Below are 108,055 nucleotides of genomic sequence, written 5' to 3'. Positions count from 1 at the left end.
TGTAATCCTCACCTCCGGACCTCCCACCAGTAGCTCTGATGTACTCTGGCTTGTGGCTATTTCTCTTTCCCATAAAAACTTAGGACCAGAGAGCCAATTTGAGTTGATGAGGTCAGCGACCTTAAGTCCTCTCGAGGCGTGGTCAGCAGGATTCTCTCCTGTGTCAACGTAGTGCCATTGTTTTGTGTCAGTGGTTTCTCGAATTCTCTCGACACGGTTCGCAACGAAGACATGAAACCTTCGCGCTTCGTTGTTAATGTAGCCGAGGACCACTTTAGAATCAGTCCAATAATATTCTTTGTCGATCTTTAGCTCTAGTTCCTCCCTTAACATGTTGCTCACTGCTGCGGAGGTTACTGCAGCAGTTAGCTCCAACCTGGGTATGGTGACTATTTTGGTTGGCGCGACTCTAGCTTTGCCCATGACCAAGGAGCAGTGCACTTTTTCTTTGCTCAACAACCTGATGTAAGAGCACTGGCCATACCCTTGACTGCTCGTGTCGGAAAAGTGATGCAGTTCCGCTCTCTGGACCTCACCAAAGCCGTCAGGTATGAAGCATCTTGGTATCTCAATTGTCTCAAGGTTTTCCAAATCCTTCACCCAAGTCTCCCACCTTACCTTCAGATCCCTGGGTAATGGTTCGTCCCACCCTGTACCTCTCTGACACATCTCCTGCAGCACTCTTTTTCCCTCAAGGATGAATGGCGCTAAGAACCCTAAAGGGTCGTATAGAGAGGCCACGATGGAGAGAATCCCTCGCCGAGTCACTGGCTTCTCATCGAGTATCACCTTAAAGGAGAAGCTATCACTTTCAATGTTCCATATGATACCAAGCACTCTTTGCAGTGGCAAGACATCATGGTTGAGATCGACATTTTTTACCTCTACAGCGCGTTCTGCCATGTTGATGGAATCCAGTACCTCTCTGTTATTGGAAAGGAATTTGTGAAGGTGCAACTTTCCTTTGGCACACACAGCCTGAGCTTCCTTTACTAACTCAGTTGCCTCACCAACTGATTTCACACTTATGAGGCCATCATCAACATAGAAATGCTTCTTGATGAAACTAGCTGCAGAGGGGCACTCTGTCTCATTTTGAGTGGCGAGGTGTTTCATGCCATAATTGGCGCAGCCAGGGGAAGATGATGCTCCAAACAGGTGCACCTTCATGCGGTGCTCTGTGGGTTCTGCGCTTGTGTCCCCATTTTCCCACCAGAGAAATCGCAAATAGTCTCTATCTTCTTTACTGACATGAAACCTGTGAAACATCTTTTCCACATCGCACATAACTGCAATGGGATGTTTACGGAAACGACACAGTACAGCTGTGAGACCATTTGTAAGGTCGGGTCCTGTTAGTAGATGATCGTTTAATGAGGTGCCTTCGTACTTTGCAGAGCAGTCGAAAACCACCCGAATCTTGTCTGGTTTCCTGGGATGGTAAACCCCTTGATGTGGGATATACCAAACTTTCCCGGGCTCTGGTTGGGTGTCCACTTTCTCTGCATCACCATCCTTGAAAACGCCTTCCATAAACCGCACATAGTCACTTTTGAACTTGGAATCTCTGTCCAGCTTCCTTTTGAGGTGCTTCAGTCGAGCCAAGGCCAGCTTCTTATTGTCTGGGAGGTGAGGACGTACTTTAAAGGGAAGAGGCATCTCAAGGTGGCCAAGTTCATTTTGTTGGATTCCACTCTCCAAGATTTGCAGGAAGCAAATATCTTCTTGAGATATGCTTTTATCGCCTGATTTGGTGTCTGCAAAGTCGGTCTCAAGAGCCTTAATGACAGAAGATGGTGTTACAGGTGGTAGCTCTCTGACAGATACCCGATGACAAAGACCAGTCACATCTTTAGCATTCACACCCTGTGGTGCGCTTCCTACAATGCTCCAACCGAGGTCAGTTTTAATGGCGTAGGGCTCGTAGTCACCCCCAGTGATGACCTTTCTTGGAATTAGCGCTCTGGAGCAGTCATAGCCAATCAGTAATCCGACACCACAGTCCATCAATGGGGGTAGCTCATGGGCCGTGCTGACCAGGTGTTTCCATTTTTTGGCTGTTTGACAAGTGGGGATATGTGTACGGTCAAGAGGAATGAAGTCTCTTGTGTAGGCTGGAGGTAAGTTAATGGAAATGTCTGAGGAGAGACCTCTGACTTTGAGATCACATACTCTTTGACTCTTTACAACTGAATCCTTCCCCATCATGGTGGAGAGCTTCAGCTTTACTGGTTCCATTGCTGCCTGAAGCTTTTCACAAACCTCTTTATCGACAAATGTGTGACTGCTTTGTGTGTCCAATAAGGCATATGCTAGGGTTTCATTATCAGGAGCATTAGGTGCTGAAATCCACACTGGTACAATCATAGACGTACTCCCACCTTCTCCATTCACGCAGCATGATAGTGAAGATGTACTTTCTTCAACTGAGCTTTGCTTTGTTTCGGCTGAGAAACGATCTTCATGCAGTGGAGTTGGGTGGTTCTTTCTGCATATGCCACACATGGCTCTATTTCTACAGTCTTTAGAATTGTGACCTTTTCTTAGACATGCAAAACACAGTTTATTCTCATGTATGCATTTTTTCTTTTCTTCTACAGACATTTCTATCAGCTTTTTACATCTATGTATGGAGTGGTTTTCTCCACAACAAATACACTTGCTTATGTTTGAGTTTTGCAGTGGTGCGCTCCATTTCTTTGTTTTTTCCGTATCTCTCAACTGGATCTCCCCAAGGTCTGATTTGGATGTGGAGCTCGATGGAACTGGAGCCTTCACATTTGTAACAAAGGTGTTTGCTTTTGAGCGCTTTACCTCTCTTACTTGTGTCTCTGCGGAGTGCCTTAAAGCATGTAAGGATGACACTGGATTACATGCAATACGTGCCTCTTTGGCGATGAAAGCAGCAAACTCATGAAAGCTTGGATAGTCCTGACCTCGATCTAGCTGCTCTGTGACGCAGCGGTTCCACCTGGATGTCACCCATTCAGGAAGCTTGACCAGTATTTTCTGGTTCTCCTCGCAGTCATTCAGGACCTGTAAACCCTTTATGTGAGACATGGCATTACTACATGTTTGCAGGAAATCACTAAATTCTCTGAGCTTGACAAACTCTTTTCCACCGATTTTTGGCCACATATTTAGTTTCTCTCTGAAAGCTCGTTGCACTACAAAGGAATGGCCATATCTTGCATTCAACCTATCCCATGCTTGTTGATAAGCTTCCTCATCTGTTCTGTAGAAGCTGCCTTCAAGAAAGGATTTAGCCTCTCCTGCTATGTACCTTTGCAGGTAGAACATCCTATCCGCAGGATTGGAGCATCGTCTCTCTATAAGAGCCGTAAAGCTTGTGCTCCATTCTGTGAACTTCAGAGGGTCACCTGAGAATATGGTAGGTTCTGGGGTTGGAAGGCGAGTGAGAGCTATTGTTTCTTGTAATATCTGGACTAAGGATGCTTCATTTTTTACAGCTTGCCGTTCTTGACCTGAGATAGAGTGTGCGAATGGGTTTGTATCATCAACTTTGCTGCACACAGAACTGCATGATCCATCCTTTCCTTTAGTTGCTTCTTCAGTGTAAACATTTAGCTTTGCTTGGATAACATCAATGTCTCTTTGATTTTCAAGTTTTTTCAACTGCTGACGCTGAGCTTCAATAGCAGCTTCCATTTCAATTTCAGCTTTCTTTGCAGCCAGCTGAGCCGCTGTTTCTGCCCTCTTAGCCGCAATGCTAGGGGATTCTGAGAGATGCTCTGAGTGGTGGTAGCTGCGTGCAGTAACTCTGGAAGATGCAGATCCATATATGGACCTAGCGTATTCATTATCAAGTAGCATGCATAACCTTGCTCTCTCTGCCTCCGCATCAAACTCACCTCCTCCTTCAGTGAGGCGCACTCTCATCAACTGCAGTAAGTCTGCTGTCACAGCTGAGCATGCATCAACTTTTCTTCGAATTTCTTGACTTGGTGCAACTTGGATTCGGATACTGTCATACAGCTCCTTTAAGTCTGAGTCAAGCTTCTCCGCTTCATCCATCATGTCATACATTTCACTTTCAGAGCAGTCTTGCTTCAACCTTGTGCGAATGTTTCTTACATTGCTTTTCCATTTCTCATATGTTGTTTTAAACTTCATCTCCTTTTGAATTAGCTCTTGCTCCTTCATTTCTTGCATTTTAGGTGTTAATTGTCTTTCTCTAGAGGATTTTCTAATTTTTACCTCATCTAGCTCTCTTGCATCTTGCCCTTGTGACATGACCTCAGACTGATTATCACCATTTTGAGACATTTTGAATATTTAGAACTTACATATGGAAAAGGCAAGTTATGTTATAATGGCTAATTAGCAGTGAGAAACCAAATAACATAGAATTACACCCTTATTACTTAGTTAGCACCTTAGTGAAATTAAGCATAGTCAGGCAACAGTCATTTTAGCAAAACAACAAACAATAGCAGTATTTAGAGCATTCAATAGATTTTCCTTTTTTTTTTTGAGTGTACAAAAACCCTTTAATGTCTTTGTTGCTATGATTAAACGGTAACTTAAGTTCTATCCATCACTTTACTGAGGCATAGTAAAGACACAGTCTAACCTGTGGACCCCGTTGTAGCCTGACGCTGCTCCACGGAGTGTCCACTGAGATGTGTAGCTTGTTGCAGGATGAAGACACCGCCGCTCGATGTAGCTCGTAGCCCTTAGCTTGTTGCAGTATGAAGACACCGCCGCTCGATGTAGCTCGTAGCCCGTAGCCTGTTGCAGTATGAAGACACCGCCGCTCGATGTAGCTCGTAGCCCGAAGCCTGTTGCAGGATGTAGACACCGCCGCTCGATGTAGCTCGTAGCCCGTAGCCTGTTGCAGGATGAAGACACCGCCGCTCGATGTAGCTCGTAGCCCGTAACCTGTTGCAGGATGTAGACACCGCCGCTCGATGTAGCTCGTAGCCCGTAGCCTGTTGCAGGATGAAGACACCGCCGCTCGATGTAGCTCGTAGCCCGTAGCTTGTTGCAGGATGTAGACACCGCCGCTCGATGTAGCTCGTAGCCCGTAGCTTGTTGCAGGATGTAGACACCGCCGCTCGATGTAGCTCGTAGCCCTTAGCTTGTTGCAGTATGAAGACACCGCCGCACGATGTAGCTCGTAGCCCGTAGCGCGTAGCAACGTTGCACTCTGAAGCCTCGTGATGGATTAGGACACGTTTTCACTGTATCTACCCTGGTTAAATGATTCACGCTTCTTACTGATGTCCACAACCAATTTATTCTCTCCATAAAGTTACGGAACACCGTGAAAACTGTAACAACATAAACACATTTTACATTTGTTATTTTCACAGAGGTTTCTTATACATGGGTACACAAGTTTTTAATATTTAGAATAATTACCGTGTACGCCTGCTTAGCCAGTAGTAGACAGTTTCTCTCATCTCTTTTCTCTCTCTCCCTCTCGTCTCTCTGTTTCTCACTAACAACTTAGGCTCATGTCCAACGTCACTTGGACAGGAAGTGACCTCTGACACCATTTCAATTAAACATTTCAATACATTTTTTACAGCAGAACTATTAATTAAACTGCATTTAGGTTTCATCACAAATTTATGTAAACATTAAATAATAATAATAATAATAAAACCAATTAGAAATCAATGATGACTTCACTAACTTCCGGTGTTGCCACGGTAACTCATTGCTTTATTTCGGCGACAGCTACAAAAGGTGTGCCGCATCGTGCTGGCATGTGGTGTCCTGCACAACTTGGCACAACGCCATGCCATACCACTGCCAGACCACATCCCCCCACCAGAAGAACCGGATGCCGGACCCGTTAACCTCGACCCACCCCGCGAAGCGATACGGGCCCGGCAGCGTCTGATTTCAACGATGTAAAGAGGCAAGGACACAATTTACTTTTTAAGTGCATTTATTGCTTGACAAATATCCCCAAGTGCATTTACAATTTGGTCAAGACTATCACTAACGCCACGGATTGCGCACACTATTTCCTCCTGGGATTCCAGCACAGCTTGCGAAAGGACACGGCCAGTCGGGCGGACGTCAGCAGCTGGCGTGGAGTCGGGGGCGCGTGGTGCTGGAGGTGCCGGTAGAGTCGCCGGGGCGCGTGGTGCTGGAGGTGCCGGTGGAGACGCCAGGGCGCACTGCGCAGAGGGAGGAGCCCTCCCCTGGTTCATCGTCTATTGATTTAGAAATAATAATAAAAAAATGAAGTAATTTAACATGAGTCAATGTGTTTATATCCTGGCAACTTAACGCACGAGAGAGCAGCCTATTGTACGACCAGTATGACATTTCTGAGTTTAACACATTTACCTTGAGGATGATCTGTGTCGCCTTCATGGGCCCCCACAACTCCGCGTAGAGCCGTGTCCCCCACAACAGCCGCCACTCTCTGGTCAAAGGGGGTCAGTTCCTCCCCTCCTGCCCCCCGCCCGTTGCGGTGATACTTCGGCGTTGGGCCGAAAGCCTCCGCTTCACCTCCACCTTCACGTCGGACCATTTTGTTTTTTTTAATTTCAGTGGGTGTGCGCTGCTCCGACCCCACAGCGTTCACTGCCTCACACACACACACTCCCACTCAAATTTCTTTTTCTTCGAGTTAATCCCCGAAGAGAGGCTAACAGATAACACCGCTCTTCGGGTCTCCACTTCATTTAATAAAACTTCGAGCTCAGACTCGTTAAAGTTACGCTTCTTTCCTCTACTCATTGTTTGAATCTGATGGTGCAGAGAGGGAATCCCCAGGTGCAGGCCCTATTTACATTGATTTGCATATTTAAATGGGGGCGTGGACAGGGAGGAGTTCAGCACTTCTACATGTGCGCTCAATTCCACGTTGATTGGGATGTACAAAGGAAAAGTGCTTGGATCCATGCGTACGCACACATTGATACATCTGAATTTTTTTGTGCTTACGCCAGTTTCTGGATTCCAGCGTACGCCATGTTTTAGTAAGAAAGCCACGCAATTCATAGTACATGAGGCCCCTGAAGTTTTTTGTGCTATGCCAGTTTCTGGATTCTAGCATACGCAATGTTTTAGTGATAAAGCCATGCAAGTCTTAGTACATGAGGCCCCAGGAGTTTGTGTCACGTTCATGTCCTGTGTGTCACTGTAGTTACGTTACAAACGTACTTATTTTCGCACTCCCCCCACAATCTTTTCCTAAACTTAACCAAGTGGTTTTGTTGCCTAAACCTAGGAAGTCTTATGTGAATCCACAATGCTGACAGTTGTTCCCTGTGTTTAAAACAGTGACTGTAGTGGTGTGTCATGCGGTTGGCACGTGGAGCTACCCAGTGCATTGACAAGTGACGGCGGAATGGTCCTGACAGCATCGCCAACAAACAAACTTGTCCCGATTGCTGTAAATGACTGTCTTCTTAGGAATCCAGGTCACATGGGTTCTTGTAATTTGTAAATCTTGACGTCAGAAGGGAGAGGCCATTTACTGAGTACTGCTTTTGTGTTAATAAAGGTTACTCATGGCATGTATTCTCTTGACTGACCAGGGGTGATGAATCATTACCGGAAGTTTCACAGAAGGAAACAGCAGTTTACCTTTATACATATTTAATCATCACAATGAACTGCTATTATTGGGGCTTTAATCTTCTTTCCTCTTGTACTCTCTTTTTGCGCTTTGTTTTTCTGGCAAGATCATCCTACAAGGACACATTGGCAGGTTGGCGTTAGCAGTGATTTAAATTGGTCTAATGAAGGCAGCATGGTAGCTCACTAATGAGTATCCCCACAGGGTCCCAGTTTTGGTTCTGAGGCATTTCTGTGTGGGGTTTTCATGTTTTTTTGTCTGCTTGGGTGTCCTCCATGTATTCTGGTTGTCGTGAGCATGTAGAACAGGTTAAAGCCATTAGTTCAACCTTGTTGGAAAGTTTTTCACCCTTGTGCTTGCACAAAGACACATACCAAACCTGTGCTCAACAACAATATCTGTGCTGCAAAAGACGCTACACAGGTGCTTGGGCAAAGTTTGCCAGAACCCCCTGGCATCACTTGTCAACATATTGAGTAGCCGTGTGCGTCCAACTATGATGCTCCACTACGAGTACTAGACAACACATGAAAAATGTGGTTAACATTGTGAATTTAAACAAAACAATGTGGTTAGATTGAGGCAATAAAACCACTTGGTGATGACTGTGGGTGTGGTTAAAATAAGTCTGTTTCTACAGGAACAGGACACAAACTGCTGTCTCCTTCCTGGACAGACTCAGTGTTTTTCTTGTTGAAAGCCCAGTGCGTTTTATACAGACGCTCAAAGGTGCCTTGTGCTATCAGCTATCAAACGCCAAGGGCCATGACAAAAATACAGTACTTGACTGCTTTAGGATTGAGAACAGACTGGCTTGTGAAACCGCCAATCAAGAAATAGCTACAATGTTAAGTCCCCTTCAAATCAGAAAATGGATCTATTAAATTCCTGTTTGGTAAAGCAAACAAACAAGATACAAGACAGAGATACCCATCCATCAACCAAGAATGAAATACACGATCACACCCATGTTCTCACTGAGGGATGCAAAAACAAGCAGGGTGGTGTGTGGGAGTTCATCTGTGGAATTCTTTTCATCAGTTCAAGTCTCTCAAAACAGACGAAACTATAAGAGGGAGGAATTAGGGCACACACTCACTTTCTCTCAGCACACACACACACACGCACACTCAAAGATTTCAGAGAAAGCATGAAACATATCGGTCGATGCACAATATTATCCAGCTGAGTGTAAACATGAAGACAGTGCCAAAATCTGAATAAAGCTGGACTGCTAAAGAGCACAGAGCACAGGTAAGAGTGTGTATAATGGATCAGCATCTTCTGTATGTTGTTTATTGTTTATTTCATAAAAATGTGGTTTAGACCTTCTTTATATGGAAAGTTTGTTATGATTTAACGCTATAAATAAATATAATTGAAAATTGTGTGGAGTAGTAGGACCAGTAGTAATTTTATACATAGTATAAATATTTTAATTCTTTGAAAATGATTATTGCCATGATACCTTTTTGTAATATTGTTTTAGTTTAAGAGGTTACCGATGAACAATTATAAAGCATGTTTAAATAACAAGACACTGTCGATCTTATTTTTCTTGGGGATTATGTTGAAATGAAACTCTCATATGTGACTACACAATTTTTAGCACGTCTATGTCGATCCTGAATATAGAACGTTATAAAAGTCCTACTATAAAAGCATGTTTTTTCAAAAGATTTCAATGTAATCTCAGGAGATTGTGTAGAAATAATGCTATTTATTTTATGTTATTACTGTATTTGTTATAAAAAACGGAGAACTTGTTTAATTTCCCTTGTTCCTGCTCTCTGAGCTGTCCTTCTCTTTCTTCCTCAGGTGTTTTCACTTGCCACTTGTTGCGTCATTACACCTGGTTCACTGCTGGTAACCCCTCTGTGCTTGCCTACATTGTTTTCTTGTTGTGGTAACCCTTTGTGGAATTACTGAACGTTGGGGGATATAGATTACAAAAAAATCCCCTGCCTCTGCTCAGTAGATTGCTGTTGTGGGCAATCTAGCAATACAATACAAACCAAAAACGTGAAACCTGGTGGAAGAGAAGAGTTGAATACAGGCAGAGAGAGAAGTTTGGGCAGCTGAGAAAGTATCAATCCAAATTTCTTCTTCCAACTTCATCCTCCTCCTACCAATCCTCCGTCATGGCTGCCAGACAGACAGTCATGTTCCTGGTGGCAGTGGTCTTCTCCCTGCCAGGAGTCATTCACAGCTTCCAGCCACTCTTCTCATTTGATGGGAATTCCACCACTCACCGTGACATCACACAAAGGGCAGTCCTCAGAAAGACAGCTGAGGTCTGCAGAGACATGGCTGCTTCTGAGGGACGGGACTTCAGCCTGACTGTGAGTTGGAAAGACACACTGAAACTAGTGACATTGTCTCTTTTTTTTAATGGAGATGAAGTCCTCCAATAAATCAATTCATTCATCAGCGTTCATGATCATGACGCTGGGACATAAAAGTACATTGTTCTAAACATAGATTTTCAAACATGCAGTCAGTTATTTGTCTTGTCTTTTCCTCCAGATTGATGACAGCCTGTCAGTTGGCAAGGTGCAAAGGGCCTGTTCCTCTACAGGTACCTCCACCTCTCTTCTCTCAACCGTCATGTTCCAAACAGCCATCGCCGATATGTACTTCAGCAATGCAAAAGTAGACGTGGTTTATGCGCTGAGTGAGGAGCACCATTTTGATGATGAAACCTTCCAGGGAGGACAGGATGTCATCACAACAGGTACACATCAAACATTGCTTTCCAACCCAGCACGTTCATGAAACATGAAAAACAATAAAACATTGGAGAAGCAGGGGGGAGAACAGGCATAAAAGCTAAGCAACTGTGGATGGGGGCAGCGCCTAAACATATTTTATCCATCAAAAAAAGCCTCAATAACAGTAACAGTTTAAGTGTATGTTATATTGAGAATATTTTCACCGCTTGACCTAGTCAAGTTCACAAATAGGGAACTGTAGCTGTTGGGAAAAAAAATGATTTGACCTCACAGAACACAGGAGTTGCTGTTCTGCCACTGCCTTGATTGGTGTCGTTTTGTGTTATTGTTTGACTGGTGTTTTAAAGGGTTAGGAATTAACAAAACCGAATAACTTTAACTCATCAGGACAGCAAGGTAAAGTCTAGAAAATATTCAAAATATTGCAATATTGCAATGGATAGGTAGCTCATACAGTACAACTCTACTTCAAAAAACCTGAAATATCACTTTAAAATGGGCTCTTAACAGCCAACTAAAGGCAAGATTATCTAAAAAGGTATTTTTCTTTTTTACATTTGGTTATAAAGTAGCAGGCATCAATGCCAATAACAGTACGATGACTTTGGAAGTCATATCTTTTAGGAATGGAAAGTTGAGTGCATATAAATTGGAAAATTTACACTAAACTAGACGATTGTGCTGTAATGGTTTGAACTTTTACGCTTCAACACACTGGAATCACCTATGGTGATTTACTGTATAACCTCCACTCAGTGCCAGGTGTAGCAGAAGTTGATGGAGACAGCCATGTTTTGCAGATGACTATAATTTCACAACTTGCAAAGTGCCGCTTCAGATTGCACCTAACTCTTTGTGCTCTCTATTCTGCTGTTGAGGTGTGTCTGCTGTGAAGGCCAGTGCAAAGCTGGAGAACTTTGTTGCAGGGAGGTGGACGCTTGGACAAGTCTGTCACACTCTACAGGTGAGACAGATGATCTGTACAGATTTTTGTGGGGGACGGTGGTGTCGTTTGGGAGGTGAGAGGTATGATCGAGCATTAGTGGTGTGGTAAATGATGTTTCATGTTCTGTATCTTAAGGACTTCTACAGCCACAGTAACTGGGTGGAGCTGGGAAACAAAGCTCCTTACAGCAATCTGATCAGACCAGACCAACCTCTTGAAAACCTAGCAGGTAGGATACTGCTGTCTCCAGTTATAGTGTCCTTTCAGCAGTGACTGTTATCCACAAAAACTGCTGATTGATCACATTGATTGTACACTTGAGTGAGAAATCACACTAGGCCCATTGTCAGTTTACCCGTCAGTAAACCAATACCTACCCTGCAGTGGCACGCAAGTACAAACATGAAAATGGATAGGTTACATTGTTACTCAACATTCTATTCAACACACATGACTAAAGCTTAGTAACCACACAATACGCATTTATGTTTTGTTTTTTTAAAACTAATCCACATCAAACTCACAAATTCACTCTCACTCTCAATTCACAAAAAGTCCATGATTCACCGTGCTTGAGGAATTTGTACATGTTTAACATAATCCATCACTGATTACAAACAGCGCCCTTAACAATTTATTCAGTCATAGAAGTTAGGTTCAGCCTTAGGTTCAGCATACTAAAGTTTGAATAGAATTATAAACAACCATGATGTAGAGAACTTTATATCTGGTTTGTAGTAATGTGTAAAATAAATGTGTTTGTAAAACTGATTTATTCTGAATATGTCATCACATGTTTCCAGATGAATTAACCATGCCAGATTTGAATATGCTCCAGGTCTAAGTACTCCAACCTGTAGGAACTGTACGGGAGGGAACTGTGAGAACAACCTTCTGCCTGACCTGCTGCAGCAGGGGCTTCTCACTTCAGGCTACTTCAACATCTTCTCCTCGGCGAAACCTGCAGGTGGTTCTTTTTTTCAGGAATCATCTACATTTTTGCTGTGTTCCACTATTAGTATTTTGTCAACAGATAAAGGTAAAATAACATAACGTATTCACTCTGCCTCAAGGTAAATGCAGCCACGGTGGATCATTTGACAAGACGAGCAGACAGGACCCGGTGGGGGGCATCAGTAAGGATGATGTTGGGTCCAGTCATGGCTTTCTTCACCACAAAGCAGCTGATTTGGCTGTAAATGCCACTGTCGAGCTACTGGAGGACATCAGAGTAGCTGTTGGAGACAAGAATTTCTTGCGGTATGGGCCACACACACCTAAATGGTTTTGTGACCTTTACAAGTAGGAAAAACATCGCCACTGTACAGTGAAAGTAGGGTGGATGGAGCAACACCAAATAGAAAGCAAATATAATGCTTCACATTTAGATAAAGTCACTGATATGGGGTTAAAGCAGCAGTTATTATGTATCCTAGACAAAAAAAAAGTGTAGCTCTGCTTTAACCAGGATGGCTGGATGTCTTTTGTCTTGCAAAGAACAAAAACACATGCTTTCTACGGGCTAGTTTCTGAGCACAAGGTCAAATGGATATCACTGATCACTAACAGAGGGATTATCCATTATCGGCTGGATAAGGTAATCCTGTTTTGTCTCTCTTGTGTTCCGGCAGATTGATGGGCCTCTCTCAGTCCTCTGTGCTGTGTTTTGTCATTGACACCACAGGCAGCATGAGTGATGATATAGCTGAGGCAAAGAGAGTTTCTTTCAACATCATTGACAGCAAGAGGGGAACGCAGCAGGAGCCCTCCGCCTACATATTGGTACCTTTCAATGACCCAGGTACAGACGGGGTAGAATTTACCGGCATATGCTGCCTGGGACTGATTCAACATATTGTGCTGTGAACATTAAATGGGGGGGGGGGGTAAAAGAGACAGACACTAAAACAGAGCAGTTCAGACAGAGGGTGAATACAGGCATATTCAGACCCTAGACTGTATAAAAAAATGGACGAAGCCTCTCCGTCCAGGTCCGTTCTCTCAGCTTGAGCCAATCGTACTCTCCTCTGGGAGTTGCCATCTTGTCAGACTTTGACTCCACCTCATTTCCTCTTACCAAAAAAGGGCATTGATGTGACGTTGGAGGGAGGGAGATACGTCTATCTGGCTGACGTTTTCTGAATTAGCTACATTAGCACAACCGCCCAGGAGCTAGGCTAACAGGACACGTTACTAGATAAACAGGAGTGGGAGTTAGTATTGAGTCATTTTTTTAATTTTGTAATTTTTAATAGGGTAGAGACTGACACGGGAGGTCAGATTCAAGTGCAGGCCCTTCTGTGTCTCTAGTGGAAAACACACCGGCTCCGGGAGTCAAGTGCAGGCAGCCAGCATTTATGATCTATGATTTAAACTGATATTCAACACAGCACCATGCCCATAGACTGTAAAACACTGACCCTCAAGGCCCTAATCCTCCCGGTCCTGCAGATTAGCATCTAGTGTATGTGCCATCAATAGTAAGCTGTATTGCAAGTCATGGTGCAATTGCAGCCATTTCATTAGCATAACAGGGCTTACACGTTGTGTTCCTAAACCATCTGTTGGGTCAGTTGATTGAAGAGCAAACTGTCTTGTCACTTATGGTAATACCACCACACAAATGACCGCATTCAAGGTCGAGATGACGGAGTTAGCATGCTAATCCTGATAACGGAAGCGTACTTATGTTCCTGTCATTGGACCCTTTTTTACCCCCATTGTTCACAGAAAGGGTCCTATGTGCCCCGGTCTGTTATTTTTTTTCACAATCAGTGCCGAATTACCTGGCAAATAGGCCTATGTGGACTGTAACACTATCCCCTAAGCCTGCCCTTCAACCTAACCCTAACCATAACCTCTAGCCCTAACAAAATGCTGAATTAAATCCGTAAAGGCAAAGGCATATGCGACCGGGGAACATAGGACCCTTTTGGGGAAAAAGGTCGGACCCGGGGAACATATGGATAACCCCCTGACAACTAGCCTCCGAGAAGTGAGGACCAGCAGCTAGCTGTCACTCAAGAGACCACGCCCTTAATTATTCATAAACTTTAACCTCCAATTTAATAAAAACTAGCTTGGTTAAAAAAATACACCCCCTCAGTGTTGTCATGGAGATATGACCTACACATACAGCCTAGAATGTTTTTTGTACCAGGCCTTAAATAGGTTTAATTATGCTGTGAAAACAGACTGTTTAACATGGGGGTCAATGAGAAACTACTCTATTATAAAACCTGCCCCTAGTGACCACTCAGAGAACTGCAGTTTTTTGCACTTCCTTATTGGATCAACCAGGAAAACGCTGCTGTTGGGGCTTAAACCAGACAGACAGTATGAGAAAAATACTGTGTTTTTTCTAAGTTAAAGTATGTAAACATGTTTTAGTAGAAACCCAAAATACAAGTATGAACCTTTGTAAACTGTGTGTTCTGAAGCACCAGTAGTCAACGGAAAACATATGATTAAATGAGTGAACGTTAGTGGTTACAGTCATCAATTTTATATCCAGGTTTTGGACCTCTTATTGTGACAACTAATGCTGACGTCTTCAAAGACAACATTAACAAGCTGACGGCAAGTGGAGGAGGAGACATCCCAGAGCTGTGCTTGTCTGGACTGCAGGTGTGGGCGAAAGGGTTTTCACTGTTATTTTCTTGGAATCACTTATTCAAATTCAAATGAGAAAATGTAATTGTTGCCCAACCATACTTGGAATGCTAAGTTAACCTCAAAATGCATTCTCATTCAAATTCAAGTTTGTCATCAAGGCAATTTAAAAAATATATTTTGACAGCTTGCACTGACTGCTGCTCCACCCTCCTCTGAGATCTTTGTCTTCACTGATGCTCCAGCTAAAGATGCTCATCTGAAAAGCACCATCACTGCCCTTATAGAGAGCACCAAGTCTGTGGTACGAGTTTAAATTTGACCATCCTTTCTCTTTAATTGTCAAAAACATGTATGTGTACTGTGTGTTTTATCTAATATAATCTTTAGATATATTTTTATCTTTATACTTTAGGTAACTTTCATGTTGACAGATGTCCTGGCCAGTCGACGGCGTCGCAGAAACCCACGAAGTTCACGCTCAATGAGCCAATCAGATGCTCAGCTGTACCGTGACCTAGCCCAAGCCTCTGGAGGGCAGTCCATTGAGGTCACCAAGTCAGACCTCTCTGTGGCTACAAGTATAATAGAGGATTCCTCAGCCACTGCTGTGGTAAGACATCGAACAAGAAAATTATACCTGACTTAAGGTGGCATTGTACTGCATGTGTATAAATGTGTAGTTTATGTTCCTTCTTCTTTCAGGTGACAGTTTTCCAGGTAGTGAGGAATCCTGGAAGGCCTGATAATTTTACCTTTACTGTTGATGGATCACTACAGAACATGACTGTCTACATCACAGGGGCCTCGTCCCTCACCTACAATCTCACCAGCTCCACAGGTGTTGTTATTGCTTATTTAAGCAATTCTTACCTTTTTTGCATGTCTCACAGCGCTTGCCTCCAAAGTCCCACCCTCTTCCCCCTGCCTGACCTCTGACGCTCCCTCCTCCCCCAACATGTGCGGTGAGAGAGAAATACTGCGTTCTGGTACCATGGGAAGTCCAAAGTTTCAGACCTCCGACTAGGCAAAGTGCACTGGAATGCCTGTCAAAGTGGACCCTCCTACTAGGGAATTCGGGGTAGGCTGATCTCCCCAGAATCCACATGAGCAGCGCAAGTGAAACGGAGCGACGGATGACAGGCGGGAAGCTCGGAAAATATTTTTATTTGGACCGAATAAAATGATTGGTCAGACTTTTATTAGAGATATTGAATTGAATATTTTCGAGTGTCAACACCTAGTGGATTTCTTTTACATTTTAATGTGCCATATGCTTATAAGAAGTATTTTAAGATTAGAAAAGTGTAAAAATACAAGAAAAGTAAGAATTCCTTTAAATCTGGTTTTGATTCTTCCCTCTGCCTATTTACTCCCTCCATCTACAGCCATTAGAAAAATATTTAGCGCTGGTAAACAGCAGTGTTGTTTGACATGTTTCTTTCTCCTCCAGGTGCATCTCAGAGTTCCAGTCAGTCCAGTGGTCCTCTGGCATCCCTCACCACAGCAGGAAACCTACGCCGTTTAAGCATCAACACTATCAATCAAACAGGATCATGGGAAATCAGCGTTAACTCTAATGACGCGTACTCCGTTAAGGTCACAGGTCAGTAGTATGATAGAGATCACTTATAGCCAGTGAGAAATAAACGAAAGGAGTAAACATTAATTTACCATGTCTTTGTTTACAATTGTGTTTGTGTATATGGTTGTGAATCAGGTCAGAGTTCAGTGAACTTCATTTATAACCTTGTGGAAGCTCACGAGGGAGCCCACGGGGACTTCAGTCTAAAGGAGGGACGTCCTCTTTCAGGTCAGACCACTTTTATAATTATTGTCATCTTTATTTTGACAGCTTGTAGCTACAATTCTCTTGTGGTACATAATGTTTTTTTTCTCATTGTCCTAAAATTATCCTTCAAAGTCATCATCCGCCTCGAAAATCTTTTTTTACAGTCCCTAAAAAGTCCAACCCATCAACCCATAACTATTCGATCCTCTTAATCTTCTTCAACTATTTGTTATGTCTAAGGAACCGTCACAATGATACTCATCTAGTATTCCTTTCTCTCCTGTCACAACTCTCAGGTGGTAACGCCAGCCTCTTGGTCTCTGTGACAGGAAGTGACAAAGTGAAGGTCACAGAAGTCACTCTGTTTGACAGCTCAGGGCCAACAGAGGTCAACGGATCACTGCAGGCATGTCACATGTTACATTCACAGACTGTATAAAAAATGCACGTAGCATACACGTTCTTTCAACTTGATCCAATCGTACTCCCCTATGAGAGTTGTCATCTTGTCAGACTTTAAGTCCGCCTCATTTCGTCTTACCAAAAAAGGGCATTGATGTGACGTGGGGGGAGGGAGATACATCCACCAGGCTGACGTATACCTCTGAGGCCTCAAGAGGCTGCACCTCTAGTTATTCAGAAAATTTCAATTCCAATCAAATAAACATTGTCTGGCCATCCCAGTTGGGGCCTTAGATAGATTTAATTATACTGTGAAAAACAGCCTATTTAACATGGGGGTCAATAAGAAATTGCTCTATTATGAAACCTCTGCCTAGTGGCCACTCAAGAACTGACATTTTTGGCACTTCTGTATCAGATCAAACAGGAAGTCGCTGCGGTGGGGGCTAGGTTACAATTGATTACTTAAAGTGCAAGAGAGAAACGTTCCCCTATCTGACATGCTGTAGACTTTTACAATATTGTTTGCAATATTGCAATATTGAGTGCAGGCAAACAGTACTAAAATTGCAGCTAGTAGTAAACAGTAGAAAAACTCTTGTCATTCTGACCATCTCATACTTTCTTCTTCTGTCCTCCACAGTTGGTGGGAAGTGGTAACTACCTGGTGACATTCAGTGACGTCCCAGCAGGTGACTTTGTGGTTCGCCTGAGAGGAGAGGGCACGAGCTCCACCTCCAGGGCAATCTCAGGCACTTTCCAGAGACAAGCCTCCACAGTGATCAAGACCTCCAGCATCTCTGTTACAGTGAGCTCAGTCACCTTCAGTTTTCTGTCTTGCAGTTCTTCACTTTGCTCCAGCATTAATCAATGAAATGATATGAGATACTTTATTATCATCCATCTCTATATTATGCAGTACACTGCATAGAGCGTTACAATAAGTGTAAATAGAAATACAGGTAGTGTTATCTACTTTGGCTTTGCTTTCCCAGCCAATAAAACGACCTGCTGTATCTTCTTCGTCTTCTTCAATGAATAGTAGTATAATGAATAATATATATATGAACACCCATTAACATGTAATTACATACAATAAAAAATAACATTTCTCTTTACTGCCCTCCTACTTTCCTCTCCTTTTTTTCAGGTCCAAGCCAACAACACCAATGTAGAACCAGGTTTTACCATCTCCATCCCTTTCACAGTCACCACAACCACCAACGGAGTTGTTAATGACTCTGCGACAGGGACGTTCACAGTGCGAGCCAACAATGATCGTAGCTATTCTTCGACTTCACCCAGCACTGTTGTCATAGCAGCGGGTAGTGGTGGCAAAGCCAACGGCACCGTGACAGTAACAGTACCAGCCAGCGCTGCATCAGGAACCGACGTGACCCTTACCATTGAGGCAGAAAATGCAGCTGCCACTGACACCAACTACGCTGTGCTCAGGTTGTCTGTGGCTGCCAAGGTAAGAAGAAAAACTAATGTACTGCAGCTGGATATGAAATAGAAGAAGGATGAGGTTCCTGACAACTCACAAAAGCTCCAGCAATACCTATAATCGTCTTGCAAGAGTTTCACACATCTTGACTTACCATAGACACAACCAAAGCAGAGATTCCTGCTGTCTGTTACCATGTATGTGACAGGCATAACGACCTTCTGTCTTTGACTTTATTTTCTTTGATTTGATGGTAGTATACAGTGCCTTGCGAAAGTATTCGGCCCCCTTGAACCTTTCAACATTTCGCCACATTTCAGGCTTCAAACATAAAGATATAAAAGTGTAATTTTTTGTCAAGAATCAACAACAAGTAGGACACAATCGTGAAGTGGAACGAAATTTATTGGATACTTTAAACTTTTTTAACAAATAAAAAACTGAAAAGTGGGGCGTGCAATATTATTCGGCCCCCTTGCGCTAATACTTTGTAGCGCCACCTTTTGCTGCAATTACAGCTGCAAGTCGCTTGGGGTATGTCTCTATCAGTTTTGCACATCGAGAGACTGGAATTCTTGCCCATTCTTCCTTGCAAAACAGCTCGAGCTCAGTGAGGTTGGATGGAGAGCGTTTGTGAACAGCAGTCTTCAGCTCTTTCCACAGATTCTCGATTGGATTCAGGTCTGGACTTTGACTTGGCCATTCTAACACCTGGATATGTCTATTTGTGAACCATTCCATTGTAGATTTGGCTTTATGTTTTGGATCATTGTCCTGTTGGAAGATTAATCTCCGTCCCAGTCTCAGGTCTTTTGCAGACTCCAACAGGTTTTCTTCCAGAATGGTCCTGTATTTGGCTCCATCCATCTTCCCATCAATTGTAGCCATCTTCCCTGTCTGTGCTGAAGAAAAGCAGGCCCAAACCATGATGCTGCCACCACCATGTTTGACAGTGGGGATGGTGTGTTCAGGGTGATGAGCTGTGTTGCTTTTACGCCAAACATATCGTTTTGCATTGTGGCCAAAAAGTTCGACTTTGGTTTCATCTGACCAGAGCACCTTCTTCCACATGTTTGGTGTGTCTCCCAGGTGGCTTGTGGCAAACTTTAAACGAGACTTTTTATGGATATCTTTGAGAAATGGCTTTCTTCTTGCCACTCTTCCATAAAGGCCAGATTTGTGCAGTGCACGACTGATTGTTGTCCTATGGACAGACTCTCCCACCTCAGCTGTAGTTATCTGCAGTTCATCCAGAGTGATCATGGGCCTCTTGGCTGCATCTCTAATCAGTCTTCTCCTTGTTTGAGATGAAAGTTTGGAGGGACGGCCGGGTCTTGGTAGATTTGCAGTGGTCTGATACTCCTTCCATTTCAATATAATTGCTTGCACAGTGCTCCTAGAGATGTTTAAAGCTTGGGAAATCTTTTTGTATCCAAATCCGGCTTTAAACTTCGCCACAACAGTATCTCGGACCTGCCTTGTGTGTTCCTTTCTCTTCATGGTTCTCTCTGCGCTTTAAACAGAACCCTGAGACTATCAAAGAGCAGGTGCATTTATACGGAGACTTGATTACACACAGGTGCATTCTATTTATCATCATCAGTCATTTAGGACAACATTGGATCATTCAAAGATCCTCACTGAACTTCTGGAGTGAGTTTGCTGCACTGAAAGTAAAGGGGCCGAATAATATTGCACGCCCCACTTTTCAGTTTTTTATTTGTTAAAAAAGTTTAAAGTATCCAATAAATTTCGTTCCACTTCACGATTGTGTCCTACTTGTTGTTGATTCTTGACAAAAAATTAAACTTTTATATCTTTATGTTTGAAGCCTGAAATGTGGCGAAATGTTGAAAGGTTCAAGGGGGCCGAATACTTTCGCAAGGCACTGTACTTATTTGTCAAATTATCCCAACAATTACTGATGTTTAAAATAGTTTAGTTCTGCCTTTTCTTGATTGGAATGATTTACCATTCATGTCTTATTTCTTCATGTCTAAGACTGTTTCCGTGTCTCCAGGTGACAGATATTACCCGTCCAGTGTGCCAGGTAGTCAGTTCAAACACCAGCTGTCCATCCTCTTCATCACTTTGTGCTTCCTCCCAGTGGGAATTCATTGCAAATTTCACTGACGGCATCAACGGATCTGGCATCGAAAGCGTCAACATCCGTAAAGGGAACGGTACCCTCAATACCAGCGCAGTGGCTGGAGCAGGGGCTGAGAACATTACAGTGGCTACCTACAGCGCCTCCTGTTGTTCACAGAATGTAGAGCTGACCGCGGTGGACAAAGTAGGAAATGTGGGGACATGTGTGGGACAGGCGAAAGTACCTGTTACCACTACTGCCCCAGTCACAGTTGCAGTTAACACAACATCCACTGGAGGGCACACATTGAGAATATCACACAGTCTCTGGATAAGTGTAGTGGTTTCTCTCCTTTGGAAGTAAAAGGGAACAATGGAAATTACACTTATAACACATCAAACAAGTGTCCCCTCAGATAATATTCTATAGCTTTATTTTTTTTCATCTTTTTCTTTCCATTAAATCAGGTTACTTACCTCTCTTTAACTAATATCAATTTATTTAAGGAAAAAAATAGATGTTTATTTTATCATTTTATTTTATACATATTTTTATATATATATTTTAATGATTTATTTTATATTCCTGGTGGTGTAGTATTTGTTGCAGCCATCATAGCTGAGTGGTGATACTAAACTCAATGGAAAGATCCAAGTCTTCCAACCTATCTCTTGAATATTTTTCCACAGGTCATTTTTAGGGTTTCAATGACTAGTTTAGAATAACATTTCTTCTCATTCGTATCTTGGTGGCAAATTTAGGAAAATGCTGTATTAATGGATTATGTTTTTGATGGTGGTGAGCAATAAACTTAACTCTGAATTCCCTACAGAAATATAAGCCTGACATCAGACTTATTACTGAGACTGAACTTGTCATAGATACGTCACTGTTTTATACCATCAACCAGTTTAGTCCATAGTATTGCAGGAAATATTTTCTGAGGAAGTGGATTTTTTTTTTTTCTGTACCTACAGTACAATAGTTTCGGCTTCTTGATTTAAGTGAACAGTTTTGGTTATTCAATATGAGAGAAAATTGTATTTTGGGTTTCTGTCAATGCACTACTTACAAGTTTGAAGTAGTCGGGGCTCTACTGGAAAGGTGATGTCATGTATATTCATGGATACATTTATATATATATATGTTATACAATATTTGAATATTAAATAAATATTGAATATTCAATTTGAATATTGAATATTTTTGGTATTATTTGCTTACACTGCCAGGCCAGTTGAATCTGATAAAACCACACCAACACAGTCCTGATGAAGCAGATTAGTAGGTTAAGTATGAAACTCTTGACATAATTAGGTCAGTGAAGCAGTTACTGTGTCTGTGACTTTTTTTTAATCCAATCCATGATGTTTTACTAACCTAACCTAACAAGTAGTTCTGTTTCACAACGTTAACTCATGTCTTTTTGAAACGGCAGCCATTTTGCAGCGTTAAATATAAAAGTCGTACTGTATATGTAATTTTGAGAATCATTTGCAAACAACCTAGTCTGCTGTTTAGGTATGAGGACGTGTTGGAAAGATTAACTTGCAAGCTGCACAGTATGGTTTTCATGGACAACACATATATAGGTTATGTGAAACATGCATGCTGAACAGAAAGAATAACACTGTTGCAATAGCTAGTAAAGTTTATTATTTATTTCAGAAAAAGTAAAACAATAATTACAACAAAAAATCAAAAGAACCTCAAAGGGAAGTAAAAATATATCAAACACAATAATAATTATGTGGAAGAACTACGAGGGACTTCCAGCAACCCAACACGAATGGCACTTGTAGGACCTGTTTCACAAAGCAGGATAAATGTAGATAGCTGGATAAGCCATAATCACACTTTATCTCCAACAGAGTGAAGCACACTGAGCTGTTCATGGTTTCACTCAGAGCAGTTCAGCACAGCTAACTCTCCGGTTGGAGAGACAGGTCCCAGGAGACAGCACAACAGCCTGGCTGAATGGAAACCACATCAGGGGGAAGGGAGGAGGAGCGAAAAGCTTGGTCCTTTTATCCAAAGAAATAATGAGAAACTGATATAGATTTTCCTTCAAACAATACAGCAACCACAAATTCAAAGTACAGCAGGTTTTCTACAAATAAGAGAAGAAAAAAACAGAAAAGCCAATCACCTCATCATTACCATAGCAAGCAAACGTCAAAAACAGCCACCCCACTTAAAAGAAAAGGCTTCATTTTGTTTTACAACTTCTACAAATAATTTTGCCCTGCAGGATCACCAAAAGCAACTGGAGAGTCCAAAGTGCACCACTACATTGAGGAATTGTGATTGAGACGGAATTCAGTATCCTAAATAGAGACTTCATAGATAAAGACACATATTAAAACAAACTTTGAATTCATGTCCGTGTGGAGACGTCCTCCTCATCACACAAACACTAAAGTAAATTCTTCTCTTTCTATGTGAAATCTTTGAGCACATTCATGTCACATCAGCGATGCAACTTGGAACAGAATCAATGTAAGAAACCTACAATATCAGTCATTAACAACAGTATTTACAATACCTAATATGTTACTCTTTTAAACAGAGCATAGCGTAATGTTACACAATTGGATATTAGTTTGCATTAATTTTACTAGCCCATGGTAGATCAAACGTATCCCTGGATCTCTGTGTTCCTGACAAGAGAGGTGGTCAATACCAGAGTTGTAAGTATGTATATCTATACTTAATACTAGATCCGTACTGAGGGCCAATAACTGGTATATAACATTTGTATCCTCAAAAGGCAAAGACAAAAGCTACAGTTACACTTAAATAGCTACAGTTGTTTTAATTATTTTAACAAAAGCAAGTGAGAAACTGTAAATAATACTAACAATATTAATATTTAATGGCAAGACCACTGAGGACTATCTCCTTGAACAGTTTTCTTCAAAATCACTATGCTGTATTATAGGACTTTGGTCCAACAAACCCAACAAGACTGTAATATAACACATTTCTGTATCATCGAATAAGATGTCAAAGACTGGAAAGTGCAAAATGCATTTGCGCTGTTAAGTTAGAAATAATTGGTATGAATTGGGGGGACAACAAAAATGTAATAATTCATAGTAACAAGTCAGCTCTGCTACTTGAGAGTTTAACAGTTTGATATAATTAACTTCATCTAATTATCTTGGAATTCAAGTACTTTATTACAGGGCTGTTGCCCATTTTTATTCTAGGTTAAATGCAACGTTTGAGTTAGAAAACAGGCAAAGGGGAGCAATAGAACTGAAAAATAAGTGATTTGGTTTACTCACATGTCGGCAATGATACAATAGTTACATGCAGAGGCACTGAGTTGAAAGTTTGTAGGCCTATATTCTCTGCGCATGCTTACATTCCACTCAAAATCTGCTTTTTTCTATTAAAACGAGTTCAGAGCTTCCAAAGTTGGCATTTACTTTTTCGCCATACAGTTGCATCACCAATCCATTCGTTTACAGTATATACGTAAAGTATATACTTCACATTATATGTATATACGTTGTGCACATTCCATGCAGCATATAAACACCCTTTCTTTGAGTAATATCACTGTGTAAAAAACAGGGGGGAGGGTCAAAGAATACCTTGCTGTCCTTATGTACTGTATTTGCTGTTCCTTTAGATTCTTAGATGGTAACCAGTAGTACAAGCCCATCACAAATAAAGGGGCACAGTAAAGGATGTTCCTGTTTAAAAATATTTTTTTTGCACCCACCATAGCACAAGCTTAGTGTTATTACCAACCAGCACTTCTGCACAAGCTACACAGCTACCAAAGCACATACTCAAGTCAGCTTGATGCATGTGTCCTTCTCCTCAAATCAAGCTTTGAGTTCAGTCAGTGCTTACAAACTCCCCAACATGGCCTTGTTCCTACATATGACAATAAAGTAATCTGCTGATTTGATAAATTTAGATCACGTTTATGTCACATGAGATGTCCAGCATTAGTTTCAGGCAACATTTTACTTAGGTTTTCTATTGTACTGACCTCTCAGTCACCTTGAGTAGGATATATGCAATAATAATTTTTAAATAATTCTATTTTAGAATCATTAAGAAACTGTCGTGCTAAAATCGCAAGTGCAGATATAACAACACCTTAAGGGACTGCTAACATGTCAATGCTCTAGGGTTTTCTAATGTGTAAACATTCCAAGGGTTAAGTAGACTGGTATAGTACATACAATAGTTGCTGCATTGTAATATCTATATGTGGAGGTATAAAATGTGGCTGTTTGGCAATAAGCAGGGAGATAAAGATACAGTAATGTCCCTGCCTTTGGAGTGTGAGCCAGGTAGAGTTGGAGAGACCTGAGGCGTAAACTCTCTATGATTGTACTGATCTTGCATCTGTTGTATAACTGGAGTTTGGGATGGAAAGGATGGGTGCAATCTGATGCACAGGCCAGTTTGGATGACTCAGGAAACAGGTTCTAAGTGGTTCTGGTATGGAGGGTACTTGGCCGCCTTTCTGAATGCTGTTACTCTAACATATTAGATCTGTGCTACTCTAGTTTTTATATCATTGATTTGATCTCTAATTTACTACACACAGCAATTTTACAGTCTAAAAAAGGACAATATCTGTCAGGCATTAATTTACGCACATTGTCAAAATTAATAAACACCACTGGCTCTGTGGTACTAAGGCAACTACTTCATAGTTCAACAGCTTGAGAGCAATCAGCCCGTCTGATTGAAGAAAACATAACTAAGGAAACACTAAGATTAATTTATTCATATAACAAAGAACTGCCGCTCGACAAAAATAATAAAGGATGCATTTTGTTTTGATTCAACATCACAGGTGACCGTTATAATAGATGAGACGTGTCTGGCTAGACTCACAGGAAGAGGACGTTAGTCACATCTGGGTGGCTAAGCCTACATCTGCCTGGATGGTGTCAGTGTCACCGATGTAGACTGTGATTGTGACTGTTGTGTCCAAGTTATGGCAAATCATCAGATATGGCTAGAGAACTTGAATGTCTGGCCACTGGTGTTTGGAGGTTAGGCAAGTCTCGTTACTACTAAGACAATGGGCTTTGGGGAACAGATTAAGCATGGGTTGGGGGAAGACATCCCAAGGTCCCTCTACTACTCGTCCATCTCAGCAAGATCAGAGTTGGAGGAGGGTGGTGTGGAGGATTGGAGGTGGTTTGAAACGGGCAGTGGGCTAGGGATAGAGACCTGGGGGACATCACTTAGGGCAGGGTCAGGAAGGGTCAGGGTTTCAGGAGCAGACTTCTTGCGGGGTCGGTCCTTGGGGACAGATAGGGATTCAGGCGCATCGGTGCACATGGGGGTGGTGGGGGCACTGGCAGGTCCAGTTAGGGAACAGGAGGACAGGGGCATCTCGCTGATGGAGATTGATGGCGGAAAAATCCCGATCTTCTGGTTGGTAGCCTCCTGGATGGCACGCTCAAACTCTCTCACCTCATCCATTGTCATGTCTGGATTAGAAAAAGATCGATTTAGACCAGTTAGAGGAAGAAGTTGGACAGTAGTGGGGAACTGCGGCTTTCACTAACTTCAGGTCATTATAAGAGCTGTAGGCACACCCAGAAAAACACACATCAAAAGCAGAACGCTGAGAAAAAATAAGAAAAAAAAAACATTTTCAAATACAAGCTATTTTAATCACCAAAATGTTTACTGTGATGTTTAATTTGTGTTTCCTTTATTTTTTCAAACCTTTGGAGAATCTTGGAAAACTTAAATGATCATAAACTTTACATATGCAACAGTTTGTGTATGCATCATTTGACTGTCGGACAGAATGACGAGATGTATTGGACAGCTATAAGCAACTGTGACAACCTTATTCAGTCCCCAACAGGTCAAGTGTGAGACATAGCTGTGGAAATGGAGTAAAGAAACAATGTAAAAAGACACATACGCTTGCTTTGTCATGGATCTCTATGTCATCCAGTGAAGATGGGTTTGTTGTGGAATGCTCTTGCTGCTCATGGCAAACTTTAATGTTGGTTTTCTCATGCATTTGGCTCTCGTAATCCCGCACGTCATCCAAAGTCATATCTGGAAGAAGGGGGGAGGAACGAGGGTCGAAATGCTGTTTACTCCTCTATAATGGCGCCCCAGTCGACGTACAGGTGGGGAAGGAGAGGGTTAGGTGCCAAAGGTGCATTCCATGGGTGAGTATAGTGTTTTTTGTGATGATTAGAGTTTTTTTTAAGTTAAAGCTTCAGAGGTCATAGCGCTAGCTTCCCATGACCCAGAGAGTCAGACAAGAGACAAATCTGAGCCATACCAGATAGAAGGGAGAAAGGAAGATCAAAGATGTTTCAAGATTAAGGAAAAGCGTGAACAATCCACACCCAAAGAAGAGGTTGGATCACTGGAAAGAAAATACACCTTATTCTCAGAGAAAAATCATTCAACAAGAAAATAATTGGGGACTATTTAGAGCATCCAGGTTGTAGGGAGTTGTGGTATAAAGGTTAGTGGTTAAAGAGAAGAAAGGAGAGTAATATGTTTCATGGCAAAGATAATGGGCTTGTTATCTTTACGCCCTACAGCTATGGAAAAAAGCTTAACAGCTGAGTTGAAATGTGTTGCAGACAGGGCTGCCTCTTCTGCAGGCAAACTCTCAGAGAAACAGACTTTCAGTAAGCACATCATTCTTCACTGATGTTCATTTCCAATCACTTCTTCCTGAAATTGCACAATTTTTGGCAAGGTTTAAACCCATACACAAGCTTTTCGTGCTACTTTGTATTTGGCTTTAATATGGAAAATAATGCTAAATATGTTATTAAAAAGCATTACACTTGTACCAATATCCTGTGTCTACTCTTGACTAAAACTGATTTCTATTAATTTCTCCAACATGAAACATGAAACAGTGTGAAGAGTCATTTTATCATGCAGGTTTAATTTGAAACAATCACTAAGCGTGCCTGGACATGAAATCACATTGTTTGTCATGAGTGGGTTAGTGGTGAAACCAAGAGGATGACCCATGCGGTAGGAGAACGAACAGGGATGGCAGTGACAGGATTTAGATGCAGGTTGGAGTGATTTTTCATGCACACTGGTAAATAAACACTAATCGCACAACAGCCATTTATATAATCAAAGTAGCTAACTTTGACAGTTTGAACATTTCAAAGAACAGTAGCAGCAATATAAGAGTTGGGTATTGAAGTACATGGAAAATGTAAAGGTCTTGTGGACTATTTATGTTTTCCTTGAGGGCTCACATGATAATGAAAAGGGATTGCTTTCATCTACAAATTCAATCATTAAAATGTACTTATTTATATAAGAAAACTAAATGCTACTGTGTATGCAATGCATTCATTATGACTTGTAGTGAGTAAATAGCTGATGACTGAAAAGTTGGACTGTGTCATGTTTGAAAACGAATGTGTAGAGAGAAGGACTGTAGAAAAGGACTGATAGACCTACCAATCCACTCGTCCACCCAGGCGAATGCCTGTCTATGTCCCAGCAGCAGCACATCCCGAACCACCTGTAACAAAACACAATGACAGTCAGAAAAATGTCAGTAGCAGTACTTTTTACTAATCTTTGTTCTTAGTTTAGAAGCTTAAAATATTCAAGTTTCAGGCTGTAGAAGTATGGTCATAGAGATTACATTTGAGGATTTTAAATTAAAAAATTTAGCTCAGTGGCAAAAGTACTTCAACCAGCTGCAACTTGTTTTTTTTTGCCCATGTATTTCTGCAACTTAAAGCCTAGGTTAAACTAAATGTGCGACTAAAATTAAAATATCTAGTATTCACCCTGTGGGCGACCTCTCACCTTGTGTACAAACTGCTCCACACGCGTCTGCAGACCCCACACCTCAAACTTGACAGTGACCAGTTTGTACGAGCACATTATGGGATCCTGGGTGTCCCTCCAGCCCTCCTGAAGAATCCCCCGCGACGTCTTATCTGACTTGAAATATCGCAAGTCCTGGGGGGGAAATGAACACACACACAAGTTTAATACTAAAAATAAGAAAACCTGAACCTTCAGGCGTTGTTGTTTCTCCCCAGCGGAGAGACGTTAGGGAGAGCCTTAAAATGACGTGCATGACTGGGTGCCAGTATTAAATAACCTTCACATTAACCACAATGGTCTTGGGAGGATCTCTATCCAGGTCCATTAGTACTGAGGCAATCTGTTATCAAACAGCTCTGAAGACTATTACTAGCTCTCACACTCGCAATATCTATTAGTATCCACACACTCACAGCTCCACAAGCTCACCTCAGACTCTTTATAGTAGCGCTCTGGGATCTCGTCATAGGCAATGTCGATGAAACACACCTCCCTCTCCTGCTCCTTAAGCTCGGTGTCAAAGATCTGAAAGCAGAACAGAGACCGGTTTGCAGCCATCAGAGTAACCTCCTCACAAATAAAAAAGACACTAAGAAATGTGTCTTTTTCCAGGTTACATCATTACAGATGTGGCTGGCAGACCTGCATTCACCAACACTTGACTGTGCATCTTGTCACTTTGTCCCCAGAAACAAATGTTGTGCTTGCTTATATAACCATCAGGGGGTGCTCTCTGCCTATGTCTCATATTTGTTACTGTGCCAAATGACACAGTGCTGATTGTAATTATCATGTCAAATGTTAATAAGACACGTGTGTAACATTCTTATTTCCTTCTTAGCTTTTATGATTCTTATGGTTCCTCATTAGTTATCATGCTGTCATTATACTGTATGTCTTCTTACTGCAATCAAGTATGAATGTACAATATATACTTTAACATTTGTAATTATCAGTTCATTCATAGTCATGCAGACAATTGACGGATTGTTTTGCATTTCAGATGTGAGTCCTTCACAAATTGCCTCTTATTGATCAGAGGGAAGAAATGTGTGTTATGAAGAAAAAGTAACTATCCAGAAGCGATCTAGAAGCAAACCGTGTCATCATTTTTCATCATCAGGTCGAGGTTATTTTTTTATGAATTTGAAACATCAAAAACAAAAAGTAATTTACCTTTGACTACTCTATAATATTAATTTTCATCTCATCAATTAATTTGAAACCCACGAGCACTTTGATAGCAGCAGGCTATTAATTAGGCTGCTTTGACCCACCACTTACCTCTATTCATGTTTCTTCCAAAGGCTTTCTACATCCATCTTTTTTTTCACAGATCTTCTATCTTATGGTGCTGTCAGGATATAGGATATAAACTATTTTTCATAGACAGTTACCGACTTCCGCTTTAAAAAAGCAGGCTACTGGAGCTTTAAAATGAAAAAAATAGAAAATCAGATAAAAGAGACCGATATGCAACATAACCTTTCACATTATGTCCAAGAATTGGCCTCTGGAACATCTGGGCAAAATGTTGCTTTCTGTGACAAGTGCAAGCATACTGTACTTTCACACATTGTGGACTGAATACAGTGGTGTAAATGTATTATTGTTATTCGCTGAAGTCCGAAGATGTTATACAGTAATTTAAATTTGAATCACACGGATAAAATCCTCCACAACAATAAGAATAATTTTTACATCACAATATCAATTATATCAGAAGTAGGATTGCATTTTCATGGTAAGATAACAGTCTCAGAATTTATCCCAGTTTCATGGTACAGTGTCTATAAGCCTTAAGAGAATGAAAACGGTTACATTGTTTGTTACAGCATTTTTTAAAGGAAGTAAATGTAAAAAGCCTCTGTTTGAAAATAAAATACCGTACATAAGCAAATGTAATTGAAATAGGCATATCGCTGCAGCCCTAATCAATCAATTATAGTAAATTCTGTATTATAAATGTATACATTTTCTCAAGTATTTCATAAACATCTTGGCTAATGTAGCTTCTGATTTTTACTATTTAGTACATTCTCAGTTGATACATGCCTTTCCATTTTTTTTGAAGTTTTATCTCTCAACTGAATGTGAACCTTCGTTCTCCGCAGATACACACACCCCTTTACCCTCCCATCTCCGTTTGTACTTCTCCTCTTTTCTCTCCATTTCTCTCTCCTCCCCCCTTCTTTCCTCTTCCTACCCTTCAATGGTGCATTCCGTCATTTACAGTGTGGCTGAGCACTGCTGGCACAATAAGGGTGATATGTCAGCACGCATGAGTTCAGGCAAGCAACAGGAATGGAGATTGGGATGGAGAGAGGGAGCTGGAGAGGTAGAGAGGGAGAGGGGGATGAGAGGAGAAATGGAGGTGGTAAACAATGAAGGAGATGCAGTGGTGGTGGAGGGGGAGGGCAGGAGCAAGATGTGTGTAATAAGAGAAGGATGGAGTGTGACTCCATGTGAGGGAGAGAAAATCATAGTGGATAGACAGAGGAGGAAAACCGTTAAAAATGAATGCTGAGAGTGGCAAGAAGAAGGAAGGAGGAGGGGGGGGCAGGGAGGAAAGGTTATAAAATGAGAGAGCAAATGTGTGGGTTCGTGTAATCACGGATGAGAAGAAAAGAGGAAAAAGAAAATATCTACGATGAGCGTGTTGTACGCATCACCTTGCAAAATATGATATAGTAATAATAATATAGTGTACAAATTAACTGGAAGAGTCCTTGGTTTATTAAAGCATTATGAAAAACTGAGTTTAATGTTTACCATCAGGTTTAAACAAAAGGTCAAAGATCATAACACAACTGGAAAAAATCTTCTGTAACATTATTCATTACAAAAAAAACTTTAATAGACCTTAATAGTTTGAGGCAAGAAGACAATTTTCCAATAACTTTTCTAACGACACCAATGTGATGCCATATGGTACCAAGACAGAGGGAGCAGTGAGAAACACAGAGAAAGTGTGTTTTGCAGGTTGTAAACATGAGGCGCTTCGCACTGCCTTTTATTGTCGAAGACGCCCTTATAACACAGTGTTGCCAACTGTGTATTTTTGATATTCTTGCTACTAGACAACCATCGAATCATTTATCTCAAATATGTCGGGCACTTTTCCGCTCTTAGTTGAACTTTTTCAACTTGTGCCGTTCAGGGCGCTCCTGTAAAAACATGAGGCGCAAACGTGAGGCCCTCAGCAACACAAAACGCAGCGAGCGAAACGCTTCACTCTCATTGAAAACAATTACAAAACGTTGCCTCAAGGTTGCTAAAACGCGCTCTGTCTGCTCGTGGGGCCTGAGAAGGTAAGGGAGAAGGAAAAAAAAGAAGACAACCCATAAATGATAACAGCGTTCCCCAGAGCCAATCAGTATCACTTAATCTTGTTTTGACCTGTAAATGTAGCAACCCTGAAGGCAATTCAGTGTTATTTTGAGAATGCCAAAAAGGACACTATTACATTTACCTTCACTCTTCGTAGCTTTGTTCCTATTTCTACCGACATTAAAACATCTCATAGGATCACTCAATCTGGGCAACCCCATAGTCTATATGCCCTGAGCTGCAATCCTATCTAATGCTATATGCTAAAGTAACACTGCACTAATCCAGTATGTATGTCAGCAATTATTAAAAAACTGACTTTAGTTGGTTTTCCTCTGTGAATACGCTACAAAGTGGAAACACAGGCAGATGGTCATTTCAGTACACAGCCAAGCATTTGTCCTAAAATGGCTGATAAATGCTGATTCTCATCACGGTCTTATTTTTTTTTTTTATGAACTGGACCACAATTCATTAGCCTCAAAAGGGACAATACACACAGAAGAAACCAATCTCATCTGTGGCATGCATGATAACCATTGACTGAATAAAATGGGTTGATAAGCAGATATATCAGCTAACAAATGTAAAGGGCTCTATGAATTTAGAAGTTATATAAGGAATTGATACAATTTCTGCCCAACAGGAGGTATGCAGTATATTCTGTTGAGCTTGCTCTCTGCATTCAATTAAAATAAATGAAATATCTAATTTTAAGAAAAGGCTCTTTTGGAGGCTGTGATCATGAGCTTCCTTATGGTAAAACCAGTATAACGACGAACATGTTTCCTTTGCGGAAAATTCCACGGTGGATTTTATTGGATCTTGGTGTACTTCACTGGTTTCATTAGAGAGGCACCTGTGCAGGTGAGGGCTTGGACATGACCTCCTTTTTTAATAATAGCACATACTGTAACTCTCTCTAATGTGGGCATGGCTAAGTGGTGCTGAAAGGTTAGAAAAGTACAACATGGCAAAAGAAAAGAGAGTAAAACTTGCGTTTTCTCATTCTGTCTACTGTGTAATTTGCGAGTCCTTGGAGAGATGACAAGAGAAACATGTGCCTGAGGTCACACGTTAAAGCTTAATGTGAGTGTGTGTGGGTATGAGTGTGAGCGCGCCTTGTACGCATGTGTGTGTGTGTCTGACACTGGATAGTGCTGTGGAATTTTGAATGTAATGTACTCTTACATCAGCCTCCGTTCAAACGTTGCATGATGTCCACTCACACACCCACTCGTTTCCTGTCCACTCATCCATGATTTTCCTCCCTCGCTCACCCCATTCCTTCCTTTTCGTTCCTCCATTTTTAATCCAATCCACTCAGTAAGTTTTTTTTTTAGGCGTATGCACAGTGTCAAGCCCCCCGAGTGGACAGATGTATGTTATGCCATCCGAATCCACACATGGGAAAACATGACACTTGTTTAGAGAGAATGTTATGTAAAACACAGCTGCGTTCATATTATTCCACAGCATCCGTTACAACAAATACTACTCGCACAGTCTTAAAACATGCAACACTTCTTGTTTGTTTGCCCTGCAGATGTTGTACAAAGTATGCAGCTATATCAGAGAATAACTCAGTGCATTTACATGCAGTTTAAAAACCGGATTATATTCTGATTAAGGAAATATTCAGTTTCTTGTACACCATTCTTCAGTAATTGGAGTCTTTGTGAATGTAAACAGCAAATCTGGAGTGATATCGGGTTACGCGTCTGGGCATGCTATGTGGGTTATATCTCCCCCTCCCCACTCCGTGGCAGGGGTTTTTGACCCGGAAATTGAATAAACCAGGAAGCAACGCCGCCGAAAACAACACGGAAAGAACAACAATAGAGCGTTACCTTTAAGCCGAGGGGGGACTTCGCCATGGCGATTAACATGACTACCAAGAAGACCCGTTTAGGTCGTAATTCTGTCCAAAAGTCATCCGCTTGTGAATTTGACAAAGGTGAACCAGGAAAAAAAAAAAGCCATATTCAGACCAGCTGTATGTTGGTGGACCATCTTCTACTGTACCAGAGGTCGAGTTACTCTCATCATTTCCCCATACAGTACTCCCCCACTCATATACTGTATACCTGGGGATCTTCAATAATCTGATATATTCCCTTAACCGGGGGCACACAATTTTTGGGTTACCGATGTCCATGTAAACGCACTGACTGACTTGCATGCATATGTGTGCGTGTGTCTTTGTCTGTGTGTGTCAGTTTGTTTGTGTGTGTAGACAATGAAATCAATGTGCCACTCTTATACACTAGTGTTCAAAAGTTTTAGGCTAGTGAGTTGAGGTTATGGCAAGACTGAGCACAACAACAAGACACAAGGTACTGCATCAGCAAAGTCTCTCCAAAAACAGATTTCAAAGCAGACTGGGGTTAAAAGATGTGCTGCTCCAACTTTTTTGAAGAAAAACAAAGAAACGGGCATCGTTGAGGACCGTAGTCGCAGTGATCAGCCAAGGAAACTTAGTGCAGCAAATTAAAGACACATCAAGCTTATTTCCCTTCAAAATTGGAAGATGTCCAGCAGTGCTATCAGCTCAGAACTGGCAGAAACCAGTGGGACCCAGGTACACCCATCTACTGTCTTGAGTAGACTGGCCAGAAGTGGTCTTCATGGAAGAGTTGTAGCCAAAAAGCCAAAACTCAGACATGGAAACAAGGCCAAGCGACTCAACTATGCACAAAAACATAGGGAATGGAGTACAGAAAAATGGCAGCAGGGTCTCTGGACTGATGAGTCAAAATTTGAAATATTTGGCTGTAGTAGAAAGCAGTTTTTTGCCGAAGGGCTGGAGAGTGGTACAATAATGAATGTCTGCAGGCAACAGTGAAACATGGTGAAGGTTCCTTGCAAGTTTGGGGCTGCATTTCTGCAAATGGAGTTGGTGATTTGGTCTGGATTTATGGTGTCCTCAATGCTGAGAAATACAGGCAGAGACGTATCCATCATGCATTACCATCAGTGATTGGCCCCAAATTTATTCTGCAGCAGGATAACGACCCCAAACATATAGCCAATGTCTTTAAAAACTCCCTTCAGCGTAAAGAAGAGTAAAAAGTCCTCGAAGTGATGGTATGGCCCCCACAGAGCCCTGATCTCAACATCATCCAGTCTGTCTGGGATTACATGAACAGACAGAAGGATTTGAGGAAGCCTACATCCACAGAAGATTGGTGGTTAGTTCTCCAAGATGCTTGAAACAACCTACGAGCCGAGTGTGTTAGTGTACCTAGAAGAATTGAGGCTGGTTTGAAGGCATAAGGTGGCCACACCAAATATTGATTTGATTTAGGTTTCTCTTCTGTTCATCCACTGCATGTTGATAATTCATGAAAATAAACTATTAACACTTAACACATTCTTAGTTTACATTATTTTTTCACTACTGCCTAAAACTTTTGAACAGAAGTGTTTGTCTGCTCACATCTAAAATATTACACACAAACTGTGTTTATGCAAGAGATCTGTGAGTTATCTCAGTTTTGATTCAGTCAGCACATTTTGCTGTAGGTCACTTCTGTTAGATTTAATAAAAAAACTCTTTGACATGTTGCCTTGTCGTGTCAAACTAAACAAGCATCAATCTAAAACATCACTACATGCTTATTGCACACTGAGTCTGCCCATTTATGTCCCGTCTGCACTTAATGAGTGCATGTATCAACCACCCTGAGACATCAACAAGACACTTGCCGTTACGCCATTAATCACCAACTCACTGACAATTTGAAGCAAACTATGAAGACAAAAGCAATTTGTCTGTTGCACACAACCCTACCATTCCAATTCCTCAATGTCCAGGCAGTGGCAGCCTTTCATTTGATGACTAATGCTCCTGAAAAGCGGAGAGTAAAATATAGAGAAAAAGAAAGTGGGAAGGCTAACAGCCCAAATGAAATTAGCTGCCCAACAAGAGGAGCCGTTTTTGGCAGACTCTCACAATACAGGATTTCAAAGGAGGGCCTGTGATATGCCAAATATGCATGAATGGTTTTACTCATATAGCCTTTGCAGATGTCTGGTTTTCAACCATATGTCTGCTGGAGACATTGTTTTAAATTGGCATGTTTTGCTGTACATATTTTTTTTATAAGAGGGACAGAAGACCGGCAGTATTGATCCATCCCTCTTTAATGGACAGACACCATAAGTACATAATACTCATACCACACTTGCCAGAATGAGCCATTGAGAAGCAGAACAAAATCCCCCAAACCACCACACAAAGCTCCTGTCGCACACGCAAACACACACACACACACACACACACACACACACACACACACACACACACACACACACACACACACACACACACACACACACACACACACACACACACACACACACACACACACACACACACACACACACACACACACACACACACACACACACACACACACACACACACACACACACACACACACACACACACACACACACACACACACACACACACACACACACACACACACACTACTCACATTGTCATTGCATCCTTTGTTGTCCTCATATTTTGTCTCTATGTGGATGGAGAACTTGGGCAGGAATGAGCACTACGGATACAGAAAGACAAAGATGTGAAACTGCTGGAGGAGGTAATGCTTTCAACTCGGTTTGTCCGTCAACCATCATAAGACGCATACATTAATTATTTTAAACTTTTGTTAACACATATGCCATTTGTACTGCATTCATGTGGTGTCAGAATAATCGCAAAAATCGTATAAAACGAATTCCAGACTGGGAAAATTCATGTGAACGCCCCCTTCAAGTCAGACTATTAACATTGGGAGTTAGAGCATGCCTTGGGGGAGGTCTGCGCTCTTCGAGGGCCCTTTAGGTTGTCATTGTGGTTTTATGCCTTTTAAATCATTCAAAGCTTAAATATAGAGGTGAACAGTTTATTCTTCAGAAAGTTAACACTCCTTACTTCTGGTGATAATGCGGATTAAGGTTTCTTGGTTTGGATTTATGCCTTAACTCTAGTTTTATAGCATGTAGCTGTTACAAATAGGCCTCTTAGTAAAACACTTTGCTATAACTTCTTTCACTGGTAGCATTTAAAAGTAGACTTTTAAAGTGCTTTTCCTGAATAAACACTGTCAAAGCTGCTATAAGAAGTTTCTGGTTCTTTCGATCTGGTCTTCCTCATTGTATTTTACAAAACAAAAAGGCTGTTATTGTATGTCAATTTTTGACAAAAGCCATCACGATTCTTAAGACTTTTGTGTCTTTTGCCGAAAAACTAATCTTTGTGTATCTACACTGACTCATACGTGAACACAAAACACCCACACTCATATACAAAGACAATATTAAGCATTCTGTCACCGCAACATTGATGTCTTTTCCCCTCATTTCCCTACCCTACAGTGGCGTGACTCATGCTGGCGACATTTCTCACTCTGCACAACAGAAGCCCTATAGCTTAGCCTAATCGTCGGCATGTGTCTGGAAAATGTGTCAGCTTTTTCTGCCAACGCTTCATGTGGTTTCATTGGTTAATCACAGATCACACGGGCAGACTCGCTTATCAGCAAAGAGTGTGTGTGTTTGTGTGTGTGTGTGTGAGTGTGTGACATCTGTAAGTCTGTGGATATATTTTTTGGAGCATTACGACCCTTGCTAAAAGACTCGTGTTAATATCAGAATTTGATCCATTTAGTCCGATGCACGATTCAATCATTTAATTCCCATTCAAGTTAGCCTGAGCACTAAAATGGCGGGGAGAGTTCTTTAGTGCGCCTGCTAAACAAAAGTACGAAAGTATGACACAAGTAGTGTCGATCATTGTGTCTTTTTATGTGGCTGTTAAGCCTCGTATTTCTACAACAACGCTTTGTTTCCTGTTGGTTGAACAGATCTGAGTAAAAAAAAAAAAAAACCCGCAGAGCGGTTGGACCCGAAAGTCATATTTGGAAAGGGTGTTACATCAGACTTAACAGCCGTATACACTTAGTAGTGGCATCATGCGCCACAGAGCAGCTTTCATAGAAATGAATGGGGCTCCAACTCGAACATTATGTCCAGTTCTCTTAAGACATCCATGAATGTGAAAGGGCTCACTCCTAGTTAAAAACCCACAATTAGATCCCTCAGCCCAACAGAGCATTGCTTTGCTCATTGTTTTGGACCACAACTGTTTGATGTACTCCAACCGCTCTCATCAACCTGAGCCGAAGCAAAGAGCTTCTTTCAGTGTAACTCTGATACACTGTGCACTACTTACCCACGCCCTAATGGCAAGTTAACAACGAGCTAAACATTGTTCAGAGAACTTAGCAGCTAAAGAAATCTATTTATTCGAATTCCATATGTAACTAGATTTAGTACTAGATTGACCTCCGCACATTTTATTTGAATGTCTCTCTTCTAAGTGTGTAGTACCTTCCAAATGTTTTACAATGGAATAGAAAAAATAGTTTCTTTATCTTCCATTCCAAAGTGCAATCCGGATGAGTTTTGAAAGGGAGTTTTGTGTGCATTCATAATAGTGAGGGGTCAAGATTCTTGTCCTCTGAGCAGTTTCCTTTGGGGTTTTGGACTCACAGTGTAGCTACTGGTGCACTATAATGCAACCATAAAGACATGCAATGTTGCATAATGGATACTTACTGTATATTCTAGAGGCCGTGGTGTGAGGTAACAGACATCGGGGTCCGACCAGAGACAGAACAAAAGAGAAACTGTGTTAGTTAAACAGCTTCTTTAAATTTTCCACAGCATGAAGGAAAATGAGAAGGCCAATGTACAAGAAAACATGTGGGATATAAACACATACCTGATACCTTACATCATCCCCTCCTTAGTCACTTCATCCTCTACTTTCTCTAATTTGCTCTCATGAAAAAGAAACTTTTCCTTTTATCTATACTCCTGAGCTTGTAACATTTCTCCCTTAGATCAGAATCTTTAAAGGATCACAGAAAGAAATCCTGAGCACCACAGCTCTGTTCATTGCACTCCTGAGTACTGGTTGCTTGTAGTGTCTGCTTTAACATGTTTATTTTTATGTCAATAACGTGAATTTGTGCTGACACACACCATGTCATCCTGGCAAACCGATACAGTGACAAACAGAAAGTTGCAATGGTGCGACTGACAGTGTGATCAGTGTGACAGCATTAAGGGCTCTTATAAATGGCTGATGTCTCATGTGAATAGTGAATACTATCACCTTTTAGAGTTGATGGTTACAACTTACTATATACCATGTTGCAAAAAACCTCCTCCTTTTATGTTCAGAGGTCACATTTCAGTTACATTTACAATGTTGCTGCATCCAACTCAGGATCCATTCGATAAAACCCTAACACGTCCGTCAGAAATTACACAGAGTAACTGAAAGGTGAGCAGTGCCGCTTCCAGAATTATATAACAAGTCTGAAGTTGCACAGGGACTTTGATGGAATGGCTCTTTCTTTCCTTTTAAAAATGTGTTAAAAATGCAGTGGAGAATAGCAATCTCGGACCATATGCTAGAAATGGCTCCTCTCACTGCATCTTGAAAACTCATACTTTCTTTTCTCACACTACACCAACTACTTAAAAAACATCCAGTGAACCAGAGACTTTATTTAAGGATAGATGACAGACATGACAGCTCCCCAAAAGAGAAGCCAGAACTTCTTGATCACCTCCCTCGATGTTAGCACGCCAAATTAATTTTTCCCAACAATGGTTTGTGTCATTTTAGCTGGTTCAGATAATGTTCATTTTTCTGCTGGGATTGGTTTAAATAAGAAGATTGGCAGATGTTATTGGATCGGATGTATGGGCGGGACTTTGATACCGTGGCTCCACCGCTCAATCTGTGCAGACTCTAGCTCCAAATGAGCAAGATCAAATACCTGTGATATTTTGGCTTCATTTTGTACAGTGGTAGAAAGTGGAAACGCATCGTCCATCTGTATCTACGGTAGCTTATGGTTTGTACCAAGGGGTAGGTGCTGATTAAAATAAAAAAGGTACTGTGCTTCATGTGACCACAGTTTTAAACTATTCCAGCCTGAGCTACTGTAGTCGTTATATCTACACAAGACAAGTATTAGAGAGGGAAAGGCTCTCTTACCGTTACAGCAGCCAACCCATTATTTGCTGCTGCATTGATGTGCGCTGAACCCAGTAGCGAACCCAGCGCACACCACGTTTGGACTGAAAAGCTTGTAAGGCCTCTGTGTGATATTGGCCATTAAAAAAAAAGAATGCTACTAAAGATTGATTAGCTGACAGTCCACCTCTGTATGCTCACCTGTTATGGTATAAGGGTAGTAGTTCCATGCTTTCTCTGTCACGTAGAAGATTTTAGGAACCACTGCTCGAGCCCAGCTGGGTAATTTACTGCAGAGAGATATTGAGACAGACAGAGACAGAGAGGAGAGAGACTGTGAGCATGTAGCAGCGGTGCAGGGATAGGGGGGTGAAATTGCTTCCGTTATCGCAGCAATCATGAAAAACTTGTTCCACTTGTGAAAGGAAAATCTGCTCACAGAATATGAACATTGAAACTGAGGGATGCTGTGAAACGAACACTTCCAAAAGCTTTAATTCAGGGGAGACAGGTCAGATCAGGGTTAGCTTCATGACACCTAAAGACCTTTAAGTTCCCTTTGAACCTTCTTATAGTACACAAACCAATGTAAGGGTGCTGTTATGTGCTTGACTATTTCTTGACTGGGCGCAGGTGAGCTGCCAAATTTGGGGCACTGGCTAAAAAAAAAAACGGCTCTCCAGTGGAAATCTGGAAGCCAATCCAAGTAGTGAGATACCTTTCTGAGATGAGATACCACCATCTATACTATCCAGTTCTGGATATGCTGAATAGCCAGCTGGAGGCCTCAGTGTTATTTTTTTTTTTTTTATGTTATCTGCCTGTTTGTTTCCATTTTCTTTGTTTATGTGGGTTTTTTTCTTGCATATATTCTGTTGCACTGTAACACTGAAAAGTAATAGATTGTGTTAATTAATGAGCTTTGGATGGGCTTTGAAAATTCTGTTACATTTGGACGGAGCCAGACTAGCTATTCCCTCCTTGTTTTTATTTTGTTGCTAAACTAGCTACAGGCTGTAGCTTCATACTTGCATATCAATCTTATCAAACTCCCAGCAAGAAAGCAAACACACATATTTCCCAAATTGTGAAACTATGCCTTTAGTTGCGGCCCTAGACTTGACTGTTCTCTGAGCTCCTTTTGCACCCCACCCTGATCCTCTCTGTAGCATCTACCATGTGTTCATAGAGGTACATAAAGCTGCTGATATGAGCACTGAGGGGACTTTGTGTGTTTGTGTTGCTTGACGTTCTCTGATCTTGAACTCTGGTAAGATTATAACTGAGGATGCGTGGAGGACTTATTTAAAAGAAACGTCAAACATAGAAGTGCACAGGCTTTAATGCATTCATCTCTGCTTCCTTTGATCGACATGGAAAATAGTTTCTTAAGGCGAACAAAAATGGCGCCCACTGAATCGTGACAGCTATGATTAAAAACAGTCATCGATGATCACATTGTTCTCTCTCTCTCTCTCTCTCTAAAAGACACTGACACTCCTCCCACATCTCCATCTGTTGATTTCTCCCATTCCCTTCTTGTTCTTTTAAAGATCTTTGCCAATGGATGCTGCGATACGGGCCCCGAGGTGCCAAGCCTGCATGCGTAGTGGGTGGCTGTGCTCAGAGTTTTTCATGCCAAAGCTGGCATTTGTAATTCGAAAAATAAAAACAAAAAAACACCCTTGTTTAGTTGAACACATCCAAGGAAAGGCAACACTTCAATCATAAAATCTACAATCCCCTCGCCGCTCTTAATGAAGGTTACTGACAGAACAAGCGTGTTCAGATCGGATGTGATTCCACTATATAGTGAAGTACAGCACAAGGCTTTTTTTTTTAACATTTGGGGGGACTGATTGGGGTGATTGAAGCGTGACAGAACCATTCCAGATTGACTTCCCTGCTGGTGAATCAGAGCTCATTGTTTGTTCTTTTAGCAGAGCCAGATGGATGGGGCAGAACAGGGGTTAGTTACGCTACAATCATATTAATTCAATATAACATCTAACTTGATTTGACATAACTTGATTTCACATCACAGATGTTAAGTTCCATTCACAGAAATTCAACTCCCGTTTATTTGTTGATCTTACACTGCAGAAGTTTTCTCTGTTCTTCTGTGCACATATTTTTCTTCCTTTCTTCAATCAACAAAAAATCAAACAAAAAAAAAATAAATGGCGACTTTACAGTACCTTAACAAAATGTCAGCTACCCTGAGAAAGGTCCGTGTTTTTACATCCGGACCGGCAGATGTAATTGGATTCTTTCTTTATAGTATCTCTATTGAAATCCCCTCTATGGGTAAAGAGAGTTGTAAGTAAGCTTTTGAAAGAAAAGAAGAAAGAAATTGCCTGAAACACTTACAAACACAATAGAAGCTTGAACATATAACAAGCAATTGCCTTAGCATGTCTAGGAGGTTGTCATCCAACAGTCCATGATTTCTTTACTCTCCAAACAAAGCCCTGAGCAACTGTAAAAACATTTTTTTGGAAATAACTAATTAGGTGCTCCTTTTCTATTCATTAATCCTTTTATTAAATAAATAGAGAATTGCATGCAAATACCTGAATGTGAGGCCAACTTATCTCTGTTTGCTCACTCTGCCATCTCCTTCTCCCTCTCCTATGCAGAGCAGAGCTGTGCTGACTCAGCATAATTAGTTCCCTGGCATAGCGAGCGCTGACGCAGGTATTTGTGCTTAAACAAATGGCCTAAGGCATCTCTCCTCCCTCTCTCTTGTCCTTTTCTTTCTCTCCCGCTGCCATTTTCTTCTTTCTTTTCTTCACACATTTTCCATACTTTTCTCCATCACATCTCTTTGATTCATGCTGGTCATGCAAACCTTTCCAGCCTTATTAAATGGTTCAAGGTAATCTTAGCCAGTTCATATGCAGATAGACACAATACTTTGTTCTCCAGGCTTTTCCAGCTTTGGAGAAACTCATGTGTTGAGTGAGAATGTTCAGAACCAAGAAAACTAGTCCCTGGTGGAAGCAAGCCTGTAAGACCATGAGCCAAACCGAAATTTAAAAAAATAATCACTTAAAACAATTGCTACTAAACTCATACTGTAATGTTTCTGAGGTACTTTTGGGGTGATTTGGGGTGATTTTGTGATTACTGTTGAAAAGTTTGAGTTTCTGCAGGTTGTGCAAGGGTTCAGTCACGATGGCCTATGTCATTCTATCCTCCTTTGTTTAGAAAACAAAAAACAAAACACAAAGTACGTCCTATGGATGAGAGGATTGTGCCCAAGAAAGACACTGAATACAGAAGGATTCATGAACTGGCTACATGCAGCACTCTTAACCAAAAATATGTCAAATAAACGACCAGTAGAGTGTAAGAATAATCCACATACATCAATTGATCGCATGTTACTAGGAAAGAGTCATTTCACTGACCTGTTGAGGTAGACTCGTTTCTCTGTGAATTGTCCTTGGCCGTGCGCCGGGTCTTCATATGGTTCGTTCTGGACAACCTCCACCCCTTCCCCTCTATCACTCTGCTCGTGGCTGTGTTTACTGATCATGTACAACTGCCCAATCCGGTACTGGAAGATAAAACACAAGGACAGGATAAGTTAACATACTATTGTAACTTAAAGCATAGCCTTGCTTGGAACATAGTACTGCAGTCATTTGTTTTCTCAACTGTTGTTTCTAAAGAGAAGGCTGAAGTTTTAACCTCAACTTTTTTTTAACTGGATACAGTCTTGAATATTGATGTACCGCCTACAGCTTGCAACACATCTTAAGAGGTTAGAGTGTTACAGTGCAAAAGGCAATAGAGTATAATGGGGCCTGAAGTAAATATGTTTACAGTTTCACCTAAAAAATATATCACCCTGTCGATTTATCCTCAAGAACATCCCACCTGGATCTTCTCATTTGTCATCAGACCCATACTCACTCACTTGTTATCAAGCAAAAATAATGACAGGAACAGGAGGCCGCAAAATAAAAAACAATGCAAACACTGCCGATGATTAAGGACTCACATTTAGAACATTTTTAAGTGCAACCACTATTGTGTATTGTATTGTGAACTCACAATGCAATTAAATCCAAAGAGAATGTGATGCACTGACACAAAATGTTCTTAATCATTTAGTTTTCAGTATATTTTTGTTCCCTTTGTAAATGCATTATGTAAGTATATTTCTAACCAATAATAATGAATGCTAAAATATCTGAAGCAATGCCTGGTTCAATAATAATTATTGAGATACTACATTCACTATTTGAGAATAAAATTTCAAGGCAATACTGAACCTTTTTCGACTAAAATGAAACTCATTCTAGACTATTCTTACTTCAACTGTGCTTCTTTCATTATTTCCCCCATGAAGCTGACAGAAAATGGGAAAGTGCACTCGACAAGTTAAAAAGCAGATGTTTAGATGAGTTTGACCATGAATCGCCTGTCTGCTTGGCACAGAGTCAACATTTATTCTTCACTTATTGCTTTATTTTCCAGACACAGGTGAGAAAAAGGTCAGAAAACAAAGCAAAGTCTTGTCAGCTTCTGCAGCAATAATGCTTCTTTAATGACAGACCGGGCTTACAGATGGCTTCTGGCTAAGCTTCTTCTGTCTTAATGGCTGTGGCATTTGTACACATTGAACAGCATTATGTTAATTAGATACTCTGGCCATTCAATAACAGATTTTACATTTTTGGTTTTAGATGCGCTGCAGCATGTTCAAATTATTCAAGCAATAAATTGTGAATTGACTCATTTGAAGGTAGCACTTCTGTCTTCTTTTGATCTTTAATCTTCATATTCTAAATCCAAAGCTTCCCAGAAAAAGATTGGGAAAGATATGGAAATGAGTGAAGGATTTCAAAGAGGAAAAAAGCAAGCTGAGTGAGAGTGAGACACTGAGGAACATTAAATGAGGGGAACATGGTGAGTTTTAATTAAAAGGAGGGGCTGAAATTAATTAAAAGACAAAGAAAATAGATGCAACTGGACATTTTTGACAACAGGTTGTAAGTAAAAGATTAAGAAAATGAGAGAAATTAGGGGTGCAAAGAAAAAGATGGTTTGATAATGGTCATTGATGTTTATAATCCTTTTATCCGTCTGTGAACAAGTGTACTCTGTTTCCTGCCCTGTCACCATATGTGTTCCCCTTCCCTCTGTGTTCCTCTCCTCCACACATGTGCCTCAGTATAGAAATAAATCTAAGAAGTGAGAGTATAGGCCACTAGTAATGAAGGGGAGCTAAATCGACCCTATTCCCCTGGATTCCACATTTCCTCTTTCCCTGACCTTTACCTGTCATGGCTGCTGGCTGAGCTGTGAAATGCTGTCGGGGGGAAAATGCAAGGCGCTCAATCAGAGTAGCTCCCTGGTCCAAATCTTTGATGGATATACACAGATTTTACAGATACTTGCTAAAACAAATGAAACAATTATGTAAAGCCCTGCAGGTCATTAGATAAAGCCTCTTGGATGGATATAAAACTAAGCAGCTATGACATACTATTATGGGGGATTTGCATAGATATATTCTAACACTTGCTGACACTACACATACATGCAAGCAGCGATACATCACCAAACTCATTTTGCACATAATCAACGTATTAGATGCATTTACACACACCGCTGCAGCACCTTAGCTCTCCTTTGTGGTACTGTAGACTAGTTTTACTGCAAAACTTTCAAATGGGCAGCAAAATGACTATGTTCCTCTGCGTCTGCTCGCTCCAAGGTCGTCACTCTCTAAACAATGGTATACTTGTAAGGTTTTATAAACAAACATTAAGAAAAAAACACACACAGACACACACACAATACCGGGCCCTAAAGAAGGCTGCCCTAAGCACAACATTTCCTGACTAGAAGGCCAGACACAGCAGCAGGTTAAGATCAGAGAAGAACAGTCACATTGACATTACTATAGATATTATTATAGTTACTGTTACTTTTGTGATTGCTTGGATCTCTGAAAGTGTCTCTCTGTCTGTCTTTGTGTCTGTCTTTGTCTCTCTCTGTCCATCTGTCTGTCTTTTCTCTCTTTCTCTTTCCTTATCCTTCTCCCCAACCGGTCAAGACAGATGGCCGTCTTCCATAGAGCTGAGTCTGTCTGACGTTCCTGCCTGTTATAGGGAAGGTTTTCGTTGCCACTGTGCTCAAAGGGGGAATTGTTGGGAATATGTAAATCATAAACAAGTCATAGAGTGTGGTCTTTACCTACTCTGTAAAGTGTCCTGAGATCTTTTGTTATGCTTTGGCACTGTAAATACAACTGAATTCAACTAAATTGAATTGAATTGAATTGAACAGCTATTAAGACAAAGTGTTCGGCTGACCTCTGCCACAGCCAGGAATGTGTTAAAAAAAAAATGTCTTTCTGGCATTTTTTCCACTGTTCAGCATGTTTTGCAGGTGTCTACTGCTGTAAAATTGTGAAGTGACACAGTGCCAAAGAGAAAAGTGCTTGTTTTAGCTCCCACCCGGAGCCAAAAACAATCAGTCATTTCATTGATTAATATTGATTTGTCTGTTCGAGCAAATACAGATTTAACTGACCTCAGCTGAATCCAACTAAAGTTTCCTGCTGAGTTAAGACCACTGAAATCCCAAGTTTGTATCATCAATCATTAAAGGCATAGTCCGAAATATGCTTTCTTTCAGAGAATTAGATGAGGACATCGATGCCACTCTCTTTTCTCTGTTAATAAGTGCAGAGCTGGAGCTGGGAGGTGATTAGCTTAGCTTAGCATATAGACGTGAAGCAGGGGGAAACAACTAGCACGGACCGGGTCATTCCAAGTTCAAAGCACTTTTAAAACTCACTAACTTACATCTTCTTCGCAGAAATGCAAAAGATTTAACCGTTGTGACAGAACGATGCTGTTGCTGCTCAATAAATAGTTACAGCACGTGCAGTATCTACCCCCTGAAATCACAGTTTGTTATTTAACATTTTTTACATTTACATCACACAGGTTGGCATGTTTTTGAATTTTGGACACAAACTAGGTTAGCTGGTTTCTCTTGCCTGCTGTCTTCATGCTAAGCGAGGCTAATTTTCCAACAGATTTAGTTCTAACCTAACCTAATCAAACACACTGACATGAGGCCATTATCAATCTTTGAATCCAACTCCTTGGAATGAAAATGAAAGTGCATTTCCCAAAATGTTGAAAATGTTTTTTGGCCACTTCTGGGAAGCAGAAACAAGCAGTGAACACAGCACTGACATATTGACATATTATCCATTACTCTATCAAGTTGATACTGCCAACTTGTTAGCAAACAGTTGCCTATGTAGACATTCAGCAGCTATGTAGCAACATAAGTATTCATTTGGAGCCACATTTCTGGTCGGATGATCATGAAACGGTACAAAAACCAGACACAAAGATGTTATGAAGCTTGAGCAACTCACGGTTTTAGGCCCAGTGATAATGTTTGTTTTCATGCAGTTTTATCAGCGAATTTCATGCTGTTTGTGAGCCCCTAACATTAGACAATTGTCTATCAATATGTGACGGACAATAACAATTTTTGAATCTTGAATCTCGAGGAACTACAGTCAATCAATAATTGCCTATGGCTTCATGCATCACTACAAGCCTTTTCACATGCAGTCATGTCATCCTTTGGTAATACAAAACTATTAATTACAGTTACATAATATACAACTTGCACTAGCCACCAAGCAGCAACTAAAAAAGGCAGTAGAGGTTCAGTAAGTGCAGCGTAGTGAGGGGCTGCATTGTTGCAAGATTATGAAATGCATCAAGCAAAAAACATTCAGCACCCACAGCACACCTAAAGACATTTTAAGTGTTGGCAGGATCAGCCATGAAATGACCCATACATGGTGTAAAGCATTATACAGCACAGCAAGTACTGCAGTTCTGAAATTAATCTGTTAATGTGTTATTTAATACAGATTTGGGATGTCTTGTTTTTGAGTGATCATACGTGACTTAGTAGTTCAATAATGCCAGTAATATGTAAACTCTTGGGACCGTTCGGAGTTGATCAAGATAAACATATTATAGAGAATGTCAAGAAGATCAGCACTGAAAAGATACACACTTTCAAATATGTACAAATCCATACATGGTAGAGCTGTATTAGATTAGTAAGCCTTATGTAATTCAGTGTTTAAAATAGAATAAGACCTCTGCCCATTTGTGTATTCATTTATTAATAAAGTATATATTAGCTAAAGTTATTACGTTACCTCTCTGATCCCTTACAGCCAGAACAAATTGCAAAACGTTTTTTAGCATCACCTTTCATTGATTCAGCCTCTCCTCTACTGAATCAGCAGCCACATCAGTGCCATTAATAGAAGTTCACAGCGAGGCAAAGGAAAAGCTGAGCTGGTAATTAAAAGGAGGACAAGGGGGGCAGAAGGGTGTTTTGGGGAGTCCTTCAATAATGAGTGAGGACAAAACTAGAGAAAATAAGGTACAGACAGACAGACAGATAGACATAAATGCTTCAGATTCAGGGTTATGGAGGCTAAATTCATTGTCCATTTACATAAGAGGTAGCTTCATCCTCAATTCGCTATACCGGTCATCAACTACAAAGGACGTGCATACACTATCAGACGGACAGACTCTTATGAAGGACCGGTGTGATTATTTGAAATGTTTGAGGACATCATGATTTGTGTGCTAGACAGTGAACAGACCAAAACAGACCATGGCAAAGGAAATTTTCTCACAGCAACAAATAAAAGCTTGTACTGACTGGCTGAACAGCCCTGTTATTTCCCCTCGGTTGAAGCAAAACAGGCAGTCACTTCAGAGAAAGCTGCATCAGTGAAGTACTACTCACTCTGTCTTTTGTCTAGAATCTTCATAGTGTGATCGATCATTTAGTTAATAGACGCAGCCGGCACAAAGAGGCCAGCGCTTGCATCGTATCTATTCGATTTGTCTGATAACAATGTATTCTAGTTTGTTGTTGCTCATTAATCAATGCCAATAAACTAGACTGTGTTGTCATCATCATCCCCAAATACTGGGTTCTGTCTGGTTTAGGTCGTTATAACCCAAAAATCCACTGCTTCGTTCTGACGAGCGTGAAATCACATACTACAACTGCTTGGAACATCTCTAAAGCAAACTTGTCATTTATACGTATAACAAATTATATATGAAATAATGTAGGAGCCATGTATTTGACTGCTCTCAGTGTGTGATCACAAACCCTTAACTTTCTTCAAATGGAGCAACCAAGCCAAAGATTGTTTTGCTGCATTTTTGCCCTTGGTATGTTCCCATTTCACAAATACAATTGAAGTCTTATAAACAGAAGGCGCACAGACTTTTCACAGCCTATCATCCTGCCAGGTTAGAGAGTTATAGTTGTTGTTGGAGTCAAAACAAAATAGTCTCAGTTTCGTCAACTAAATGTATGCATCCGACTTGGCTCTTTGTGAAGTTAAAGTACATGTTTAATACAGTAATATGTTATATATATAACATATTAACTTACAGTACTGTTTGACATCAAAAATTCATATAAATATCTCTGGATAATCCTTTTTTTCAATAAAATTAATGAATGCTCTGATGTTTTTTCCATTCAGCATGTCTGGCCCTTAGAAAACGTATGATACTATTAATCAGTAATGTCTGACATAATTTATGTTATTCACAGTTATTTTTTTTACTCAACTCATTACTGCCCAATTAAAGCGTTTCTATGTAAGCCAGGAAAAAGTGGAAAACTCACTGCAATCTCAACATACATCATACGTTTATTCATTACCAAAAAAAGAAAAGAATGGTGTGGTATTGCTCAGATTTCTAAGGGCTTAAAAAAGTCTAGACTAGATGCCCAGTAACACAATATTAATACACAACATTGCAGCAATAAGCTGTATCGATCAATATGTGGTCCATCTGGACTCCCTCAGCATTTCTGTGCAGTCAATAATGCTACAGCACCACCATCACCAAGAAAGTGCAGTAGGGGGTGAAGAAAGAGAAAATTTGGCATAATTTTATGGTCGGTAAAGCTACAGCACTGTTGTTGAGAGAGGACGATAATGCAGGGAAGAGAAAAAGAGGGCAACAAACAATAAGTGGACAAAACAAGACAGACATGATGAATCAGCAGACAGATGAAAGGATAGGAGGACGGGGAAAAAAGTAGAAAGGGAGAGGAGGAGTTATGATTAGTAGGCTGCCTGTTGCTGTATATCACTACACTTCTAGGCCTCAGTTCACAAAAGATGGGTAGAGGGAACTCAGTGACTGAGAGCAATAAACCAAGACAGGTGAGAATGGATAGAGGAAAGAGTAGAATCATTTTACATCCATAGTGAGATGATCTCCCTCATTATTCATCAAAGAAATGGAGGCCTCAAGTGCTCTGGCTTCACTGGTACACTCACCCAAACATATTTGGATTTTTATTGTATACGGAAGTGGGACCTTAGGTGGGAGCTGAACACTACCAACCATTTAAACAGTTGAGCAAGAAAAAAAATCTAGATTCTAGACTGAAAAAGTTCAGTAATACCCGAAGGAACTACATTTTACCAAGTAAATAAGGAAGATGACATTCTTTAACAGAAGATTATGCACCTCTTGTATTTTTGTATTTCAGTAATCCTTTTAAAAAAAATGTTTAACCTTAACCATGTCAGAATAAATGATCTTCTGCACACAGAAGTCCTCCACAACAGCCAAAGACTCGTATTTATATCACAAAATTTTCATAGAGGACATAGCCTAATCAACCTATGGTCAAACAGCACTGCTCCTCAGCACCTAGGTCAGCACAACTCTCTATTTGAATGTCACTGTGAAGTAACAGCTACACTAATAGCTCCTCTAATCACTGTGTTCCACTTGTAAAGGGCCACACTCATGTCCTCTTGAAGCCCCATTTGGTAAGGAAGCAGAAAGGTGGGCTATTCTTTTATTAATAGCACTTGTTTTTTAAATCACCCTTCTTTCTAGAAGACAACACAGTGAGGAAGAGTGTTGGACTAGAGCGATATAGCCATTATTAAAATAGCAATAGTTGCTGTAGCTCCGATACCTTAGATGGCAACTAGCTTTAAAGGAGGTGGGGCAGGAATGATATTGGGGCAGGTCATGGCACCAATGAACAAAAACAAATGAGTAAGCAAAACATCAAATAATAGGAAAAAACCTGGTACTCAATTACTTCTCTCAACTTATCAGAACCCCCCCCACACACACACACACACACATACCCCACCCCCCCACCCCCACCTACAAACACCCAGCCCTTCATACTGATGGATGGCCACATTAGCAGGGCGATAGTGGCTTGAATTGCAGAGGTGCAATATTAGATGAGACTGAGTTCATCGATATCAGGAAATAACGTGAGAAGAATAAAATCTCTTCCACCCAGTAACACACCAACATCTCTTCATGATTCAAATTCATTTTTTGGCATTCATACACAGGTTTCCACATGGCTCAAAATGATTGTTTTGAAAATGCAGTTGCCTGACTGCATGTTCTTCTTGCTTCTTTTCCGAACATGCAAAATAGGAGAAATATCCCTTGTAAATATAGCAAAAATAGCATGCTTAGATTTTTACCTAGTGACTTTCAGTTGCACTAGCAGGTGATCCCAGAGTAAACCCAGAGACTGGGTGACCTTGCTGGTTACAGGAAACGGTGCTTTACCCGAGATGTTGTTGAGTTCTATCTCGCCAGGAATTTGGCTGAAAACTGTGAAGAATCTATTCTGAGCCTACAAACTGCCAGAATATTTTATCTCAAAATCAGCCCCTGGTCCAGCAAACACTTGTAGTGCCAAATTTCACAACACAACCAGTATTTCTCTCACTACTTCTTTCTTAAATAAGAAAAATGTATTGTTTTGTTTTTCTTAATAAAAACAGGTCTGTTTTCAACACCGTTACAATGCACAGATAATCTGATGGGTTTTAAAATTGTTTATTTAGCGTAAGAAGTAGTAGAATCCATAAAATAAACACTTAATCCTTTCATTTATCTGGAAAAATTCAAAATCACTAAACCTGGTGATGCAGATTTTTCATTGGACAGCAACACTCTCTCTCTCTCTCTCACTCTCTCTCTCACTCTCACTCTCACTCTCACTCTTCTTCCTATGTTCTGTGGATATTCAATCAACTGGGCTGCAGTGTGTAGTTACTGCTCTCTCCAGATAAGATTATCCTTCAGCTGTAGGCCTGACAGTCAATAAGTGAACCAGGAGTGTAATTAGTGTGTGTGTATGAAGGCAAGAGAGAGTAGACACAAAGGGCAAATGAACAAGACAACAAAAAGATGGTAAGGATAGTGATAGAGTGAGTGAGAAAGAAAAAGAAAAATACATTCATTATCGCTGTTGCCCAGCCTGTACAATCTGAGCTCCATCAAGACAAGAAAGCAACGTGCAGGTAAGTGGAACAATAACAATCAATCTCTGTCCTATCCTCCACAAGAAGCATCACGTTTTTCCCTCCTTACCTTCTTCCCTTCCTTCCTTTTTTTTTTTTGTCCAAGCCAAACTTATTTTGGGTAGACAGTGAGCGTGCTTTATTACCTTTGCCGCTTTTATTGTGGTGACTATACATAGCACTGTGCATTTTCACATGACAATGCCGTGCTATCTGTTCAATCTGAATAAGATGCATCCTTTTGGTTTGAACTTTTGCACGGCAAGAACTAGGGACTAAATGTTCAGTGCAGGGCAATAAGCAAAGCAGTGCAATGGTGACGTAGCTCGCGAATAGGCATGGGGCGATATGACAATTTCATGTCACTATTATCCTGGCCAAAATAATTGGAATTCCAGATAATGTCACATTAATCCTCAATATATACTTCAAACTCTTTTAAAACACACTGGTATGGAAAGGAATGATCAAACTAATATTTGTTGTTGTTTCTGCTCATGGGGGAATCTTGGGTCTCTGTAACTCATAAATAAGTCATAGAGTTCTTTAAATTTCTTCTCCTTTTAATATACTACATCAAATGAGAAGATGATTTTCTGTAAAACAAAATGAATTCCGCTTGAACTGTAAATTATGGGCTGTGGCCAAATTGATGTTACTGAACTAAACTGCAGTCAAGTCACTAAAAATATTGTGTAATAATGTATAATGGGCTATACAAGTATTCACAGACTCTATCATAATGACTAGAGGTTAGATAAAATAAATATTCTATTGAAAAATAGAAAATGGTGAATAAAGTTTAATTCCCCTGATTATTGATTACTTGTCAATTTCATGATTCAACAAGATATTGAAGCCAACCACTGATATATCACATTTAAATGGGGAAATATGTTTCACTTATTTCATATGTTGTATTCTATTCTATTATTGACTTTATTCTGATGTCTGCTCCCTTGACCTTTAAGTGAAACAAACTGTGCCCAAGTGCCCACCTGTGACTCAACCTGATACCTGTCAGCTTCAAGTTCCTGCTAATGTGGGATAAAGTGCCAACCAGCTGAGGTACACGCTCGGGACAGAACTATTATTATTCATCATATCATCAACCATGCAGACAGGCCTGTGCACACACAGATGATGCACATACATTTATACATACAAATCCAATACCAGAGACAGTTAGATGGATGCTTTCCTGGGACCAAGATGTTGACCATGACAACATGAGGAAAAGAAGGTACTAGAATCGGATTGTGGTATTTTTTTTCAAGGACTTAAAAAAAAGTATATTAAGTGAATAAAAATATAGTGACCAAAATTGCAATGCGTTGTTGAACCATTTAAATAAAAAGACGAGAAACGCCTCCAATTATTGTATCATTATACTGTGGTCATGGAAAATACTTGGTTCTGACTAGCTAGGAGTGGATTATTTTCAGATAACTGCACTGCTCTGACGTAGCATCCAGATCACCACTCCAAATTGGTATGCACGGCATGTGGATGCCAGCTAGCAGATCTACATGGAGTACAAAAGGTAATCTATTACTGGCTACCTACTGTCCCGGGAGCAGAAGATGAAGCATTAAAGACATGCCGGACGACTTGGCTGATATTTCCACATTAAAGTTTTCCTTGACAGCAAATTCAAATGCCTGCTTATCAGGATAGTGTTACACCTGTCTGGACTGAAAAATGCTTGTAACAGCAGAGGAAATTGTGTCCAATCCCCCGGCCTGTATGGAGCTAGGCTGAAACCCAGTTAGCTGTTGGCAATGGCATTGAGGTGAAGGTCATGGTAATATGCTATGAATTGCAGATTGGTGCCCACAGCTGCTGAAGCCTGTGTGTGTCACAAGAGAGTGGTGTGAAGAGCACTCTCTAACATGCCACAGTGTTTTGTGTGTGTGTGTGTGTGTGTGTGTGTGTGTGTGTGTGTGTGTGTGTGTGTGTGTGTGTGTGTGTAGCAGGGTGAAGGGGGGCAGAATATACATTATGCTCAACGCTCGGCGTGACACTGGCTTTGTCTTTTCAAAGTGGACAGTTGTACTGTACATAAATCGACTGTGCGTGGGGGTTTAATAGAATATAATAGACATTTATTGCCATTGTGCCATTGCCATAAAACAATGAAAATCAGTTTGATGGCTCTTCAGCAGTGTGAAACATAAGTACAATAAACACAGGTATGGTATAAAAGTTTTTTTCTCATACATTTCAAATGTATGTTAATGTATGTAAGGTACGTAACAAAGTTTTAATAAATAGTAAAAGGCAAGTAAGTATAATCCACACACACAGACACACACACGCGCGCGCACACACACACATTTTTTTCTTTTTACCTTTATTATAGTACAGCTGAAGATTGACAGGAAATAGGAGGGGGGGGGGTTGACATGCAGCAAAGGGCTGCAGGTCATATATGGGGCACTCTACCACTGAGCCACCCAATGCTCCCAGCTTCCTCTACACTTTCTATATTGTTTTTGCACCAGCCCTTAGTGACACAGACCTTGGCACATTTTCTGTTATTTTCACAGCTTGAGTGATAAGCTAATTGACTGTAGTCATTAACTGATCACTGAGTCTGCATTCAGGACATTTCATTAATGCCAACCCTCAATTGCTAAAAAAAAAAAGATGGATGTAGAAAGCCTTTGGGAGAAACATGAATAGAGGTAAGTGGTGGGTCAAAGCAGCCTAATTAATAGCCTGCTGCTATCAAAGTGCTTGTGGGTTTCAAATTAATTGCTGAGATGAAAATTAATATTATAGAGTAGTCAAAGGTAAATTACTTTTTTGTTTTTGATGTTTCAAATTCAGAAAATATAACCTCGACCCGATGATGGAAAATAATGACACGGTTTGCTTCTACATGACCTCTGGACTGTTATTTTGCTTCATAACACACGTTTTTTTTTTCCTCTGATCAATAAAAGCCAATTTGTGAATGAGGGAGATCAGAAATGCAAAGCAATCCCTCAGCTCTTCAATGAAATGTCATTGATTTGGGAGAAACTACAATTTAAAAAAATGTAAAAGGTTTATAAATGTTTTTTAATCATGACTGCACAATATGGACAAAATCTAAATGAGTGCAATGATTCATAATCACTGAAAACTACTAGTGTGAGAAATGATCCATACAAATAAGTATTGTGATACGTTTTGATGCTGTATCGATTCTCCAAAACACTATATTGATTTTTAATGAATAGTTTACATGCAAAGATTTATGGCAGACAGTGGTTCATTTTGTGTTTTGTGTTTAAACCTGAGACCAGATTTTAGTGTTGTTTTGCATCTCTTGCCATTAGACTCAAACATAACAATATACGCATTACGCATATGGTAGTGTGTTCTTACTATACTATCTATAAGTATATATAAATCTATCTATATCTATACTATGACAGTTTTCCTAAAATTAGATTTCAAGATAATATATAATATATTGCCTTGCTTACAGCAATATATCTATATATATTGAATTGTTGCCCCTGTATTAGGATACCTATCGTATCGCCAGATTCTTTCTACTCCGGTGAAAAATGAACTCATCAACTTGTTTGGGCTGCCTCTCAGTATGGATGTATGCGGCTAAGACTTGTAGCATTGTAAAACAGTCTTTTTTTAATAAACTCCAGGTTCGCTAACTACACTCCGCCACACTCTGCCCAGAGCTACTGAGTGTTAGCCATGTCTGGCTGTTAATGAGTCTCGAGGATTTCTCTGTTTATAGATGATCATCGAAAAAAACTGTCTTGGTGGCTTATTTTAATGTATATTCATGCCAAAAAAGAATGCGGTTTCGTTTTTCACCGGAGTTACACTTTAACACACAGCTTGGGCTTTTACTGTGTACTGTGAACTTCTGCACATCCCCTGCTTTCCTCTAATCTTTGCTGCTTTTATTCTTGCCGATTACTTGATTATCTGATCAGCAACTGGTCAAAACTGGTAGACCTATGCTGCTAGTGATGAGGGGTCGCAAGAAAACACTGCTTCGGTTCCCGAAGTCAAGAGTCCATCAATACTGTAATACATTGTAGGACCATTTTATACTCAATACATTATCAGGCAAAGACAATATTAGACAACAATATTTTCTAATTTTACAATATTCCCTAAAAGAACAAGTGCAGCAATCAATGTAGGCTTGTTAGTGGAAATCAGCTCATGATGAGAGCTCTCAAATAGATTCATCTTCAAATGAAAACATTCTTAATTGTAATTGGGGCCATGATGATAATGTGTGGTGATGATTTAGGCTCAGTGAGACGGGGTAATTACGATTCAATGTGATAATTGGGAATAGAGTACAGAGGACTCTGGTATATAATATATTGTGATGAGGCTTGATTTTTAATATCATAGTGAGACATGAGTCTAAAAAAAAAAAAAAAAGCAGGACCCTGTCAAAACAGAGAGAAGACAAGGAGAGGGCGAGATAATGGACAAGAGAAGTGGGAGAAAAGGCCTAGACTAAGACAATTGACGGGAGCGATTGGAGCAAAAAGGAATTTGAAAGACAGATGGAAAGAAAGTATGCTAAATTAAGTGACTAATAAAGAAAAATACGCCAAATTAAGGTGGCAAACAGAGTTGCGAAGTAAGTTCTTCGTGGGGAGAGAACAAAGCCGTGAAAAGAGGAGATAATATGACGTAGAGACAATACAAGGAGTGGGAAAGAGTAAGACAGAGACTGAATAAGGCATAAAAGGGAGGGACAAGAAAGAACCGAACCAAGGAGACGGAAGAGGACGGTTCCTGACTCACTAGATCCTACACCCTTATCCTCACTGGCCAACACAGGGACTGTAAATCCCCACGAAACATGAGAGGATGTAAACAAACCATTAGCCCTGTTCTACCGGCGGGAGAACCATCGCACACACACACACACACACACACACACACACACACACACAAGAGAATGAACATACTTGGTGTGCGTGTGCTTATATATATATAAACACACACACACCAAGGACAGGACAAGGACATGGCTCATTTCACCAACTGTACGGGGGATGAATTGTTATATTTTTTATATTAAGACTTAAAGTTATGCATAATTAAGGGAATTAAATGGCTAGAATAGACTGTACAACAATGTGCACATTGGATTGATTTGTATGATTGATTCTAACACTAGCATTGCCTGTGTGATGTGATGTTATTATTATTTTATTTAAGTATACAACTGTTTTCTAGAAGACAATCCTGCAGTATACTACATATACGGTTACCTATGATGCATCACAATATCTGTTTGACTGAAGAAAGAAAAACAACTTTGAAAATGGGAACATACATTTTCAATAAACAGAAATCAATTATACATTATACAGTATAATAATAGCAGATGTTTGCTGTGTGCTTAGTGCTTAGCATATTAAGATTAGCAGCCTGTCTTGAAATATACATTTAAAATGTGTGTCTTGTGCATATAGGTGTACAGTATATAGAAAAACTGACTAGCAAACTACAAAAAGCTGTGATTTACAGCGAGGCAGTGACGAGCGGCGGTGAGTGGACGCCAAACCCCATTAAAGAGCCATAAAGCCCGGTGAAGAGGGGAGATGACTGATCACAGTGCCCTCTGTGTCATCAGGCAACCCACTAGCCACGAGACGAAGGCTTTTAAATGCTTTTACACAGCCAAACACCACTCACCTTATTCTGTTCAGTTCTATCTTCTGGTCTATCTTGCTGTCACTTCATTCACTCCTGGGTCCTTTCTATCTTTTCCCTCACCTCTCCATAACATTTTCCTTTCACCTCCATGCCCTTCTGCATAGGCTCTTGGACTTTCAATCTATCTTTTTCCCTTTTGCCAAAACACTAGCTACATTTTTTTCTTCCCACTGTCACCCTGCCACCCGCAGATGGTCAGATTTTCTAGAGTTAGGATTGTCACAGTAATTGTAGTAATTTTACTTTTCAGAATTTAGTTTGGACTGCAAGTGATGTTTAAGTTTCCATTGTTACAGCTCTGGAGGTAACAATTTAGAAGACAGTGGTGTGAACGCGTACATGTGGTGACTTAATGCATTTCCTCTCCTCTATCTCACTGCTCGGGGGAGGCAACACACATGTACACAGCCAACACACACAGGCCGCGTTAGTGCAGAGTGACCACAACAGGCAGGAAACAGAGACAACGCAACATAGTAATAGCTCGGGGACAATAGCAACGGAAACTATGCGCATTGGCTTGCAAGTACATCTGCATTGTCCTTCAGCCTCTTTCTCTCTACTCTGTCTGGTCTTCTTTTATTTACATCCTCTACACACTTTGCCCAAAGGACTGTACACCAAACTCTTCAACCTTCTATAATGTCTCTTTAAAAATGCCATGGTTTAAATTAAAATAGAGGTATGTTTTTGTACACTGATAGAGTGCCACACCTTCTGTTTTTAGTAGGCTACTCGCTCTAAAGTGATGAAAATGTGACGTTTTCTAATTAGTTTAAACTGCAAAAACGTTTTCTTACCATGTTATTCCCCCACATCTGATATGGACCACCAGGGCATGTGTTATAAAAGAGGAGCCAAAGACATGTGACCTGTACTACTAAATGGTGAACCCACTATATAGACTATATAGTTTTCTTTACTTTGAAATACTTTTTCAGTACCTTCCATCAAACTCCCTGCAAGAAAGCAAATAAACATACTTTACAAAATTTTGAAGCATTCCTTTACAGTAGAGGTAATATTGAGAGTGCCTTCTAGATAAGCAGGAGTGGGTGAAAGGTGCGTGTATGTGTGTGTGTGTGTGTGTGTGTGTGTGTGTGTGTGTGTGTGTGTTTGTGTGAGAAAGAAGTAGTCAAAAACTTCTCCAAAGTCATATTTGATGGTTGAAGGTGACACTGTGATAAACAGCTGTCGGAGGGGTTCAAATGCTTACCCAGTTGGCTTGATTTACAGACAGCAAGTACACACAAATGCACATGCAGGTGGCCACGCACACACACACACACACACACACACACACACACACACACACACACACACACACACACACACACACACACACACACACACACACACACACACACACACACACACACACACACACACACACACACACACACACACACACACACACACACACACACACACACACACACACACACACACACACACACACACACACACACACACACACACACACACACACACACACACACACACACACACACACACACTAACCTCTCTAAATACTTTATAATGAATTAATAGTCATTATTAAAGTGCTGAAGATCTGAATCCCCCCTTCCCGCCATAAAACACTTAACATCTCCTTAATTCCCACTATTTTGTGGGGGTTTTTTTCTTTTGCTTTTCACGTTGACTTTACGATTACCATTAATGCCTGCATTTTTGGCTGTTGTTTCCTTGGCTGCACATCACTCAGTGGGCTTTTGCCCACACAATGCAAATTTATGTGTCCTTTGCTGCGGAGCGTTTCCTTCATGTAATTGCCCAGTTGATAATGCAGTATACAATTGCAGCATAATGCAAAAGCAACTCATAGGCTACAGGAATGAAGACGGTCTTTACTGAATGAGTAAGCGGAAAGGGAGATGAACATAGGAGTAAGATGGGTCAGAGTGTGTGTGTGTTAGTAGCTTAACTGTTTATGAATGTAATGGGTCAGTGTAAGAGGTGTAGCTGAATGGTTTATACTGCAAAGGGAAGTTGAATGGCGGAGCGAGAGAGCGAGTGAATATAACTTAAATGAAAAGGTCAGGATGTGTGATGGCAGCTTTGATGGGAATCCCTACTGGGAATTTTTGCACGTTGTGTGTGTGTGTGTGTGTGTGTGTGTGTGTGTGTGTGTGTGTGTGTGTGTGTGTGTGTGTGTGTGTGTGTGTGGTAGCAGAAGGGCAGCTACTGTACTATTTTTAACTGCGCTGGTTGAAGTTTGACTTCGTCATCAGGGACGAAGGACAGTGAATTCCCCTGCCTTGTCCTCTTTCCTTTCTCTTTGTCTTCCTCTGCTCTCCATGTGTCCTCACGTCCATGTGCTCTTTTAACAATCTCTCCCCATTTCCTCTCTGTTGCCAGTTGCTGTTGCCAGACAGGAAACCACCTTACAAGATGTTCAAGGATTTTACTATTTAACCTCCCAATTTGGAGATGGGTGGGTACTAAGGCCAAAAGCTTCTATGGATAGACTAATATAATTTCTCTATTTCTCTGGTAATTCAATAAACAAATGCTCTAAATGAAATGACCACATGGTAAAGCCTATTTCTGTATACTCTACTAGAAAAATTCAGTTTCAAGAATATTGGGAGAGTATTGTCTTATTTTTGTAGAAGTTTAGTGAGAAATAAACATAACGTGCAAGAATCAGAATGTTTAATGTCAAATGATGTAAATATTGCCGCAATGCAGATCAGACGCTGGTATTTCAACATCACGATGGATAGATGGATAGATAGATGGATAGATGGATAGATGGATGGATCTGAACTAGTGACTACCAACTGAACACTTGCTGTTCCTGCTCTTATACTACTCCCTCTCTATAGTATATGCAGTGCCGTGAAGAAGCTATCCAAACCAACAAATTACTCTTGGAGTAATGTTGGTAGGCTGGCCACTCCTAGGAGGGTTCACCACTGTTCCGTGTTTTCTCCATTTGTAGATAATGGCTCTCACTGTGGTTCGCTGGAGCCTTGGAAATGGCTTTGAAACCCTTTCCATACTGATGTCAATGACTTTGTTTATCACAGTTAATTTATGATTTAATGGGAGGGGATTACTTTTCAGGCCCAGGTTGGTTTGAAAATGAAATTAGGTGGAAGTTTCCGCATTTATTGTCGTAGTAACGTCACATAAGATCCGCTTGTACCAAAACAAGCCAAAGAGAGGAAGCAGTTAACAGCGGACGGTCTGTGATCAGCTACTTAGATCAGCTGTGAACACAGCATTAGCTATGAAAAGTCATGGAAAAACAGATTTCCCTCCACCTCTCCTTAACCTGACTTCACCTCTCTTCCGACCCTTATTCCATAATAAACACACAGGTGTACGTCTCTGTTCCCTTTATGTCTGTCCATTTTTTCCATCCCTCCACATCTCTTACTTTTATCACCCAATGACGTCTATGTCACCCTCTCATGGCCTGTGCATTACTGATGCGATGTACTTGTAAGTGGCACACTGAGCTATTGCGTGACACATCAGATAGTGTTACTGTCCACGGTGGTGTAATTTGACACACACTAATGATTCGAGAATCATTAGTGCCACTGGACCAGTCAGCTGAGGTCGATTTCTCGTCGGCCATGCTCACAATTGCTCTTCCGGAATTACGCTAAAAACCATGTAAAAACCTGAGATTCAAATCCCTTGTCTGGGATGGTTGATGGTTGAATACAGAACAGCACTGACAAAATGGTGTATTGATATCCAATAATACATACACATATACATTTGTTTGAGCTGTGAACTCTATGAACGCTGGTGTAAAACAGGCTTGTTTACAACAACAAGTTTGTCAAATCGACAATCAAGTGTTTCATTAGGCCAACATACTGTATCATGCAATATATTTATTCACATTTTATAAACCCTCACAAAGATCAACAATAGACAGTTAAGCCATTTGGGGAAGGAGGAATTTATGCCTTAAAAAATCTATACAAATACAACTGTGTGGCCGAGGTTAAATATTGATTTACAAAGACTATTATGTTATTTGAATAGATTAATAATTACAGTTTAATTTAATCAATATCTGTCCCGGCAATCAGACTGCAAACATCTTTAAATGTTCACAGTTATGACCACAAAGTATTCTACTTGGACAAAGTCCCTTAAACGTACTTCATGTCGAAGGGCGCGCTTGAGCATGAGTAGCGAGTAGACGCGTCTTCCGCAGCTCCCGCTGACATCTATTAAATTTATACATTTTGGACCTTGTAACCGGTCAAACTCCGTTGGAAACACACGCTAAGGTACTTAACGACCTTGAGAGTGGATGAATGCCTCCCAAACCGCCCAAACAACAAAGTGGGAAAGCGACAACACGAGGCGATTCGGACTCCTCGGCTAGCATTAGCGAAGTAACAGGTGCTAATGTTAGCAACATGGATGCACTGGCTAATGCAATCACCGCTGTGCAAGCCTCCATCAACTCGTTTCAGGAGGAGAACCGGGCGTCTATTGCTTCTCTACATTCGATCCTGAGTGTGTATGGCCAACGAATTACTGATGTGGAGGACGGGCTGAATGAGTTCGACAAGAGACTGAGCGGCGTGGAAACTTCTCAAACTTCATTGGCTAAAGAGAACGATGCTTTGAGGGAGAAGGTGGCTTACTTGGAAAACTACACTAGATGGCAGAATATACGTATTGTGGGGATATCCGAAAATGCGGAGGGCCGACGACCTACAGATTTCATCACCAAACTACTCATCGATGTGCTTGGGGAAGACAGTTTTGAGAAGCCGCCGTCGGTGGATAGAGCCCACAGGAGTTTGGCCCCAAAACCAGCAGGCGACGACAATAGACCACGACCTTTCATTGTCAAGCTCCACCGCTTTCAAACCAAAGAGCTGATTCTACGCCTCGCCAGACAGAAGGGCCCGCTCTCCTTCAACGGATCAAGATTTCACATCTTTCCTGATTACAGCCCTGATGTCAACAAACGACGCGCAGCCTTTTTTTATAGCGCTATTTTATTATTTTATTTGTTCATAGCTGCAATGTGTATGAAGGTGTGTACATATAACACGTTACGTTATATATGTACACCCTCCTAATTGCCTCAGTATTATACATTTAATTTCTTTTCTTTTTTTTATTATTTATTTATTTTTTTTATTATTTATTTTTTTCTATTTTTTTTCTTTATTTATTTTTACTTTATTCATTTTATTTATTCATTTATTTTTATTTTATTTATTTATTTTTTAATTATTATTGACTTATTTATCCCTTTTATGATCACCACTAGTCTCACTATAGTGACTTTCTGTGGTTATCACCGTTTCAATAATGGGAAATGAGGCCACAGGTCATTCAATATACAGTTGTAGAGGTTCATAAATGGTTGAAAAAGGTATTCAACATCGCGGGTAGCATGCAAATGCAGGTTTGCAGTAGTTCAGACTTATTTATGCGTTAAATGTATTTGGTTTTTTTGTGGCATTTTCTTTATATGTGGTTTGTGCACCTACCGTTTTCTTTTTTTTCCATCTAAATGGGCCAGACGCAGATATCTTTGAATGGAGTGGTTCCAATGACACAGAGTAATCAACATCTTGTCCCAGGTAAAGATGACATGAATATTATAAGCTGGAATGTGAAGGGTTTGAATCAGGCAATCAAAAGAAAAAGGGTTCTCTCTCACTTACAATATCTTGGGGTTGGAATTGCCTTTTTACAGGAAACCCACCTTCGAAATCGAGACCAGTCTAAATTTCACAAAGAATGGGTGGGGCAAATGTTTCATTTGCAATTTAATTGTAGAGGTAGAGGAGTAGCTATACTTATTTATAAAACAATTCCTTTCATTGTATCACATACTGTCTCAGACCCAAATGGCAGGTATGTGATGGTTGTGGGAGAGCTGTTTCAACTTCGTCTAGTACTGGTCAATATTTACGGCCCATACTATGACGATGATGCTTTTTTTTTTTTTAAATGCTGAGTTCCATCCCTAATCTGAATAGTTATCACTTGGTTATGTCTGGGGATTACAATCTGGTGATGGATCCTGTCTGGGATCGCTCTTCTTAGTCTGTAATAAGACCATCTAAATCTGTGCAAACAATCCAGTCGTTCATAGACTTACATAAACTTATAGACCCATGGAGATTTAAAATCCCACCAAAAGGGAGTATTCGTTTTTCTCTAATGTACACAAATCATTTTCCAGGATAGATTTTTTCTTGGTTGACCCCTATTTGCTTAATGTTATTACAGATTGTAAATATGATCCAATCATTATTTCTGTTCACGCCCGGGTTAGTATTTAGGTAACTCTTCCGACTCCGAAGACAAAACGGACATGGCAGCTTGACACACTTCTGCTGGCAGACTTAGACTTTGTGAAGTTCATCACAGAGCAAATAGATTTCTTCCTGCGGGTAAATAGGACTGATGACATCTCAGCCTCTACCCTCTGGGAGGCACTTAAAGCGTATCTCAGGGGACGGATTATTTCTCGCTCAGCTTTTATTAGGAAAATGAAGTATAAGAATATTGAGGAGCTATCCTCAGAAATTAAGGCTCTGGACGGACTCATATCTGGTTCTCCAACCCCTGATCTGATTAGGAAGAGAGTAGGCTTACAAACTTGAATTGATCTCTTAACTACCACCCAAGAGGCTCATCTCTAAGTCCCGTAGTAGATTCTATGAAGAAGGGGATAAACCTTCCAAACTACTAGCTAGTCAACTCCGTCAAAAAGCTGCGTCCCATCTCATTTCGCAGAAAACGTTACCTGATGGCTCCTCAACAGAAGATAACCAGGCTATTAACAACTGCTTTAAAGAGTTCTATTCTAACCTATACTCTTCAGATTCAACACCAGATCACAACCAATTTGACGCTTTTTTTTCTAGTCTAAACATTCCTACAATTGACTCTGACTCTAAAGAACGACTGGAACAAAATCTGACGCTGGAGGAAATTAGCAATGCAATAATGTCTCTTCAGAGTGGAAAAGCCCCTGGCCCAGATGTGTTTCCAACCGGTTTTTATAAAAAAAATTAGGGATAAACTTGCCCCTCTTCTTCTCTCAGTCTATGCAGAAGCGCTGGAGAATAACATTCTTCCGCCTACACTCCGCCAGGCATCTATTGCACTATTGTTAAAGAAGAATAAGGACCCTCGAGATTGCTCATCCTACAGACCGATCAGCTTAACAAACTGCGACGGTAAGGTGTTCTCAAAGGCCATTGCACTCCGGCTTGAGAAAATTCTTCCTCATATTATTTCGGGGGACCAGACTGGGTTTATCCAGGGCAGACAATCCTATTTTAACCTGAGACGATTATTTAATATCATCTATACTGAATCTAGCACTCCATCCCCAGAAGCAGTAATATCGCTTGATGCCGAAAAGGCATATGATCGGGTTGAGTGGGATTATCTTTTTCATACACTTGGCAGGTTTGGTTCTGGCCCTAATTTCACTCACCTTATCAAACTAATTTACACTGATCCAACCGCCTCAGTTTATACCAACGGTATCTAATCTGAATATTTTCCTCTTCACAGAGGGACGAAACAAGGGGATCCAGTGAGTCCATTGCTTTTTGTTTTAGCTGTAGCCATAGCTCTTAGAGGCAATACTAGTATACAAGGTATCTCACGTGGTGGCCTAACTCACACCGTCTCGCTTTACGCAGAAGACTTGTTACTTTACATCACCAACCCCATCAAAACTATCTCTGAAATCCTTAGAATCTTGCAGGAATTTGGAAACATATCTGGGTATAAACTAAATCTCAATAAAAGCGAATATTTCCCCGTTAGTAGCAATGCCATAGAATATCCCAATGTGCCATTTAAGTTGTCCACTGAGTCCTTTACATATCTAGGTGTAAAAGTCACCAAATCCTATTACAGTCTATTTAAAAGCAACCTCACTCCTCTGTTGGAACAGTGCAAACGAGATATTAAAAGATGGTCTATTTTGCCACTATCCCTCATCGGGAGAACAAATTCTGTAAAGATGAATATTGTACCAACGTTTCTATATTTATTTCAGGCGTTGCCTGTTTATATACCACAATCTTTTTTCAAGGCATTTAATCGAATGATTTCTTCCTTTATAGGGACTAATAAGTCGGCTCACATTAGAAAAGAATTAATGGAGAGACCAAAGGGTGTAGGTGGGCTTTCACTCCCAAATTTGCGCACATATTACTGGTCTGCAAACCTTAATGCCATCTCTCTGTGGTTAAAAAATTGGAATGATAGGATCCCTGCATGGCTCCAGATTGAAAAGAATACAAGTAGCCCACATTCACTCCCAGCTTTACTCTGTGCACCCCTACCATCACTAATTAATAATATTAAGAACAACATAATTGTAACTCAATCACTACGTGTTGTGAGCCAGTTTAAGAAATGTCTAGGTATTCAGAGTATTTCTTTTCAATCACCGATAATACACAGTCATCATTTTCAACCCTCCTTAATGGACAATGGCTTCAAAATGTGGTATAACAAGGGCATTCACAGTATTGAAGACCTGTATGTTAATAGTACTTTTGCTAGCTTTGAACAACTGTCCAGAAAATTCTGTCTGACCAATAATCATTTTTTGAGATACTTGCGAGATTTTACTCGGAAAAGGTTCGCTAGTTTTCCTGCACTCCCATCTCCTTCCTGTTTGGACTCCCTTTTAAGGGTCAATATGCTGGACAAGAGCAGAATATCATTTATTTACTACCATATTATGAATAGTTGCAACCTCTCTATTTCACAATTTCGGGAACAGTGGAAAAATGACTTGGGGGCTCAACTGTCTGATGAGGAATGGGATATGGCTCTTACTAGAGTCCACTCTTCTTCTATATGCTCCAGACATTCTTTAATACAGTTCAAAGTGTTACACAGATTGCACTTTTCAAAAGCTAAATCAGCAAGGATATTTCCAAACGTAGACCCATTATGCGATAGATGTAAACAGACTCCAGCTACTTCCTATCATATGTTCTGGTCTTGTCCTAAACTTGTTCCTTTCTGGTCATCCTTTTTTGAAGTTATCTCTAAGGCTTATGCTTATAACATCTCACCTTCTCCATTAGTTGCTGTTTTTGGTTGTTTTTCTGATACAGTGGGATCTCTGCCCCCTGCTCATTTACAGAGGGTCATTGCCTTTGCCTCCCTATTAGCTAGACGCCTGATCTTATTTAAATGGAAGAATATTACTCCTCCATCACACCACCACTGGATTAGGGACCTTATGCAGAATGTTAAGTTGGAAAAAATCAGATGTACCCTCAACGGATCCATCAGCAGATTCTACAAAACCTGGGACCCTCTGATATATTTTGTGAACGGTTTACCGGGTCTGGAACTTGACCTCTGACTGTTTATACCTGCCCATGGTCGATCCTGTAAAAAGGGAAAGTTAGGTGCACCTTCCATCTTTTTTTTTCTTTTTTCTAATTTTTTAAATATTATTATTTATTTATTAATTTATTAATTTCTCCTCTCAATTTCACTCTTTTTACTATTATTCTTTATATTATTTATTTATTTATCTTATTTTATGTCCCTCTGTTGTCTGTGATAAGTCTGTCAAGTTATTTTTGGGTTCGATCTGTCTTTGTCCTTTTCTTGCTGGGATTGTTTTTGTATGGTTATTTGTAAAACAGAAAATATGACTGCTTTGTATGATTGTATTATTTGTAAATTACAAATAAAGTGTTAAAAAAAACATACTTCATGTCATTTTCTGTTGCTTGGAGTCTCACTATCAAAACAAATGACAAGAGACAGACTTTTTGATGACGATGTGTAGCATTGGAGAGACAGATGAGAGTATTGTTTCTTTCCCCCCCAACTAATCTCTATGGACATAAGCATCACTTATCCAATAATGCATCCTCATGAAAGCAAGTGGAAGTGGCAGCTATCCTTAAATTAATTCAGCTGTTCCCCCTCACAGCTGGTTTTCCAAGACTTCCATAAACAAGACAACGTTGGGCAGGCGCAGGTGTACTGAAGCTCTGTCACAAACGGTAAGTTGTCTGGACACATCCTTTCCTCCAGCACAAAGCGCACGTCACAAAGATTTTGATATTACTACGAGAATAGATGGCAGAGACAGATATAATATTATGTCATGCATTTTCCTACTCTGAGAGGCTGGTCTGGACCTTTCCAATTTATATTCCATTTAACCGACCTTTGATGCAAATATACAGGATATACACTGCTCAGCCTTACTATCACATACTCCTGCACACTGTGCTGAGTCAGAGGCAGGGACACAGATGTTACTAAATATAGGACAATGTGTGCAAAAAGGTGTTTTTCGAAGTTATGCTCAAATGGCTACTTTTTCCCTTATGTTATAAAAAACATACAATCCTGCATTAACTTTTCAAATGAGCTGTTGTCCTGTCGGGTTAGAAAATTCAGACTCAAAATGGGAGATCAAAACAAATCTGTCAAAATTGATAAGGCCAGAGTGCAGATTATCCTCATTTTTAATGTGCTCATGCTTCATGGTCTTGTGACTCCCATAAAACCCTGCATTTTGGTTCGGATTACTTGGTTTTACTTGATGAATGGTGAATGCGGCTTTTGGATGAGGACTGGCAGTTACATTTTGATGTGTCTCGTTACCATGAAACACCCCCTGAGTTTAAATAGCTATGTTCCCACTGTACTAAAGAATCGTCTGCTCCGGAGTTCACAGTTAGTAAAACAGTTTTCATGTGAAAACTGTTTTACTATTGTTGATTTACTTCTTTGAAACAACCACTGGAAACAATTCTCTTTGGACCTATTCAGTCTAATTTTGTACACACACACACACACACACACACACACACACACACACACACACACACACACACACACACACACACACACACACACACACACACACACACACACACACACACACACACACACACACACACACACACACACACACACACACACACACACACACACACACACACACACACACACACACACACACACACACACACACACACACACACACAGAGCAGCAGGGTAATTTATCTTCAATGATCTGTCAATGACTTCACTTCCTTAGATTTTATTTTTTTTATCAATAGACCTTAACACACCTGCTCAGACTGATGCTATGTAAAGGTGTGTGTAAGTGTTTGCTTGTGTTTTTACCAATCCAATGCTGACTTTTCACTCATCTTGATAAGTTGCCTACCTTGAAACTGCAATGAAGCAGTAGAAAGGGAATGCTGCTTGATTCACATATCCAACATCACTAAAATCTACATGGGATTTAGAATTTAAATGTCAGCCTCAAGAATGATGCTTTAAACTACCGTATTTTTCAGATTAAAAGTCGCTCCAGCTGAATGCATAATAAAGAAGGAAAAAAAATATATAAGTCGCACTCGAGTATAAGTCGCATTTTTTGGGGAAATTTATTTGATAAAATCCAACACCAAGAATAGACATTTCATCTTGAAAGGCAATTTAAAATAAAAATAGAATAGAGAACAACAGGCTGACTAAGTGTACGTTATATGACGCATAAACAACAAACTAAAAACGTGCCTGGTATGTTAACGTAATATATTACGGTAAGAGTCATACAAATAACTATAACATATAGAACATGCTATCCGTTTACCAAACAATCTGTCACTCCTAATCACTAAATCCAATGAACTCTTCTTCCTCGGTGTCCTCGGCTATTATTTGATATTTTACGGTAATGCGTTAATAATTTCACACATAAATCGCTCCAGAGTATAAGTCGCACCCCCGGCCAAACTATGAAAAAAACTGCGACTTATTATCCAAAAAATACGGTATACACTACTTCACACTTACATTTGCTAACATCTACATTCCATTGAGCCTCCAGATGATCGACTGTCATGTGAATTATGTCATTCTTTTTAATTTTTTCTTCCAGGTAATATTTTTTTCTCACTGCAGCCAAAGGTTAATGGTGTGTGTGTGTGTGTGTGTGTGTGTGTGTGTGTGTGTGTGTGTGTGTGTGTGTGTGTGTGTGTGTCGACCAATTGGGCTGTCAACACACTTCAGTACCTTGGACAGCTACAGTTTCCTAAAAGAGGGAAAGTGGGTGCAGTCATTTATAACCTATGTTGACACACTTTCTCCTCACCTGTATGTGAAGCACTTTTCAAATCCAATCAGTTTTTTGTCTTTAATGCTACGCTTTAGACTTACAGTACAAACCTGCACATAAGTTGCTCTAGAGATGACATTGCAGATGTGTAACGGATTACAATTGGGATCTATGGATTGATAATTAGAATTACAGAGCCCACCACTGTGAGTTTAATCCTGTATAAATTGGACTCAAAGTGTAGTGAAAATAGGTGGAGACGTGAATCCTCCGGCTGTAGAATGATTGCACTTACTCTGGGCGAATGGATAACAGATTAAATGAGTACATGGATTGTAAACTAGAATATGACAATGCATAAATGGACATTGTATATTCCCCATTAAATGTATCGATTTCCAGTGTCCCCAAGAGAGCAGAATGCAATGTAGACATAATAAGACCAATAGTGTTCTCACTTGTTAAAAGTCCCTCATATGGTGATATGCTACTGTTATTTCTCCTTCCATGTATATATTAGCAGCTGATAAATGTTAGTTTCCACATGAGAACAGGGTGATGGAAAAACACTCTTGGGGCACACTCACACTGTCCATCCGTACCGTGCTCAAGCACGTTTCACGACTAAATTCTAGTTTGTTTGACCAGTGTGAGTGCAACCGTGCCGCGCCTAGGCGCAGACCCGTTTGGGGGGAAGTGGGCTTTTGCAAAGCACGTTTGCACATGTACGAGCACGAGCGTGCACACCTGTACAAGCACGAGGCCTACGACGTAATTTTATGTGCGCCTGTTCGGAAATAGAAAAAAGAAGGACGGACCATGCGCGGACATTTAAAACAATGGCGGCGAAAGGTTCATGTTGGTGTGATGCGGAGGTGGAGTGTTTACTGCAGATTTGGTCAGATGAAAATATTCAAAAACAGTTTGCCCGCGGGTTGAGAGGGAGGGGGGGACAAGTACCCTAAAGCACAGGGCATGGTAGGGATGGACAGTGTGAGTGCGCCCTTGGAGTTGTACAAACTGTTGAGTGGACAAAACAAGCGATACAGAATTCACTGAACTGCACAGACTGATGGTTCTTATGATTCTTGATTATTGGTTAATTGTTTGGTCTGTAAAACATTTCTTTTTAGAAAAACTTTTGGCTCCTCCTCTTAGATGCTTTTGAAAATGAAATGTTTTTTCTTTTGTTATTAAATTTTGTTTTGCTTTTTAACCTGTAGCCCTTTCAAGATTGTTGATGAATAGGTCACCATAAATAAAATGTATTATTATTATAAAATGTCAGAAAATGTCAGAAACTATCAATAAGTGTTTCCCAAAGCCAAAGATGACATCCTCAAAAGTCTTGTTTGGTCCACAACTAAAATATATTCAGTTTACTGCCAGAGAGTAGTTAAGGAAACAGCAAATATTAACATTAAGCTTGAAAAAAAATTACTCAAACCAATTAATCTTTTATCGAATTATTTAATTAATTCAATAGTTGACAAGTAATCGATTAATCTTTGCAGCTCTAATTGTTTCTAAAATCTGTATCGGTATCACATAATAGTTTCTGTGTGTGATGCCACACATTTAAGATAACAAGCTTCCATCTTTATGAATGTGGGTACAGAGTCTGCTTTGTGTGCTTTGTGTGTAAAGAGCAGGGGGGCTGTTTAAAAATAGGTCTGATAACACAGACCATATTTCTTTAGCTACACGCTCTTACGCTTAGATGTTCACTGTGGAATTTAACAAGGAAATGTCAGCACATCATCGGCGTGGAGAGGAAAAAGTGCCTTTAAAATATATGGGACAGGTGGGCTGTCAGAAAGGCAGTAACTCAAGTGAATGTAAAGTTCACACAGACTGTAAAAAAAAAACGAAGGACACACACACACACACACGCACACACACACACACACACACACACACACACACACACACACACACACACACACACACACACACACACACACACACACACACACACACACACACACACACACACACACACACACACACACACACACACACACACACACACACACACACACACACACACACACACACACACACACACACACACACACACACACACACACACACACACACACACACACACACGTTGTTCAACCACTGTCTTCCCTAATTCTCCCTTCTCTGTGAAGAGTCTCTGATGGATTAATACAGGCACAATAATAACCCAATAACCGAGCAGACAATCTCATCCTAGCATTATTAAATGCTTAAACCAAGGTTATTATATTTACCAAAACAAAACCCAAAATAAAACTAAAGCTGTTTCAGCTTAAATGAAAGTGAAAATCACTGCTGATACCCAATTATATTAAACTAGATACCAGTTATTTACAGGCAATCAGCCAAATATGAATAAAAGAGCTTGACTCAAGCTAGACTCAATTTATAAATCAATTTTCTGTTTCACAGAGAGAGGTAACTTAAACTCTCGTTCAGTTACCATGGTAACATGCTCTCTGAACCTAACCTGGTCGGGACCAAGTTTTTCTCAGCAAACCTTGAGTTTCTCTCTGTCTCCGCCCTCTTTCAGCCACACACAGTGTTTGATTTCCTCATTCATTCAGTCAGCGGGCGAGTTTTGACGTAGCATAGTTCTGTCGTCTGTTTTTACAGAAAATCACTGCAAAATCAGACACTAGAAGTTATATTAGGTGGTGAATATTTCCACTACCATGGCATGTCCTTTTGATAATGATCCCGTGGATGAAGGTGCATAGACATCCTTGCATTTCCAGCGGTACTGTGGTTGTTGTGCCATATTCAGCACCCCTGCCGTGAAATGCACCCCCTCGATCAGAAGGCTGTTGTTTCGACCAATAGGAGTAGTTTATATATATATATATATATATATATATATATGTATATATATATGTATGTATATATATGCATATGTGTATATATATGTATATATATATATACACACATATATATATACACATATATACATATATCTATATATAAAAACTACTCCTATAGGTCGAAACAACAGCCTTCTGATCCAGAATATCACCTATAATGCAAGGGGGTGCATTTTTGTATGTTCTGTGGAAATATACTGCGGCCATAATTACAAAATGAATGAAATGGATCTTTTGAGCAAGTTGAATGTATTTGACTCAGCGTTTCCTAAATATATTCCAGCGTTTCTTGCAATTCATAGGTTCAAAAGTGTGTGCTTTTAATTGGGTTACCGGTATATAAACTACTCCTATATAGCCTTCTGATCCAGAATATCACCTATAATGCGAGGGGGTGCATTTCAACACAACCCCGTTTCATCACAGTCCACCATTTACATACACAACCTCATCTGTCCTTACATTTCCAACATTAACAACCAAAGTCATGCTCTCACATCCCAGCAGATATTGTGTGTTGCGCTGCGTTTTTTGCAAATGGGAGTTTTTTATACAACATATAAAACAGCCACTTACGGTAATATTTACTTTATAATGTAAAACATGCTCAAAATGAGGTATCACCATGAGATTGTGCCGATGTTTTACCTGTTTGAACAATGTTTTTATGTTTCATCTTAAGCTGCTGCCAAGTGCACTTCTCCCCCGTGGGAATGCACCTAAATTAAATGAATTAATAGGCTACCACTCAAGCAGTTTCCCCTGTGATATTATTGTGATTGCAAAGGACTACATTTAAACTTACGCACTGACCCGAGCAGCAATGTTCTCCCACGCGTCTCCCTCTCTTTTGCTGCTGCAGCGGTGTTACACTTTCGGCGAAAAACCTGCTCAAACTCCCGTATAAGCGCATTATTATTTCCAATTCCAGTAGTAGAGTAGCACGCCGCTTCCCCGTTGCCATGGTGACTCGTCGAATCGGGGCTCCATTGATGCTGTCTTTTTTTACTTGTGGTGCACGCGCTTAATTCCAGGTCAAACTACTCTGAGTTGATCAAACTAACACAAATCAGCTGTTCTGAAACCGATTACTCAGAGTTTCCTATCTCAGAGTAGATCAACTCAGAGTTCAGGGATAGACTCTGAGTTTGTTGAACCTGCTTTGTGAAACGGACCCCGGGGCATATAATAATAATAATAATAATAATAATAATAATTACTTTATTTGACTTTTCAGGATAAAGCACAGCCAGTCTAAAATATACACATAATAAAAATAAAAGATTAATGATTAGCAACATGAAACCGCATATATCAAGCAGCACTGAGTCCAAACATAATAAATGGATAATATACAATCATCCACATCTGAAACAGGACTGCTCTGTTCACTGCTAAAATTTCTGTTCATACATACTGACAATCGCTCGTCTTCAGAATTTCTCTCGAGCCTCCTGTTCATTTAAGTTCTTCAACTACTGCCAATTTTCCAATGGAGACAGACACAGAAAGAAGCAGAGGGAGAAAAGGAGCAGAGAATGATCGACCTCAAGTGTACTTTCTGGATGAGTTACTTCTCCAATGCCTTCACCCACCAGAATCATTAGATAGTTTTGAGCTAAAAACCCTCTGACCCACTGCATGGGTACAGAGCCACAAACACACTGGACAGCATAGGCAAACCAACTAAAGAGTAAGGAATAAAAAGTCCCTGAAGTACCAGGGACAGTGGAAGCATAGAAATGAGCTCAACTGGCCCTGTATCTGTGAACCAAAGCTTGTCTAAATCGCCCCTCCTTCTTTCTTTTGGAACACCACAGAGCTTTCCGGGAAGCAAAGAATGGACATAATTTCCCAGGAACTGGCTGATTGGAGGATAAATAGCAATTGCCATAGCAATGGTGATGGACAGGTCAGAGGCGAGGAGAGGTGTTGCAAAGCATGTCTGTACATCAAAATATGGATGCAGAAAAATGTAAAAACAGAATTTAAAATAACAGTGAAAGTATGCACAGTAATGCAAGCGCACACAGAAAAGCCTTTCACCAGCCAAATTAACGATAGTCAGCAGGGCTACAGAATGTTAGGAATGTTGAGCAACGCGATAATTCATGTTAACACTCTCCTTTTCTCCTCTCCTGTTTCCAGAGTTCTCTCTTCCTCCTGCAGCCACATTCTCTTTAATGTATCTTACATTTTAACAATTAACAAGACAAGAAGAAAATATTTTAGTATTTGGCAAGTTTGACAAATATGTATAGATCTATTGTGGCAGCTCATTGTAGCCATTTTAATGTTTCACACCTAGACATTAACACAGACAAGATTTTTTAAAGTAGTCCTTCCAAAACTTTGGTCACTGACATTATGCAGAAGAGTCAAACATATTATGTGGTAGCCAAGACAACTGAGCCATTTGAAACTTTTAAGAAAGGAAATACATAAAAATTTGAGGAAAGAACAAAATGTTAAAAAAAAGTCCCGATACAACTGGCTTGAAGCCTGGAAGGTAGTAACATATAGATCTACAATACCAGCATATGTGTGTAATTCAATGAATTAAGTCAGTTAGTCACTGCATCATGACAACAGTCTCAGTGTTAGTTCAGTACAATACTGTGCAGCCCACATGTCCAGTGAGAGGACAGGCTTGTGAGCCCGTATGGCAGGCCGACACAGAGGAAACTGTGTTAACAATAATGGACTCTTCTTTACCTCACTACCTGCAGGCAGATCAATAGAGCTTTCTTCATTGAGTGTCCATTTCAGTGGCTCCCTGAGGGGAGATGACTGCGAACGTGTGTGTGTGTGTGTGTGTGAGACAATGACACAGTGAGTGTGAGTGTGTGAGTGTGTGTGTGTGTGTGTGTGTGTGTGTGTGTGTTTGTGTGCGCGTGTGTTTTGTTTCAGATGTTTTGTACACTTTTCGCTCAGCTGTCTTTGGAGTGAAACTGATGCAACAAGAATCTCAGACATTTCCATCAAGATACAGCAGAAAATTGCTGAGTATAGAGCCTCTCTGACATACTGCTGAGTTACAACAACAAAAAAATTACCAGTCTGCTTCTATCCTCTGTTGAGCAGTGATACACAGCAGATAGGCCACTGAAACTACATCAAGACCATGTCCAAACATCTCCAAACGCAGGGTAGGCTTTACACTTGAGTTAAGTAAACACGATATTAACATCAAATCAAACAACTCTATGTTATAGATGAAGCGTGTGTCAAATTTCCTAAGTCATGGAGAATTATCACCCAACATTTCAGCTTGACAGAAGTTTTTTGCATTTTTTCTAGCCTTTTAGTAATCAGCAGCAATGCTGGTATTGTTTTCACCTTATTAGTCTGTGTACATCACCAATATGCAAATGAGCATATGGCATCATCTGGTGACTTTTAGGGACTTTTGGAGCTAGTGCTAGCTACTTTCGTTGGAAAAGAGTTGGTAACACTGGCTGCCGACACCCAGAAACACGGACCAAAATAACAGACATACAGAGAAAATACAGGTGGAGGGCCACTGCAGATACAGACACCACCACACACTTCTAGTGGGTCATCAGTGATTATTGAGAGGGAATACTTTTGTATTAGTTTATACACAGTTTTACTACATATGATACCTTTAAGGGGCGGCGCGGTGATGTGGTGGTTAGCATGTTCTTCCTGTGTCTGCGTGGGTTCTCCCCAGGTTCTCCGGCTACCTCCCACAGTCCAAAGACATAAATGTGTTAATTGATGACTCTAAATTGCCCGTAGGTGTGAATGTGAGTGTGAATGGTCGTCTGCCTCTATTTGTCTCCATTTACCCTGCGATAGACTGGCGTCCTGCGGTGTAACCCGCCTCACACCCGATGTCAGCTGGGAGCCGTTATGCACTCATTGAACTAACTTTTTCATTTTCTTTTTAATGATAAAATGCAAATGGGCAGAGCATGACAGCCACCTGTTGTCGCCCACTAGAATATCTGTTGGCTTGTTTTTTCACTATCTAACTACAGTACAATGGTACAGTGGTGAATGAAACATGTATTACTCACACTTATATAGTTAGCTTGCCGTTTCAACCGCAACTGCTGAAGCTACATCACCCGACTTTTTCACCAGGTCGAAAATATGTTGGTGCTACGTAACAAAGATGGCAACTGTTGTGGGTGAGTAGTATCCAGCATTCCACACTCAACTTTTTGACCGTTATGAGTGCACCATTTTGGTATTGCACTGCATTTGTAGATACTCCCTCAGTGTGACGTGCTATCAAAATACTAAACAATAGAGAGTGTAACTATATCTAGCGACTTGAGACATAGCAAAATTCAAAAGCTAGGCTAACATACAAACAAAGATAAACTTAAGCTAATGCCAAACGTTGCCATTGTTGTCATTCATTAGGTAGCCTGAAACCCGAAAATGCAAAGTTTGTTTCACATCTGCTGAATGTAAAATTAGGCAACTGTTGAGCCAAAACAAACTAATAAGACGGTAGGATGTAGTAGTAGCATATTTCACTCTAAGTGCAGACATCTATTGCACTGTGCGACCCACCACAAAGAATGACATGAATGAATGAATGAATTAATTAATTTTATTTTTGGTTTTACATCAGATGTTAAATAAAATGACAAAATATTTTGACAATTTCAACCAAAAAAAGGATTGGGCTGAAGCAACTTGCTTTTATTAGCCCACCCTAACATTTCATCCATTATAGAAAAAACTAACAGCCCTTCCAGACAGAGAGACAGAGAGAGGATGAAAAGGGGCACTGCCACAGAGCTGACAGCTACTGGAATAAATGGATTAAAATAGACTGCAATGGACTTACGCAGCCAAAGACAACTGCATTACAGGTTTGCAGAAGTCTGTTTATTTCTGAAGGGGTGGACCATTTGTGTGCTTCAGAAAGAAGGGGAGGTACGGAGAAAGTCGTGGAGAGAGATGGAGGCATGAGGTGGTTTAGCCAGAAAGGCAGCCAAGACAAGACATTTCAGTCCTTGTAAATTACTTGCGAGACTTGTATTACTGAATGAGTAGCTCTCCGTTCAAAGCCAGCGGCAGCCTGGGATCACTTCAACAAAAGGAAACATTGGCTTAGCTAATACCAGGTGAATAAAAGTGTTGACATTTTTAAGTAGAAGTAATTATATCTTTGGAATTGTGATGCTCTTTGTATGACCAGGTCAAATAAGTACGGAGTATGAACCTGTTCAACTGGTACTTCCTACTTGTAGGTAGGTTTTACAGTACTTGTTTATCCAGATGAAAATACTATTGAATGTAGTATATGTTCAAAGTAAAAAAACCTCATTTAAAATTTGTAAAAAAAAATATAAAAAAAAAAATGATTACAAATCCAGCCTTGGAACTAACCTTGTGCAGCACTGTATCTGCAGAAATGGTTAATTGAAGAAGAAAAAAACAGAAACGTAGTAATGTTAACATTTCTATTTCTAGAAGCCTTTACCAGCTTGACCGACTGAAGGTAATTGAGTGGAAAGCAATGAGAATGGACATGGAGGTAATTCAAAGTCAGGGTACTGTTGAAAGTTCATAGAACGTATCATTCAACAGTGTTTATAGCTCTTCTGAATGACCAGTCATCTTCTAGTATCAGCCCAACTCACTTGGACCTCCGACCGAGCTGGTACCAAAAAAGTACCAGGTATTATCCATGACTTTTACTAATGGAAACCAAGCATCAACCCCAGCAATTTCCTGGTTGATCCAATAAGGAAGTACCAACAATTGCAGTTTGCAGAGTGGTCACTAGGGGCAGGTTTTATAATAGAGCAGTTTCTCATTGACCCCAATGTTAAACAGGCTGTTTTCACGACATAATTAAACCTATTTAAGGCCTGGTACAAAAAAACATTCTAGTCTGTATGTTTAGGTTATATCTCCATGACAACGCTGAGGAGGTGAATTTTTTCTGTATGAGGCTTGTTTTTATATAATAATTAGGGGTGCAGCCTCTTGAGTGACAGCTAGCCCCTGGCCCTCACTTCTCCTCAGAGTTATACATCAGCCAGACGGATGTATCTCCCTCCTACCAACGTCACATCAATGTCCTTTTTTGGTAAGAGGAAATGAGGCGGAGTCAAAGTCTGACAAGATGGCAACTCCTATAAGCGGGTACGATTGGAGAGAAGGGACCTCGACAGAGAGGCTACGTCAATTTTTTATACAGTCGATGATGGAACACCAAAAATAGCCATAATAGATTACCATTGTTTGTTTGTTTTTTTCTCTAGATAGTGAACCACCTCTAGCAGCCACTTGCATATTTAACCAGATAGCTCATACTTATTTCCCAAACAGCAAGCTCATGTGATGAAAAATAAAGCCAACATGGAAGTGCAAAAAACAGCAGTTCTTTGAATTGCCACTTGGGACTGATTCCAAGAGCAAGAAAATCCCCATAGACAACTACATTAAGTTGCCCAATTTTACAGCAGATATAAACAGCCTGGTTTTGGTCTCTAAAGCTAATTTCGTCCTTCATGACAACTTTAATTTACCTGTTCCATTGATATTAAGGCTTAACGTTCTGTTAAGGGCATACTGCTTCGAGTGACGGGTGGGTGCCGTGACAGGTTCAGTTCCACCCACGATTAAATGTTTTTTCCATTTCTGGGTTAGGACTCCTAAGATGGAAACAGTTTCTATGGGAGGCTCCCAGTGACACTGGCTATGTCCATATTATACACAGACTATGTAATTTACAATCCTGGTATGTGTTTAACAACCTGAACAGCGCAAATGAGTGGTAGCTAGAAAGCTGCCAGCTTTTTTAATTATTGAAGCTGCTGCAGCTATACATGTTTAGACCAATGAAAATGACTCAATGAGAAATTGCATTAAGATTGCTAAGATAGCAGCTAGCTCAGATGTTACGCCACACTCTCTATTTGTGTAGCTGCAAACTGGTGACCAAATGTTGACAAAAACGAGGATGTGGCAGACAAAAAAGAAAATATGTCTAGTCTCCATTTGGTAACTCGTAAAACATCCAGGAACATACCCTCATCAGCCAGCTGTCTCTCCTTTGTTTGGTCAACAAACATTAAGAAGCTGACTCTTCAGCAACCAAAATGTCAAACAAACAGCCACTGGTACAATATGCTGATTGACTAAAAAAAAGCTTCTGCCTGAATGTCCTTGACCTTCTGTCTGTCTGTGCTTCTATAGCTAAAGGAAAAATAACGGTTTCCATAACAGTGTTGCTAACAGTAACCACTGATCCAAGGTGAGACACACAGCAGAAGAAAGGCACGTTAGAAACAGACAGATTAGAGTACAAAGATAACATAAAAGAAGATAAGCACATGAAATAAGGACACACCTTGCATTAGTGAGCTTTCTGTCACAAAGCACAGATAAATTTCCGCTTTTAAAGTACCTGGTGATGATTTTCAACACGGCAAGCTCACAGTTTCAAACCAAATATATTCTGTGACCTACGCAGGCTACTAACACACAAACCACTGTATATCCACAAACACCCTGCAAAATATGGGCACTGCATGGCGTGCAAATGTTTGGGCTAAACATCAGGCAGTGATGTGAAGAATTTTTACCGCAAACACTAAGTGAAATTTCCCTCATTTCGCCTCAACAGTAAACAACCTAACAGACACCAGGACTCTGAGTACACATACATGTTTGACTGTGACATTTCCTGTGGTTTGAGAAAAAAGGTTAGTAGGAGGTTGTTGCATAAGACTGGTATAGTCACAATATTTAGTGACGTCATCATAAGGCTAATTTCATCTATATAAAAAAAAAATGCAAATTAAGAATGTTGTCCTAAAATAATTTCTACAGTAATTCATATAATATACAGTAATCTTAGTCTTGATTAAACAAGAGAAGGCCGTTGCTCCAAATTACTAATTGAAAGTCTGTAACTTTCAATTAGTCATATTCTAAGTTGATAATTGATTGTTTGGAGTGGATAAATAAAAACAAAACGGTGCTCACACATCCATGTATGCATATAACTAATTTTCCATGATGCTGAACACATATGTGGCTTTATCTAAACAGGGCATTAAAGCCTCAAGCCACGCAAATGATCATTACTGAAGGCAGGTATTTTATTTCCCCAATTTTCATTTGTTTTTTTTATGTAATGGACAGGAGATACATGTGGGGCATAAAACCTCTTAAGCAGACCCAAAGCCAAACTGTATTATGGCTACTGCTTAATATTATTGTTCTGAACTTCCCAGCATACTGTAACTTCCCCTTTTTTAAAAACCCCTACTGATAAAACAAGATTGTCTTATTTAAGCTGTACATTGCAACATTCTAATTTACTCAACATGTATGGTGTTATATACTGTATTTGAGGCCAAGTTTCTTTTTGGCACGACCTCTGCTTCTACAAATTACTTCCTCCCAGCTGTCAACGTTGTCAGAACAGCTGTAACTCATTTTTTTCATCTCTCTTCCCCGACCAACTTTCTACCTCCTACTGAATTCCTTGCTTCGTCCTCTCCTCCTCCTTTCTTTACTTCTCTACGTCTTGACTGGGAGCAGCGAAGCCAGCTAGTGAAGACAAGGAAGAAGGTAAACAAACAAAGAAGGGAACTTGACGTTCAGCCTCAGAACAAGGTTCAGCCCTCTGGACAGGTTCCCACTTCCCTGACTTGCTGCTTACGTCATCCATTTGCAAACATGCTGCAAATGTGCTTTTCACACACTCCCATGACAAGGGTCAATCCCAGAAAGAGATACAGTAAATTGTATGCACAATGACAGCTTCAAGGATAAAACAAATACATCTAACGGGCTATGTCATGTTATCTAGGTATGCAGGTAGGTCAGAATACTCCAACTGTCCGAAAAAGAAAATCAACTTCAGTTTATTATGGCAGCATCATACTATTTTTCATAATTTAGTTAATGTAAAATAATTAACTCACATGAAAGTAAACAATAAAAGTTTTTCATAAGATTAAAAAAAAAACTTAAATAAATGAATAGCTTTCACTTGCATTTTTTACACTTTAGGTCCACTGCATAATGCACTGTCAAGCACAGACTTATAAGAACCCCAGATGGAATGCCAAGTGTGATCAACTTCACACTAACAGAATGCAAAAGGTCCTCTATTAAGGCCTCTCGAGTGGAGCTTTCGGAAAAATGCACCACGGTCCAGTTTTCCTCCCACTGACGTCAAAGCCCTATTAAGGCCAAATCAGCCCAGCAGCAATGCCTCTCTTCCCTCCGCTATTTCGAGGAAATCACCCAGCGTTTCCAAAATATCTGCACTGTTAATGTGTATGTGTGTGTGATGACATCACTAGGGGTGCAGAGGGGAAGGAAGTTGGAAAGAGAACATGTTTGGAGTTGGACAGAGACAAGGCAGAGCCGAAATTACCCAGCAAAACATTCCTGCCTCGGAGATAGGTTAAATGTTGGCTTGGCTCAGTTTTACTACTGTCTCGTTCTTTGTTTCCATTTCTCTGCCAAACAGAGAGAGACACTCCTTGCATGTATTATTTTAATCTCTATAAATTAATTTCTAAAAATTAATTTTCACTATAAACATGCTGATGATTAGAAGCCTCTAACATTATATGTTACAATTTACATTTGGGTCCAGGTCAGATTCAGCTGGAAATCGATTACATCTTCAAAGCACAAGGTAAATTGCTTATGGCAATAAAACAACAACAACAAACAAACAGATAAAGACAGCTGTTCCTCTGACAAAGTCAGCTAAAACAAGGCTTTTACAATAAGAGATGACAGCATAAGGGAAAAAAACACCTCCGACTTTATTCTCTTACAATCAAGCTCTTTAACAACAAAACAGGCAGTTACACTTGACTTGTAGTCTATTAGGATCCACTATTAGCACCCAGTCCAACAAAGATGTGGGTTTTACTTTCAACTCAAATAAAAAAGCTGTTTTGACTTTATTGAACTATAATTTGCGAGATTGACTGAAGGGGGGAGGACATGATGCGAATTATAGAGCGTCGTCAGAGCCGGTTCATAATTTGGTCATAAACACCAAAATTTGTCTGATGGTTTTGGTTTAGGCTCTTACAGACAGAAGTTACTGAATCTCGTTGTCGCTTCAGTTAGACATTTTCATTCATGTCTTTGTGTAAATAACTCTTATTTTCCCCTGTCTAAGGTTTGTTTCGTTTCACTGTTAGTTGAAGGTGAATCGTATATTTGCATTCACATATACAGCTGCGCTGGTTATGGTCTAGATCAGGGGTGGGGAACACATGCTCCTGGGGGGGCCACTGTCCTGCATGTTTTAGGTTTCTCCCTGCTCTTACACACCTAAGTCTAACAATTATTAAAACCATGACACGCTTCAGCTGCTTGATAAGGAGCAGAGTATTAGAATCAGGTGTGTTAGAGCAGGAAGAAACCTAAAACATGCAGGACAGTGGCCCTTCAGGAGCGGGGTTCCCCACCCCTGGTCTAGATCATTTCAAGTTTGCAGTGCATGTGTGAAAGGGGCATATTTTCAGATGTCTTATGCTGACTAGTCCTTATCATGGTATCAGTTTTTTTGAGTAACTATTCTCAGGTTAATTCCATTAATCACATTTGTGATGATATATTGATGTTTTGAATTGACGTTTTAATGATTGAGCTTTGGCAACCTAAAAAGCATCAACATCTCTGTTTGTCCATCTCACTAAAACAACACTCAAGCAAAGACTAAAAGTTGTTGTCTTTTTGATACTCCCATCTGTATTCAGCCACCGCTGCCACTTTTCTGTCAGTTACCTACATGGAGTTGGCTGTGTTTTGCTTGTTAATGAGCCTTTTTTAATTTCAAATAGAGAGTCAAAACCTTCCATGCGACACTGTTGTATAAAAAAGGCCAAACCATATAAAATCTTGCTGTTTTTTCTATGTGAACAAAACTTGAACAGATTCTTATGATGATCATTAATCCAGGCAGAAAGGGAATATTACATAACCATCATTACCAGTAACATACCACTATATGATCATCTAAGACAAGCAACCATTTTGAGCTTTGTTTGAGGGATTTCGGATCTTTTCTTGTGTGACACCCTTCTTTTCCAATAAGAGAGCATGTGCACATGTATGCCCACACAGTGGAAAGCCTATGCAATTCAGAGTCAAGATGAGAGGAAACACTATTCATTGGGCAGGGAGAGGTTGCACCTTTTTCTTTTATCTACACTTAACTGTGTGTATGCGTTTCTGTAAATCAATATTGTACATGTATGTTCTTCTCTTATGTGGGTGGCCATTTAGTGTGGACTAATTTCTGTGAAACATTTTTCACCCCCAGTAGATTCTGGGATTGTGGCACAGGGTTTTGAAAAGGGTCCTCCTCAGGAGAGAGGGATGTGGGATGAAAGTGATTCATACGCGCAAACACAATCAAGCATGCACACCAAGAAAATAAAATGTGTAGGAAGTGATCAGCTGTGTCTGAACACCAAACAAATCATACATTTTGGATCAGAAAGCAACAAGCAAGAGAGTAAAAAATAAGCACAGGTTGATCATCGTGTCAATGAATCTGCGGCATGGATTCATTGACATGATGAGGAAGCTACAGAAAAAGACTATATCTAAGATTCTATAATAAGAATCTATATCACAGGGACTTCAGTCACCAAGAACGGCTATGGTTTATGCCATGTGATGTGAAGCTTTACCTCAAAATCCAGATATTGCCTCAGTGCTAGTTTTGTCAGATTATTGAGCCTTTCAAGATGCACCTATGTAATTAATGGTCTAAGCGCACAGTTAATAAAGACTTGCATGTACCCGTATGGCGTGTGTGAGTATTAACCAAACATATGTTATCTCCTCTTGTGAAAAAAATGTTGCCTTATTAATGGCAGCAGTAGTTCTGCAGTAGATCAATAACCGATTAAGTCTCATATAAGAAAAAGGTGAAATAGAAGAACACATTTTAGTAATTGTATGTGATTTCTGGAATTTCTGAGGGGCTGTGAGGGTCAGCCGCACATTTACTAGAGCTGAGTAGGCTGCTTGTTAAGACCTCTTTAGGTCTATTTAAAGAGCTGGCACATCTGCCACCCGTTTGCCTTTCCAGGGCAGTAAAACCTGGAAAGTGAAAGGACGGTGAACCATGATGAAAGAGATGGTCTTTATGAGATGCGCACTTAGATTGTTTGCACCACAGACTTTAAATGGACAAAATGGGACTTGTGTATATACAAATCAGCCTTCTCAAGTGCTTTTTTTTATTCTTTCCACTAGCACTAGGTACACTTAAGATGGCTATCCAGAAACATTGCACGTTGTTATGGAAAATCTCTGAAACTGAAGCACACACAGTAAAGCAGCTTAGATCTATATTATGCAATTTTTGCATGTCAGTTGCTCCAAATAGCATCTGTTTGAAATCTGAGGACTTTGATACCTAGAAATATTCCATAACACAACACAATACGAATTGACTGCAAATAAGAACGCTCCGACAAGGCTGGTGCCATCCAAAAGAAAAAGAAACCTCAAATTTTCTTGTTCAATGGACGTGATACCTACATACTGTATTACAGTGGTGGTTCATGATCACATGAGTAAATATGGTCATGCACATAATAATCTTAAGCAACAGCTCACAACAGGTCGTGGTATGTTGTAATTTTATCACAGCTAAGAGGTGTTGTTGGGGAACAACACAAAGCAGCATATCACAGCCTGAAGTGAACCATTTGTTTTATAAAATGGTTATCAAATATGACAATAGGAAATGTTTGGACACACATCCAATTTCAGTTTGTTATTAATAAATAAGTATGTTCACAATAACATAGGCCCTCCTGGGCTGGCTGCCTGCAAAGACCAAGGTGGGTACTAAGGAACGTAGCCTACACTAGCAGCTAGCATTCACCAAAGTCACACAATAACAAATTATTGGATCAAGGCAACGTTAGACCAGCAACTACTGAGTTCTACAAAGTAATAGAACATTGGAAAGGTCTGTCTGACGGCAAGGCACTATTTTTTTCTCAATGTGATACTGAATTGTGCAAAGGGATAAGACGTTATAACCGTTATATGTGGTTATCATACCACAGCTAAGAATCAGAAGATGAGATTGTTTGATTTGAGAAACCTGTTTTTTAAAGACAAATAAATCCTTTAATGAGAATATATGGCCAAAATAAAATTACTAGACAGATGTCTGCCTTCCAGAAATCAATGAGTGTGCAGAAGTCAAGAGTTAAACCCTCCCACCAGTGTGTTGTTGAGCTCAGGCTGGAATAGCAGTGGGAGACGCATCATAAAGGCTCCACCCAAGAGACTTAAGACTGACTCAAAGTATGGATTTCTGCCCATTCACCAGTATTTTTGATTGAGCTAACCAACGTTTTCTAGTAAAAATTAGCATTATGAGATGTGATGTTCAAATGGACCCTGACAACAAAATAAAAATTCTGCTAAAGGGTAGGCGGTGGCCTAGAGCTGGAGCAATTCATCTACATAACCGACATTATCTATCACGGAAATACGTCGACTAGCCTGTCTTAGGGTCTGCTCACACTGTCCTCCCGGACCACGAGCCGGACTTTAGGGTACTTGTCCCCCCTCCATCTCCCCCCCGCGCCCCAGCCCCGTTTGTACTCACACTACCAGGGCCGGCCAATGCTTCTTGCTGTCCATACGCCATCACGCCGTAACACGTCACACGCATTGATCGCGTGTGTGTGGCTTTGTTTACAAATCTTTCCACAGACCTCGGAGTTTTTGTGCGTCTTGTCGACTGTTTTTGAATATTTTCATCCGACCAAATCTGCAGTAAACACTCCACCTCCGCATCACACCAACGTGAACCTTTCACCGCCATTGTTGTTGTTGTTAAATGTCCGCGCATGGTCCCTCCTTCTATTTACATGTCCGAACAGGCGGACATAACGCTACTGCCGTAGGGCTCGTGCTCGTGCTCTTACACGTGCGCACGCTCGTGCTGGTACATGTGCAAACGGCTCCGCTAAAGCCCACCTCTTTCAAGCGGGCCGTGGACGGTCCGCTGGCCGCAGTTGAGCGCGGAGCGGGTGCACTCACATGGCTTAAAGGTACTAGGCTTTAGCTGAAAAACCGGTTTTGGCCGCGGGCAAAAGGACAGTGTGATCATGCCCTTAGACCATGGGAACAACATGAATTTTGAAAATGACCATCTAAACAAATGAAAGCTCTAGCCTTAAACTATTACTATTAAACTAAGATTAAAAAACATGGATTTCTCCTTAATCCATTCAGAAAACTGACTGCCTGGAACCTTCAATGTGATTAACGCCCCTGTTATCTGAAAGAAGGGATAAGGACATCTCTCTACTTGTTCCAAACATTATTACACACACACACGCACACGCACCATTTCTGCTCCCTAATCCTTTAAATCTAAATCACACTGCAAATCAGCCTTGATCAGGGCTGACTCAGTTGGAGAGGACACTAAGAGATGCGAAAATACACACACACACACACACACCAGTGAGGACGAAAATCAATCCTCACTTTTATTTAGGGTTGAGAACGTGACCTACATTTACTTTACAATCATGTGAAGGACAGTGATTCTCTCTCTCTCTCTCTCTCTCTCTCTCTCTTGATGATCTCAGTGTTCCTTCATCACAATTCTCTTGTGTGGAAGGACTGACGCTGCATCTTTCCCCGGGGTTGAAAAGCACCACTTTCTCTTAAAAAACCTTTTTTTTACACAGAACTGAACTTACTGGGAACTGAGACAAACTGGCTCATTTTGCAGCGGACATCAGCGCAGTTCTGATTCTGGCAAATTGCCCTAGAATGCCCATCATGGGAGTTGTATTTGCGTGGTGAAAATATTAAGGGATTGATAGCTCTACCTTCTTCTCAGTAGGAATGATAGGAAAGAAGATAGCTTACGCAACTATAAATGTACACAGCCGGACAAGGCTAAAGTCAACACGTTCACATAGTGAAATGATTTATGACCATTGTGCTTAACGTTCAATGTCACACTTTGGCAATTTTAAACATATGACTGTTCCATTTTACGTTATAGATTATGGGATTCCCCTCTCTCCATCCATACACTGTCGCTCTTCCTCTCTGTGTTTGCTGTCCACATCCTTTATACGCGCCTTTCGACAGATCGGAAAAACACAGTAAATCGATCCTGTTCAGAAAATTTTAATGATGGATAAAGTTTCTGAGCCTGTGTGTAAAGGCGATTGACACAAGATGAGGTCGTATTTATTTTTAAACGTGTGACAATTTCAGATGAAAAATACGGACTTGGTGTGCAAAGACCTTTAGTCTTGTTAAAAACCCAAAACACAATCTGATATTGCTTGTGTCAGAAAAAAACAATCCTCCTCCTTGACATTTCATCTGCATGGGTCATTCTAAAGTCCTGCCTTTGATCACACATGCTGCAATTTCTTCAGTAATACTTTATAAGAATATACAGCCCCCTGAAATTGAATTGCTCTGAGCCAAATTCGACCACCTGAAAGCAACAGATTTGTAATTTTGTTTACCTGGAATATCAACACAGCATATTTACCCTACAGTTATCTTGTCTAAGCTGAAAGACAGAAAACAAAAAGCAAAAAAGTAGGCACTTGCTGTTAAATCCCAGGCTGGAGGGAAGGTAAGACTCCATCATCTGCCTCATTATTTGGCGGTTATCCTAGGGATGGTCTTACACTATAATCACTATAATCCACTCCACTATGGGGGTAATGGTAGGGATGGATGGCACCGGTTACCATAGAAACGAGTGATAATAATGAAGTGTGTCAGGATATAGCTATCTATAGCCTGTCTAATTTGTGTGTGTGTGTGTGTGTGTGTGTGTGTGTGTGTGTGTGTGTGTGTGTGTTGTGTGTGGGCGCTGAGTTGATAGCTCTTCCAAAGATGTATTGCACCTGTGTGTGGGCTGAAGGCATAGCAGAACAGCATGATGACCAGTGTGCGCGAGTGTATTCTTATCCTGAGTGTAAAAGTATCCTCTGTAACACACAGTGGAAGCAAAGCTTTAAAACTTTCTAGCAGCAGTCACAAAGAACATTGTATAATAGATTGTATATTAAATAGCAAACTATATTCTGAGAAACATGTAAGCATTGACACCAAATGACTTAAGCCTGACCTCCTTTACTTTAAGAGCCTCAGGAATTAAAAGAGCTTTGGAAAACAAACCTTCACATATACATTTATTCTCTTTTAAAGCTGCTGTGGTAACCGATAACACAGTCTGCCCGACACTATATTAAAAGCCACAGATGACTTCCATCTCAACTATTCCCACCTTCTGCATTTTTCAAGCAACTACTCAAGCGTCTCTACACCCAGCCTTTTTTGTTTCTCTTTCTATGTGCACGTATCACAGCAAGAAACTCGCATTGAAAGCATCTGCCGAACCTCCGCTCAACATCTCTGTCTGTCTGCCCTCATCCTTTCTTGGTAAATCTCTCGAAAATCTTTTCATTTCTTTTCTTTGTACAAACTATTCTGGAAAAAGGGAGGAAAAACTGCTAATTTCTCTGCTCTGCCTTTTATTCTGTCGCATTTGTACCATCTCTGAGTGTCTAGCAGGGACTAGCAGCTACAGCACAAGTACAGGTTGTATACCACATACACATATAAAAATGCATGTGTCATGCAAGTGAGGGTGAGAAAGGACCACGAGAACATAAAATTAAATTTGATCAGATGACAACTCAAGCTTCATACAGAGCCTCCAGTGGTAAAATCTAGTCAGAAATAAAAGGCAAACAGTTAACAAAAGCGCCAAATCTCTAATCAGTGTCAGACACACAGAACGTGGCTGGCCGCTGATAGTGTAGCCAAATAAACACAAGGGCACTTTAAAGCGGTTTTCATGCTCAAGTGATAGCATTATCATTGTAACATTTGTTGAAGTAATGGAGATACTATGAGCCAAAACCACACTTTGAGCATTTGTTCATGTCGAACTTGGTCTAATGTTTCTCCTGAGCCTCTTTTTAAAAAAACGGGTCACATTCTGGGCTGACCAAAGGATTCCAGTCCAATAGGAAGTGTTTGATGAAAAAGAAAAAAAGGACACTTGCTTGCAATGCTTTGCTACATTAAAACTTTATTTGCTGTGAAATGCCAGTTGTTGGTCACTTTTAGACTCGGAAGCATGTCTGTGTAAATTTCCTGGCTTTTCATTCACAATGTCACAATACAATTATAAAGCCATATACTTGACTTGGTGGAGTATGTTCTATATTCAGACAACCGTTAACAAATTAAAAGCCAACACTGAAGGCCAATAGTCCTCGTTAAGTGTCCGATTTATGGCAGCTTGAGGAAAGACAAACAAAGTATAGAAAGATCGTGCATCAAAATTACGAAGGCATATTTCTATTTTAAGCAATCAACAAAAATTGGAACATTTCAGAAACATCTTAAATGGACACTTGTCCAATTTTATCTGGCTCTGAAAGACTGTATTCACTTTGACAATGTTAAATATGGAGACAGTAAGGCTTTGCTAGATCAGCAATCTGATATTGACACAGGGATATCAACAGTGTTTAGTGCCTTACAGCACTAAAAATACATTTAAGGACTACCTTCAAGGGAATTATTATTCCAAATAATAATGGCATGGCCTGCAAAGCTGTTGTGGAGGGCAGAGCACCGCCGATTTCCAGGCATGTCATTTGTGAGCAATGTGACCCCAACAGTGTAACACTACTTTATTCAATTTTAATCATTTATTTATTCATTTAGCCTCTAACATGCAGTCACACTAGCAGCTGTTTGAGGCTAATGCGTGTTTTACACTATTACACTCGGCGCCATACTCCTTCTGTGGGCTAAGCTCAACATTGTCACAATTAGATCAACTTATTCAGTCTAAGCTTTGCTTTCAGCCTCATCTTAGGTCCAGTTTTGCTAATATCAGCATGTTAAAATGTAAGTCACATAGGGGTGTCAACAATTTTGACTTTTGCTTTTAACGTCGAAATTCAATTGAATTTCCGATTTAAAGATATTTTCTTACACTGTAAGAGCCACTAGATAGCAGAAGGAGGTATACCTTGCAACAACAGTTTGAGTTTCTGAGGTGCACGTGAATGGACCATGAGCTTACGAGGTGCTTTATTTACATTTTGTGGTTTATTTACACAACTCGCTGGGAAGAAAATATGCTACCACACCCATGACTTCATGATAGGAGGATTTTCCACTTCTGTTGTTTCTCTATCTTCTCCAACTGATTGAAATTGAAAGTTTATTTCAATGACACCCCTAAAGTTAGGGATCAACCTATTATTAACATCCACTAGTCAGTTGACTGAAAAATATAATTCAACTATTTGGCAACTATTTTAAATACCAGACATTTGAATTTATTTGGAATTTAATTTAATTTAATTCAAAGAAATGTAATTATTTTTTTCTAGTATAGGACATACATCCTGTATGACACCATTGCATCCTGACAAAGCAGACTCTCCATCTACATTAAACAACAAAGAATATGCAAAAAAACATACAACAAAACAATACCGCAACATACATGTTAAGATAACAATAATTTTACAAATCTGTGCCTTTTTTTCTGTTTCATACAACTGAATATAGTAGGCTATATTTGGGGACAAAACAAGACATTGTATTTTTCTCTATTGTCTGACATTAATCAAGACAATAATCTTTAGTTCAGCCCTAATGAGAAAATGGGATCAACATGTCCGACAGTGACTTGTGCTATAAGCAGTGTTTAAGTGTTCACACGAACCAGCTCTTATGTGTGACTAGTGTCACTGTATTTTACACAGCTGGGTTTTGAACAAACAGACAGTAACCTCTTGCAATGCCCATATTATATCCCATATGACTTGGTATGACTTGGTATGCCCCCCCCCAAGTCTAAACAGTGTATAATTAATATGAAACATAAGTCACATATCAATACGTTATCATCATTATCATCATCATTTACCATCGACATTTATGACACTGTATTACTCCCCTGGGAAGGCAAGTACAACCTTGTTGCCACAGGCATTGACGCATCATTCCATCACTACTTTAAGAAAAAAAAAAACTCATCCAGGCAAATAATAAGGTACTCGATGTAATTTCTGGCATCTTTCCTGTCAGAGTTGCTCAACGAAATTATGTGAAATCACCTCTGATATCCAACAAAGAAATGTGTGTGAGGCCTCTAGTAGGTGCTTGGCTGAATGCAGCAAATGAATGTCTGTAATGTCAAGTGCTGTAAAGAGGCTGTGAAGCTTCATCGCTCACATAATTCCATTAATGCACCCTCATCTTCTGTCCAGCCTATTAGGCTTTTACCATATTTGTACATATTTGTCCGACATTCATTTTGTGCGAAAGGTCACAATTATACTAAATACTACACTAGATATTAAAATGAATTTTAATTTTAATTTTGAAGTAGAAAAAAATGAAAGGAAAAGTTTTATTCTCATCTCAGCAAGCTGTTTCTGCCATTCCTAAGATGCAGTGTAAGCATGTGAACCCACAGAAGAAAGAGTGAGCAGTTTAAATGAAGTTGTCCACACTAAACACAGCAAGAAAAGAAGTGGCTTTGGTCTAAAGAATCAGCTGCTTTGTCTCTATTTTCAGACACACGTTACAGATTTAGCAGCCGCCTTCAGACTGTGACTTCTGATAGAAAACGGCTCTTGTGCCTCCTGTGATTAGCTTGTGTAATGGAGAGATGGTGACACGAGGCAGTTTCATACCAGAACTTGAACAAAAAGAAGTTGCAGCGAATAATATGAATATAATAAACTAAAATAATTAACTAAGAAAGTCACTGCTGTCATCTAAAGTGGATAAACCCTGGTAATGTTTGTCCAGGGTTTTTTTTAAGTAATAGGCTGAATATGATAGACAAACACGTATACCAAATCTGTGTTTTATTAAGGAGAAAACAAACAAAAGACCACAACAATTAAAAACTCCCAACTAGGGCTGTGTATTGGCAAAAGCATGTATCATGATACACGGGTTACGATTCAATATATTGCAATATACTACAATATATTGTGCTACTATAAAGGGCAATATATTGCAATTTTTTAATCTAATTATAAGAAGACTGTCATAGTACATTACACACTGCTATCTAGCAGCCACAGGTTTAAACAACACAAAATGAGCCATTGTCTTCCACAAATATTTGCAAATATTACATCAATACAGTGTTTTTGAGAATCAATACAGTATCACAAAACACAATATTGTGATACTCAAGTGCATTGATATTTCATTAAAACCTCACTCCCAATGAAAGCTCCAAAAAGCCATTCTCATGCTTTAACCCTTAGAAAACAGTGACGTCAATTGACAGACGGAAGCAAAATAAAAACAAATGCATTTTGTATATGAAATTGTCTGTTGATTTTTTAAGTTTGGGTACCAGGAAGACATCCAATTTCTCTTTTAGGTCTTGAGGTGAAAAAGTCTGGGAACCTCTGGGCTTACAGGATAGAGACAATGATGATGTGCCCCTGTGATGTGTGCGTGCATGTTACTGTTAAATAATAAAAACAAGCACACTTCTACTCCAAATGTGGGTGTGCACACGAGAGAGACAAACAATGAAATGAAACACCCCGCTCAGTCTGGAGTGTGACCGTCAGAAAGGCGCTACAATCTCATGTAGCCCTCGTGTTATGAGGCAGCCTTTCTGGTGATATGATATGCACACACAAGAACACAGACACATTCACGCACACACACCCATCTAGGAAATGACAATGGGCCTCATCTGTGGATAATGGTCCATCACAACCCATGATGGTTTCCTCTAGAAGAGTAAATGGCAGCAAATGGGATGTTGATTGAATCACAGCATTGTCATGTACATACCAGATGGTATGGTTGCACCTAACCATGACACCAAGGAAACAAACAGCGTCTAACAGGCTCAGTTTCCTAAATAAAGTTGATAGGAAGGCTCTTAACAAGAAGAGAGAAAGCAATAATCCGGAGGAATTGTGAAAAACAATAAGTAAGCAATGTTACTCACTCAGACACCTTGGAGCTTTTATGTCATATTTAGGCTTGGTTGGTGCGACGGAGGGCAGAAAGAAGGTGTCATAAGCAGGGAGCTAAGAGTTCAACTCAAAAGCTAAGCATGGATCCCCCATGTTGGCAAACATCCACCTAATTAACCATAGCCCCCGACCTGCCTCTGTGAACAGGGACTAGAAAGGAGAATTTCCCTACGGGGTCAGTAAAGTCTGACTTAACGCAGCTTTACATTACATCGCACATTCTAAAATGCAGGAAAAACCCAGCCCTCTATAGACACTTGTCTACTTCAATTACCTTTAAAAAAACTGTTTGATTTGTCTGGGAAGCCTCGCTGTCCTCGAGTTATAGCACGTTCGTTCTCACTGCTTTTCAGCTCTCCCAGCCTGTGGATACATTAAATTAGCTGCTGGCGTCATGGAAACATGCTCCAGGATTGAACAAAGGCAACCAATCTTGTTAAAGAGCCCTTATTAAAAGAGGGTTTTAACAAACCAGCACGCTGAAAAGTTGTTGTTTTTTCCACTATCATGAATGAAGTAACCAGGGGGATGAGAGAATACTGCCAACACTGATGAAACTTCTACCCCCTTATATGAGTATGTGACTCTAATAACAAATGTAATAGTACCTCAAGCCATGGAAGGTAGAGTTGTGTGTAATGGTTCAAACTGTCAATCAGTACGTTTACATGCAGTTTAAAAACCTGATTATATTTGGTTTAAGGGCATACCCAGGTTTCTCAAACACCATGTAAACACAGTACCCCAGGTAAAAAGTTGGAGTTGTCATACCCCAGTTAACAGACCTAGAGAACTCTTTCAGTTTGCTGATTCTTCGCGCATGTATACAGCGTTCTCAGGTTATAATAGGGTTTCTCGAAGGAAGCAACGGCACTGAAAACAACGTAAAAAAAAACCGTTTCAGTCATAATTCTGTCCAAGTCGGCCGTTTGTGATTTTCACAATGGTGAACCGGGAAGGAAGCTGCATTCAGTCCAGCTGTATGTTGGCGGAGAGCAACCTACTGTACAGGAGGTTGAGTTACTCCATCATTTTCCAATTCAACCGCCTTTCATGTATACAAGGGGAACTTCAATCCCTTAACCGGAGTAAGGCCATTTTTGGTTTACTGAAGTGCATGTATACGCACTGAATGTGATGCTTGAGGGCTGAGACACTATAGGGCTGAGTATCGCCACTGATTACCCAAGCCACTAGATTACGATTCGATTTTCAATTCGATTCAATATCGATTTGATGGGGGACATTAAAGTTCTAAAACCAATTTTGCTTGCATATGAAAGAGATTCTCAGAGAACTAATGCTGTAAATTGTACAAGGAATCCTCTAACCTGGTGCATTATTAAAAATATTAATGCTTACATTAAGAATTGACCAAAAGCAGTTGCATTAATGTACTTTTTATTTAATATGAACACACTACAGTAGTCAAGGTGCAACTCTACAGTCAGTGAGTATCGAGGGACATTTTTATTCAGATACCTTGAGATCAAGGGACAAATGGCTATGACAGTTTTTCCCTCGCCAAAATGTAGCCTAAATTTTGAGCATTATTTGGCACCCTTCTTGACAAGATAGCAAGACGTAGATAGTCTCAATTTCCTTAGGTCTTATAGTTTCGCATGATGCCAAAAAGATTGATTCTGGATTTAACAAATGGATATCTGATAATTCTAATGAAAATCTATTTGAATTGGAAAATTGTTTTTTGTTTTTTTTAACCCTGTTAAACCCTGTTTTTTTGGGGGGGGTTCCCCTGTGCAGATGCCGGTGCTAATCTTGCACCGCAAGCTTTAGTAATGTGTATGAACTCCATTATGTGTTGTTAGGCAAATGTGGGGCCCACAAAATAATAGGATTTTTCTTCTCTTTCATTCATTCTGCCGGTGTGAGTAACCTAGGTGTCCTTCCAGCCATCCATCTGGCCATTCAACCAAACAGTCCACATCCTACCATTTATACGGTCCTCCATTCTTGAGTCAAACCATCCATCCTCTCAGTCTGCCAACAGCGGCAAAACAAGCACCCCTTCAAGTCATTACAGGATCTCAAAGGCGATTTAACACACCCACATGCTACCTGTTCATTCAAAATCTGCACGCACACTCAAAAATATACAAAGTGGAAACAGAGAAACCATCTTTGATTCTGGGGTTAAACCAACTGTTAAACTGCTAAAAATGCTCACACTGTGATCAAGTACTTCACTGATTTGAATAGAAACACAGTGGTCAAAAATAGTTACACCTTTTGGGTTTACTTTGCAAATGACAGCAGATGTTCCCCAGCAAAGGTCTCAGAGCAGATTAAGTCTTTCAAATTCCGATGGTGCCATAATCCTCCAGTAATTGCAAGAGCTAACACACAGCCGTCTAGTGACTACATCAAATAGGTTCAAAACACATGAATATTTAGGTAATTCAGCTTTCAATGGGTGTCGTTTCACTAGCCTTTGCTGAATGCCATTATGGTCTCAGTCACCATGGTCAATGGGGGAAAAAAGTAGGCCGCAGTGGTCTGGTTCACCAAATATTTTCCTTCAGTGATTTTTTTGTTTGACGGAAAAAATGAATTCTTCTCACCCAGCTTTGGATTAGAATACTGATGGCAAACTACCTCAACTTTAATAGCAGGAGGAGAGTTTACTGACAAGACGATGGCAGAGGATTTGGTATCATAGCGAAAAGCAAACGCATTTATTTGGCAATATTTCAGATTGAAACACCAATGCTAATAGGGAACCTTACATTAATGAGGCAATCTGTAAACTTCGGCTGCCGCCTCACACAAGGAACACAATGCAGGTACACCCGCACCACAGTGCAAGCTTAGCCGGAGAGGACAACCAGGCTGTATTGTCTGAATCATGGCAGCTGAGTGTCAGAAGTCTCTTTAAAAATTCTAATAATTGTGCTGACACAATGGCTGCAGGGCTGTTACTGTGGGGGAAAAAAATCATTCATTGGTTTTGTGTCTGAAAGATATGTTTATATAGATATATTATAATATAATTTTGTGACCCCGTTCATCGAAATGACAGACGAGAAAGTCTCACACAACCATCTGCAAAAAAGACATGCTATTTCTTCCTGTGAAAATTTTTGTAAAATAATTTTTGCAAGAATGAGCACAATTCTGAGTGCTCTCCGGTGCTCTTTTCACTGTACAGATGAAGCTATTAAGAGTACAAATTCAAAGTTTGGAGGAAAACTTCAGATTTATCTACTTAGGCCACATTAAAAGGTGAATACGAGTTCTGAAAGTAGGCGTGCTACAGGAGACGCACACTGACTCAGGTCAGCCAAAGGTTGGGCGTTGTCAGCATTTTTCTTGTGAGCTTGAAAAAGGGCATGTCAGCCAAAGACAGGAAGGTGCCAGAGCTACTTCAGCAGAGACATAATGGTCGACAGACACTGAAAGTAGGAGAAGGAATGCATTTATCCGTGTCTCCTGTGATGCATCACCTCTCTATCCTCCCCCCCAAAAAAATGGTCATGCTGGCTGATGAATAGCACCATTCACAGAAGAAGAACAGAGTAGAGTTATCCCTAAGGGACTGAGAGGGGAAAATGATTATTTCTTGGCTAAATGGTTCTGATAGAGTTACAACTAAATCTTGTCTGAGAGGGAACTTTAAACCAATACTCAATCATATAAGCTACAATGTGACTGAGCTCTGTCTAAGTTACAGACTTTATCCAGACCTGCATTTCTTGATTTAGTTATACTGAGTCATCCTGGCCCGTCTTATTACACAACAAACATTTCATTTGCATTTACATTTAACCTAATTGCAGCAAATGTTTTCATGTGTGATGTTTCTATATGTTTTTGCAATTTGAAAACCTATCTATAATGGATTGTGCCATTTTTCCATATTTCAGATGAGCCAGGACAATATTACTTTGGTAAAATGTATGTCATGAAAAGTACCACAAAATGAAGGATTAATCTGGCAACCTTTCCAGAAACAAGTAGTGCTTTACAGTCTGTACTTTGGTTTGAAAGTCATGGATAATTTCCCACCCTGCCTGTAAATTCAGTTCGCTTTTCACAGTGATAACTAATTCAAAAGGGAGCCTAGAATTTCCTTCAGAGGAATAGTATCACATTTTTGTAAAATATGCTTATTCGCTTTCTTCTCTCTGGTTGTTTTCTACATTTTGATTTTTGTACGGATTAAATGAGCTATAACGTGTTGAGTGGTAGTTAGATTTTGTCCTCGTTTCCAGTCTTTCGGCTGAGCAAAAAGTTCTTTCACATAACAAAAAGACTGGTCACCTTGACCACCCCCCCTGCTGGCTGTGGCTCCCTTTATGTTAGCGGATGGGACAAAGGCCAAACTCAAAAGTATTCAACAAATGTTTCCTAAAGATGTTTTCAGCCATTGTATGTAGTTATAATCATCATGCCGATGTTAGTTCAAGTGTTTTTGTATTTTTTCCAACAAGTTTGGTTTTAATTTGATGCGATAAAAATGTGGTGTAAAGTCATAATTGACAGCTGTGATTAACTCACGAGTCAGACAGGACCTCGATAACATGGCTCAACTGCCTGATCACGACTGTGCAAGATGGCAGCGTACGTACACGGGACATTTTGGCTTCTCTTTTGTACAGTGGGAGGAAGTTGAGACACGTTGTCTATCTTTATATACAGTCTATGGCAAAGGCTCCACAAAGAGAAGAAAAGTGATTAATTCTTATTCCTTGTTTGTATAAATGAAGAATGAAGAAATGGAGAGAAAAAAGTCAGCAGTAACCGGGCACACACCCAGACAGGCAAGAGATGATTATGAGGACGCAGAGCGGCCTATGCACTCTTGTATTGCCAAATGATTCCTTCAGTGTGCATATGGTAATTGTTAAACTTGTATAAACACTGCATGGATAAAATCCAACATCTGCAGTAGGAAGGCAGTGATGACGCAACACAGCCGAGCAGCAGACAGTAATCTCTTCCCAGAGACAATACACAGAGAGATGTGACCTTGCATGTCCCCATGACTCCAAATCTCAGCGCACACGCACACACGTATAAGTGCATGACCCTGGGGAATTTCAAAACAAAAATATCTCCCAGAACTTCAAGCCTCACCCCGACTCCTACCCTCTTCTCTTTCCGTCATCTCCGTCATCCTTCTCTGTCCCATCCCCTAAACCTCAGAAGTCAGCACCAAGTAGTTTATCCGTACTCGCCATCCATCCATTTATTCTTTCATTCCATTCTTGCTCTCCCTTTGGATGGACAGGAAACTTTGAGGATGACACTGAGCTCAATGTGTGCAGCCATGATAAGAAAAATAGAACCTCCTCTATGTTTCTCCTCCACACCCATTAAAGGAGCTGTACTCAACATTCAGAACATTAATATACCATCAAACAAATGTATGTGTTGTAGTGCTATAGTGGAGTAATAGAGTTCTGCAGGGATGACATATTTTTGTAGGCCGACCCGGAAGGAAGCATCGCCATAGTTCCCTCTTCAAAAATCCAACAGGATGCCGGCCCTATGAGTGCTTTTGGAAGAGGCTAAGTGCAGTAATTGCAGAGTGATTTGTGCATCAGAGTCTCCAAAACACCACAAAGGTCTCCAATAATATCAGAAACAGTCGCTAGATTTCTCTATAGGATGGATGAGGATTTGGAAAGTCACCAGATTTGGCGAGAAACTTGCCGCCGGTCTCCTCGTCTCTTCTTCTCCGTTGTTGGTGTATTTCTGTGGCAGTTACAGCGCCACATCCTGGCCTGGCATGTGTATTTTTAGCCGTTCACTGGTTTCGTGTGGACGCAGATATTGGATGTATGCTGGGTCCAGCGCCTTTTCTCTAGACAGCCACATACGGCAACATACACTCTACCCTCGTTGGGAACAATTGTAAAAAGACCCTGGCACTTAAAATAAATGCAATGTGGACGATGGTCCTTTAGCCTTTGTTAACCAGAGCTTAAGGCATCTCACCAAAAAATCATTAAAAAAACCCACTGACTTCAAGGCGAGGGAACCGGATGTGAAGAATTTCTAACTCATCTCCGGATTTTAGGCAAGACTAGTAGAAAGGGGCAGTCACCCCCCAAAACAAATGACTGAGCTTTGGGGTATGAGCATAGACTGTATAAAATATGGACGTAGCATACCCATTGGGGTCCATTCACTCAACTTAATCCAATCGTGCTCGCCTACAGGAGTCGCCATCTTGTCAGACTTCGACTCCGCCTCATTTCCTCTTACAAAAAGAGGGCATTGATGTGACGTTGGGGGGAGGGAAATACGTCCATCTAGCTGACGATTACCTCCGAGGAGAATGAGGGCGAGCGGCTAGCTGTCACTCAAGACACCATGCTCCTAATTATTCATAAACTTTAACCTCCAATAAAATAAAAACTAGCCTGGTACAAAACAATTCACCCCCTTAGTGTTGTCATGGAGATATGACCTAAACATACAGACTAGAATGGTTTTTGTACTAGGCCTTAAATAGGTTTTATTATGCTGTGTAAACGGCCTGTTTAACATGGGGGCCAATGAGAAACTGCTCTATTGTGCAAACTACTCCTAGTGGACACTCTGAGAACTGCAGTTTTTGGCACTTCCTTATTGGATCAACCAGGAAGTCGCTGTGGTGGGGGCTTGGGTATGAAACATTCGCAGTAAAATCAGGTCTGCAATTGCTGTGAGGCACAATAGGTGGTGCACTATCATAGACAGAGAAGAAAGACACGACGCAAGCGCACCAAAACAGCACCTGAGTGGAAACCATCACTTTATTTAAAGCACCATCTGCTGGAACCCTCCAACAGCGCAGCATCACTTCCATTGTGCATGTGTCATACCCCAAAGATCAGACTTCTTTTGGTGTCCCATCTGTCCTTCCATAGCCTTGGCTCATTCCTTCAGCACTCTATGGTGTCCTGAGCAGGGAATTAAGTTACTCTCCCTCTGTGTGCGTTGAAATCCGAGTTTCTCTGTTTGTTTTTGTTTCCAGTCGCAAACACGTATTAGTGTATGTGGCCGTGAAAAAAAAGGTTACTATTGTATGTACTGAGCAACAGTCTGTGAAAACCGTGTTGAGGCAATCCCAGCCCACTTTATTTTAATGGTATATCAAGCAGAGCTCCTTTAAGGGGACTTCCCTCTAAGTTAGAAATGTCAACAAAAATGACACCCTGCTTCCTGGGATTGATCCAAATAAGGCTTTATCAGTGTAAAATGACAAATGGAAGCAAAGTGCAGTGTCGGGTTGGCTGATGACAACTCTGCTTCTTGTTTGCTAAAATATATGTGAGATTAATGTATCCATCACCTTTTCTAAATGTTACAATATAACAGGGGATGTACAGATGACACCTCACTTGAACTCATAGTCTTTTAAAGAAATATCCTGTTTTACTTTATTATAGGTATCCTGAAGAACTTTCACTGTGGCCTTACAGCGTGACAATAACCAGAAAAACAAAACAAAAGTATTGTTATTTTTTAAAGCTGCAATTGACAAGAGTTAATTGAAAATGTTCAGCCAGCCCATAAGCCTTAACACAAAGCAGGGATACATCTTTGTCCACAGGGATCTTCTCAATTCCTAAAATTGTTAGTGTTGAGTGTTAGCTGAAGGTTACATGTCTGTGGAGACTAAGAGATTGAAGGGAAGGGAATGTGAAAACATATGTAAAAGATTTGAAAGCAAGCAGCGTTTAATCTGTCTTCACCTTGACCCTTTCATTCCTGAAAAAATAACTTTGTTTGAACAAAAACAATTATTTGGCCCAGACACTGCTTTACACTTCTCCAGAGAAGAGTAAATTTCACATGAGCTTTCACCTCAGCATCTAAACTGACAAGATGTCAGTGGAGACAGCGCGCTGCAGCCAGACCATTATTCCACCTGACTACCAGCCCTCAGCTGTAAGAAAAACCCAACACCCACGCATTGCAACAACACAAGCCATAGAGATGAGCGAGAAAACAATGATGTGGGTGATAATTGAAAAAAAGATGCTGTTGTGCTGTATAGCATTCATGCCAGGACAAGAGAGAAATCATCTTCACCTTCTAATTTTAGACCAAGTCGTGAGACCAAATAGACAATTAGGGTGCACACAGACAATAGCCCTTTCTTTCTGATATGCAGTGCAACTGTCTGTAAAACACCACTAAGTGCAGCAGAGACCCCTGCTCTGCAGTGTGTCACTGCCATTATGTGCAATCAATAGGGCAGCACGAATTTAATGCAATGCAATTTACGTGTGTGTGTGTAACAGTGTTGGTACCACAGCATAATATGGTCCTATTATATGACTTCTATAGGGTGCTGACGTGAGGTAATGATACCAGTTTATATTATCAGTCTACTCTACCATTTGATCATGCAAATTATCCCATGTAGCCTATAATGGATCTTTATCTGATAAAAGTGTTGTATAGGACAGAGTTAAGTGTACCGTTTGTTTAGAATCTTCCTAAAATAGGCTTTTAATAGGATTATTCAAGTATTTTTTCTTTTTTTGCTGATGGAAAATGGCAGAAAAAATGGACAGAGAAGTGTAAGACTTTGTTGTGACAGAGAAAGAGAAATGCAGAACATGAGGGAATGGCTTCAATGAGGCTCTTTGAGTTCACCTTACATGTATTTCTCTCTCTCACACACACACACACACACACACACACGTAACCTCCTGCCACATGTCTGGGACAGCAAACCCAACGGTTTAGCTGTCAGACTTCCCCGAACAATAGCGAACACCATTCGTGGTGAAAATGACCAAAACACTACAAGTTAAAAAGAATTTAAAGAAACAAGTCGAAAACTCACCTCCTCCACTGTGAGAGGCATGCATATCCTGTACTCCTTCAGCAACATCTTTACCCCTCCGCGCGTCTCTTATGCGTTATTCACAATGTGTCAAACAAGCCAAGTAAATGTCCCCTCCGCCACCCGACGGGATGTGTGTAATATCTGGAGACGTGTCAGCGCATGTGGGAGGATGGTTATCCCGGGTTATGAAATACACCCCGAGTTACTGCTGAGTTCTTTCATCGGAACCAGCGGACACTATCTCCAGCAGGCAGGGAACGCGAGGGCAGGAATGAGCTCGGTTCTGCATCGTCCCCTCCTATCACGCTGACGAGTCAAGCTCACGGCAAAACAGTGTCGAATAGGACCGGAACACGTAGGATTTCAAAATAAGAGTGTAAAAATGTGTCGCGTTTGAAGTATGATACACTGCAGATATCCACCACACCCTGTCTATTGCTTTTGGTATGTAATATATACAGTTGTTAAGACTGTAACACAATGGTTATTGGATTATTTTATCTGAAGATAGCCTGTATCTAAGGCTGGATTACTAAAAAAAACTGCTGGTGTCCTGGATAAGATGGATGCCCCTAAAAGCCATGTGACATGTCAGTGTTTTGTTTTTCGTTTGTTTTTTTGGGTTGTTTTTTTTGGGTGTGGGGGGGGTGTGTGTCTGTAATTGAATTAATTGCAAAGGCCTGTTTCGAGATATAGCTTTAGAAGCTTTATAGTTTTGTTTTATATTGTGCTTATGTGATGTTTTCTAGTGGCAAGCTACACGGCTGAAAAATATAAGCTAATGTGCCAAAAACTGAAGTTCCTCGAATGAGCACTTGATGCTGGCTCCAAAAGCAAGTCAATCCCTGTAGACCCCCATGTTAAAATCTTCAATTTTACAGGAGAAATAACCATGGTTACAGCCTGTTAAAAAAAGTGAGTGATAGATGGGTGCCGTCACAGGTGGGGAGCATAGACTGACTTCATTCGGGCCGACTCTAAACTTCATCACTTTGCCCATTTTTGGATTGGCTGTGAGTCAGGAGGAGCAGGCACCCATACTAAGCTTTTCAAACCTATGGGTGACGTCACAGAGATATTTAATATAGTCTAGATGTTCTTGAATTAAGCTGTTTTTGATCAAATTACTGACTTTTCAATCATTCTTCAATCGTCTATTTCCTTTTAATAAACACCAAACACCAAGGCAAATTCCTCGTCTGTGAAAACCTACTTGGCATTAAAAACCATTCTGATTCTGATAAGACAATTATTTTGAAAAAAATGTTCAACCGGATGTGACATTGGCTTGTGTCGGCTAGCTGTACACTGGTCTGCTCTATTCCAATTTATTGATGCTTGTCAAAGCGAAGTACCGTGAAACCACTCTTCTTTAAATATAGACATTTTAAGTTGTTGTTGTTGTTGTTGTTGTCTTCAACATGTCCTTCAGTCGGCGGGAAAAGAGTATCTTAAAGCTTTTATTTAGTTCTTCTACAAGCAGCTCTCAGAAGCATCGGAAAACTGAAGCGGTTAACAGCAGCCCCTGCCCCCCTTCCTTCCTCTGCTCGGCCCGCTGAAATACGACGCGGAAGGCTACTTGGTGGAAACATCGGTGGACTCGAGCACAGCTCAGGAAACATCAGCTCGCTTCTGCACACTCCCCCTACATCCGTCTCTCGCCCCCCTTCTTTCCTTCTCACATAGGCTACACATACACGCTAGGCTTAGTTCTTGTCAGGGCGCTGGCTGTGAAAGTAAAGAGGAATTTCTTGACAAACAGTCAAGCAGTCTACAGAAGGCTGCAGGCAGGGTGTTCATAGTGTCCTACTCTGTACACTGTAGTCCTCCCCTAGGTTCAAGACAATGTATTATCCCAAAAATGGCCCTGCATGTTGATGACTTTGTAAAAAATAAATCCTGTTATGGTCAAACTGAAATGCAACTAGCCAAGTCAGTCATTTTAGGGCTAGGCTACCTCAGTAAGGTCATTAGGCCCTTCTGTGACACTGACATACTGGCCTTGAGTAAAGAAATACTTACATGCGTGGCTAAATACTTACTTAAAGGTCCGGCTGAGTGACAAGTAAGATAAGCCTGCATGAAGGCACTCTTATGATTAAGATTACTCACTCCTTTTGAGTCAAGTATGTCTCAACAAAAATAGAGAGAAACAATGTAAACACATTAATAAACAGCCACTCAATTAAGGGAGGAGTTTTATGGCCTCGTCTGTGATTTATTTGGGTCAACTCAGCAAAATGCAAGCTCATAATTCTTTACTGAAGATGCTGACCATCAGTATTTTGCGCTGTCAGCACTCATTCAGCATTTCCTACGAAATATATTCATGCAGCGCGGCAAGTGCTCTGAAACAGCATTTTGAATTTAAACCCTCCACTTCCCCAAACAAATGTGTGAGCAAACCCTTAAAGCAGAGTCACCAACATGTTTAACTGAGACTCTTGGATACATCACATTGTCTTTTATTCAGACTTATATTAAAGGGGTTGTTCTTCTTTTTTAAGGGGGGGGGGGGGGTATATGAATTACTCATGCATATAGAGTACAACCCACAGTTGAAGGTGGTAGGCACACCCCCAATTTGGAGAAGCAGGCACAAGGCCAGGCAAGGAATCTAAGGCATGTTCTGCTTGATGGGGGCAACAACTAAATATATTTTATCCACCTAAAAAAAAAGGCCAACCAAGAGAGATAAATATCAGTTTTAGTGTACATTATATTTAGAATATTTTCAGCGCTTTGTCTTAATTTACATAACGCTACCTCATTGCTACGGTTATATAGCAACTGCCACATATTGTAGTATATCTCAGGAGGCTACAAGAAATAATGTAACTAAACTGCCAGAGCTGAGCTGCATTTACCAGAATTCACTGAAAACAAATGCTCCTATTATCATTCAGTTTAAATAGATGCTCTCATTTGGCTATAAAACGATTAGCAAGAGTTTAAAAAAAAAAGAAGAAATAATAAATATCTTGACTTATATAGCCATTTAGTTGCAAGCGCCTATTAGTATCACATCAGTTTACTACAGTTATTAAAGGGTATAATTATGTAAAAGACTGTGTGCACTGCACTTTTTTAGTGACATTTGTGTTGCCTTGTAAAGGATGAACTACACTGCATATTCTTAGAATTGCAAGTAAACTCTATTGGCAGTTTAAAGCTTATGGTAATGTTGTTCAGTCCCATATTAGGCCTAAAAGACCTTGTCTTTTACTGCTTCTCACCAAATTCTGCCCTTGGCTTCCCAGCTAATGTTATGAACATAGACTATAGACTGTGTATGTTTATGTAAAGCAACATCATATAATTCAGCCTTTAGCATTTGAGTCCCAGCAGACAAAGGCAGAAAGAGACTTTCTCAAATAAGGTTGTGAGTCTACAGACAAAACCCTGTGTTCCTCAAAGATAATTGCCAATGGGGAAAGTATGGTCCACTTCAATCCGTATCTCAGTGACCCAGACTCTCTGACAAGCCCATATTTGCAAACGTAAACCCTGTTCATTGCAATAAAGCTCTGATATGACATATGCTCTCTGTGTATTCATGTTTTATATTTCACTAAGAGTAAAGTTTCCACAACATAAGTTTCAAGGGTGAGTCAAAACGAGAAAAACCCAAACAGTCAAGAGGTCCATACATGAGTGTTATAGACATGCTTTAGATAAATAAGACATCCTAAGATACCTCCTAAGACATGATGATAGCTGGGTGTACAATCGGTTAACTGATGCTTAACACAAGGGACTGATCTTTTAAATACTAGGCCTGTATTTAATTTCTCTGTGTGTTTGTATCCACATAAGACCCTAAAGCGGGCCATGGTACAGTGACAGACTTTCATGAGAGTAGTATCTCTAAACCTGCTAGCCATGACCTAATGACGACCTTACTATAGTTCAGTAAGGTCTGTGTTGATTCGAAATGCGATTAGGCCCTGATGATTTGAGCTGCTGTGTTGCTTCGATACCAAACACATTTGTAAACTCTGAAATAGCCAAATGTCCCACCTTTTAGCAGAGACACACTGCATTTAAATAGGGTGCAATCTGTGTTGTGAATGATTATATGTCTATATCAACCAAGCTTAATCAGATTTTCAAATATATGTATACAGCTTCTTATTGTCATCAATGATATTGAGTATAATGCTGATAATCGTGATGACAATGAAGGCCATTTGATGTTTCAATCAGTCCCCTTCAGCCAAGCTCTTCCTGATGTTTTTGGAGTCAGAGAAGTTCTCAAAGCACGGAGAATATTTGTATGCCTCTGCAATCAGAGTTATTGTTCTGTATTGAATCTTCCTCTCTGTGGCTCCGAGTCATGTTCAGTTGATTGGGCCTTCAAGTTCTATGCTGAGCCTGCACTGGGATCAGACTGATTTTAGTCTAAGTCTAAGTCTTAGGGGCTTTCTCTGACACGTGCAGGAAAATCACTGACCCACATTAGCTGTATGTATGGGGGCATTGGAGCCTTTCAGAGCAGTAAACTGTGTTAGGACAGGGATGCACAATGCAGACGTTAAAGGGACACCTACTGGTGGACTGTGGCCATTGCACTCACTGTGCCCATTCATATGATCATGTCCATTCACAAAGTTCTTTCATTCACCCTGACCATTTGACTGATGAGTACAGGACATATTTCTCAATTCAGTTGAACAAAAAGCATCAAAATGACATGAACATCATCCTTCACCTTGTCATAACCATTGTTTGTAGGGACTGTCATCCAGGACATTCCCTACAAATGAAGTGAAACAATTAAAAAGGTACAGTGTCTTCAACAAGTAATTATTAAAATAGGCCTACTTCATCATTCAATTTATTATGTAGCCATATAACACAACCTCATATCTAATCACTTAATTATATGATCTGTCAATACGCAAATTAACTGCTTAACCATTTAGAATTGTACAATTTAACTCACCCTTGAATGTATCTACTAGCTAAACAAATGAAGACCAAACGACTACTTTTCTACTTATATTTTCATTTGTTTATATTTTTAATGATATAATTTGATTATCTATATTGTACCCTACATCCTACTTTCATGTACTTCCCCCCTCTGCCCTTTTGTTGTAAATGTGAAAATTTCAATTAAAGTTTTTAATGAAAAAATAAGAAATGTGACCCTTCTCCATTTAAAATAGTATAGAAAATACATACAGAAAACAAACACATACACGCAGGAGAGAGAGAGAGAGAGAGAGAGAGAGAGAGAGAGAGAGAGAGAGAG

The 108,055-nt window shown here is 40.3% G+C and overlaps 2 protein-coding genes across 2 annotated transcripts; one reads left to right on the top strand and one right to left on the bottom strand.

Moving 5' to 3' along the window:
• Positions 1-9,708: 9,708 nt before the first annotated feature.
• vwa10.2 (von Willebrand factor A domain containing 10, tandem duplicate 2) lies at positions 9,709-20,950 on the top strand (the record flags this gene model as incomplete). The annotated part of the gene is made up of 17 exons (XM_083926320.1): positions 9,709-9,909; positions 10,094-10,301; positions 11,178-11,263; positions 11,381-11,474; positions 12,084-12,212; positions 12,319-12,505; positions 12,877-13,046; positions 14,760-14,872; positions 15,045-15,161; positions 15,273-15,470; positions 15,563-15,698; positions 16,311-16,470; positions 16,585-16,670; positions 16,946-17,055; positions 17,695-17,859; positions 18,202-18,525; positions 20,519-20,950. 17 exons carry the CDS (start codon positions 9,709-9,711, stop codon positions 20,948-20,950), a joined length of 2,916 nt encoding a protein of 971 aa, XP_083782446.1.
• A 1,283-nt stretch (positions 20,951-22,233) lies between these two features.
• Positions 22,234-103,031, bottom strand: LOC310957729 (cytoplasmic phosphatidylinositol transfer protein 1-like). Its single transcript, XM_083928426.1, has 8 exons — positions 102,796-103,031; positions 43,235-43,383; positions 40,012-40,111; positions 36,253-36,324; positions 28,850-28,945; positions 28,397-28,552; positions 28,040-28,103; positions 22,234-26,061 (listed from the first exon to the last, which is right to left on the bottom strand). The coding sequence occupies exons 1-8, from the start codon at positions 102,841-102,843 to the stop codon at positions 25,706-25,708; spliced, it is 1,041 nt and encodes a 346-aa protein (XP_083784552.1). The 5' UTR covers positions 102,844-103,031; the 3' UTR covers positions 22,234-25,705.
• Positions 103,032-108,055: the final 5,024 nt, after the last annotated feature.

Source organism: Echiichthys vipera (genome assembly GCF_963691815.1).
Source record: "Echiichthys vipera genome assembly, chromosome: 2".
In the NCBI taxonomy this organism is placed as follows: domain Eukaryota; kingdom Metazoa; phylum Chordata; class Actinopteri; order Perciformes; family Trachinidae; genus Echiichthys; species Echiichthys vipera.
Note: the sequence above shows the minus strand (reverse complement) of the source record. Positions and strands in the feature narration are given on the sequence as shown.

What these genes read in the sequence shown, in the direction of transcription:
- LOC310957729 (XM_083928426.1), bottom strand. Translation starts at nt 102,843, where the DNA reads ATGTTGCTGAAGGAGTACAGGATATGCATGCCTCTCACAGTGGAGGAG. An exon ending in AAACGAGTCTACCTCAACAG is followed by an intron (nt 40,112 to 43,234) that starts GTCAGTGAAATG and finishes ATCTCTCTGCAG; the next exon opens with TAAATTACCCAGCTGGGCTC. An exon ending in TGGAGCAGTTTGTACACAAG is followed by an intron (nt 28,104 to 28,396) that starts GTGAGAGGTCGC and finishes GTTTTGTTACAG; the next exon opens with GTGGTTCGGGATGTGCTGCT.